Source organism: Lemur catta, chromosome 8 (genome assembly GCF_020740605.2).
Source record: "Lemur catta isolate mLemCat1 chromosome 8, mLemCat1.pri, whole genome shotgun sequence".
Taxonomy (NCBI): domain Eukaryota; kingdom Metazoa; phylum Chordata; class Mammalia; order Primates; family Lemuridae; genus Lemur; species Lemur catta.
This window is the reverse complement of record NC_059135.1, coordinates 72237578-72381756: the sequence shown is the minus strand read 5'-3', so window position 1 is coordinate 72381756 and position 144179 is coordinate 72237578.

Genomic DNA, 144179 nt, shown 5'->3' with positions numbered 1-144179 from the left:
AGGTGTTTGTCTTAAAAAAAAAAAAAAACAACAAAAAACTAGCTGTATTCTACCCACATTGAATTTCCCATCAGGAACTAACAGGAGTCAGCCTACAAAGCTGTTGGAATCAGATGGGCCCTGAGAAGGGATTATCATTTTTCTTCTTCAACAACCACTAGTTTCTTTGACATAATGAAGGCAAACTTTAGCATTCTGATTTATTTCCCTCTTCCTTCTTGCCTTGCTTCCATGTTCTCACTGGGAAATGTCTATAAATTACTGCTTTTTTGTGTGCTTAAAAAGTCATTCAACCAGCATTTTTCCTTTGTTAGTATGGGTTATTTAGACTTGAGTTTATGGTACCATTCTCAGCTTTATCATCTTATTTCGAAGATAATGATACTCCCAAAGAAATAAAGATTCAGTTATATTTCTAAGGATGTTCATTCATATCTCCAGGTACCTGAAAAAAAAACCTCACTATACAAAATGGAAAATAAGTATATTTCAGAGAAGGATCTAGAAACATATTATTTAATTGATTTTTCCTTTTAAAATGTCTCCAGATTAGTTTCAAATAGTCTTTTAAACATGTTTCTTTTTACATTAATCTGTAAGGATGACTCTACATTGATCAACAGCCATTTTTTTTAAGTGAGAATTACCTCCTTCAGTGAGATCTTTATTTTAACACATCAAATCCACAGGGATTTATAAAAAATGAAAAAAAAATCAATAAGATAAATGATCATAACGCCCAGTGAAGTTATTCTGTACAAAGCAAATCCTGTAATTCTTATCTGAGAAAGTCCTAAATTCTTAAATTTCCCTAAGTATAATTGTTATAATTGTTCTTCAAAGAAGCCCAACATTGAAAACTATTGAATAGCTCTTTGCAAATGTTCCACAAGCCCCTCAAATTATTCCATATTTGCTGATGATGAACATGAATGAGGTGAATGCTAATGACGTCCACTGTGTCTGAGAAGGACCCCACTGATGTTTGCTGCCTGCCAGTGGTACGTGTGGTCTCTAGTCTCAAAGATGGATTTGACTGAGGTCCCCCCTGGGACAGACTGGTCAGGAGTGCGGCAGGGGTGGGGTGGAAACAGACTTTGGTGTTCAGACATTAGAAGAGACAATCTAATCATGCTGATCTGGTCTACAGCTTTGACCTTCTTAGCACTGACAGATCATATAAGAGGGATTTTCTGCTCCTGCTTTCCTTGCTTTTGTAACTCTTGTCAGAGGTATAAATGAAATAAAAATAGGTGCTTAATAAATGTTTGCTGAGGAAGTCAGGAAGGGAGAGGTCAGGTATTACAAGTTTCCCACAATTTTACGTCTGCTTCAGCCTAGCTGCTGGGCTTCAGCCTGCAGCCCCAGGCTTCCCTCTGGATCTCCACTGTGGAGGAGGATGGCACCCAACAAACTCCGTGCAGCCGGCCGGGCAAATGCAGCAAATGTCATGCCAATAAGCAAAGTGTCGGGTACCAAAGGATTTCTGGAGTCTGGAGATGTCTGAATTTTTCTTAAAGAGGAAAAATCAGGCCTGAGGAGGAGTCCCAAAATGGACTTCTTCCAAGGCTCTGAAAAGTGGGACTGGGACAGCAGCGTTTATGTGCATGCTTTGAGAAGTACCATATGTTCTACAGTAGCCAGCTAGATAAAAGGTGCACCCAAATGCCCAGGGTATGCCAATGTGCCTCAGAAGAAGGACTTATAGCACTGTGAGTTTCTTGCTAGGGTATACCCAGATGAAATTGTTTGGGCTGAGGTGTGTACCACACACTCCAAGCCAAAATTCCAGCTTTCTCCTGTGCTGCCGGCATTTCCACCCAACAAAAATTTCAGCCTTTTGCTTCCCCTGCTCAGATTCCTTTTGTGTAATATTTTTACTCTTGGGATTTACCCTGCCAAGAGGCATGACTTGGTTTTAGCTCCTGTTCTTCTGGTTTGATTTAGTCTTTGGTGCCCTGAAGTACATGTCGTCAGTGCTCCTTCCTCCTACCCTCTGATCATTCAGTGGGCTCCCCCCAACCCCGACTTCCATCTCCCAGTGCTTACATCTCAGTGTCTGATTTCCTTTTCCCCAGAACCACAGAAAACAGCTGTGCCAGTGATCTGTGCTCAGCAGGCCAGAAATGCCAGGGAATTAAGAACTCCTGGGAGCAGCCCTCCACTATGATCTCAGGAGTTGGGATATAAATACGCCAGCTCCCTGCCTCTTGGATGCAATAATTCGAAGGTGTATATTTTGCACTGGCTCTCAGTTTCTTCAGTGAGATTAATTTCATGTCACCTACAGTGGGAGTGGAATTGATAAGACGCCCTTCTTTGTGTCCCTGCCCAGCATTTCTATCACTATTCCCAGCATTTCTCAACAATGCTACTTATACTCAAACCCTTGTCTCAGCATCCTCCTGGGATAATACACACTAAGGCATTCCTCTAACATCAGGGCTCTCCACCTCTACTCCCTTACCATTTCTGTACCTTTTAAAACCTCCTGCCAAATCACCTAGATTGTCTTTCTACAAAAGGATGGGCAATGGGTCAGAGATTTTTTAAAAAAGAAATTTTATAGACACACAAAGAATTTATATTCATGATAGATAGTCAATGTTTTTGAATCATAGTACTAGAAACTAAGGTTGTTGGTCCACCAAATCAAAAGAAAGAATTCAGGGAAACTGGGATGGAGATAGCAAAGGGTACCAGTCTTTTTTTTAGGAATGATAATAGCTGATCATTTATCGTACACTTATGTGCTGGAGATGATGTTGCATGTAATATTACTTAAATTTACCCCCACGATAAACCTAAGATGTAGGTATAATTATTCCATTTTTACTGATGATGAATATAAATGGGGTGAAGTAATTTGTTCCAAATCACTCACCTCATAGTGAGCAAAATCCAAATTCAAGCGCAGATTTTACTCTTGTCAAGGTCTATTCTCTTAACTAGTCTACTATCTTCCTTAAGTTCTCTTTGAAGTAATTGGGAAATATATAATTAATCCTACTTATTGATTCAGAAATGCAATTGATCAAATCATAATTCTATAATTGTACAATTATAGTTTTTCTTTAAAAAGGATTGAATTGGATATGAATTATGGATGAAATTCAGATTTATTCTGATATATTTTTAATTCCTGGAAGAGACTACTTATAATAGTTCTGTTATAGCGTTATTAGTATTATGCATTAAGAAAAGCTAGAACAATAGGTCAAAGTTTTAGAAATTTCTGGTAGGGCATTTTGCTATTAGTCTACAAAGATTAGAGCAGATAACTATTTCTAAATGACATTGCAACTTCAGGCTCAAATTTGATAACCCTGGGAAAGCTGAAATTTTGTGCTCTGTTTTGAGATTAAACTATGGCTGCAAGTAATTTGCAGAAAACTGACATTCTGATAGACTTGAAAAAAAAAGAAAGAGGAAAAAAATTGGATTGTTCTATCAGGCTTCTCCAGGGTTTAGAAATTTTAATTTAATGTGAACTTGGATGTGAAGTAAGATAGGAATAGAAAGAGAAGATAAGAAAGAAGGAATTGACCAGGAACAGTGAATAAATTGCTTACGTGGCCTTCGGTCAGAATTCAGGGGTCCCTAACTTCCACTTACTGAATTCTCTTGCTTTGGGGTTTACTCTACCTGATAGTTTTTAAATTGTGGTTATATTATAGATATAGTCTAGTTGTTGACATTTGAAGGTGAGAGTGTTTTCAATCTGACTGGCTATACCAATTTATTAAAACATTTTTTCTTCATTAAGATGTGAAGTGTTATCAGATGGAATAAGTATTTGACTTTTCAGTGTAACCACATGGTATATGTGTTAAATAGGTTTGTCTTCAGGAGAAAGCATCAGAAATCCTGATTAAAATCTGTCAGGATTTATGGGTTTATTAGGTTGGTGCAAAAGTAATTATGGTTTTAGCGTTGTTGACATTTGCTGTTTGATATTGGAATACTTTCTTAAGTAAATGTGGTTATGTTATACATAATTTTAATGCTCATTTCTTGCTTTATGTGTTTTTGCTAATGACTTATTACTTGCTATTTATTTTAGACTATGGATATGATGTTAGACAAAAAGCAAATTTGAGACATTTTCTTATTCGAGTTCAAAATGGCTTGTAAAGCTAAAGCAGTGGAGACAACTCACAACATCAACAAGGCATTTGGCCCAAGAACTGCTAACAAACCTACAGTGCAGTGGTGGTTCAAGAAGTTTTGCAAAGGAGACGAGAGCCTTGAAGATGAGGAGTGCAGTGGCCGGCCATTGGAAGTTGACAACGACCAACTGAGAGCAATCATCAAAGCTGATCCTCCTACAACTACACAAGAAGTTGCCAAAGAACTCAAGGTTGACCATTCTATGGTCATGTGGCATTTGAAGCAAATTGGAAATATGAAAAAGCTGGCAAGTGGGTGCCTTATGAGCTGACTGAAAATCAAAAAAATTGTTGTTTTGAAGGGTCATCTTCTCTTGTAGGCAAAAACAATGAACGATTTCTCAATGGGATTGTGACATGTGACAAAAATTGGATTTTATATGACAACCAGCCACGACCACCTCAGTGGTTGGACCAAGAAGAAGCTCCAAAGCACTTCCCAAAGCCAAATGTGCACCAAAAAAAAGGTCATGGCCACTGTTTGGTGATCTGCTGCTGGTCTGATCCACTACAGCTTTCTGCATCCTGGCAAAACCATTACATCTGAGAATTATGCTCAGCAAATTGATGAGATGCACTGAAAACTGCAACTCCTCCAGCCAGCATTGGACAACAGAAAGGGCCCAATTCTCCATGACAACGCCCGACCATTCGTCAAAAAGTTGAACGAATTGGGCTACGAAGTTTTGCCTTATCTGCCATATTCACCTGACTTCTCAGCAACCGACTACCACTTCTTCAAGCATCTCAACAACTTTTTGCAGGGAAAACGCTTCCACAACCAGCAGGATGCAAAAAAATGCTTTGCAAGAGTTCATTGATTTCCTGAAGCACAGATTTTTACTCTACAGGAATAAACAAACATTTCTTGTTGGCAAAAATGTGTTGATTGTAATGGTTCCTATTTTGATTAATAAAGATGTGTTTGAGCCTAGTTATGATGATTTAAAATTCACAGTCTTGAAACCGCAATTACTTTTCACCACCCTACACTTTTTTGAAATAACAAGAAGTCTGAAGGTAGGTGGCTGCTAGCATTCAGTAGTTTAGACATGTGAAGGCAAGTATCTGATTCCTGTGAACTTTCCTTCCTGGTTTGAGCAGCAATTGTAGCTCAGTCAAGTCTATGCTCAAGGCAGAAAGAAGGGGGAATGGATGACAGAAGCTTTCCCAGGACCTGCATGTGGATATGTCTTGTTAGCCAGAACGTGTTATATTGGCAAGCCTTAGCTGAGATGGAGACCAGGAAAGTGAGGATTTAGTTTTCCTGCCTGTATTGTAGAAAGTGGAAAGAGGAGGTTGGAAAGGGTGTAGAATTAGCAAACTAAGAGTTCCTGTGTAATGCCAATGTGTAAGTATGATCAATAACTATTAAGTAAAAGCAAACAAATTTCAGTAGAACATACTAAGAAGGATTTACTGATGGTCATGGCTACCCAGAGCTTAAATGGGATTCCCAGGAAAGTATGTATATATTCCTTATCATTGCATGTATTTAGACATCAGGTGAAAGAACATTTGACCAATCTACTGTGGAGAAGATTTAAACAATAGATAGATAAGTGGTTGAACTTTATGTCTTTTAAAGTTGTCTTCAAATCCTCAAGATCTGATGATACTCTGTAAGCATTTCAATTTCTTGTAATTTGAACATTGTTTTCTCTTTGTGGCTCACTTCCTGTCCTGTCCACAGGCACAAATCTGCTTTCATCTTAACATTAATATCCAACAGTGAGATATCTAGATAGCCTCCATAAAGTACATGTACTTATCCCTGACTGTGTTCAAATCTTTTAAAAAACCCTTTTTTCTTCTGCCCAGAAACATTGACAGATTGATGCCAGAAGAATTTCTTTAATGGCCATGTTTTTTAATTTGACGCATTTTAAACCTTCAAAGGCTTCACTAATGCTCTCATACATTGTCTTTAAGATGCTCAGTAGAAATGTCAATTTCTGTGGCAATCTAAAAGCCCTTCTCTTATTTTTGCATAAACTTATGAAAGAATCTCTCTTTGGATTTGAGTCTGTGTTCATGAAAGACAGAAATTTTTGAAGAGAAAATCATATAAGTAGTGTGTTGAAATTTTGAATTGGGTAATATTGAAAGTTTTGATTTTCTGATGAATACAGACCAAATTAAAATATTCCCTACTCCTAGTACTTTGTATGGAATAAGACTGATTTCTGCTTTGTTTGATGAAAAGTTAAACCAAAGATGTTAGAAATAATACTGGAGTGTACTTGTAGTGTACTCAGCACTGAATTATATTTGCCAGTACCTGCAATCAAATAAATATTTTAAATATACCTTTTAAGTCTCAAGACAGAGAACTTTGAATATTATTTTCCTTTTCACAGATAGCATCAGGAAAGACCAATTAAACAAAAGTGTGGAGAATAAAAGATAAACTTAATGAGAAAAAACCTCTCAACTTTAATTTGCCAAAAATAAAAAAATCTAAATGTAGTAAAAATTGAGACACGTTCTTCATTTCCTGTCAGGCATGATTAAAATAATCGATAACACTCAGTGTTGGTGATTGTATGAGAAAACAGGCCCTTTCATTTATTTCTGGTGAGAATGTAAATTGGCTCAAGTGATTTGGAGGGTAATTTTTACAATATCTGTCAAAAGCCCTAAAAATGTAATAATCTTTGATTAGAAATTCCACCTCTAGGAATTTATCCTATGAAATTATGAGTTGCAAAATATAAACCAAAGAATTGAACTGTAGTATTTTTTGTAATAGTGAGAAATTGCATATAACCTAAATAAATAGTCATTGATGTGGCAGTTGAGAAAACTGTGGGACATTTGTAGACTGGCAAACTATGTGGCTTAAAAAAATAATGAAATATTGAAAAGGAAAATGTCTATAATATATTGCAAAAAGAAAACTTCAGAATACTTTGTATAGCCCCATCTCATTTTGATTTTAAAAAGTATATGATTGTATCTATTTTATAAAAATTTTGTAGGATATATTATGAACTGTTTAATAGTAGTCACATTTTGGTGCAGGAGTTCAGCATGATTTTGCAGAACAATGTCTTAAAAGTTGAACTTGATTTAAGGACCGTCTACCAATAAAGGCTCTATGAAGAGTATTTCTTTCATGTTAGATCTCTTAGAAGCCATTCACATGGTCCTAAGCATAGCAAGTCTTATGATCAGGACATATAGGGAAGCAACTGCCTGAGAAATTAGTTAAAAAGGCAATTGGAAATTAATTTACTTCTAGTTCTAGTCTTTTCACAGGCTTTTTATAATTTTGGCAAAGTCTACTATATTCAATGCTGCAGTTTGTCTACCTGGAAAATGGGAAGCTTAAAGGTGAACTGAAATAGAATGATACCAAGTGCTTCTGTATATAAATGTCAAGCAGTCTTTTGTTGCCTCTTCATTTCCTTCTTTGTGATGTTTTTCAAACATGGTTATCATTAAGTTATTCTAAGGATACTACCTTTGCATTATTAAAGCTGCTGAATGATTTTTTTCTCATTAAATTTCTTATTAGAAGCTTGTTTTGTAAAAAATAATTTTCTCCCTTTTTGAATATCCTGTCATAACTAAAAATGCATTTCCTCAGCAAAGGGTAGGAAAATTATGCAGAACAATTTTCCTAAGGCAGCTATTCTCATTTTGAGTCTTTATCAGCTCCCTGTCTTGCATGTTCTTTGTCTTTTTGCAGGCTTCTATTTCTTTTGCACGAATGGGTTCATCTTAGGCTTATACTTCCTTTGGACTCAGTGATATTTAATAAAGGCCTTGCTGCATATTTCAGATCAGAATCACATTGCTATTTTCTCATGGCTAGGCTGTTTTCTTATGATTCTTGCCTTTCAGGGCAAAGGATGAAACCAGTGGCATGGAGGGGTGGTTGGTGAACTTTTATTATTTTTTTTTACACTAATCCTTCTTTTGTCTTTCATTATTTCTTTTAGTTTCCTTGAGAGAATTTTCTTTTCTTTTTGTAGGCCCCCAATATAGTGATTACCCGGTTTTTTTTTAATACCTCTGATGTATGAATAGGTGGTCATACATCATAAAAACATTACATTGCCAACATAATGAAAGCTGAGTTTGAGAATAAATCACAAATGCTAGGAACAAATCTACTTTTCTAATTTCTTGTATTCTATTGCATGATGCTGTTTTGGAAAAAAGTGCTATGACATTTTCCCAACACATACATCAATGTGTGGACTATGATGTGTCACTTACTGTTCATTATGCTCTGTGGAGCTCCAGGCTGAGGAGGTCACCTCTAGGCAAGAACAGCATTAAGGCATTTCTGGTTCAGTACCCAGTATCACTTGGCATGACATGAAGCCATTAATGCAGGTGTCTACAGGGCTTCCAAAGCACTTGGCAGGTCAGTACCACTTAAACATAATGAACGGTCATTAATTAGTTTTATTTAATTTACCTTTTATATTCTTACCAACTCCAGAAGTAAGATAATAAACAAATTTTAAACAAGCCTGTAAGAAAGGGTAAATTAGAATTCAATTAGCAAGACTAATCAGAGTCAAGAATAAAAATCTCTAGAAAGACTCTAAACATCTAAATCAAAGTTGTCCAGTAGAAATATAGTGTAAGCCATTTTCTAAATGGCTAAATTTTAAATTTTCTAGTCACCACATTAGGAATAAAATGAAACAGTTGGCATTAATTTTAAGAATATATTTTGTTTTACTCAATGTAATCAAAATAGTATTATCTCAATAGACAATCAATTTTTAAAAATTATTGAGGTATTCTATATATTTTTTTCATACTAAGTCTTTAAACTCTGGTACATGATTTATACTTCTAGCACTTCTCAATTCAAACTTGTCACATTTCAAGTGCTCAACAGCCATATGTAAAGGGTACCATATTGGACAGTACAGGTTTAGATTTTTAAAGTTGTAACTAGGGCACTAATTTGTTTTTATTTTATCTTGATGAGAGATATAGAATGGCTATCATGTTATTATTATTAGAGTAATTAATAAATGTTTAGAATGACAACCAAATCCAAGGACATACAGCCAGCCACCATTTAATCTTAATAAAGGAAATACTATGGATACATTACTGATTCAATGCCAAGGTGTAAAAAAAAAAAAAATGCAAGCTGCTAGTGACTTCTATTATACAACAAATAAAATTGTAATCCACGAATCCAAAGGGAAAAGTAAAACTAATGAGTTTTGGTTGGAATGAGACCAATGGCAGAACCAGGTTGACCACACAAGCATTTCCTGCAGTCTCTTGGGGAGATGGATTTAAGGGCCACACTCTAGGCCTGAGGGCAGAGAGCCAAAGGGCAAAACCAAGATCTCCCAAATGTGAGCTTTTATGTGTTGCCCATCTGTTAGTCTCTTAATGAAGCCTGGTGAACTGACAGGCAGACTTGCTGATGGATGTACAGTAGGGATGTTGTAGTATCATATTGCAGTTAGTAGTAGAAATAGGTTGCATTTATGCAGCATTCAGTTTTTCAAAGGGCGTGTCATTTATTCTTCCACACTTTTTAAAGCAGGTTTTACTAATTATGACCCACTAAGCAAACTAAGGCCAAAAAATTTCATTTCTACACTTGATATAGAACAATTAATAAGCAAGGAATTATGCCTGGCTTCAAGAGATAATGGTAATTACTTGAGAACTTAAATATATAAGACCTAATATATCTAAATCCTGAAAATAACATTTGAATCATTTGGTTTCAGGGTAATATATTCAGGCCTGCTTCAGGCATATGTCGAAATCTTGCTACTTAGCCAAGTCCATCTGCTTCTTTAGCCTGGTGAACTAGATTTACTATGCAAGAGCTTCAAGGTATCCTTCCTTCCCTCAGACTAAGGTAGAACCACCTAAGCTCTTTGTTCTTCTTTTTATGGGTTCGTTTTAGCTTTCGCACCAAGCTTTCCAAAGGGGAGAGAAAATAATTGGGAGTTATTTTATTCTCTTCATTCTCCAGCCAAAGCTCTGCTTGATTCTTAAGACTCTTTGACCTGTGTCAGAGCTCTACTTGTAGGAAGTGAAATATTCTATATGGGCGATGGTGACAATCATGATGGAAAGGCAGGTATACCTTGAATTCTCCGTAGAGGTCAGCATGAGGTACGGCAGAGTGTGTGACCAAAGCATTCCCAATCTTTTATCTCTCTTAAGTCAATTCATTTGACATTCAAGTTTACTCAACCAGAGATGTTGCTACCTCTCTCAAGAAAGATAAGGGAAGTTTTTTTTTTTTGTTAGTTTTTTTTTTTTTGTTAGTTTTTGTATCTTCCCCAGTCCTTGGCATTGCTCCTTGAACAAATATGAAGGGCATTTTTACCCATATGGTTGTTTATAAGTATGCTATTTTTATAGCCCCCAGAAATTAGTGAAATATGTCAGGTAATTACTTAAATTAGCAGCAAATTCATTTTAAAGTCATATTACAAAATGACCAAGAATTTGACCTTATTCTCTCAATCTGTGCCTAGCTATTGTGAACCAAATTTATGTACGTGATCTAGACAGTCATGTGTCACTTAACAATGGCAATATGTTCTGAGAAATGTGCCGTTATGCGATTTCATTGTGGGAACATCATAGAGTATACTCACACAACCCTAGATGGTATAGCCTACTCATATCTAAGCTGTGTATACGTTTGCTCTTAGGCTGCAAACCTGTACAGCATGTTACTGTACTGAATGCTGTAGGCAACTGTAGCACAATGGTATTTGTGTATCTAAACACAGAAAAGGTACAGTAAAAATACAGTATAAAAAATAAAATAGGGTACACCTGTTTGGGACACACCATGAATGGAGCTTATAGGACTCGAAGTTGTTCTGGGTGAGTCAATGAGTGAGAGGAGAGTGAATGTGAAGGCCTAGGACATTACTGTACACTGCTGTAGACTTTATAAACACTGTACACTTAGGCTTCACTAAATTTATAAAAAATATTTTCCTTTCATCCATCATAAATTAACTTTAGCCTACTATACCTTTTTTTTTACTTAATATGTTATTAATTCTTTTTAACTTTTTGACTCTTTGGTAATAACATTTAGCTTAAAGTTCAAATATATTGCACAGCTGTACAAAAATATTTTCTTTATGTCCTTATTCTATAAGATCATTTCTGTTTTAAAATTTTTAATTTTTTAATTTTTTAAACTTTTTTGTTAAAAACTAAGACACATACACATGAGCCTAGGGCTACACAGGGCCAGGATCATCAACATCATTGTCTTCCACCTCCACATCTTGGCCCACTGGAAGGTCTTCTGAGATATTAACACACATGGAGCTGTCATCTCCTATGATAACAGCGTCTCCTTTAATTCCTGGAAGACCGACCTGCCTGAGGCTGTCTTACTTTTAACTTTTTTTTTTTATAAACAGAAGAAATACACTCTAAAATAATGATGAAAAGTATAGTATATACGTAAACCAGTAACATAGTAGTTTATTATCATTATCAAATATTATGTACTGTACATAATGGTATGTGCTATACTTTTATACGACTGGCAGAGCAGTAGGTTTGTTTACATAAGCATCACCACAAACACGTAAGTAATGCATTGTGCATTATGATGGCCAAGATGCATTAGGGAATAGGTATTTTTCAGCTCCTTTATAATTTTATGGAACCGTTGTCATACACACAGTTGAACCTTGACTGAAACATTTTGCAGTGCATAGTTTGTACCAGATTTATTGCAACAGGTTTGACCAACTAATACAATTTTAGTAGCGTAAAAGTGCCTGAAATTTATTCTTTCATCTTTTGTATGTATTTGATATTATCAGAATTTATCTTCTTTTCAGATCAGTTATTTGTCCTTATATAATATATGAAAGTTCCTCCTTTTGTTAACAAACTCTGGATTTTCCTCTCTGACTCTGCTTGATACAAGACCCTTCTTCTGGTGCCTGACTAGAGTTTCTGGAACAGATTATTTCCCTTCAGCTTTTTCTACTTCCCTGAGTTATCAGAGACCATCAGTAATCACTACACCAATCATCTTCCTAAGGAGACCTTATTGTCGGAAGAAGTTTGTCTTTGAAGGGAAAGAAATGGATGGAGAGACACCTCAAGGGTTAACAAGGTTTTTGGAAGGTCATTTTGTTTGTCTTTGGTTTTTGTTTTTAAAGTGAGAGAGACTTCACATGGTTGTGATCAGAAAGAAAAGTCCATTGGAGAAGGGGAGATGGTTTTATCATCTTTATCATCAGTTACCTGGTTGAGAATGGTTGTGAGATTATGATGATAGACATGTTTCTTGATCAAAAATCAAAGTGATAGAAAAGGAGAAGAAAAAGAGAAAAGATGATAGAGCTTATATCAGACTCCCATAGTCAAAGTTAGGTAAAAGATAAGGTTATATTTAAGAGTGGGTTTGAGGGAATCCTCAGGGAAGAATATATAGAACTTCTCCCTTTTGGAGGATTGGCAGTAGTTTTAACTCTGGCTTCTTGTTACACCCACCTGCCACCTTTTAGAAACACCTGATGTCAGGGCCTCACCCAGACTAACTGAATTTCTGAGCGATGGGGCCAAGGCATAGCATGTTTTAGAAGCCCCAGAGGTTTCTAATGTGCAGCCAGGGTTGAGAATGTACTAGCATAACAGAGCAGTCACCTCTTCCCCCATAGACATGGAAGGGAAATATTGAGAGTGGGGAATATATAACAGAGTGAATGGCCTGAAAAAAATGGCAAAATATTTTCTGCCTCTTTAAAACATCCTCCACTCCTTTTTGAGAACTAAAACCTGCATCTCTGCCTCAGGCCAGTAGTTGGGAGGAGCAGGGTAAGTCTTTTGTTCTTTGTGCTACAGGAAATGGCTCAACTAGACCTGTGAGGGAGGTCCTGGGTGGAGGCCATGGGATTATCTTCAGCAGAATGATCAGGAACATCTACTGTAGGTGAACAGCAATTGCCTGAAGCTGAGAACCCACCCTTTAAAAGCTCTGCATTTCTGCTTATTATGAGGGCAATGGCATTTCAGACAGGAGTCTCCACGCTCCTCCTTTGCTGGCAAAGTAATGAACTCTTTCTTTCCTTTTCCTTGTCCTTGTTCTTCTGATGTGACCTCAAGGTCAAGTGCCGAGCTTTCAGTAACACCGGCATGGTAGTGTCCTAGGGTGGTAGCTCCCCACTACAGACCAATTAGAAGTTTTGAGTATGCAGTCAAGATCAGGATTTTTAAAAATCTCTCCAGGTGGTTCCAAAGCTCTGAGAATCATTGCACTGGAGAACCAGGATTAGAGATTGCAAAAGAAGGCATGGTGGGAGAAGGAGGGATTTGTCTCTAAAACTCAGGATGTTCTTTTCCAATCTCTGAATCTCTGTGCATTTCTCTTATTTGATCTCTAATTCCTTGGTGTTTATGCTTAACCCCTGCCCTGGTTCCCATCATACCCACCCACATCTGGACCCAGAAGCACACATATTCAATGTTGTCACACATCTGTAGATCTAGGCTGGCTTCATGTGGTCCCATATCCAAGTGTGCCTTAAAACCTGAGGCTGAACCAGCCTTTGTTCCCTCTGGTGTCCCATGAACCTGGAAGGGAGATTAAACCATTACTGTTTGTGATATTAGGCTTTTAAGAGTAAATTCTTGTGAACTCCTCCTGAAGAAAGAAGCCTCACATTACTTTGACTAGGACTTGACCCATAAGTAATTTACTCTCAGTTTATCACCTTATCCCTGTCAGAATGGCTATTATTAAGAAGTACAATAACAATAGACGCTGGTGTGGATGTAGAGAGAAAGGAACACTTATACACTGTTGGTGGAACTGCAAATTAGTACAACCTCTATGGAAACCAGTATGGAGATTTCTTAAAGAATTAAAAGTAGACCTACCTTTCAATCTAACAAGCCCACTACTGGGTATCTATCCAAAGGAAAAGAAATCATTGTATCAAAAAGACACCTGCACTGGGATGTTTATTGCAGCATAATTCACAATTTCAAAAATGTGCAATCAACCCAGGTGCCCAGTGAATTAACAAAATGTGGTATATGTATGTATACCATGGAGGAGTACTCTGCCATAAAAACAAATTAATTAATGTCTTTTGCACCAGTTTGGATGGAACTGGAGACCATTATCCTAAGTCAGGTATCTCAAGAATGGAAAAACAAACATCACATGTACTTTCTAATAATTTGGAACTAACTGATGGTCATACATGGGCACAAAGAGAAGTAAAAGTCATTGGGAATCAAGGATGGGGGAAGGGGGGAGGGGTAAAAACCTATCTAGCTGATAAAATGAACACTATTCGAGTGATGGGCACATTTATAGCGCTGACTTAAGCATTATAAAAGCTATCCATGTAACAAAACATTTGTACCCCCTTAGTATTTTGAAATAAAAAAGAGGGGAGACCAGACATTATTAGGTGAACCACAGGCACTTCAGTATCAACATGATACTTAACTAAACTGGTTTCTTCCTATACTCAGTCTGCTTGCTATCCTATATTTCTTATCTCACTGAATGACATTGATATCCAATGTTATGCCAAAGTTTAAACCTGCTAGTTTCATTCTAAAATTACAAAAGTTGTTTGTTACAAGACAGAACGCACTTACTTAAATGGAAAATGAATTCACTAGCATTGTGCAATTTTTAACTTTTTGGAGGTTCTCTTGGTGGTCGGAAAACCATTAAATCCAATCAATCCTTCAATTCTACTAATTCCAACTCTTAATTTGTTTCATCCCCTTTTCTCCATCCTGACCATCAGTGACACAATTCAAGCCACCATCTCATCTAGTGCATCAATTCCCATACTTATCAGCCAATTTCTAGTCCCCTTCCATTTGCCCCTCCCTCCCTCCCCATAATCCACACTTCTCATTGCTGCCAAATTGGTCTATCTCAAATGGAAATGTGATCATTTTACTTCCCTATGTAATTTTTTACGATGACTTCCATAGCCTCAAAAGTAAAATCTTTGTGTGGCATTCAAAGCCGTCATTATGTAGTCCCTGTCTACCTCTTTTGTTTTATTCTTGTTGTTGTCCCTCTTTATACTCCAGTATGTTCTGTCTTTGCCCATGTGGTACCTACCCCCATTAGTCCACCTGACACACTACTCACCCGTGAGGTCAGAGCTCCCTATCTTCCCTCCGAAGCCTACCCTTCCTTTCTTAGGCAGCCTGAGGCAGCTCTTTTGTTAATGCTACCATCATTCTTTAGAACATTCTCCCATTAAGACATTTTTTTTCATTCCAATTGCTGATTACATGTCTCTAACCCCTCTAGACTATATACTTCTTGAGGGTGTGGAAGAATGAGGTTTTGGCCTATATTTGGATTTGAACCATTAGATAAACTTACTGCATAATTTGAGACCGCTAAGACAAAACTTGTAACTAATAACAGAATTTCCGCAGTGTGTATAGTATTGAATTAAAGTAACACAAGGCTGGTGAGGTCATTGTAAGTCATACATCCAATTTTCTATGACAAATACATTTTGTAACTGGAGTTTCACCATTTTATTACAATTTCATTTCTTTAACCATGAAAAGATTTTGTAACTAAATGAGTGTGCACATTTTAATCAGAAAGTGCTTCCTTGTTTCAGCATTCTTTGTCTGTAGACATAATCTGTGGTCCTATGGTCATCCATTTCAAAATGTACTTGCTAACATGGTAAAATCCCTTGACTCATGTATCAATTCACTTATTTAACACATATTTATTAAGTATGCACTTTGTGTGGAATGCTATGCTAAGGGTGAAGGATATAAAGATTAAAAAAACATAGTTTTCCCTTGTGGGATTAAAAAGTGTATAGGCTTTACATATGCTTATGTCAATTAATCCTCGTAATAGCCTTGATGGGCAAGTATGATCATCTCTGTCTTGTCGATGAGGGTATTTCAAAGCAGTATTTATCATCTCAGAAGTGTCTTAGAACCCTGGTGTTTGTCTAAACATAAAATGTATAAGCCTCATTGTTTTGGCGATTTTCTTACAGTTTACAACTGTGTTCTTAAAACTTTAATGTATACATAAATAACCCAGGATCTTGTTAAAATATTGATTCTGAGTCAGTAGTTCTAGGGTGGGGTCTGAATTTCTGCATATCTAACAAACTCTGAAATGCCACATAACTGGTCTATGAACCACGCTTTGAATAGCAAAGGTTTAGAAGTTGTCATGTGTAGAATTCCATCATGTCAAACACTGTTCCCTTAGTCACTGAATCTTTTGTTTTGAAGATGGAGTCATCCCTACCTCTGAAAATGTGTTTACAAACGAGAGCTGGATATTGAGTTCTCACATCCTTGCTCTTCCTCAGCCTTCTGAGCCCCGTCAGCATGTTTCTACCATGAATTCTCTTCGGTGGTTCTGCCCCACAACAGTCTGTTCCTCTCTTCAAATACTATGGTTAATAGCTATGTTTTTATATCTGTTATCTTTGTTTCCTGATATCTTTGTAAGCTCCTAAGGCCAGGGCCCAGGTCTTATTTATTTATTAACCCCCCCACGCTGCTAACATAACACTGCCCATCTAACGCCAGAGGATAATAGGGCCTCTATTACAGAGGAAGCAAGTACACCCCTAGAACTTACTCCATCTTTTATATACATTTCCTCACTTAGTCTTTCATAACACCTGTGAAGTTCTGTCCATTTTACAGATACACAAACTGAGACCCAGATAGATTGTTAATTAAATAAGTCAATTTACCCGGTAGTGGTGCCAGGATTTGAACACAGGTTTAACTCCACAGTCCATGCTGTTTCTTTCTGACATTCCACATTGTTCTCCATAACAGCAGACACTTAATTAGATGCTAGCTGATGCGCTAATCCTGTGAGCTATCATTTGAAGTAGAATTGAACTAGAGACTTGATTTGACTCTGTTTTATTCTTTTTTATGGTGGGAACCTCTGTATGAGCAATCAACAAAGGGAATTTCAGGAAAGGATTCTGATCTGATTGCTGCTACGTTTCAGTCAGGCTGGATTCCTAGACTTTGGCAGCTTTCAGACTGGGAGTGCCCTGAGCTTTATGAAGCTTTATCAAAGGTTGACAGCTCTGACAAGGCCATTTTCAACGCTTTACCCGAATTAGTGGCTGCATGGTTGTCTAATGCTCACCATCACTTCTTCGCTTCATTTACTTCACTTGTGGCTTTCTGTCCTCTCAATCTGGAGAAGACTGATGTGGTGGTTACATATTTATTTTACTGAGGTACTGGTTCATAGGGAAGCAGTTGTTTTATAATTCAACATGCTTTTATGACTTGTGCCCTGTCTTATGTCAGTTTCACCTATAAGAGGAAGTGTACTTATGTCTAGATGAACTGCAATGTAATCTGTGGTTAGTGATGCTTAGAAGTCCATTATTTTCAAGTAAAATATAGAAATGGGTAACTTAAGTAAAGTTTTAGGAGGAAAAACACCCACTTTCTCCTTTCCATTATTCTGTTCTTCTATGGGTTCATGAATAATGTATTGAATGTGTGAGGAGTGACTCAAGCTTCCCATAGCCCTTTTTCTAGCATCTCCCACTCCTGTGGCCTCTTATTAGGAGCAATTTCAAGGAAGACAAACAATAAGAATTTTGCATACCCAGCGGGAGTTTATCTGAGCAAAAGCATTCAAACATCATTAGGGTTTTTCTGATGAATCTTATAATCCAACAACTGTTACCGAATGTTTGGTACTTGTCCCCAAGGCCGAATGAAGAACGATAACAAGTGGTTTGAGGAAAAGGAAAGAGAAATTTATTAATTTGCCAGCAAATGAGGAGGATGTCAGACTCTTGTCTTAAAGTATCATCATCCCCACTTTAAGCAGAAATACAGGGCTTTTAAAAGGGGTTTTCAGTTTCAGGCTATTGCTGTTTAACTATAACATCTCTGGTGAAGATGATCTTGTGACCTCTATCCGGATGATTCTGTTGAGCCATCCCCTGTGGTTTAAGATACTGGAAAACAAAGAACAAAGAACACTCTCTGCCCCTCTGATTACTGGTGTTGGGTGGGAATGCCGGTTTTAATTCCTCAAAAAGGGTGAGGGGTTTCAAAGAGAAAACTTGTAAAACATTTTTCCCTTTTTCAGATTCTTACTTGTGTTACACAACCAGAATGTTTCTTAAAGTAGCTGTTGCCCTGAAAGAATGCTGTAGAATGAAGTTGCTTCCTAGGGTGGCAGTCAGAGATAGTGGTTCTGAGTGTGGGCTCTGAAGAAAAGAGACTCAGTCCATCACTTGCTATATGAATGGCTTTGGACAATTCACTCAGATTGTCCCAAGACTTTCTCCCCGTCACCTGCAAAATGGACATAATAATAGCTCTTATGAGGATGAAATTTGATAACGAGGGTAGAGCACTTGACATTTAGCAAGAACGTAGTAAATATTAGCTTTTGTTATTTTACTTTTTTTCTGGACCACTCCTGCCAGAAATAAAATTCTGGAAGAGTGTGGGGAGTGAAGTGCTAATTGATTTGCTTAATTATTAGAGTTCTGTTAAAAGAAGTTATTTGGAAAAAAAGGTTAACATTTTGGAGCTAGGATCCAATTTATGAATATATCTGGATTTTCTTTTTCAATCTTGACTTCTGTTATTCATATGAGTCATTGTGGTTTGGCTTTATTTTCCCCCCATGAACAATTATTTAATTATGGCTGCACAACTAACTTTATTGTATACTGACTTTTGGAATTTTTAGGGATTTGATGTTCATACAGGGGAGAGAATTTTGAATTATTTAATCACTTTCTCTTTGAGTTTCTCATCCACTGGTGGGTCCAGTCACAGAAGGCAAGGAGTACATCAGCATGAAAGAAGCTCACTAGAATTATGACATTATGCATGAGAAATTAGCAGTAATAATTGGCAGTTTTTTTTATACTTCCACATAGATTTCGAGTATCTTAAGCGACACTATAGTTGCTTGGAAGCTTAATAAATAACTACCACTGGAAATTTATATCTTTTCAGCATACATATTTTTTCTTGAATCCAATATTACCTACATAGCACTTAAGCTAACCTCTATTCTCTTTATGTGCATACTTAGACATTGAAGCATAGACTATTTATTCTTATGGGTCAAGACCCTGTAAAAATTAATGAGATGTGTCAGAATAGTGCCTTTGGGGATGACAAACTGGTAGTACAATTCCAGATGGAAGACAGGGCAGGTTCTGCCATTGGGGGGCATTACTGACCTAGTTCAGTAGGAAAAGCTATTCAGCTCTGGAGATCCCTCATTATGGACTATCATAAGAACAAACTCAGCGTATTTTTAAATATAAGCTGGGATGGCCAAAGATACAAGATTATGTTAAAAATATTTTTAGACCCTTCTACATTGTTCCAAACCCCTTTTGAAGATGGGCTCTGCTTTGAGGAATATCACCTACAAAATTTTGATGTAATGAATGAGTGATTTGCTTTACTAGAGGCATTTTTGTTCACTGAGATATTTTATATAGGATTCTTTTAAATCAAGACTCACAAACCCAAGTGCTTACAGAGGTCAGGCAGGATATATAAATGAGTGAAGTAGTCTGGATAGAGAACTAGAGAGTTCAATCCACTAGCTAGAACTAGTCTCTTAAATTCATTCACCCATCTCTCAATGGTGTGATAAAAATAACAATGAAATCAGAGTCTACAAATTTGAGTGTTAGTCTGGGTTCTTCCACTTATTGGTTCTATAACCTTGAACATCAGTATCTTCATCAATAAAACAGGGGGTTGAAATAAAAGATCTCTAAGGTGAGTTCCAGCTCTGAGTGATGAAAGTTTGTGTATACCTGTCACTTTGCCCCTCTGTCCTTTGGGGTTCTAAATTGCAGAGAGGAATCACAAGGAGACAAATGGAAATAAAATTTCAGCTTTATTCAGAAGCCTCTGATAATGGCTAGATGGAGAGAACTGCCTGGCTTTCTACTTCTCTCTCCTAAGGGAGACTTTAAGAACCTTAGACTAACTACCTACTCCTGTCACCTCCCGCCCCACAAAAAAAACCATAAACAGGCTAAAAGTGATAAGATGAGGAGACCCTGTGTGGAAACTGTAAGTACTGTGGGGATGGGAGGGAACTTCTGCTTTCCCCTGAAAGTTCGCTGAAAGATTGGCAGATTGATAACAGAAAGAGGTTGATTTACTGTGCACATAGAAGAGTCACAGAGTGATTACCCAATATCCCAATGGGGTTCAGAAATTTATATGTATTCCTTTTAGAGGGGAGGGGGAGATGAGGAATATAGGTAATTCTGTTTAGGAGCAATAAAATGATTACTAGGGAGGATGAATAGATACTTGGGAGAATGAATGGATGGGGGAGAGGAAACAGATTGACTTGTAAATTAACCCAAGAGACAGGTATTATATTTAAAATGATTTGGGCCAGGTCTGGTTGTATTCTTGATCTTCTTCCCTGCAATATAGTGAGAAAGCAGGGAAGGGAAGTCAATTGTTCTTTAGATGGGTCTGTTTGGTTTATGCAGATAGAGGGAAAGCCCCTTCCAAGGCCTGTTGGTCTCTAAGGGTCTTTAATTCAAAATACTATTTATACCAAGGAGTCATATTTCAGGGTGCAATTTCCTGAGCTCCTTCAGTACAAAGTCTGTAAAACTTGAATACAGGCAGGTAGAAGAAAAAGCCAGAACAAATAAATTGCAATGTGCTTGAAAAATGATCTTTTAATCTCACCCAGAAGAGGAATGTCAATCACCCAGTCCATGTTGGGCTTACACTAGTCTCACAAATTAGACATGGTGGAGCAGTAATTTTCCAAATTAAAGTATTTGATACCTGCCCCCCATTTTATATTTAAAGGCTCATAATAGTTGGGATTCTTAGCTTCAGAAAATAGAATTCAGTCTACCTTAGGATCGGGCCTGGTTAGTACTTGGATGGAAGAATTCAGTCTACCTAGTTTAAGCACAAAGGATTTATTAAGTGTGAAGATAACTTACAGAATTTTTGGGAAGGGTGAAGCAGCACTTAGGAACGATTTCAAAAGTTCCTGGGCTGCCCAGGAAGCTGATTCCCTTGCTAGATTAGGAAGTTTCCATGAGCCCAGCTGCCAGCTCCCGAAACTTACTGTTCCCGAAAGCTTGACACTTATCCTCGAGGCCACATCAGAAGAACGAGAACAAATGGTTTGAAGAGGAGGGAAAAGAAGTTAATGACTTTGCTGGCAAAGGAGGAAGATGGTAGACTATTGTCTCAAAATCCAAATTCCTCTATATAAGCAGAAATATGGAGCTTTTAAAGGGAGGGCCCTCAGTTCTAGGTTACTGTCATTAATGATTCTAATTGTCCTGTCTCTACTGAAGACAAAGCCATGACCTCCATCCACCTGTGAGGCCCACCCAGACCTCCACCTGCCAGGCACTGGGCCTGGGATGGAGCCCACGATTCAACTGAGCTATCTCCTGTAACACAAAGAACAAAGGATATTCCCCTTCCCCTCCCGGCCACCTGGCCCTGAGGCAGGGATACAGGCCTCCATTCCCAAAAGGAGTGGGAGAAATTTTAAAGAGACAGAAAACATCTTTTGCCATTTTTTTCCCAGGCCATCCCTCTGTTACATATTCCCCAGTCTTAATTTTACACTTCCAGATCTACGGGAGGAGGGGCGACTACTCTGTTACATTACCACCTCTAGTAATTTATTGTTAAGAAGTTACCAAATCAGAGAGCTACATCTACAACTGCCAGCTCCAGAACAGGGTTTCTTTGCCATGGTCCTCCCAGCAAAATGGGTGCCTCACACTCTATCTCTCCCCATGCAGTTCAGTGTGGACCCAAGTCATACGCCCGTGCAATGGATGGGCAGAGGTGAGATCTCATCCAGAACCCTAGATGCAAGGGAGTCTGAGAGATGGAGATTTTAGTTTCCCAAAAACTAACGTTGCTAGAAGGCAGTTGGAATGAGGGTTGCATGACTCGCTCCATCATCTAGTAAACTATGTTTCCCATCATTCTTCTACCTCAGAAGGATACAGGTAGCTTAATACCACAGGGAGGGCAGGAGGGAGCTGGTAGTACTTGATGTGTTTAGCAAAGCAATAGGCTTAAAGCCTGGCTTAGAAATTATTTAAAATTTTAGCATCAGCTTGACTTGGTGTCATGCACCAGTATTCCCAGCTACTTGGGTGGCTGAGGCAGGAGAGTGGCTTGAGGCCAGGGGTTCAGGACTGTAGTGTGCTATGATCACACCTATGAATAGCCACTGCACTCCAGCCTGGGCCTGGACAACATAGCAAGACCCCATCTCAAAAAAAAATTTAATAGATTAAAAACCAAGACAAGAAGACGGATGGTACAGTTTCATTCAAAGCCTGGAGAAGATGAAAGCCTTTTAAACTTTGGCCAAAATGGTTGCTGAGCAATATAGAAGGCAGTTATAGTAGGAAGAGAAGGAGAAAAGAGTGAGTTACAGAAAGGAAGAGGAAAGTAGATGTCAGAATCATTTTTTTCCTCCACCATTTATAAACATCTAGATAAATAGGAGGAATCCTGGGATTCTATTCCCTGGCAGGTTCCTCTATCACCCAGTCAACTCCATGGAGGATTGTGGGTAAGCAGGGGGACTGCAGTAGGGGAGTTTTCCTGAGACACTGGATTTCTGTGTAGTGTGTGTGTGAGAACCAGAGATGACCCTGTGTGACCGTGGGTGGAGCGGATATGGCAGGCAGGTGAGTTGAGTGTCAGCAGACATGCCGTGTTGACCAGAGTTGTGAGGAATGAGTGACCCTTCAGCAAAGCTGAGGACCAACAATCCTGGCCATGAGACTGGATGGAAAATGTGGAGACCTTCAGAGGATTCCATGGGAAGCTGAGATGAAGCGACTGGGCAGAGAAAGACCAGCTCTTCACCCAGCTGCTCCTTTTAGCTGTGAATTCCAGCAGATGAGTAGCAACTGAGTAGACAAGCAACACTGCTGAAGAGACCAGGGGACACAGAGGAAACTGCATGCTTGAGGACCCCTTTATCCCAAGGCCCTGAAGGTCCTTAACATGATACAATCTTGATGAGAAACTTCATCAAGGAGGGTTAGGGATGGAGGGTTAGGAATCTAATAGACAATGTTTTTTTCTAAAGAGACTATACTTTATTTAAAGAAAGTGCTTAAAATATTGCATTCTGAGTTTACTGGATTGAACTAAATGTTAACATTTTCCTGTGACTAAAGAGCTTTGGTAAGAATATTTGGGCAGTTGTGACCCAAATAATGATGTATATTTACTTTGCACATCTGGGTTTTAGTTTGCATAAATTTGTGACCCTGCTTCACAGATATCTTTTCTCCTCTGGCAGAAACATCTTCCATATCACTTCCCTAGGAAGTGGAAGTATTGCTTCTCTGCTCTATGGCAAGGATGTTGCAAGAGTAGGAGATGGGTCTACACCCCCACACATAGATTCTGTGTATTTACTGAGATAATACTCTGTGCACTGGAATGAGAAGAGAGGAAACAAAACAAAACATGAAGAAGATCTTTTATACTCATAGAGCAGGTGTCAGCAAATTACAGCCCTTGGGTCAAATCTGTCTTGTCACCTAAAGTTTTACTGGAATACAGCCAGGCTCATTCATTGACATATTGTCTATGTGTGCTTTGTCAGACTTGAATTGTTGCAACAGAGACTGTATGTCCCGCAAAGCCTAAAATGTTTGTTGTCTGGCCCTTTACAAGAAGAAGAAAAAGCTTGCCAATCCCTGCCATACAGAGTAAAAAATAAGTACATGCTGGTGAAATGTATTTGATACAGAAAGAACTAAAGAAACCCAGCATAGGAGGGGAATCATCATGGGATAGTGTTCTCCAAATATGATTTTCCAGAAGAGCAGGATATACCTGGCTGGGCTTGTTAGAGGAAGCAGGATGGCGTTCCAAGGAACAGGAGCTGAATGAATAGTGTCCCAAAGGCAGGGCCCTAAGAGGTCATTAGGGCTTAGCTACTTTATAGTTGAGTGGTGTGTGTATAAAGTGACTAGAAAGTCCTTAATAGTAGTTAATAGTAGGATTGAATAATGTGGTTAACAGTTATTATGCAGTGTAGCAGGCACAGCTAGCTGTCTACCAATGTTGTTCTCACTCACAGAACATTCTTACCCATGCCCCCTTTGGCCGTCTGAAGATGAGCATGATGACTTTGGAGCAAATGTGACTATGGAGCCACAGGAGGGAGGGAGCCTGCCATCCTGAATCACTGCTAAGGAGAGAGGCACCTGCTGATAAGGAACACTTATTTTGGATTTTTTTTTTGAGAAAAAATTAAACTTTTACCATGTTTAAGCCATTACATACTTTTAGATTTGTTTGTCACATCAGTTGATATTACTCTAATTACCTGAAATTAGTATTAGAAGTGGAGCACTGCTGAAAGAACCAAACCAAATCGAAACCAAAATGTGTCTTAGCAGTGACAATGGTGAGGAAACTGATGGCAAGCCTGGAGAGTGAGGATCCATGTGATATAGCTTCAGAGCGTTTGGAAAATCTCTTCCTTGCCTTAACTTGGAAGTCAGACCTTGTCAAACCTGCTGAGCCTATAGCTTGGACTGATGAGAAATAGCCAGAATGATAGCGTGTATTGAATTTTAATTTCTACCTTTAGTACTGTATTGCAATATATAGATGAATTCAGGGGAAAATGGACTGATCTCCAGTATAAATAAAGGCAAGAAAGAATATCTAGAAATTTGATCTCTTGCAAAATTGGAAAAACCAACTATTAATGCTAGAAGTTAGCACTGGGTTCCTCTATCTAATTCAGGTGTTTACCAGGTGTCAGGCAATGGCTGGTGGCTGGCTGTCAGGATTCTAATCCTAGCTCTCTCTCTTTCATTGTTTGTATGAAATTAGGTGTGATATTTAACTTTTTCAATGAAGAGAGGCCATGAGAGTAGTTGGTGCCATGAAGGTTCAGGCAGGTCTTCAGGAAGCCGAGCCCACGAGGAAGTGAAACCATCAGTAAGCCAGAACTATGAGGCAGAGAGAAAACCCACAGCACACGGCACGTGTTGAGGAAGCCAGAGTGCAGGGACAGGAGAATGAAGCAGAGAGACACATGGGCAACAGGGCAATCCCTTCAATGGTGGAGAGGCACTTTGTGGACTTCTACTAAGGACTTGAGAAATGCTTCCAGAAATTGTTCTAGAAGCCCAATCCCTATGAGGCCTCACCCTAGTATAGTTTCTCTTCTTGTATTCTATGAGATTTACCATCTCTCATATTCCTTTTTCTTCTAAAATAACTCCACATCTTACTTGAGATAATTTGAGTGAAACTAACTAAAACACTTACAATTAAACAAGTACTTAACTCCTAGGTGTATATATACGTATATGTGTGTGTGTATATATACAGTGTGTGTGTATATATATATAAATATATATATAACCAGAAAATTCTTCTCTAGCAATGGAATAAGTTGTCAGGCAAACATATCAGCTTACTCTCCAGAGATTTTTTTTTTTTGTAAAAATGAGATGCTTGTATGCAGGTATAAATTATAAGATGCTTCTTTCATGCCTCTCAAATTTCTAAATTCTAAATTATTTCTTTGCTTGTTAAATTTCTGATTAAGTTTTAGCAAAAAAGTGAATAGTAAAAATTAAAACACATACTAAAAATGAAAAGGGAATTTTTATAGTCATATGGGGAATTTTCATTTTTTTGAGTGAAGGCATATCAAAGTTTCACCTTGTTCCACAAAGAATTAATCTAATAATTCTATTAAATCCACCATTTCTTCTCATCATTTTTCTTCTGAAACTTGATCCCTTTAATCCATGTGGGGGTAGTGTATAGTGTGGGAAGGTAGAAAAGGACAATGGGGTTTGTAGAAAAAAAAAATTCTGTTGGGAGGAAATTGTTGGTGTCCTGCCAACTCCCCTTATTCTTGGCTAGCACCAGCTCTGAGTTGCAACTGCAGAGTGGTCTCTCTGGAATGTTGTGTTCATGGACTTTTTCCACCTTCCCCCTCTTCTGCCCCAGCAAAATTGACTTTTTGTGAGTACAGGTGTGTTAGCTTCAGTTTGATAGGTTAGCTGAATCACCCATGGCCTGAAAGGAAGAACATTTATTACATACTCACTCAGTTCCAGATGCTTTCAAATACACTCCCTCAGCTACTGCACACTGCGGCCGTTGTTACCATCTTTACCTTCCACATGAGGTAAAGGAAGTTTAGGAAGATGCAGTGACTTGTCCAAGATCACCAGCTGTTTAAGTAACTAGATTTTCTGATTCCAAGGCTCATTTTCTTCTCTATCACGTTACTTCTTGAGCAAGTTCTTTAGGAGGCAGGGACACGATTCAGAAAGTTCCAAGAGGCAGTTCTTTCTGTGGCTTCATGTTAGGCAGAATACAGCAACTGTTATTCCACTCTGACCAGATGGCATCGTATCTAAAACATGTAGGCATTAAGCTAGCGATCTTTAGGACTGATGGAAAGTTCAGTTCAGAAGAGGAAATAGGAGGAGGGTGTACAATGTCTTTGTTCTGCTCTTCTGTACATTTTGGCTTTGATTCATCCCTTTTCTTGCTCCTTTGCATGCTTTGCCCAAAAGAAGCCCCCAACCACAATTGCCTGTAGTATGAATCATGCAGTTAGGGCCCCAGCAAACCTATAGTACTCAGAGTTGAGACCAAGGTGCTGATGACAATGTTCATTTTGTAAACCAGCCACCAGAGCCTTCATCAGCCACGCTTCATCAGGTCTGGTTTGCCCTGGCTTCATACCAACTTAGCTGTACCAGTTCCTCCTTGCCCTCCCTCCACTCGAATAGCTTACGAAAATAAAAATATTGATCTGCTTTAAAACTTCCTTTTTAATCATGGCAAGAAGACAAGAAAGGTAAGAGGGATTTTTTCCAACCAGAGTAACTGGGCAGCAGACTGGACCACAAGTGAGGATTCTAACTTGAACTCTTCCAGTAGAACTCTTCTTCCTTGCTCTATAAAATGAAGTTGCTGAATAGATTATTTCTCGGTTCCTTAGATGATTTGATAATTCTATGACTATGGGCTGGTGGGAGTTCCCAGCTATCTCAGTCATGGGCTGACTTGTCACCATGCAGAGTAGCACCACACATGCACCGTGGGCTACGTTCTTTGAATCATTCATTAATTCATTCATCAAATACTTCCTGAGTGCCAGTTGCATGCTAGGTACTGTTCTAGGCACTTGAATTGCAGCAGAAAGCAAGACAGCCAACATTGCTTCCCTTATTGAGCTTTTCTCTATTGCAGGAGAGAGAAAATAGACAAGTAGACAAATATAGCAAATGATTTATGATACTAATGCCTGCTTCAAAAACTCTAACACTAGTAATGTGATAGAGATGGGAAATAGACAAGGTGACAAGGGAGTAGAGGATGACAAGGAGGACTGGGGAGCCCAAATCTAAGGAGTGATATTTGGCTTGAGACCTGATTGACGTGAAGGGGTCTTCTCTTGGTCAGCATCATCTCACACCTCAATTGTTGTGACACAGAGGTACTGCCAGCCCGCCTCCACTCTCCCCCACTCTGATCCAATTCACTCACTGCTGTCAGATCTAAAATTCCATGTGACTGTGCCACAGCCCAACCTAAACCTACCCAGCATCCTCCTGTTCCTAGGGAATATGTGAAAACATTATGGCAGAATTTATATGAACCTTTATGATCTGTCCTCTAGGTATTTTTTCAGCCTGTTCTTTAATTATTGGAGATACCAGCAGACATTTGGCCAGTCTTTGGCCGTGCCCCATATCCAGCTGTCCTGGCTTGGTTGTGCTGATTACCCCTGTCTTGGCTGCCTGACTGCACTGGGTGCCTGATGCGCTCATACCTGCTCCCGATCTTGTGAAGTTCGAGGTCAGATAGCCTCTCCTCCACAAATCCATCTCTAATCACCTCTTCCCCCCAGCATCACCTCGCACTCCAGGTAGAAATAATTTCTCTGTCCGTCAAGTTCCTGTAGGCTATTGTGCATACCTCTGTTATGCAACATTATGTGATATTGTAGTGATTTGTTTGCATATGTATTTTTTTCACTAGATTGTGAACTGTCCAAGAGGTAGAGCTTTTAGTATCAATATCCTAGTGCTCTACCCGCTTCTTTGCATATGATAAGGGCATGAATAACATTTGTTTAATGTATTAACATGTATTCTTCATCCTATATGCAGCTAAACCTGGCCAACTGTGCCACGATTCAGACAGGGTAATATTTTCAGGGGAGGATATGAGATATGATCACGGAGCCTTGTAATATTGGTATGGAATCTTATAGGTACAGATTCAGAAAATAATGGGAAGAAGTGGAAAGAACAGGAATTTGAAGGGGCAGGAGAAAAAAATGAACTAAATTTCTGGAGAAAGTGTAACTTTTTGTTCCTGTTCTAACTGGCTCAAATATTTTTATAAGTAAGAAATAAAATTATCTTTCTTGTTTTTATTTTAAATTATGTAAATTATACAATTAATATATAAATGCATTCTAACGGTGCAATTCAAGTGCTATACAAAAAAGCTGAAGTCTTTCTTAGCCTCTGTGGTGGCTGAGTAGTGGCCTCCTTACAGATGTCCACATCCTAATCCCTGAGTGCTGTGGATGTTTCCTTCCATGGTAAACTGAAGTTGGTTAAAGATCTTGAGATGGGGAAATAATCTTGGACTATCTGAGTGGGCCCAAGATAATGACAAGGGTCCTTAAGAGAGGAGGCAGAGTCAGCAGGAGATGTGACAATGGAAGTAGGAGGTTGGAGTGAGCCAAGGAAGGGGCCAGGAGCCAAGGAGAGCAGGTGGCCCCTAAAAGCTGGGAAAGGCAAGGAAAGAGATTCTCCCTTAGAGTCTCCAGGAGGAACCACTTCTGCCAACACCTTGACTTTAGCTCAGTGAGACTGATTTTGGACTTCTGTCCTCTAGAACTGTAAGATAATAAATTCATTTTTTTTAAAAACCACTAAGTTTATGGCAAATTGTTACAGTGGCAACAGGAAACTAACACAGTCTCTTAATTTCTCTCCTTCCACCAGAGGTAACCAATGTCATCAATGTGGTGTGTATCCTTCCAGACTTCATTTTACATATGGATCTATACATATAACTGTGCGTGTGTAAAGAGCTTAGTTTTGAGTGTTTTTAAAAATTCTACTGCATATATTATTCTACAATTTGCTTTTTTCACTAATCACTGTTTCTTGGGGTTTTTAAAAATCAGTATATATAAATGCACTTCATTCCTTTCAACTACTCTCTGATTTTTTCATTTTATGGATCTTCCATAATATATATTACATTCCAGTAGTGATTTTATATATTAAAATGTTGATACTTACCTTTCTGGTTGAAAAGCATAGTCAAATTCATGCTTCAAGATATTAAATAAAAACCCAAGTTTAACCATACATGATCATCATTGGAAATACCATATTTCTCTCCAATGAATGGATAGAGCTAAATGTGCCTTGGAGAAAGCAATATTAAAAAATCCTTCCTGATCCAAGGTTTTCACTTGTGATTTTTTTTTTTTTGAGTCTTGAAGTTTTGTGAACTGTGTGTTTTATTCTCAAACAGATTATAGCTTTAACAGATTAAAAAATAATAGCAAAAAACCCTTACCCTACAAAGCAGTCTTTTTTGATGTAGACTTGTCAGAGTAGGTTATAACACATAATGAGATGTCATAGCCTGGTGAGTTATGTAAAGCAGGTTTTAAAAAACTGTCAATACTGCATAGTGACTTTAATACTGAGGATGGTAAATCTGTGGAAGAATAAATCCATTTGCTGCCATTCTATTTAAATGACTAGAAATGTGCAGTTATCAGAGCTCCAATAAATGTTCCCTGTAGGTCAAGTTCTTTATAAAAAAAAGGACTATAGTTTTATAGAATCTCTTTGGGGAATGAATGCACTTTGCTACCCAAGCCCTGCTCAGAACACTTGCTGTCAATCAGTAGAAAAGATTTGGCTACCACCTCAGTGTTAAATATAAATGTAGTCTAAAGGTTTAAAATGGATTAAAACTGTGCTATTTAATTTGAAATGGAATTTCCCACCGTTCCAGCTTAGGTAGTTAGGATTCTGTGAGTTTGCTTTTCATTCCAGCCTGGTTTATAGGCATAATAAAGAAAAAGCAAGCTATGGGTTTAGAATGCAAGTGTGTCAAATTGAGGAGACAAGGCTCGTTTTGGTAGAAGGAGAGGGGAAAAAACACCCCATTAACTCCAACTTGTTAAAATTTACCAAGTCTCTGTGGTTCATTAGATTTCCCCCCACCCTGTTCTCACCAAAAGAGTAGATAAAAGGTAAACAGCAACAAGGGGAGACATTATATGCAGAGGTGAACACTGATATGACGTCTTCTTTTAATAACAAACAGTGTTAGCTCTCTAGGAGGTAGACAGTATGAAGTGCAACAAAAACTGTAATTATGCTCTCAGCAGGAAACCTATATTTAGAGTGACAGCAAGAGTGTCTCTAAAAACCTGTTAGGTTAAGGCTGCTAGTCTTAATTATATGTATTAGGAGTTTGTGTCTTCACTTTTTTCCTTTTAAAATTCAAAGAAGAAACCTAATTATAACTTGGACCCTAGTAAATTGGGCCATATTTAAACAATGAACATTTGGCAATCTCATCATGCACCATGATGCATCTGACTGGTACAGCTGCTGTGGAAGCCAAACTGGCTCCCCCAAATAATTTGTTTTTGCTGCCTCCATGACAGAGGAAAACAAACAAAAGCTAAACAAGGGAAATAATGAAATTATGCTTTTTATTCAGTCAGTGACACCCAAGCATTCTAGAGGGGGAGATCATTTCTTCGGTAGGGTCTTACATATAGAATTACAGGTTGTTTGTATGTCATTAACATGTATTTTAGCTGGACTATGGTTGGATAAATCTTCTTGATTTGATTTTTGCCTCTATTTTGGTCCTAGATATAATAATAGCTTAGAACTGATCCTAGTTGACTTTAATGGAAGTGTGTGAGGCTCAAAATTTTAGGTTTTGCCTGGAGTGTGGTGAAATGTGTTATAGCTGAACAACACACTCAGAGTTACAGGGATTGGTCCTACTGCATTATAAAATGGCCCCCGAACATGGAGCTGACTGTGTGTGACTTTTCCAAAAATGGCTTACATTCCTTGGTATATTCCTCCACTTGGTATATTCTTTACCAGTTTCTTACGCTTTTGCACTATATTTACTAAACTTCAAAATAGAAGAGCTTAATCATTCTATTAGGCTTAGATTATAATCATATGAATAAGTGTATGAATCTGGGGATTATGACCTCCTCTTAGTGGGATCACTTATCATTAAGATGACACTTTATAATTTTGCTAAGCACTCAATAAATACGTTCATTGCTAATTTCTTATTGCACATATGTAGATGAAAAAAGCTGAGCATTACAAAGTTACGGGATGACCTGAACAAAATTAATTTGTTGAGTTTAATGGGGAAAAAGTCAAGCTGATATGACTGAGCTAATGAATCAAGCTGTATAAAAGTGAATTTAATTTATTTTGATACTGTTGTTCTCTACGGCTCTATTCCTGGAAGTTCTCATGGGTTCCGTGGCCCAAGTGATTTTAAGATGATGACTAATACATTTTCTTCTCTTTGGAATTTATATCTAACTAAATTGAATTTCTATCATCTGCTTTCAAATAACCATCAAAGTAAAATAAGAATGGGTCTGAAAAGATTTAAATAAATGCTGAAAATTTTAGAAACCATTTGCATATTTATTGGTACCCCCATTGAAGTTTTATCTTGGGCAGCTCAACTTTCAATTTTACTAAAATACTAATTTAGTCTTCATTATTGTTGGTTTGAGGAAAGCAATCACTGGTTTTAAAGTTAATAATAGTTTTATAGTAGAGTCTCATGGATTTTTACAGTGATAGGGATCTGTAGTCTGAATAATGGCATTTTTCTAATTAAGCAGCAATTGAATAAACAATAAAAATCAAGGATGAACTATTCATTTATTTTGATGTGTTTAGTTGAATTTAGATTATACTTCATAGAGTATTTGTTATTTCTCTGTTGAATAATTTATAAAAGTAATGAGTAACATGAATCATTGGGACAGTTTTCTATATTTTATCAAAATAAATTATTTGATGAAAAATGGAGCAAGGTTTACAGAGGCAGCATGAAACATTATTGGATGTTACTAAGAATAAGCATTAGGTAGTGAGAAACAATCTTTCACATAAGCTATCCCTAAAGTGCGATCAGTTCAAGTAAGAATTTAGTGAGTAGTATTAAAACATGACCAGTTGCCATAATAGTAGAAAAAATACAAAACAACAGGTTTCCATTAAATTAAGCATAACTTTTAAAAATGTCACTAAAAGGAGTTAGAATTTTTGAGCATGTATTAGCCACACAAAGTAGTAATTATCTTAAATGTTCCAAAATTGAGCCATATAATGTTGAAAGTAAATCCACATATCTGTATGGCACCTTTTCTCCTTTTTATAGAAATAAAATGATAGAAAAGATCATCTCTGGAAAACCCAGATAATTTTCATAGTAGTATCAAGGAGATCTAAGACCTGAAATTCAATGCATTTGTTTCCCACTTCCTAAGTATATCCGTTATTGAAGTTGCTGAATGACCAGCCTTTCTATGGACTCTCAGAAAATATATTACCAGATACTTTCAAAGTTAAAAGGAAACCTAAAAGATCATCTCATCAGTTTCACATCTTGCAAGCAGTATCACACATGTTAGTTCATACCAGTGAGATATTACCCAATTTTGAATTTTCCCTAGGAAATCTCTTCCTTCTTCACCTCACTGCAAGTGGGTTTAGCAAATCTCAGTCAGGAAAACCTTCATAAATAACTACCATTTCAGTCAGACCCATTTTTTGGTTCTGTCCTTCACAGAAATGAATGACAACTTGTCTCAATATGTTCATCTGAGATTATTGGTTTTCTTTTGACCATTGTAACGTTTATATTCATATAGGAGATTTTGTTTTACTCTCCTTTTTACTTTCTTTCTATCAAAAGCATTAAATGTCATTCTGGCTTTTATTTTTCTTTGAGTTAACCTCATTAATCTTGGGTGAGATTAGAGAATATTAGGATAGTCTTTGAAATAAGTTGAGACCTTCTAAGATGTTTTACATTTGAGCCTGGAAACCATTATTTTATCTGTAGTAATATTTTGAGTTCTTGAAAATGATCAGATATATCTTATATTCTACCCTTTTTTTAGTCAGAGTGACTTGCTCTTTCCCATTATTTTCCATAACTACATAATACAGTTGACCCTTGAACAACTTGAGGGGTAGAGGCATCAACTCCCATGCAGTGGAAAATAAATGTATAACTTTTGACTCCCTGAGATCATAACTACTAGTAGCCTACTGTTGACCAGAACCTTTACTGATAACATAAGCAGTTTATTAACACATATTTTGTATGGTATATGTATTATATACTATATTCTTATAGTGAAGTAAGCCAAAGAAAATAAAATGTTATTAAGAAAATCATAAAGAAGAGAAAATATATTTACTATTCATTAAGTGGAAGTAGATCATCATAAAGATCTTCATCCTGGTCATCTTTGAGTTGAGTAGGCTGAGGAGGAAGAGGAAGAGGAAGAGGAAGAGTTGGCCTTGCTGTCTCAGGAGTGGCAGAGCAGAAGGAAATCTGTGCATAAGTATACTCATGCAGCTCTAACCTATATTGTTCAAGGGTCAACTGTACTTATACAAATTACAATGGAAGTGGAATACATATTATCAGTATGAGTAAAAATAGACTGATATTTATCTTTAAAGAACCGTCAGACTACACTTGTAAATTCATAGGCTCAAGTGATTAAATGTAAGAATATTTATTTTTAATATGTAAATAGATTTTATTGGATAGCAGTAGATAAATACTCAGCATATTTTTATTTCATTTATTTATTTTTTTACTCAGTTCTAGAATGTAAATGATGCTAAGGAATTTGATCTTAAAATATTGTAATTTATCTAGTTGAGGGTACATGTATTTTTTCATGTCATACAGGGGAATCAAACATTTAAAAAAATTGTTGTTATCCAGTGTTTCACAATTAATAGGTTTTTGTGTATTCATTTTTTGTTATAAGAGAAGTTTGAGTAACATTGTGGCATAAGATGGAATTGTTTAGACTGGTACTTTGATTTAGAGTGGTAATACAGTACATTTCTCACTTTACTATATAAGAAGGTCCATGTCCAAGGTTTTATCTGTAACCCCTGATATCATTTCTTTAAAAAAGATTCAGTCCATTTAATTCATTAATTTTTTAAAGACCAAATCACAGCAGCCTATTAATTCGAGTCTTACCCTGTAGCTTAAGCAATCAATTCAGTCTGCATACAAAGGACAAAGGGCAGAGAAATGTGAAAATTCTCATGGAACGAAGAATCATCATTCGTCCTGACTCATCTCTGTGAGTCAGAATCATTGTTTGTCCTGACTCATCTCAGCCTTTTTCAATATGGGAATATTAATACTCCTTTTCTCTGTTTACCCCCAAATTGTGTTTTCAGCATAAGGCCAAATCTAGATTTAGGATGATTTCTAGTTTTAAAGAGCAGGTCTGTGTTTTCCATCTCAGACATCATGTTTATAAGAAATCTGGGCCAGTGCCACTTGAAAATAGGAATTTCTTAACTCCAAAATTTATGAGACTTCTGTCTATTAGAAGAAAAATATGGAATTTTTTTTCCTTAAGACATGTTTTTATTCGGACAGACTGTTTGCCATTGCTGCTTAAAACTGATCCCCAAAGAGAAAAACCTCATGAATCATTGGATTGCTTGCCTTGGAGCTAGGCCAGGAGCAGTAAGTTTTCAAGATAAACAGTGCTCAGGCTGAAAGAATGGCATACAAGATTTCTCAGGTGGAGCGTTCCGACTTCCCTTCTGGCATGTACTGTATTTCACCATGTCTCACAGATAAGGCTTGAGGGAAATCCAGTGTGAAATAACTTCATTTCATGATACTTATTTCCTGGCAGTTTTATCAAAAGGTGTCTTGAATAGCTCAAAGAACATGGTTCTGAATTTATTGGCACTCATGGATTGAAACCTATTTTCATGTTCATCTCTACATTTTAAGTGGAAGCCTTGTTTTGTTCACTGCTGTATCCTGACTCTTAGTATAGAGCCTTGCCCAGATTACGTGCTCAATGAATAGTGGTTGAATACATATTGAATGAATGAATTCAGGTTCATATCAATTGAAATGTGGTTATAAACCTAAGTCTAGGATGCTGTAAACATAGCCAAGTTATATCAGATTGGAACATTTGGTCTTTTAAATTGGCCATGTTTATGTTTTCTGAATAACCATACAATCCAGTCTGCTCATTCTTGTTCATTCATTCATTTACTCATCCAAAAGATATTTATTGATTATTCTGCCCACAATTGGCATTTTGCTAGGAGTTAAGATACAGCAGAGAGATACATCAGGCCTCTGAGATATATTAGGATGTATGAGGCACTTGCCCTGTCCTCTTTGACCTGGCCATTCTGTGTTTGGTTTGAGGCAAGCACAAAAATATTTACAAAATAAGGTCAATAATGTGCAGACTGAAATGGTCAGAGTGGGGAGAAATTATGCATTTGGGAGGGATAAAAGAGGCTTTGCAGGTAGCTTGGACTCAAAGATAGGTAGGATTTTAGAAGGTTAAATTGGTGACAGCTTCCTTGTACTACATGAATAGTGTGTGTGTGTACGTTTGCACACTTGTCCAGAGAGAAGAGGAAATGGGGCAGAAAAAGAAAAACTTGGTCCAAGAGAAATAAAAGAAATATTTTTACTGTATCTACACTCTATTACTCCATTCTTCTATCTACTGAGATTGGAGACCCCTGGGGTGAGTGATTTCATCTTCGCATTCTACATTGCCTTTTGTCAGTATGTGCTCACGGTCAGGTTTCTGGAACTTAATGGCAAACTTGTTCTGACTGAGAGTGTAGCTAACTGGTATAATAGCACATTGTCTGGGAAATCCAGGTTTAAAGGCATTTGATTGTTTCTGCTTTCTCATATCACCAAAATCAACCATTAATCAGAAGCTTGTTCAATTTCTCTGAGTAAGAATGTTACTCCTGGAGATTATTTATGGACTATATTTTCTTAGAGCACAAAAGTATCATTTAAAGCAAAGAGCAGAAATTTACAGAAGGTAATGTTTGTAATTTTAAAGAGTTAATGCAGTACCAAGAAAACATCATGCATTCCCTGAATTTTCATATAAGTGTAAAATTTTTTGTCCATTTAATTTTTTTCAGATCAATTTTACTAATATGAATCTATTAGTCATTTGTTTTAGGAATGTGGCTGACATTTTCTTTATTATTAAAAACTATGGCTTATTTCAAGTGTTCTCCCTATGTTCAGGGACGTATCTGTAAAATGAGTTATCTAGATCAGGGATGACGGATGCACTTGGTGCAGTCCATATATTCTCTGGAATTATATGCAACCTTATGTACATAGAGTTAATCCTCAATATGCACAAATTATGTATATGCAAATTTGCCTACATGTCAAAATTTATGTGTAACCCCCAAATCAATGCTCTAGCACTTTCATGATCCTTTGCAGACATGTATGGAGCAACAAAAAATTTGAGTTGCTGGAGACATGTTCCCAGCGGAGGTGAAACAAGGTGATGCTCTGCCTTCTGGTTTCAGCTCACACACTGTACACAAGTGTCCTTTTCACAGTTTGTTCCATGCCACATTTTTCACATTTTTGTGCTTTTTATTGGTGATACCACTGTTTGAAATGGACCCCAGGTGTAGAGCTAAAGAGTTCTCTCATGTCCCTAAGCACAAGAAAGCTGTCCTACGTCATATAGAGAAAATATATGTGTTAGATAAGTTTTGTTCAGGAATGAGTAACAGTACTGTTGGCCATGAGTTCCATATTAATGAATCAACAATGTATATTATTAATAAATAAGATGTTTTTAAACAGAAACACACATCAAACAAGGTTTTGTATTGATCAGTTGATGAAAATGTTGTGACCAGAGAGAGGATCACAGGAACCTAACCCTGTATTTTCCTGAGGAGCAATGTTCAGTATTATCTGCCCTAGTGTTTACACTGACTTTAAAGAACATAGCGACCATGAATAACCAGAATTGAATGTACACATATTTTTCTCATCAGATTCTTAGTGGAGTTTGCAATCCCCTCAAGGGTTAAGAAACCTTGTTTCTTTCTAAGAGTCCTTCCCATTCTAATGTTCTTGGACTTCTAGGACTGCCATGTAGAAATTGGAGCTAATGTGGTGGCACTGAAGTTTTAAAGAAAGAGAGCAACACAGAGACTTGAAAAACAGAGATTTACATCTTTCTCTGCTATTTACAGAGCCATCTTTCCATTATGCTTCTGCAGCCAAACAGAGCCAGTTTGAATCCTGAATTTTTAGTTTACTAGTTATATGATCTTGGGCAAAAAACTTTAACCTAAGTTTCAATTTTCTTATATGTACAAGGGGATACAACAATACCTACCTAAGAGGGTTACTTCGAGGATTAAATTAGATGATGCATTTAAAGCTCCAAGTAAAGTACATGGGAACATTTATATAAATGTTATTATAGTAGACACTTGACAAATAACTGTTAATTCCCTTCTTTTTCCCTTTTTCACTTGGGGATAGCATGAGATCTATTATCCATGGATGCATTAGTAAATTCACTTTGGCATTGCCTCTTTCTTGCAATAACTAGTGGAGAGGACAGGACACTTTCAGGATCTCTGGTTTTCTTTCTCCTGATCTCTCTAGTCTGGGCTCTATGGCAGGGGTGAAGGATGTTCAGAGCCCTTTGGCAGTCTGCTGTGTCTTGGTTACGAGGGGAATCACTTGTCTCCAGCTCTGGACCAAGGATGAAGGTTCATGCATTAGCACACTCCCAGGTGCCCGTCTCCCAAAGGGAAGATTGGGTTGACTCCAGCAATTCAGAGGCCTGTGAATAACACCCAAATGTCCAGTTTACTCACTGCAAAGGGACTCTTAGGATTTCATTTTCCTAATTTGAAAACCTGAAACCCCATTTTTCCTCAAGAATTTTAGACTAATCATTTTCCTTAGGCTCTCAGAATTCCCCTGACTTATCTTAAATATGTAAAATAATGTAAGTATGATGACACATCATGGAAGAATGAGGTGTTCTACCTTAATGGAATTTCCAGGTGAAATTGGCCTCTTGCTCTGTTTTGTTTTAATAATTTCATAGGAATGGTCTTCAGTTGTACGAACTCTTTTGAATCCTTAGATATGTTTATATAAGATGGATAATTTAAACTTTTCTTGATAACTTATGAATCAACTGCTATACTGTGTTACAAAACATAGAAACTCCTTCAGAGCTTGCTATTAATAACATAGTGGATGAATTGTCTCCATCTATTAATAATCCTGGTTTCCTTGCTTTATGATTTTTGTTGTTCTTGTCATTGGATTTTTGACACAAGTAGGCAAGAAATGCCACTGTACCTCACATTCTATAAGTGAAAGTATAAACAGAACTAACTTCTCATTATTTGATACCAATACAAGCCCAACCATTTGTGTACATATTTGTTTAAAAAATATATTGGCATTATTATACTAGTTATGAATATAAATTGTGGCATTCTAGTAGTACATTTGATATTTCTATTTAATATAGTGATAGAAAATATATTTGAATGGGCTAATATATACTCAAAGATGTCCATAAATATTTTCCTCTCTCTCCTGTGAATTCTTGCTGTAGATGAGTCAATGTAATAGACCTATGTTTTGTTGTCCAGGATAGTTTCCAAAATAGCCCCACTATACTAAGATTAGATGTTTTAGTTACGGTTATGCTCCCTTTCAATGCAGTGTTTATACATCAATTCCTGTCTGGTTCTAGGCTCTCTGAAGTTGACCTTTAGGCATCACCATCTCCTGTCTAAGGTAACATTTTATCCAAGGACTCCTAGAATGACCTTGCTCCTTTCAGCTCTGGCAAAAGCAATCTACTGTCTGCAATATAATCTCACTCGATTAAAACAAATACCGGAATGTAAAGAAACAACATCAGGCTTTACTTGCCATTGTCTCTGTTTTGCCCTGCATGGAAACAACCCACACCAAAGACTCTGAGCCTATTTATTTACTCTGCTGCTGTTGAGGTGGTTAGTGAAATGGGTCATGCACTCAGCCATTCAGTTTCTCTAACACCACCACCAAGAGTGGCCATCTCCGCATAATTTAAAAACTACACATGCAGTAAAATAGACAAAGAAATCTAGTTGCTATGAAATAAAATGACTGTCACAATGAGAGAGCAAATGTGAGAGAAGGTACATTTAAGGTAAAAAACACAACTGGGGTGCTGCTCTTTTTCAAAGCACCCTAAGTGGAGAGTGCAAATGTAATGCATGATAATGAAGGTGCCCAATTTTAGAAAGTGGTTTTTAAAATGCTGCAGCAGAATGCTATCTAGAGTCTCTTAGGAAAAAGCAAAATCTCATCAGGGACCTTTTCAAGAGTCATTTTCTCCTCTTTTAAATGATCTCATGTGAATTTACTGTTAGTCTCCTTGGCACAGCATTCAATTATTTATTATTTTTGACCACTTACGAAAGGAACAAAAGTCCTGTTATTAGTGATTTGCCAATTTGGTTGCAAGACTTAATCTAGGTACTTATAGAGCTCTTTGCCTCATGTTTATTTTGTTGTATAAAGTTGTATGATCCAAGGGATTTCATAGACCCTTGATGCTCAACTTAGAAAATCTCTTTTTGAGTGATTAGTGTGGAAGAAACAATAGACTTTGGGCATCAGATCTCTGCTTATAATGAAGTTTTACTGAGGTCTTTTCTCCCATTGTAGGAGAGTTTGGTTTGAGGAGAAAAAGGCTTTTCTCTTTGATGATTTGTATATAGATTTCTTTCTTCCATAAAGTGAAGGTGCAACCTTTCATATGCTTCCTTTTTAAAAACTGTATTTTTTATTATATATATTTAAGGTGTGCAAAAAGATGTTTTGATAATATGTATACTTACTGAAATCATTCCTATAGTCAAGCAAATTAACATATCCATCACCTCATATAGTGACCTTTTTCTATTTTTTTGTGGTAAGAGCACCTAAAATCTACTCTCTAAGCAAATGTTCAGTATATAATACAATGTTAGTAACTATAATCTCCATGCTGTACATTAGATCTTCAGACTTATTTATCCTATATAACTGCATGTTTGTATTCTGCATCTCTCCACTCCACCCCCACTCCCGTCCCACCACTGGTAAATAACCACCATTCTACTCTCTGTTTCAACTCTGACAGTTTAACTCTTTTTAGATTCCACATGCAATCATGAAGTAGTTTTTTCCTCTATCTGGCTTATTTCATTTAGCATACTGTCCTCCATGTTCATCCATATTGTCACAAATGGTAGCAGCTCTTTGATTTTTAAGGCTGAGTAGTATTCCATTGCATATATACCATGGTTTCTTAATCCATTCATCTGTTGGTGGACATTTAGGTTGATTCCATATCTTGGCTATTGGAAATAATAGTACCATGAACATGACAGTGCAGATATCTCTATGAGGTGCTAATTTTATTTCCATTCAGTATACACCTTGCAGAGGAATTGTTGGGTTATATGGTAGTTCTATTTTTATTTTTTTAAGGAAACTCCATACTGTTTTCCATAATGGCTGTGCCAATTTACGTTCCTTCCTATAGTGTGCAAAGGTTCCCTTTTCTCCACACTCTCACCAACATTTGTTATTTGTTGTATTTTTGATAAGAACCATCCTAACAGGCTTGAGGTAATAACTCTTTGTGGTTTTGATCTCCCTTTTCCTGATGATTAGAGATGTTGAGCACTTTTTCATATGCTTGTTGGCTATTTGTGTATCTTCTTTGGAAAAATGTCTGTTCAGGTCCTTTGCCCATTTTTAAACTGAGTTGTTTGAGTTTTTTTGCTATTGAGTTGTGAGCTGGGAAAACTAGATGTCCACCTGCAAAAGAATAAAACTAAACCTTTATCTTACACCACTCAAAAATCAGCTCAAAATGGATTAAAGACCTAAATGTAAGACCTGAATCCGTAAAGTTCCTAGAAGAAAACATAACAGAAAAGCTCCTTGATATTGGCCTTGGCAATGATTGTTTTTGGATATCACATCAAAAGTTTAGGCAACAAAAGCAAAAATAAATAGATGGTACTACATCAAACTAAAAAGCTTCTGCACAGCAAAGGAAACAATTAACAAAAATGCAAGGCAACCTGTGGATTGGGAGAAAATATTTGTAAAACATTTATCTGATAAGTGGTTGATACGCTTTTAAGTGTTATCCGATAAGTGGTTGATATGCTTCTAAGTATACAAATAAGATATTATTTAGGTCATATATCAACAACTGAGCACCTCACTGTTGGAGGTGCTGTGTAATATATGGTTCATACTATGTCATTACTTTTCTAAGGTCCAAAAATGTCCAGCTAAGGGATCATGGACTTATAGGGCAAGTAGAATATAATAAGTAACATAAGAAATAAAAGCTGCTACTTGAGTGCAGAGGAGGAAGAAGTTTGGTTCACCAGACAACAGACCAGGCTCTATGAAAGAAATGCCATTTGGGAAGAGGATGAGCATAATTTTACCTGCAGAAATTATAAGGGATTGTAGCATGGGGTTTGCTGTGATCTGAATGTTTGTGTCCTCCCAAATTAATATGTTGGGACCTAACCTCCAAGGTGATAGTATTAAGAGGTGGGGCCTTTAGGAGGTGATTAGGTCACTTAATGGGATTAGTGCCCTTATAAAAGAGGTTTGAGGGATCCTGTTTGCCCCTTCTACCATGTGAGGACACACAGAAAGTGCCATCTATGAGGAACAGGCCCTCACCAGACACCGAATCTGCTGGCACCTTGATCTCGGACTTTCCAGCCTCCAGAACCATGAGAAATAAATTTCTGTTCTTTATAAATTATGCAGTCTAAGGTATTTAGTTATGGTAACCCTAACTAAGACAGGGTTTATAAACAGTATAAAGATCATGAGTAAAGAAATAGAAGAAGAATAGCATTCATTTCTCCAGGAGCTTAAATATCAGATGCAACCTAACTACAGTGCTTTAGGAGGATTTTAACTGATATCTTTGGTAATAACACACATCGCTGTGGTTCATGTGATGGTGGTGTTTGTGGGCTGTGAACGGTTTGATAGCACCACGTTGACCTAATTGAGTCTTGCAACGCCGATACAGTAGCTCTGATCCTAATGGACTATCACAGTCATGTCACAGCTGTATGTCATGGTGACATGCTAATTGTGGTTGTTCTTGGCCATTTGTCTGATGTATAATGACTCTTTTGAAACAATGGATTATGATTATGCATGTACATATTTATATACCATTTCTAATGGAAAGAAAACTGATAAACTCATATAGAATATTTCAGGTTTAAATCAAGTCTTTTATTTTAAGTCATGTTTTTGAATCAAGATTTCTATAGCTAGAAGTATTATTATTTCAGAGCAGATTTAGAGTAAGTATTAATAATATTCTATTGTAATATAGCACAGGCTGAGTTGAAAGAGAAAACACACAAGAAAAATAAAAAAATTATACTGTTTGGCTGGATTAGAGAATATTTGTAGGAAAATATAGTAGGCATGTGGATATAAGGATCAGATTAAATTTGCAACAAAAAATAAAACACATAAAAGTTAACTTCAGAAAGGGAATTTTATACAAGAATACACAGGAAATAGTGTATGTTTTCTTTCAGCCATCTTTCCTCTGGACCTGAATGTTTTCAAGACTAGCTTGTAGAGTGGAATGAGTTTCATGGAGAATTCAAACAACTCAGCATTTTTCAGGATACAATTTGAGTTTCAGTGATCTGCCTTCTTTTCCTAAACAGAGGTCAAAGAGGGAGGCAGTGGGGAGGGGTTGGTTTGTCACTATTTAATATGGTGTATCCCTTTTGGGCACATTCATGCCAATCCTCACCTACCTATTTTCAGTCCTCTGGCTTTGAGCAAGTTGATGAAATTTTCTACAACTCAATTTCCTCGTCTGCAAAATAGAGATAAAATGCCTGTGTGATCGAGTTGTTGTGCAGTGTATGGAAAGCATGCAGCTCAGTGTCTAGCACATATTACATGCTCACTATAGGCAGGTATTGCACATCCTGTATGAGAAAGGTATTTTGACTCATGCTTCTTATGTAATCCTCACAATAATCCTATGAATATTATGATTCTCAGTTTACAGATAAAAATCTTGAAACCCAAGAGAGTAAAGTGGTTTTCACAAGGTTAAGCAGACACAAGAGTAAGTCAGGAGTTTGACTTAGACCTTGCAATTCTGAGCCTCCAATGCACGGTTGCATTAGGTTCAGTCGTTGCCTCTTTCTTTTTTCTCTCCATCTGCCTTTCCTTCTCTCTGCCTTTCTACCTTCTTCAATCTCTTTAGAGAGTTTTTTTTTTAAAGAGTTCATAACAATGACATACTAAATAATATGGAATGAGACAATATTTTCATGCCAGTAAATTAAAATAAATATGATGATATCATTATATTTCTGAATGCCAGGAATTTCCATAAAATATATCCCATTCTTTACTTTTTACAAAAATGGGCACTCTTGTAAGCTGATATCTGTCTCAAAAAAAAATAAAAAAATAAAAAATGTGCACTCAAGTAATACATATTAATTGTAGACATTAGAAAATATAAATAAGCATAAATTGCCTGAATACCTAATATTCAAAGACAATCACAGGTAACCATTTTGGTGTACATACTTCAATTCGTACCTATTCATATAAAACTTTTTCCCTCTTACAATGATATCATATTATAATTAGATGTAGAATATGCTTTCATCAATTAACAATCATTCACAAATATCTTTCCAAATTGGTAAATGTGCATCTATGTAATAATTTTTATCAGCTACATTCCATTCCATTGTATAAAATTACCTGATTAACTCATTATTAGATACTTAGGTTGTTTTAAATTTTATAAACTATAGACTTTTGCATATATATCTTTGTGCCCTTGACTAATTATCTCCTTGGGATAATTCCTTAGAAGTGGAACTTAGGGGTTTGTATTTACACACGTCTCCGGCTTTTAATATATATTGCCAAATTCCTTCCCTTAAAGAAAGGACCAATTTACACTCCCTCTATTAATGTATGAGAATTCCCATTTCCACACTCCTACTCTAGTGATTATCATTACTTTTAATCTTTGAGAACTCCATTAGACAAAAAATAAAGTGACTTTATTGCTTTTCTTTGCATTCCTGTGTCTATCTATTCTATAAAATAATCACATTTCTAAGACTACTATCTAAACAAATGTAAACTTCCTTAGGTCAAAGACAAAGTCTCCAAATACTTAAATATTTATATCCTCTATCCTTCTAAAATAAAATAACCCCCCAAAGAGGCATTTGAGACACTACTTGGTGGAAAACCATGGATTAACAGTATATAACCTTATTAAGAACATCCTTGAATTTTATTTTTAAACCTCAAACTCATTGTTCTCAGAACTCATCTGCTAAGATAACCTTGTCACCTTGTCCTGTTTGAAAGTGACAAACATTCCTGTAGACAAAATTTTAAAATAGAGGAGAGGAGAAATTTATAACACCTAAGCCTGGTATCACCTGACTTTTGTGTTTTAGCCTGGACTAATGGAATTCAGGTGGCATTAAGAAGATAATACCTTTCGTGTCTGCTAATTCCTTAAACAATTATCCTCAATTTGGAAACTGAGCAAGTGCAAACCATGTCTGGCTCCACATGATTTTCTACTTAATGTAACCCTGCCTCTGTATTATTTAAACCAACATAAAATTTCAAATTTCGTATCAAGAATTAATTTATATTTGAATCAACAGCACTCTATTTATTAAGAGGCACGTACTGTTTAAGGAGACTTCCTTAAAGTAGGAAGTTTCTTTTAACTAAATGTAAGGAAACAAAGATAGTCACTGAAATCTGTGCTTATAGCCTGGGCTCTCACATTATCCAAGAGCGTTCCTTGGCTAAACCAGACACATTTTAATGATTGGTCAAACCTAGTTCAAGAGAAAGGTGCTGCTCAGTTATTAAAAGTTAACTTTAATGATTGAGTTGCCATTGGAAACATCACAAAATCCATAACAAAGCTCACTTTATGTACTGATCACAAGGTACTGTGATTTTGGCGTTTAGTGTTGTTTTGCATAATTTAAAAGTTGAAGGCAAAGTGAACTTTATTCAACAACCTTTGTCACCATGCCTGGAAATGAGATAGGTTAACTCCTTGTGTACCATCCAAAAAGAGACAGAATATGAGTGAGATAGTAGATGTTGGTGGTTTTGTTATATATGTATATATGAAGGCACCTTTTCCAATTGCTCTCTATGTAGATATTCAAAATGAACTGGAAGAACTCTACAATATGGTATGTACACTGTAAGAGAGTAAAGGATTATAAAACGGTTAGAATTTATGAAGGAACAAAATACCATAATACAGAACTATGCCCCAGATTCATTGAAGAATGTCAGAAAAGAATTGAAGTAACAATATGAACCACCCTTCATATAGTGCTTATTATGTGCCAGACACTGTTTTAAGTGCTTTTTATGTATTCATTCTTTCATCCCTCCCCAAACAGCCTCATGAGGTATTTTATTTTACAGAAGAGAGCATTAAGGCACAGAGAAGTTAAGTAACTTGCTAAAGGTCACAAAGCTGATAAGCAGCAGAGCCATAATTTGAATTGTCTTCTGATTCAAGATAGTACATCTAGATGCCCAGGTTAAAACAGCACTTCCAAGTAAGCCCCAGGGAAATATACGACATCTCCAAGGAGTTTTATTATTGGCTTCTGAGGAACTGGCACTTTTGCAAATATCATTATAGAATTAGATGCATTCTTAAGAACCAATGTGACAGCTTAGCATTTGGGGTAGAAACTACACTGGTTTCAGAAAACTGATTTCTAAGATCTGAGTCTGCCATTAAATATCTGTGGAATCTGCATCGCAATATGTCATTTTCGGGGCAGTTTTCCCTTTTGTAAAACAAAAGAGATGGATGACATGCTCAAAAAGAAATTCTACAATTCTTTTATAAGACAAATGCATACATTATTTTCTGGTAGGAAAATACTTCTGTCAAGAAAAATCTCATAGAGGGCACAATGGTAGTGTTGTCTGCCATGAACTGTATTCAGCAAAAAAGGACTTGATCACATTCTAAGATACTGCCACATCTCTGCCTTCTCTAAATTCCTTGTCTGCGAGACAGGCTAAAACAGAAAGCAGAGTGGCATTTTTAGGTTCAGGATACAATGGAGCAAATCTTTCTTGTTTCTCTTGGGGATAAGCCTCAATGATGGGGAAATGGCATTAATGCTGGCAACAGACAACACGTTCCTAACTGGGATTCAGATCAAATGATTTCACCCTTTAGAGCATTCTCCAACAGTGGCCTTTCCAGCAGCAGGAATCTGCAAACAGACCCCAGCGGTTAATTTCAGTCTCCCAGCTTTGCCCATATTGCTGCTCCAATCTTAAATTTGCAAAGTCATTTTTGATGAAGACAATAAAAGCCTCATTTCCTTCCTGTGTTGTCTTGTGCTCTGACACTTTATCAACACACACAGACAGGGGGTTGTTCTTCCCCACATTTAAAACGGAGCAGCCTCACAAATCAAGCTTTACTATTGCACTATGGAAACACCAAGGTTAAAAGGTAAATCTGTGGCATAACCATATTGATTAATTGATGTAAGAAAGGTCAGGCTAATCTTTATCTTGCTTGAAAGAGTCTAGTTGTACATGGCAGGTGTGTTGAAATGGTTCCTGTGTAAAAAGACAAAAAAGAAAACATGGAGCTCTAATGCAAAGAAAGTGGGGGAAATCTCATTAAAAGATCACTCAGAAAAAAGGTTAGTGAAAGGAGCTTCTATGCAAAGAAAATGGAGAAATCTTGTCAGACAATCTCTCAGAAAGATAAAGCGCTAAAATGGGGCCTGGAAGGTAGAAGTTATTTAGATTTTCTTTTATCGTTTGTAGGTTTCCTTGGAAACACCTTCACTGGTGAAACAATCATGGAAATACCATGGAAAAGGCAAGGACTTTAGCTAATAGCCCCACCTGACCTCCAAGAAGACCAGAAAAAATCAGCTCCATACCCCTCTTCCCAATAAGACTGTAATCTGTTGATGTAGAAAAACTAATCTCTCTGACCCCAAGTTCTGCCTGGCTTAAAAACAGATACAACACTGCCCCTCACGAGATGGCTTCTTTGTCACCAAGGAACAGGGGGAAGAAGGAATGATTCCCAACGCACATGGAGATGCACACACGTCGAAGAACAGCTTGCTTCTGGCCCAACTGAGAGAATGAGATTTGAGAGCTAAAATTCAGAATCCTGAGAAAACAGAAAGATAAAAGGACAAATGAGGAAAGATTAAGGGCTAAATATGTGTAAGTGCACAGGGAGAAAAACAATCTGGGAACCAGAAGGACAGAATGCTAATCCTGAATAACAGTGCTGTTGAATGAATGGAAGGGACTATGGTTGTGGAAGTGGGTGGAAGTGGGAGTGAATGTTGGAAATTTTTTCTTGTTATGCTTGTATTATTCATGGCTCTCCGGAGAGAGAGAACCAATAGCATGTGTGTGTGTGCATATAGCATATATGTAGCACATATATATGTGTTTGCATATATACATGAGAGGGGATTTATGAAGAGAATTGGCTCATGTGATTAGGGAGGCTGAGAAGTCCCACTACAGGTTGTCTGCAAGCTGGAGACCCAGGGATGCCAGTCACGTGGCTCAGTTCAAGTCCAAAGTGCCAGACACATTAAGTTGATGGTGTAACTCTTAGTTCAAGGTGGAAAGCCTGACAACCTGGGGGTCCGTGGGTGCAAGTCCCAGAATCCAGAGGTCACAGAGGCTGGAGTTCTGATGTTCAAGGGCAGGAGAAGGGTGTCCCAGCCTCAGGAGAAAGTGAGGAAATATGTCTTTTCTCTGCCTTTTTTTTTGTCTCTGGGGCCCTAACGATTGGATGATGGCCACCAACATTGAGATTGGACCTTCCCCACCGAGTTCATCGACTCACACACCAATCTTTTCTGGAAACACCCTCACAGACACACCCAGAAATAACACTTTACCAGGCTCTTTAGGTATCCCTTAATCCATTCAAGCTGACACCTAAAATTAACCGTCACAATGCTCATACCTGAAAAAGGTCTGTAGTAAGCGTCTGAACCTGAATAGTCTAGACTACGATACAGTCACAAGCAAACCTCAGAAACTTACTGCAGTAAGTTTGTCTTTGGCTAGTGCAAAGTCCAATGCAGTTGGGTGACACTTCTCCATCTTACAGCTCTGGCACTTGGAACATGTGGCCTTACCACAGCTATGGAGATGCCTGGAAGATTGCATGAGATGTTTTGAAGGACAGAGCTGGAAGTGGATTGCATCATCTTTCCTACATCTTACTGGCCTGGGAACAGTCGCATGGCCCTCAGAAAATTGCAAGTGAGCCTGGGCAGTATCCCATAAAAGGTGATTTGCCTAGGTTTACCTGAGATCACTAAACATTTAGGTTTCCATAAAGAAGAATTTCCAAAGACTGCATTGTTAAATGTTGGAAGGAGTTGCCGGGGATGTTTGGAGAACTTCATTGCTGTTCATTTGGACACTTGAGATAGAAGATTGGACTCATTTTGCTGTAAGTACTACTGTTTATATAATTTTATGCTTTCATAACTGTATAGGCTTTTTATTTGTAGGGAAAGTACAAAAAGTAAGCTAGCTATTTGAAATTATTTTCTTATTAAACTAAATTTAATTATCCTTTTATTCAATGATGATGGCTACTACCTACAAGTAGGTAGGGAAAATTTTTATGTTAAGGAAGCAAAAAACAAAAAACAAAAAAAAAAGGAAAAGAATTGGAATAGGAAATCAAGTGTATTTTATTCACAAATATAACCATTTGTGGCCTAAGGCCAACATTATTAATAATAAACACTTGAAGATATAAATCATAATTTAATACTAATGCATATGTAAAATATAAAATCTAACCTTACATCATAGTCACTGGAATTCCGATAGGTTGTATGAGACACACTTTGCATTTTTGTGTTATTTGCTTCAATATATGTTAATAGATGATAATTATATGCTTTTCATTTGGACAGCCCTTATCCAAAAACGATTTAATATTCGCATGTCTAATGGATCGTTTGTGGCTATTGATCATTTGGATCAGAGTTCACTTTGAACTGCTGCTGGTTAGATTAGGAATTGTAATCATGGTAAAAGATAAATTACAAGGTCTCTGCAGATCAGTTCGGTTTTCAGATTAGATGTGCTTTCAGACACGAAGCACCAAATAAGAAGATTAGAAAAGATCTGTTACTGGTGGTGTCCTTACGTGGGCTTTCTATGAAATACATCCAGAGATCCTCTGTGACCCCTCTATCATTGCACCAGTAATGTAAAATTTATTACAATAAATATGGGGACAAATGTCCATAAATTATTTGTGAATTATAAGAGTAAGGACTAAAGTCAAAAAAGGGAGGCATAATTTGTAAATATAAATTCTGATATAATAAATAAAATGCCATACTACTAAAATTATGTGATTTTTAATATACAGATATTTGGTTTGGATTAGAGGACATCCAAATGGAGATTACTTTAGATGAAGCAGACTTCTGGAGGCTTCAATGTTAAAAGGATTTAATCTTTGCTTAAAAAATTTTTTTAAAATCTGATTTCAAAAGAAGTATCTTCTCATTGTAGAAAACTTGGAAAATTCAGAAAACTCTGTTCAATAAAACAAAGGACACTCACCATCTAACAGCCCAGATATATTGTTATTACCATCTTGAAATATCTCCTTTCAGTCCTTTCCTTTGAATTTTTTTTTTTTTGTGGGACATTTCAAATAAATAGAAACACAGAAAATGATACAGCGAAACCACACACATGTACCACCTAGATTTAAATATGTTAACCTTTTGCTATATTTACTTCTGATCTCTCTTATTCACAAATAAGTATATTACAGAATAGATATAGATACTCTTTTCTCCTGTTCCTTTTTCCAGAATTAACTATTATTATGAAATTTCCATTTTGCTATTTTACTGTATATTATCTATAAACAATATATAGTATTATTTTCATGTTTTAAAAAGTATATAAACGTTATCATCATCATCTTTATCATTATCATCTTAACAGTGAACACATAGTAAGCACTTATTGTCTTTCAGGCAGTGTTCTAAAACATGGTGTATGTATTAAGCTCAGAAGATGGGTGCTATTATTATGCTCATGTTACAGACAAGGAAATTGATCACAGAAAGGTTATTTAGCTTGCCCAGGGTCATACCACTTCCTCTTTTCTAACTTGTCTTATTTATCCATGATGATATTATGTATGGCTCTTGATCATTTAATTGGACTGCTGTATAGTATTCCACTATCTGAGTGTCATAGTTTACTTGTTTCTCTGTTAATAGACGGAACTTTGAATATCCTTTATGTATCTTCTTATGCCTATTGGTGCAAGTTTCCTTAGGGTGGTTACATAGAAGCTGAATTACTGGGTTATAAACAATGTACATTTTAATTCCATCTGATATGGAAAAGTTTATACATTGATCTTATAGCCATCTCATTGCTTTGCTAAACTTGCTTAATAATTCTAATTATCTGTATTTTTTTCTATGCTCATAATTATAATTTCTGTGACAGTTTAGTGACAGTTTTTTTTTTCATTCATTTCAGTCTTTCCGTGTATTTCATTTCTTTTTTGCTCTTACTCATTGGAAAGGACACCCAGTTGAATATGGAGGAGGGATAGTGACAGGCAAAATCCTTGTCTGTTTCCTGATTAAGAAGAAAATGCTTTATTAAGTGTGCTAAGTGAGTGAGTGTTGCAGGTTTCCAGTGAGTATATCTTATCGGATTGAGAAAACTTCCTTTAGTCCTAATTTGGCAAAAAAATTGTTAAATTTTACTGAATGCTTTTCTTCATCTTTTGAGAGGATTGTATGGTTTTTTCTCTTTTAACCTGCTAATGTGAAAAATTATATTAGCACAATTTCTAAAGTTTAAAAATCTATGTATTCCTGTAGCGACATCTTTTTAGTCATTATGTATTACTTTTTATGACATTGTTGGTATTGTTTTCTAATATTCCATTCAGGTTTTTTACATCTATATTCAGAGTAGCTCATGTTGTGGGATGGAGAGTTATTTAGGACTGAAGAGTGGGAGTATTGACATCCATTTTGAGGGAGCAGATGAAAGACATAATTTCTTTTATAAGTGAGTCAAAAAAACAAAGCAATGGTGATACCAGGTGATATTGAATTTGTGACCACACTTTTATCACTGCCATGAACAAAGAAGGGAATGTTTCCTTTTTCTTTCAGAGTTTTAAAAAGCTTTATAGTTGTAGTGAAATAAACTCTTGGCTCTCCATCCCTGACATTAAAACAGTAAAGGAAAATATGCTCTGGTGCTAATCTTTGGGTTGATCTTTTAAATGTCTCTGTAATTGAAGTAAGAAGGATATTAACCCTGAGGAAAATGTTATGGACAACAAAACATTCTTGGCTTTGCAGCTCAGCTCACAGGATGAGTTGGTACTAATTATAGCCTTTTTTCCCCCCCCAATAGAGTTGAATGTAATGGATGCCAAAGGAACCTACAAACTCAATGTGGTTTTTCAACACATTAATTGAGCCAATAGAATTCATTTCAAGTTCATTTCTGCATGGATCATTTACAGTGTTAATTTGTGAATTTGGATGATGACTGCTTTTTTTTCCTTTCTTTTTCTGCATCACAGTTATTGGTCACAAAATGAGTTAATTAATTTTGTCACTTAATTGTTGCTATACTTTTTTTTCCTTTTCATTTCTCAAGCAATGACTGTTTTTTGTCATTGCTTGCTGGACTACATCAGGTCCCCCTCTTTGATTTTTTAAAGACCTCTGTGCACACAGCTGCTTCGGCAAGTCTGGAATCAAACTGACAGCCCATTGGAAAGGCATACGCCATCACAAGTCTAAAGAGACATCGAGTGACAGTTCACAGGCTCAAGTGCAAGGCCTGCCTCTCAATCTTCTTTGGCTGGCTAGGATCTTGGCTGATGCAGGGCGCCGATGCCAGACAGCTGAGAGCCTGAAGTAACAAAAACAGGCTGAATGAGGTAATTAGGACTGACAGAATGTTTGCCTATCCCACAGACTTCTTTGCAACAGGCAGCCAAACTTAATATATCCTGTGAGCGTCTGAGCACACACACTTTTTGCTCTGTCCCTGTTGAGATTCTTAAACTTTCATTATTATTATTATTATTTTTATTTTTGGCATAGATTTCTCAATCTACTCTGTTTTCTGGATTGTGACCTGAAGGGTGGCACAACAATCATCTTGTTTTCTCTTCTCGTGTGTTAAAGCTCATTGTGAACCATCAAGGCAGGAAACACAGGCAGAAATCCAGGTCCAATTAGAGCTGAAGAGGTGAAAGTGCTATTGGGTGTCTTTGAGGAGTCCTCACAATCAGTGTTTTTAGCTGAGATTATTGCTGTCCCTGCTGCTAAACGAGAAGGGCAGACTTCAAACTTTGGTTCAGGTTTTTCACACAGGAGTTACCTGAGGACATTTAATCTATTCAAAGATGAGGCCATCAGATCTCAAAAATAAAGGGTAAGCGTGACTCTTCAGGAGGAGGAGTCTGGGTAAAAAGCAATGCTCTTTCTACCAGTAGCAGGAGGCAGGCCATACGAGAGTGACCCTTTATCCTTCCCCCAAACCCCACTCTGAGGAGGTAGTTTAGAATTCAATAGATTTCCAGAAATACAGGTTTCCTAGGCTGCCCAGTATTTTCTTTTCGGAACTTAAGGCTTACTTTTACCCATCAAAATATATGAAGGGTTAGAATTTAGGACTTGATCTTAAATGGCCAGGAATAGGAAGCCCCAGGCAGAATTGGAATCTGATTGTTTTTTAAAGGGAGGGCCTGTAGTAGTGGAAATCATGGTTTCCTAGTTCTTTTGATGACAAGATTTATGCCAGAAAAAGAAGGTATCTTCCACACACATGGCTGCTGAACTTCAGAATGGTGAGAGAAGATTTGGGGATCCAGTGGGCAATTAGTGGATATCTATGAAGAAACATGGCCATATAGACTTGTCCTTGCTTTAATCTGAAACTCTTTATAGTGAGTTATTCAACAGACATTTTGTTTTTTACTTCCTCCTTTCACAATAAGTTAATTCAGTTCAGCAGTCAGATAACCATGTCACCAGGAGTCTGAGATCCTTCCACCTCCCTAGGGAGAGTCTTGATAAACCTAATCCTGTCACGATAAGCCCATCCACCTTGCCAATGATTAGTTTAGGAACGGAGCATGTGATATTATTCTGGGCTGAGTGTATATCTGTTGAGGGTGCTTGGGAGAAAGAATTTTTTGATCTTTAAAATAGACTCAGGAGAAAGTTCAGTTGCTTATCTATCTCTAGTTAAAGCTGGGTGAGGAGATGATGCTGGATCTTCTCAATCTATCCTATGATTATGAGAGGAGCTAGGACTGAGGCAGCATGTTGAATATGGCAGAGTTAACAAGCAAAATGAAGCTGATAACTTGAGGATGTCACTGAAGAGGCAACCAGCCCCATAACCTCTCTACCTCCCAGCTTCTTGTTACATCAGCTAATGAATTTTCTGATTTTTTAAACTGACTTTTACTTAGGTATTCTTCATCTTTTAGCCAAAACTGATACAGTATCCTTGGAGATAAATTATAGGTTCCATTGTTAGAATCTGATCAGAAATCTACAAATATAATCACTGCTCTGGTTTTTTTTTTTTTTTTTTTTTTGAGACAGTCTTACTCTGTCACCCTGGCTACAGTGCAGTGGCATCACCATAGCTCACTGCAACCTCTAACTCCTGGGCTCAAGCAATCCTCCTGCCCCAGCCTCCCAAGTAGCTGGGACTACAGGCATGTGCCGTCACTCCCAGCTATTTTATTTTTTTTCTATTTTTAGTAGAGAAAGGGGTCTTGCTTTTGCTCAGGCTGGTCTCAAACTCCTGACCTCAAGCGATCTTCCTGCCTTGGCCTCCCGGATTGCTAGGATTATAGGCGTGAGCCACCATGCCCAGCCATTTTCTTAGGGCGAATTAATTTTCTTAGAGCTATTGACATGGGTCTAGAGGTATCCACTCATTCATGGATTCATTCAGTGAACAGTTATTGAGCCTTAAGTATGAGCCAAGGACTGAGGATGGAGCCATGAAATAAACCGATATGGTTCTTAAATTCATGGAATTTATAATCTAGCAAGAAGTAGAGATGTTGAGCAAGTGCAGTTAGAGCAAAATACCTTGTGGTTTCAATGATGACTTTACCTGCAGCATCAGCATCTACCTTTTCAGCAAGCACACTCGGCCAAGGAACTTACCGCCACAGCTGGAGGCCAGGGAGAATCTGGCCTCCCTGTAATCAGACTGCAGCAGTTGCTGGGCTTCACATATGGAGCTGCGGGGTGATAAGAGGAGTCTGGTCTGCAGGTGCCCAGATGTGCACTTTCTCCTGGTCGGTTTACTAATTTACAGCACTCCATTTCATGTCCCGTTTTTGCTCTTTGGATTGGTTCATCTGTAGTAATACAATAAAAATTAGAATGTATTAATATAAATATATAAATGCAGTTCCCAGGAAACAGTATGTCAAGTACAGAAAATTTTACCTCTAATTATTCCTAATTAGTACTGGAGAGAGAACATGAGCCAGATTTTAAGCAGGTGGTGTTCTTCGTTAGTCAGACTTTTCTTTTTTCTGAAAGTTTCCCATTCTTTTCTTTCACTCCTCCACTCTGCAAATATTTATTGAATCTTTTCTATGCCTCAGGGATGCAATGAATAAACCAGAGAGCAAACATAGGAGTCTCCATTTTATCCTTGAAGAGCTTTATTTTACATGACGAGTACAGGCTTGGGAGACAGCAGGATTTGAATATTTGCTCTGCCATTTATTAATTGTGTGGTTTGGGGTAAGTTGAGAGATCTGTTTGACCACAGAGTCTTTGTATGCAAAATTGTCAGTAATTAAATACCAATCACATAGGTGTTTATGGGGATTGCATGAGATAATGCAGGTAAAGCCTTTATAGCTGAGTGTCTGGCACATGAAACATTTTCAGTAAATGGCCACACTCAGAGATTAGGTATATGTATAAGCAACTATAACACAAGCTAGCAGGCAGCAACTGCCATAAGAACTAGAGGAAAAGTGCTGTGTGTATTTAGAGGAAGGAGGAGGAGGTACCATATGACCTGGGTTATCTCAGCCCTGTCTTAAAATGTGGCTTCCCTCTCTTCCATGGCTAGGCCCCTGTGGGAGTCTGCCCTCTAGCTTTTCAGGAGGCAGACTCCATCTTGATGAGGACCAGGCAGCTTTTCTTTGTTCCCTGATAGTTAGTACCACATACTCTAAGCAGTCGCTCTCTGAAAGTCAACCCTTGGCCCTCAGCATAGATGGAATATGACAGGGCAATCCATCCCCACTACTAGAAAAATATCACTTGTTTGTCTCATAGAATGCACCACTGATAGCACTAGATCAAAACTCCATGATTTCAAAGAGCTGTGTGATATTAAACAGATAATTTTGTTTCTCTTACCTAAAATCACTCATATTTAAGTGGCGATGGTTGGACAACACCATCTAGAGAGGAGACACTATGGCAAAGCTAAATGGGATACAGTATATAACATGCTTAGCACAGTGCTTTGAACAGGGTAGGCACTCAGAAGGCATGATCTAAGTATTTATAATCACAGATTCTATAATACTGTCATATTAGTTTGCTGTTGCTGCTGTAACAAATTGCCATAAATTTTGTGGACTTGAACAACACAAACTTATGTTCTTATATTTCTGTAGATAAGAGTGTGGGTCTTACTGGGCTAAAATTCATGACATTAACAGAGCTGCTGCATTCCTTTATGGAGATTCTGTTTTCTGCTCATTTGGGTTGTTGGTAGAACTCACTGTGGTTGTAGGAATGAAATCCCCCTTGCCTTGCCTGCTACCAGCTGAGGGCCCTTCCCAGCTTCTAGGAGCCACCCACATCCCATGGCTCCTGGATCCCTTTCTCCACCTTCAAAGCCAGCAATGTGGGTTGAATCTTTCTCTTTCTTCAATCCTCTCTGCCTTCTCTTGTCTCTCTAACTCAGCATAGAAAAGTTCTCTGCTTTTGAGGATTGATGAGGTTGGATTGGACACGCTCAGATAACATGAAATACTCTCCCCGTCTCAAGGTTTGTACTCTTAATCACCCCTATAAATTCCCTTTGCCATGGGGGTAATTAGGGGGGTAATTAGGGCATGGACATCTTTGGGGAGGGGCCATACTCTGCCTTTCACACTTATCTTTTCACATTAAGGGAAATATGTTATGATGAGGCATTTTAATTTTTATCTTAGAATTCCATTCTGTTTTTACATTTTATCCCCAGCACATCCAACATTTTGACAGATCCTTGTTTCTATGCAACAGTCTTTATGGCTTCTCCTCTTTTCATGCATGAGTAACTTTTCTTCTATATTTCAATTTTTTCTTTCCTTTACCTTCAAACCAATGATTTTCATACTTACTCAATCTGTTATTACAGATATAATTTCCATATCTGTTATGTTTAGTTTTACTCCTACCTTTTTATCAATTGGTTTTGTTACCATCCAAATTTCCCCCTTTTTATCAGCTTCTGCATCTTAGATTGCTTTAAATATGTGGGAAATGGATTCAGAGAAAGAGGAAAAATTCAATAATTTGAAAATTTTTCTGTTTTCCAGAATATATTTTATTTTTTAAATATTATTTAAATATTTTATTATTTATTTTAAATTTTTATTATAATTTAAAGTTTTTAGTTACAAATTTAATAGATATTCATTGTAAGAATTGATGCAATATCAAATATATAATCAAATATGTAATATCTACCCCTCACCACCAGCTAATCCTATACTGGATTAATGAAAGTTAACAGTTTGTATACTCTACCCGTTTCTCTGTGCATGTGTAACTGTATACAAATACATAGAATCTTTTCTTTTTCATTTGCTATAACAAGTCAAATTGTATCCCTCTAAAATTCAAATATTGAAGTTATAATCCTCAATACTTCAGAATGTGACATTTTTGGGCAGTAGAATTGTTGTAGATGTAATTAGTTAAGACGAAGTCATTAGGATGGGCCCCAAAAAGGGAAAATTTGGACACGCACACAGGGAGAATGCTGTGTGAATGTGAAGGCAGAGATTAGGGTGATGCTTCCATAAACCAAGGAATGCCAAATATTGCCACCAAACCACCAGCAGCTAGATGAGAGGCATGGAACGGATTCCCTCTCATAGTCCTTAGAAGGAACCAACCTTGCCAATGCCTTGATCTTGGACTTACAGCCTCCAGAGCTATGAGACAATAAATTTCTGTTGTTTAAGCCACTCCGTTTGTGGTACTTTGTTAAGGTAGTCATAGCAAACTAATACATCAGCTTTACAAATATAGGATCATATTGTGCAAATTATCTTGTGTTGTGCTTTGTTCATTTAACATGTCATTGACATTTCTTTAGGTAGCATATTTTAAACAAGGGTATTGTCACGCTATGGGCAGCAACATGGAATGTGGAATGTGGGGCTGGAGCTACTCAAAGCCCCTTTCCTCAGGTCAGGCTGGGTCTGAGAAGCTGTAGAAGTCATGAAGTAGCTCTAGCTATGGGAAGTGACCCAGCATGGGTGCTGGCATAGCAAACGCAGACTCAGAGTGGCCCTTTACAGTTTTATGCCTGCAGGCCCCTCCTGCAGTAGCACACACAGAGTTTGACTCAAGGAGAAAAACATATTCTCCCTTACACTCCATGTGCATACAGGTACAACATAAGCACTGACTGAAGAGATGGGTCTCTGTTAAGTTTTTGGAAACTCTAGGAATTCCTCTGACTTTCTGCTATTAATACTTCACATAAAACTATCTCACCATGTTGAGAATGCAGCCCTCTCTTTAGCTGAGGGATTCTTGATCTGGGGGAACTAAAATCTGATCTGAGTGGCTAAGGAATGTATCCCCATGAATTTTTTCAAGATGAGTGTAGGTGTGCAGGGATTGGGTTGGGGATAGTTCATACTTTCAGGGGAAAAGGCAATATCTATGTATAATTTCTACTAACCATAATCTCCATAGTGGCTAAATAATGGTCCAATTTTGAATGAATTCTAGGCAATAGCAAATAGAATGCTCTCAGGGCATTTCATATGCCTTCTAGGTCCAGCCTTCCAAAAAGTTTAAAAAGTTCATGTGGTAAGTTGCATGCCAGGAATTTTCTACATATTCATGCCATTCTCGGAGTGATTTATTCATGAAATGAAGCAGCAGTGGAAAGCTAGGCAGATATTGCTTCCTTTTAAGGTCACTGGTCCAAAGCAGAGTAACACTGTGTATGGAGATTGAAATAGGAAGGTTTATTTAGGGAGAAAACATATTTTGCTAGTCTATCAGGTAATATTTTATATTCTCCAAAAATGGTAGGAGTTTGGTCCTATTGAATTATCAGCAAAATATAAGAATATCTAAGATATTCTGACATTGAGTTATATTTCTCAAATTAACTATTGTGACATTTATGCCAACTCTATTTACTTTTCAGCTTAAAATATATTTTATCTTTCAGTTTTTTAAATATCCCAGGTATAACTTTAGGCCATCATAATCCCTTCATTAATAGAATGGGCCCATTACTGGTTCATCTTTTAAGATTTAAGGATGTCTTCCAAATAGTGCCGTAACACTCCTGTGATAACAAATATTTGGCTACATGACTGGAATAGAATATTAGATGATTATACTTAAATCCAGCTAAACTAAAAGTACCATGTTTCTCCTTTTTTATTTTCTCAAAATATTGTGTGTGGGAGACAATTTATTACATGGGGCCTTTGAACTGATGCTCGTAGTTTCTGAGCTATGGATCTGGTTTTCCATAGGGAAAGAGAAAAGTACGATTATCTTATAAAGAGAATAGTGCCGAGGGGCTAGGGGAACATTAGGTGTGTCAATGCCTGAGCCAAATTAAATCTTTTGCATTTTGCAAAGTTTGCAAGCCCAGTTTGCAAAATCTGGGCTTATGTTAATTTTCTTTCTTGTATCATCCACCTATGACGATGGGAAAACAGAAGACAGCTAATAATTTATACAATGTTAAAGTAATTCTTATTTTGTCTCTAAAATTATGTAAATATAATTTTTATTTCTTTGCTCACTTTGTCTGTAGAGATGTTATTTCATGGACAGTTCTAAAGAAATTTAAGGAAGGTATTGGAATAAGCACGATTTCAAGGAACCAATTTAACCATTTTGCTTGGTGCCTAACATTTGAGAGTGGCACATGAGCCTCAAATTCAACTTTGGGCTGATTAAATATTTGCTATTATGGGACAAACTCTTAAGGGAATAAAAATATTCTTTCTATAGCTAAATATAGATGTGAAGGCAGGTGTATGAGTGGAGTGGTATGAAAGAAACCTTCAGGCAAAGGAATCCTATTTTGCCTTAGAAGACCGTTAGAGAACCCAATGGCATAAAATCCATCATGAGAAAATTGAGGCTGCCACATAATCCAGCCTTCCATTTTCCTAGAATGTTTCATTCCCTTTACTTGATCTGTAAAAGTGAATTGAGGTTGGAGTAGAGGAAAATGCCAAGGAGGAGAGATACTTGGGTTTCATCATTTCTAAGATTACTAATATTCTCTGTTTTTCTGTTTAACATTTAAATATATTAAGTTTTTTTTCTATAATATTTGAGGGAATGTAACATCTTAGTTTAGATTCTTCTTCCCAAACCATATGTATTAGTTAATATAGGCTAATGGCTATAGCAAACAGGTCCAATGTTAAATGGCTTAACATAACAGAAGTTTATTTTTCTTTTGTTTCACACTCCTATGCAGATCAGTGTACAGCTCTGCTCCATGTTGTCACTCAGGGACCCAGGCTCATTCCCTTGTGTGGCCCCACCATCTTCTAGGGGCTTGTCCTCCTCTGCATTCAGCTGCACATATGGGGAGAGAGAGGGAATGTGGAGAAGGCACATCCACTCTTAACTACCTTGCCCCAGAGGTGATGCGCTTTACTTTTACTTACATTGCATGGTTTGAAACTCAGTCCAGTGATTTCATCTAACTTCAAAGGAGGCTGGGAAGTGTAGTCTGGCAGTGGGACCAAAAGAAGAGAACCCTCTGCCACAACATGCAACAATTTTCAAATAAATATAAAGAAATAAAATGGATTTGATGTTAGAAACAATGTAAAACATATTTAATATTTATATTCTTACAGTGCTAATAGTTATGAATACCAGGTCTCTGCATCACAGATTCATTCATTTATTTATTCATCAAATATTCATGGAGTGCTCCCTCTGTGCCACTGTGCTAGGCACTGCTGCCAGTGTGAGTCAGGTAGCCATAGTCCCTGAAATCTCAAGTGAACAGTTTAGTGGTAGAGACATATACTAATTAACGTGTAATTTCAAATTATCCAGATGTATTTTTGTAGTAGTTCTGGGTAGTATAATGACACAGAAAGAATGTTTGCTCAATTTCCCTTCAAGTCTGTCTTTGTCATGTCTCATTATATTTCTTAGTTATTTTATTAATTTTATATTTCTCTATTTCTATTTTTTTATATTTCTCCTTCTCTGGGCTCAATCATTTTCAGAGCATGTAGTGGATGATTGGCATTCCCTAGGGATGGTTGGTAGAAATAGAGGGTTGTCTTTATTCAGAGTTGGGTTTGAGCCAACTCTGTCATTTTTTACTCTTTGATAAGTGTTTTTAAATGAAAATCCTTTTATTCCATTACCTTCTTAACTCCTACCATGAACATATAAAAAATGTTCCTATTCTGTAATTTGGGCCCCTCCTCCCACCAAACTATCTCAGGGGGTGAATAACTCAAGCTGCTGGACAGCCTAACAGAGGCTCTGGCAGGATGAAGCCTGTCTGGGAGTGGGCCAATGGGCCTCTCGCCCCAGGACAGGCTCTAGGAAATCTCATACGGCTGAATCTGCCCTGGCCACAACTGGCCACAGTGGCTTTAGGTGAGGTCTTCTCAAGGAGCGCTCCAGCAAGAGAAGGGATTCAGGCCATTTTTCCACAGCCTGTGCCTCTACTATGTGATTTCACTGGTAGAACAGGGAAGGCTATATTAGGCCAGTTAGATACACAAGTTTGGGAATGTGCTAGTGGTTCAAATATCTGGTGCCTTTTATTTTTAGAGGCACAGAGAGTTGAGAAGGCATCTTTATGTAACCATGTAATAAGAGAAAGATGGCCTTTTCTCACAGACTCTTCCTGAGTGTGTCCAGGCTCCCCAGGACTGAGGGGCTTGGGATGGGGGTGACGGCAGCTGTCATGCTGAGTTCAAACTAACAGAGGCCCCAGCAGCTCGGAGGCAAAACAGGAATCTATGGAGATTGCTAGAGGATCCTCTTTCCAGGACCAAATGAGAAACTAAATTTACAGTAATCCTTTAAGAAGAAAACTAATCCTCAGGGCCTTTGATCCCTGACTGTGTACAATTAGAATCACCATGAAATGAAAAAATCTTAAATATTAAGAATTCAGTGACCTCAAACTTTGCTGATGTTCGCTGTTGACACTGAGTTCATGCAAAATGAGCAAACCTTAGAAAAAAGAAGGCCTCTGCACAAATGACCTCAGGATGGTGCTGACTCCCCTTTTTCCAGAAAAGAAGCCAGAAATGATTGAAACTATAGCTTAACTATTAACATTTCATCATGAGCTTTGCCTCTTTGACATATGGGGAATATCATTCATGAAAAGATGCCCATCTGTAAGGAATAAGATAGTCTATCTGTGGAATATTAAAGATGATTCAGCAATGTCTGGTATTAATTGAAATATTTTTGAGCTACATCTCATCTCCAGAGAAATAATTTCTTTCTGTAGCTTCTAGAGTTGAAGCTCACTTTTATGACATTTATGGATGTGTGTACACACACACACACATACACAGGCGCACTATATTTAAGTGATGGAAAGGGAAAATCCATGTTTGAAAGATGTTTCCAACGAAACATTTAAATTCCTCAGATATTTCTTAGGTATTTTGGGGAAGATCAATCACATGATAAATTGGTTCATACTGGAATAATATAATGGTTGGCAGCTTCCAACTACTTCTGTCAGAAATTCAATGATAAAACTTTTCCATTGGAATTTTTTTGTTGCCACAAGGGATTTTTCCATTTTCTATTTGTGAAGAATAGCTCTTTCTAAAATCTAAAGTAAAATTTAGAATGAAATCCTGAGAGTGAAGAGACTAAATTTTATTTGGAAATATAGTTGCTGTTTTTGTCCAAACGTATACTAGAATATTATAACATACGTTTGTCCAGTATTTCTGGGCCCCTAAAGTTGTGACTTCTGCTCAGACTATAGGTTATCATCATCATCATCATCTTCATCATCAATTAAGACATAAAGGAGTAAAACTAGAGCAGGCAAATTGGAGGCTTATTTTTTGTTTTCTTAAGTCTTTTTTTTTTTTTTTAGCATAATTGACTCCTCTTTGGCTTCTTGAATAATTTCTCTCTCTCTCTCTTTCTCTCTCTCTTTTCCTTTTCCTTTTTATTTTTGGAGGCACCCATTACATGATTTTTAAGCTTGCTTACAACTTTTTGTTACTTAGATGACTTTGAAAATTTGTTTGCTATCACTATTCTTACTAGATGTTTTGTTTGTGGCTTTGTAGAAGATACTTAGTAAGAAAAAAAAATTCTGTGTTCTGTGGTGTGTGTGTGTGTATGATTTCTGTAGGCTAAAACCCAGTAGTGGAAAATTTAATTTTTATTTACTATTATCTAATGGCTGCCAGGTGGATGGCCAAGTCTTTTGAATTATAAATTTTTATATATAAATTAAAAGCATTTATCAAAAACTAAAGAACTTTTCCTCAAATTTCTCAATATTTAAGTTTTCTGCTTGCTGGTTAGTCAGCTGAAAAATCTAGTCAGGCCACAGAGGCTTCTGGGGCCACCCGCCAAAGGACATCTGCCCTAGACCCTGCTGGGGAGCCTGAATGTGGGCCCTCCCTTCCAGCTGGCACGTTTTTTGCCTCCAGATTCAGGTAGGATTGTCCATTTTCAACCAGCGCCTTGAAGGTGCAGTGCAGTGGAGCTGGGCTTTATAGCTGAAGACTTGGTTTTGAGAATGGCATCAACATTTTTCTTATTTGTATATTTTATAAAACATACTTATTATCTTTATTTTTGGTCAATCTCTTTAAATCTTTTCCTAAACCATGGATAATGATACCCTACTGCACAGAACTTTATCAGGAATGAATGAAAAAAAAAAGATGGTAAAAGTACTTTATTATAAAGTTCTCTAGGGATGCTAGGTGTTTTTTCTTTCTTTCTTTCTTTTTGAAATTGAAAATTACCTCTTCCATTTTCCCTGTTCTTCAGTTCCTATTTATTTATACCACTCAGGTATACTGAATCTACACTGAGAGTTAGATCTTGGGCAGGTACTGGGTTGTGGTGGCCACTCCCTCCTGGAGCTAATGGCCCAGTGGGAATTCTGACCTTAAACAAACAGGTTAGCAAATATGTAATCACACCTGCTAATAAAAGCTGAGGTGGAAACGTGATCATTTCTAGGAGAGAGTGTGATGGGAATTTAATTTGATTGTGGGCCAGGGAGGGCCTGTTTGAGAACCGACATCCCATTTGATGTTGGATTATAAGGAAGAGCTGAACAGGTGAAGGGGGGACACAACGTCTTCCCAGCAGAGGAAACACCATGTTCTCTTACTCTGGGGTGGAGAGCAAGTGCCGAAGGAATTGAGTGGCAGCCAGGCCAGTGTAGCTGAAGATACCGGACTAGAGGGGGCCTGGGAGGTGAATGGCAGAGGAGAAGGCTGCAAAGGCAGTCATAGGCTAGACCGTATGAAAGATGTGGGTTTTATTGCAAACTCACTTGGAGGCCATTAGCATGTCTGGAGCAGGTGAGTGGCATGAGCCGATTTATGTTTTAAAGAGCATAAACCCCAGATATAGGTCATATCATCAGCCATGCTGTAATATAGAGTTCTTAGTAGTTTCAAGACTCTTATAGAAATAGATACTCACCATAAACATTCAAACAATTTACAAAAGTCCACAAAGGAAGGCAACATTCATAGTGAATCCCATCATTCGGAGAAAATCGCTCTTAACATTTGGGTGAACTTTCTTTCACACAGTATGCACACATGCTTAAAATTCTATATTCAGATGATCAAACTATATTATTTTTTCCTCCACTGGCCTGAATAAAAACTCAGCATGTGTGGTCATTTTTCCATGACAACAGTGACACACATCAATATGCTTGATGGATGCTTAGTTGGGAATTATGCTAATTGGGAATTACGCTTAGTTGGGAATTATGCTTAGTCAATTTCCTATTGATGACTTCTAGCTGTTTCCCCTTTTTTTTTTCCTAATATACTGATGTGGTGGGGCATCCTTGTGCATCTGTTGTGAATAGATATATTTCTTGTGTGTGATTATCACATTAAAGCAAATATCTAAAAGGGAAAACACTAGATTAAGACATTTATACATTTTAGGTTTTCATGCATATTGCCAGTCTTCTGAAATTTACTTTAGGGAATCATGTGAAGAAGTTTCAGAAAGTTTTTTTCCCCCTAAGTGAAGACCCAGTTGTCTTATTCACTGAAAAGATAGGCTAGAATTTTAAAGAAACACTCTTTGCAGATTTAAGGCTTGTTTCTCTCATTCCATTTTGTCTATGTTCATGTCCATTTTTGCACTGGACTGTAAACCCCTTTTAGTAATGTCTGCTTTGGGTCAATCCCAAACTCCGGTCTCAGTGTGGCTACTTAGTAGTCGTAGGACCAAAGGCAATTGACTGTCACAGAGGCTGTAGTTAATCTTTAAAATATGTCAGTATATACAATACCATGGATATTATATGTAAATGAGCATAAATTAGTTTTAATCCATGCCTAGTTAACATTTGAAATACCCTAATCTAGAGTACACACCAAAGGGGTGCTTAGTTAGTGTCTGAAAAACTTTAATCAGGATTTCACTTTCTGAAGGCCTTGGTGTGAGGGAAAATTCATTTGTATAGACAACAGGTTTCTTAGGCCAAACCAAGATGACTGTCTGGGTGCTGCCGGGCTTGGCCTTCCGCCAAGCCGGCCTTCCGGTAAGGCGTGAGTCAGCACACTTATGTAACCGTGGTGTTATTTCCTATGTAAAACCCATGTGATCACGCTTTCGCGTGTCATGTTGCCGCTATTGTTCCAAGCCGTATACAAGCACTCCCATGCTCTCACTGCAAGCAGCGCCCTCCTGACAATGAAGAGTGTCTCATCTACCTGCCGCCGCTCACCTCTTCTTTCAATTCCCGACCCACTCCGGCACCCTCGCTGGCCGCAGAGCTCCTTGTCCACACTTCGCTACAAGCCTTCAACTACTGCTGTCTTAATTTGCATTAGAGGGCTTCCAATTAATGTTATAACTGGTAGACATTATATTTCACTGGTGAATGGATACTATGCCAGATATGTGGATAGGTTAGAAATCTATTGTACAAGCCCCTGGCACCTTCACCCCTGATGCAGAGTTAGAGGCACCCTGGCTTCTCCAATTCTTCTTTGTGCCTTCCACTGTTTGGAATCCCTGATCCAAACCTGATGCACCCAATCCAAACAGAAGCTCAGCTGAATCCCACTTTTGTGGTATTGCCTTACCTGTCTAGAGTGGCTCTTCCATGCAAAGTCCTCTTTGGAGAGTCTCAGGGACACAGAGCTGGGACAGGACCACGCATCCCCAAATAGATTTTACAATGATGTCTGTAGCCAGTTGGTAAAATTGATAACTGTTTGGAAGTATAGCTGAATTTGGTCTGAGACTTGCTTTCTTTGTACCATATAGTAACCTGGAATAAAATTCCACCAGAAAGAATCTGCTAGCTGTGCACGCCAGTTCACAATGCTGGGAATACCTCGGAAGTCACTTTTTCCCCCTCTTTTTATGAAAACTCTCAGCCAGGCAACTCATAACTGCTTAGCCTCCTTGCAGCCTTGGGCAGCCTCTGGGCTGAATTGAGGTTGTTCACAGAACTCTAGCCATGCCCCTACTTTTCTCCAAATAAAAAGCCCAGGCCAAAAATCATGGCAGGTACGCAAATATTCCTCCAGTTTTCATGGAGAGATGAGATTGTCAAATCACAGGCAAAGCTTAAGCAAGCTTCCCTTTCCACTTTGTTCTCTCTTACCAGTCTTTCCTTCCTTGCCCTCCCTCTCTTCTCTTTCTCTCTCTGTCTCCATTTACTGTTTCTTTTCTTTCCATTTTCCTACTTTTATAAGGCCTCAAAAATCCCATTTATTTATGGTCCACACCCTTGCAGCAAAACGAAATTGTTGCTCACATATGCCCCTAGGCACAAGAGAACTATTCTTGTTATACAGGAGGAGAGCTGGAGCCATGCCATTTCTCTCACCTCGGACAAGAGGTTTCAGAAGGACAGAGCATTCCTCCCTCTTGGCATGTTTTCCCCAGAATTGTGCTTCCTCGCTGCTCGGCCCACTGCAATGGACTGTGTGGATAGTATGTGGATAGCATGTGCTGTGGAGAGGCACCCTCATGTTGTCTCCGACATCTTAGGGCAACTGAGGCCTCTTAGCAGTGTTGAAAACAGGGCAAGGCAAGCATGTATCACAAGAGTGTGTTGCAGGGGGAAGAGGTGTTTTCCAGAGCTTATTTGAGGCAGCATTCCATTTCCTTCAGAGTGGTGTCAGCCAGCAACACCGAGCGTGAAAAAGACATTTTGAATGGTGTTTACAGGGCCCTTGGATGTACTTAGTTTTTTATGTATGAGGTATGAGCTTAACTATTGTTAAGATCTTTTGATTAGCATGTGGAGGCCAAGACACTTTAGGTCTGCCCTAGCACAGGTCTATAAAGAACCGACTGAGGTATGAATGTTCCCTCCTCGACCCCTGTGGGATGCTTTAACATCTTAATTCCCATTCTTCATGTGCTCACTGTTCACGAGACGTTTTTAGGCTCCTCATGAAGTGTTTTATGGTTTGCACTTTTAGTAACTGCCTTTCTTGACCACTTGGGTTATTTTTGATTCTCCTCACCTTGCAAAGTGGATAGTATGTGCTGTGGAGAGGCAGCATGTCTAGTGGTTGAGAACACAGTGAAGGATTTTGGTTTTGCCACCCACCAACTCTGTGTCTTGTGATAATAATTACAGACTCCTCTAGATCTTAGCTGCCTCATCTGTAAAATGGGTGTAATAACAATACATTATAGGATGGTTGTGAAATACAAATGAGATAATATACATAAAGTGTCTGGTAAGTAATTCAATAAATGTTTGTTATCATCCTCTTTTATCATTTAAGAGTACAGAGTTAGAAGTGTGAGTGCTGGGATTCAAACCCAGCCCTAACTTCCAAGCTCATGTGTGATTGTGCTTTATGACAAAGAGCTGATCAGAGCTAACGTTTTATATTGAGCTCTGAAAATACTTGCTGGGGACTATTGGGAGCACTTGTACATATTAATCTCTGTTACAGTCATTCATGGCAACTCTGTGAGATTGGTATGATTATTATCATTATCCACATTTGGGGATGGAGAAACTGAGGCCCAGAGAGGTTAAATAACTTGCTCAAGATTCCTGCTGGTAAGTGGCAGTAGTGAGCCATCCTCTGCCCGGAGAGTGCAGGCTCTGAGCCACTCACAGTGCCATGACGCCTGTGTGTGTCCCACGCTTGGACTTGACACTTTATTGTCCAGAAGTCTTTTCTAAAGTCGTACGGCTTCCATCCAGCATGGTGGGGGTTCCAGCGTGAGAGCTGAAGCCAGGTAAGCATGCCTGCAAAGCTGGCCGGGAGCGCGTGCCAGGGTTCTCTTAGCAAACGGAAGGAGTTTATCCTCCCGTGGAAAGAAGGAAAGATGGGGAATTCATGGAACACAAGTTGGGTCCAAAGCCGATGATGGTCAGGGAAGGAAAATTTTCAGTAGAGTTATTGTGTCAGGTAACTGAATTTCTCCCTCACTGAGCTCTGTGACTAATGCCTGAATGGGAAGTAAGGACCATATAAAGTAATGAGATTAATAATTTACATTTATTATGGCTCCCTATGAATTATCTTATTTAATCATTATGATAATCATTTCAAGTAGGTATTATGTTTATGGCTATTTATCAGATAGGGGGAGTCTGAGGCACAGAAAAATTGAAAATTGTGCCCGTGGTTACCATGCTGGTAATCCGGGATGAGGGTGTAGACGTCGGCAGGTGGACACCTGGCCCGATCCTGTGATGATGGCACACAGACCACGAAACGTCAGAGCAGCCACACCACAAGGGACACTGCTTTTCCAAGCAGGCAGCCCAGGGAATTTTCTGAAAGAGCCAGGATTTGACGTGGAGGTGGGGAAGTTTTGCACATTCTGAGGTCTTATTAGCTGAATAAAGTTTTCACTTTGTTCCTCTTCTGTACCAAGATGGTGTGGCTTAAGAAAATAGAATAGAGAAGTAATGATCTAGAGAAATAAAAGTAGAGAAGAAATGGTTTAGTTAGAGGTTATGCCTGGAGGATCATACTTTTATTTTCCTCAAGAAGGCCATGCTCTCAGTAAATGAAGCATTTTAAAGGGGGCACATTTGTACTTTGAGGGAAAAAAAATTTTCTGAGAGTAGAAAAATTGTAACGGAGATTCTGCTATCCTTTGTAAGAGGAAAATGATACTAATTCAGTGATGTGGCTGGAAGGATCATGTATCTTTTCTCTGGGACATCATTCTGACTTAAATGAGGGCAATTCTTAATTAAGATAATGCCACACAACAAATCAACTAGCCCTAGTGTGGCATTAATAATTCTATCAGAAAACCTTGAACTCATTTGCTTCTTGTGATTTGATGTCAAATAAAACTTTACCCGTCATGTGTTTTAAATAACATAGTTTAACCCTAAGGCCTACACACAATGTTTTCTTTATGCTAAATTAGTTTGCTTAAGAAAGGTCTCCAAGATAGGTAAAGTGAAAAGCATTGCTCCCAAGAATCAAACCAACACAACCACTTAAAAACTAATAAAACTGTATTTGGCTAAGAGAGAGAATAGGACCTCATTATTTTAGTGAAAGTTTAGTTTGTGTTTTATTTCACTTAGCTTTGTCTTTCTATGAATCAGAAATAAGAAATGCCAAGTAATAAATACACTGTACAAAATGCATTTTAATAATCCTAAAGGGCTTCATTACTGTGGCTATAACCTGGAAATGTAAATTATGGCTGATACTCTAGCCTTCATTTATCAACCTCAGAGGTTCTGGTTTTGCTGCTGTAAATGCTACAGGATTATGCTAACTATTTACGGAATAAATTAACTTGATGTAGCTAAATGGAATTTCCTTGCTTTTGAATACCTAAAAGGTAATATCAAAATCTTCAAGGAATATATCATGATATATAATGTTGTATGGTTTTGGATTTTTAAAAACTGAAAACAATCTGTACTCCAAGGTAATAAATTGGAAAATTACCCAAGAGAAACCAAACAGCTGTTTTCAATAATGCAGGTAAATTCTAGTCATGGGAAAATCTCTATTACTGCCTGAGCTGTTGGAAAAGTATTGTGCGTTAAATAGGTCTTGGGACTAGCAGAGAAATCCGTTATGCAATCTGTACCCAGGCCATTGCTCTCTTTTGTTTTGTTTTGTTTCCTGTTCTCCATTTTTACCTTCCATTCTGGGGAATCTGGAATTTGGGATAGTTGGAGCTCCAGAAAAAAACTATATGCAAATGTGTATTACTTTTTCAAATAAAAATTTAAAAATTTTTACAAATGGTTTATTTATTTAATTTTGTTTATAATTGACACATTTATGTTTATGGGGTACATGTGCATATTTATGGGGTACAATGTGAGGTTTCAATACATGTACATGTTGTATAATGATCAAATCAAGGTGGCTGGAATGTCAATTACTTCAAACCTTTATCATTTCATTGTAGTGATAACATGCAATATCTTCTTTTCACGCTATCTTGAAATATACAGTAGATTCTTATTGGCTGTATGTACTAAGGACACCAGAATCTATTTTCCTGTCTAACTGTTTTGTAACCACTGACCAACCTCTCCCCATCTTTACCTCCTTCCCCACCTCGCTGGCCTCTGGCAACCACTATTCTATTCTCTACTTCTATGAGATCAACTTTTTAAAGATTTCACATATAAGGAAGCTCATATAGCGCTCGTCTTTCTGTGCCTGGCTTGTTTCACTTATATTATGTCCTCCAGATTTATCTGTGTTGCTGAAAATGACAGGATTTCATTCTTTTTTGTAGCTGAATAGTATTCCATTGTATACATTTTCTTTATTCCTTTATCTGTTGATGGACACCACTTAGGTTTATTCTGTCTCTTGGCTATTGTGACTAGTGCTGCAATAAACACAGGAGTGCAAATATCTTTTTGACATACTGGTTTCAATTCTTTTGGATATATATCCAGTAGTGAAATTTGCTGGATCATGTGGTAGTTCTATTTTAAATTTTTGAGGAAACTCCATATTGTTTTCCATGGCCATACTAATTTACATTCCCACCAACAGTGTATGAGTGTTAGCCTTTCTCTGTACCATGGCCAGCATTTGTATTTTTTTGTCTTTTTGATGATAGCCATTCTAACTGGGGTAAGGTGAATATCTCATTGTGGTGTTGATTTGCATTTCGCTGATAGTTAGTGATGTTGAACATTTTGTCATCTACCTGCTGGCTATTTGTATATTTTCTTTTGGGAAATGACTTTTTAGGTTGGTCCTTTGTCCATTTTTAAATCAAATTATTTGGTTTTTTTTTTTTTTTTTTTTTTTTGCTATTCAGTTGAACTCCTTATATATTCTGGATATTAGCTCCTTATCAGATGCCTAGTTTGCAAATATTTTCTCTCATTCTATAGGTTATTTCTTTGTTCTGTTGATCATTTCCTTATCCTTATCAAAATACCAATGACATTCTTCACAGAAATAGAAAAAATCCTAAAACTCATATGAAACCACAAAAGACCATAAATAGCCAAAGCAATCTTGAGCAAAAAGAACCAAGCTGAAGGCATCATACTACCTGGCTTCAAAATATACTACAAAGCTATAGTAACCAAAACAGCCTGGTACTGGCAAAAAAAAAAAAAACAGGCACACACCAGTGGACCAGAATAGAGAACCCAGAAATAAATCCATGCATTTATAGCCAACTGATTTTGACAAAGGCACTAAGAAAGACACGTTGGAGGAAAGACAGGCTCTTCAATAAGTAGTGCTGGGAAAACTAGATATCCACACACAGAAGAATGAAACTAGGCCCTTATCTCTCACCTTATATAAAAATCAACTCAAAATAGATTCAAGACTTAAATGTAAGACCTGAAACTGTGAAACTATCTAGAAGAAAACACAGGAGAAACACTTCATGTGATTGGTCTTGGCAACAATTTTTTGGGTAGGACTTCAACAAAAGCAAAAATAGACAAATGGGATTATATCAAACTCACAAGCTTCTGCACTACTGTGTATTTTTCTAATGCCTTGCTATTGATCTGGAATGCCCCTTTACGGTCTCTGTGCAGCCATGCCCTCTTTCAAATGCTGGACCAAATGCTGCCCCTTCCGTGAAGCACTCCAGCTGAGTGATTGTTGGACCCTTTTCTGAAGTCCTTTCAAAGTGGTTTATTTAGATTCACATATAACAGACATATAAGTTTTTATTTTTTTATTTGCACACCATTCTAAAATTCCAAACAAGGTGTCATTTCTGTGAGGACAGGGATCTTGTCTTACATTTGCATGCATTTCCCAAATGGTTTAGCACAGTGCCTTATGTGTATTGGGGATTCAACAGATGTTTGTTAAATGTATAAATAAGTGTGTTTCTAATGAAACATGCCTGAACAGATCAATTGTTCACACCTGAGTAGGTTCTGGTTTTGCTGCTGTCAATGCCCCAGCTACTAACAGATTAGGCTAGTTACTCATGGAGTAAATAAACATGTGAAATGAGTTGCAGTGGCTTTGAAAGGATATCCCACAGTATTCTTGGAATTGCCTAGTAATGTCTGTGACCCAATTTTCATTATATGTTTCACTTCTGTCCTAAAAATACTACATATGTATGTGTGTGTCTGTATTTTTTTCCAAGTGCAGAGTAGTGGTATTTAGTATTCCCTATGCTCATCATACAGTATCCTGCTTCAACACAAGAGTACTAGAGCTCAGTTTTCTTTTTGTTCAAAGGGGAAGAGTGGAGATGTTTTATAAATAGAGAGCTACATCCTTAGATCATGGAGTTCAATGCTTATTCCAGTGATACTATTCTCTCCTTGAACACTGGCCATGCTCCACACTGATCCAAGGCCACCATTTTATTTATAAACCACCTCAAAAGATACATTTGCCTTAAATGCCTTACCTGACCAATTCTATTCTAGCCTATTCACATGTACACCCAAAGTTCAGGATTTATGTAGGTCATGTACAGTATATTATTTCAACATTCATAAATTTACTTACACATTCAGCAAATATTTAATATTTACTATATACATTCAAGCCCTATATTAGCCTGGATGAAGTTACAAAGATGCCTCAGACACATCATATCCTCAAGAAATGTTCAGCTTAGAAGGAAAGATTACTCCCACCTGTATGCCCAGGGACTAGAGATGAGTACCGCCAAAGAAGTGCAAATAATACAATACAGGAGCTCAGAGGAAAGAGAACTTACTTTAAGCTGCATCTTGATGGATTGGGCTGTAATTTGAAAGGGGCCTTAATGGACAGATGGAATTTGAATACTTGTTAATTTATTGCTTTGTGATATTTTCATTGTAGACTACATATCAAATCTATGAGTAGCAGAAAATCTTTGCAATTCCCCTAAAAAATGTCCACTCCACCAAGCATTTCTGAGAAGTAAAGATTATACCAGCAGTCACACAGGGGAGAAGGAGGTAGGTTTTACATCACAGATTCATAGATCTCCTTTCAATTTCAGCAGCCCATCCCTTCTATTTGTCTATTTCCCTGTCTCTCTTCTCTTCTCAGCCTGAAGGTGAGAGGTCCCTTCTGAAGTCTTCCTCTCTGATGCTGCGAGCCTTGCTGGTTCTCATCCCCCACCCTCCTTCTACCCGGCTGCTTTTCCCATCTGCCCTTCTCACAAAGCACCATTGATCCTTGTTAAATGCTCCCACCCACTACTTAATGCTACATTTGTCAAAAGCCATCGTTATGAGGGCAAAGATTTTACTGCACTCAACTGTTCTCAGTGTCTGTCCTCCTTAGAATTCAATGAGAGATTATAAGTATTTTTGGTCATCCTATAATTATTTCATGTGTTTGTGTTCCATTTCCCAGTTGCATTCTAACTCGCTCATGGACCACATCTTCCAATTCTTTGGATGACCCGTCTTTCTTTTTCATGTCATAATACCTGATGCGGTGCCCCCTACATAAGAGGCTTTGGGGAGGGAGAGGTGAAGTCTCTGACACCATGCAAGGCCACAGTGCTTGGGCACCACTCTGCAATGTGAAGCGGCAGTTGCACCTAAGTGCCACTGACATAATTGGGCCCTACTCCCCAGGAATAAAATTTTGTTTCTATTGACTTGGAAAACCCCTAGAAACAGAAACTTCTGGCATCTCAGACCATGGAACAAATCTTGAGTGAGATGTGACACTCTGCATCCCCCTGGGCATTATCGTGAAGGAATGGGAGACTAAGGAAGGAGATAAGGACAAGTTCATCTCTGTTCCTAAGATGTCACCCACTGTTAGCCACAACTAGTATTTATTATGACAATTTGACTTTCCCAGATCCAGGAATAAAGAAAGCATTGTGACAAATCTTATTCATTAACTCCAGTGGTGCATGCTGACACGTGACAGCCAAATATTTCCACCATCACTGTCAGAATTTATTTCCATATGTTATATTTTATGGATATAATAAATGTACATATGGTTTGCTTCCGTTTTTATGATCTAATTGTTATAAATAGCCTAGAGCTCTTTCAACTGTATCGAACCATAATGTATTACAAGGTTGTTTATTCCTGTCTTCCGAAGAAGCACATGGCATTAAAAAAAGAATCCGGAAATGAGATTTTAGCAATCAGTGAAAACAATACTGTAAATATAGCCTATGCATAACATTAGCAACATATAAAAAACATATATCTTGATCTCTAGCCACACAGGGAAAAGAAAATGTGTACCAGTTGATGTTCATTCTTGAATTAAAAGGTATCTAAATGTTAAAGGCAAAATTAAAACCATTTAAACTACGTTTACTGCCCATAATCAGAGGAAAGTATAGGAAATGCTTGTTAAAAGCTGTTTACTTTCACATTGGTTTAGAATGTAGATATAGGCAGGCCGAAGGCAGCTCTAGGTCTTTAGATCCCAGAAACAAATAAGCAAAACAAAAATAAAAAGACAAAAAAAAGAAGACAAAAAAAAAAAATTTTTAAAAAAAGGAAAAGTGAGCAAGGGGACAGTGTTTGAGGATAGAATTACTTAGGAGGCTAATTTTTTAACAAACAAAAACATTCCCCTCTTAGTCAAAAGTCTCTGATGGAGTTGTGTGCCAGGCATGTCATAGATATACAATGCAATTCAGAGCTGAAGGGTTCTGTAGTCATCAAGTACCACCAAGAACTAGAGATAAGATGTGATGCCTGAAGCTAATTATTGGCAAAGCCCAGTCTGATACTTATGCCTCTTGTTAACCCTGTGCTTTGTTGGTCCTTGCCTTCCCACGTCCATTGTACCATTTCTGATGGCAGAAAGCTATTTTTGGAAGGGTCATTTTTAACAATAAAATTTGTAATTTGTAGAAAATTTTGTCTCACTGTTAGTAAATTTTGCCTGCCTATAACCATCCAAGTATTATGTCTGCTAAATCATCATAGTCTATTTCCTTTTTCTTTTACACAATCGCCATTCAGATATTCATGTTGGAAGTAATGCCAGGATTGAAGTGCCACTAGCTGGACTTTGGCCTTGGAATTTTAGGAATACCCAAATCCAGCCATGGGCCAATCAGCTCTCCTCCCTATGGAGTCTCGAGGAGATAAACACATAGGAAAAGAGAACAGAGAACTGCTTTATTATTAGCTTTGCTTCTTGCCAAAACACTATTGAAAAGCCCTCACAATTTGGCCCAAAGGCGTAAGGGAACCTCACTCTCTCCCAGCCCCAAATCCAAATCTTACAACTAGTGAACAGGAGAGATGAGATGAGAGTGGCAGAGCATGAGCAAGGAGGGAGGATTGGGGTGGGCAGTGATGGAGGGCAGGATGGTACGGGTTGTTTTTACCACTCAGAACAGGGTGGTACTGAAAGACCATCAAAGAATGCAGACAAAGAAGCCAGAGCTGGTTTTCTTTCATCTGCTCCTGGAACTAACAGCTTTGGTAGCAGGGAGGCATGAGGAATGAGGAACCCTATATTCGCAGTAAAACTACGGTGTTGCTGCCTTCTAACAAATATAGCTCCATCAGCCATATTTGTATCATATTACTAATCAGTCTAGTCTTTCCTCCTATGAGTGACAAGAACAGAGCCACATGTGCCAGAGAAGTTGAGAATAGTCTCTGCCTCCATGGCAAAGGTGGCCATTATTGTCGTCCCTATGTTTTGCATACTCTGGCTTAAATACCCACAGTTACCTGATACGATCTCCACATCTTCCAGCATCCTGGTCATCCTCTTCCAAATGTGCTTCCTGAGTGAACGTTCCCCAGGACAGCATAGGAATCTCCACTCCAGATATGGTCTGACTTTGAGAGTTTGTAAAAGTACAAATAGATCATAACTGTGGATTTTCTTGATTTACTCCTTAGAGCCTTCAGCAAAATAGAAATAAAATTCATTCCAGTTGCTTGCTTATTCACTTGCTGTGGGGAGGGGGCTCAGTGCCTAGCAAGTGCACCAGAGCAAGCTTCAGGAATTGAAAACAGAGGCAAGCGGCAAAGGGCAGATGAGACATGTTCTTTTATTGTGGGGGTGAGGGGAAGGCAGCCTCGATGAGAACATGGTGGCACTTATATATGACTCAGAACAATAGTGGCAACATGCCAAGCAAAGGCATGATCACATGGGTTTTACATAGGAGGTGACATTATAGTTACATAACCGTGTTGACTCATGCCTCACTGCAAGGCTGGCGGAACACACACCGGCAATCATTTTAGTTTGGTCTAAGAAACCTATTGCCTATACAAATGGATTTTCTCTTACACCCGTCTGCATATGGAGCCCAAGCTGGCTCTCCTGGCCTCCTTATGGGGTCTTCACTGTAGCTGGTTGCTCACCATCAACCACCCAGTCCCCAGGCTGAAAGGTTCATCCTCACTTCTTCCCTTTCCATGTTCTCTTCCATCCAATCAGTTACCAAACTTGGCCATGCTGCCGCCCATCTGCCCACCGTTATGACTGTTACAGTAGAGCCTCTATCGTTTCTTAATTGAGTGCCACAGTCATTCCCTAAGTGGTCCTCTACTCCACCATACAGTGATCCATCTAAACTGCAAGTCTGGCCATTTCATCCTCCTACAGAAAACCCCTCAGTTATTCTCCACTGTGGACAGGACACAGTCCAAGTTCCTTTTGCATAGCCCTCTGGGATGCCATCTAGTCTCATGGCTGATTTTACCTGTCTTGGACTTTCCACATTTAGAACACCGAATAGCACCAAACAACACTCTCAGTACTTGCTACCTTCTCCCCCCCCCCCACCTCCATGTCTTTCATTAATGTTGTCCTGTGGCTAGGATGTCATCCCCCACTTCCACTGCTGTGAAAATTACAGGAGGTAACACACATGGAGCATGCTGAACAGAAGCTGGCACATCACACATGCTCAATGGCTGGTGGCTCTGAGGGAGTTTAACTCAGTGGTTAAAGAGGGCAGACCCTGAAGCCAGACTACCTATGTTTGCAATGCAAAACTCACTTAACATTTCTTTGCCTTCGATGCCTCATCTGTAAAAAGAAGATAATAATTGTGCCTTTCTCGTATGTTATGAAAATTAAATGAACTAATACATACAAAATGCTTAGAGCAATGCTTGAGAATAGTAAGTTCTCAATTAGTATTAGTGACTATTAATATTAATCTTTGAGATTTAATTCAGGCATCATCACCTTTGCCTACTGCCCTTATTAGCTGAGTTATTGCTAGGTGCCCTTCTTCAGTGCTTACATAGCACTCATTCACTCAATAAATAAATATTTATAGAACACTTAACAGTAGCCAGGCCTTCTGGTAAAAATGGGGACACAAATAAAATTACCTTCAAGGAAATCCCAGTCTAGTGGAGAAGACCAGCCTGTTGATGTAATACCAGAAATGTGACAAGTACAGTGATAGAAAGCAAGCCCAGAAATGTAAATGACAAGACCTGACAGTTAAAAATGAGCACTCAAGTCCCCATCATTACTTTGATTTGCCTGTCTTCCAGATTGATAATGGGAATTAGGAAAAGGTCCTTCATGGCCTGTTTGTTCTTTTCCAAGCAGTCCTTTTAAGTTTGACTTTCCTTTCAGTTTCACCAATGGTCTTCATTTTTCCTTTCCCTTCAAGCTCAAGGCTGTGTACTGAGGGGTCACACACTCAAATATAAACTCAAGTGTAAGGTCCAATAAGGTACAGAAATGAGGGGAGCATGGCTGAGCTCATCCCTTGTTGTTACAAAAGGGTAGGCAGACAAATCACCCAATATTTCAAAATAACCCCCAAATTGAAACTTTTATATGAAGGCTCTTGGTTTTGAAATATGAAATCAATTCATTTTAAAAAGATGAACATACTATATAGATCAAACAAAACAAGTTTGTGAGACAAAAAAAGGTGATAGACTTATATAATGAACATGCATATATTCTGTATCTAGGTTCACCAACTGTTTCCACGTTAAAATTTTTTCCCTCTTCCTGAAAGAACTTTCCTGCATATATATTTTTAAAGAATCATTTGCAGTGAGTTGCACACATTCTGACACTTCATGCCTAAGTAGTTCAGAATGCCTCTCTCAAGAATAAGACCTTCTCTTATATAATGATGATATCATTAACATCAAAATTCATTTAGTTATGCATTTAATATACAATTCCTATAGTCAATACTTTCTTGACACACACAATGATTTTTCATCTCCTTAACTAGTGTGTTTCTTTGAACAAGATATACCCTTTTATTTCCACCAAGGTGGAAAGCTTATTCCTCTGACTCTATGGGGAAATAATATCTATTTGATTCTTGATGTCATGATCTATCTTTATTGAAAAAAAGCTTAATTAATATCAATGCGATGATATATTTTCTCCTTGCATCACCTCACATTCTGTGCACAGATTTAAGGACATGGAATGTCATGTGCACGATTGTGCATCCTTGTTCGTATTGTTTGCTTCATAAAATCACCAGAAATCATTTCTTCTGCATAATCAGTTTTTCTTTTAGTGACAGCCCTTTTTTTCCTTTCACAAAAAGGCTTGTTTTTATCATTTTACCTGAACTTTTTCTTCCATTTTCTTCAAATTTCATTGTAAAGCTTTCTTGAACAGGTCCATTAAAATGTTTTGCTTGTTTACATGCTCACTTTTTCTTTGTTCAATTGTCAACATCTTCAGAAGGAAAAAAATAAAACTTACGTGAATGCTTCAAAGGAAGCTTGTGAAAAGGCAACTCCAGGTGAATTTTACTGTTCAATACTGATTAGATTGAGAAAGTTTAAGGTCTAAATATCTGTAAAAATATTCAATGTGCAAGTGGAAAGGTGCCCATTAATAGAGGCAATTTCAGAAGAGCAGACTTGACCCCTGGCTTGCCACAGCCTGACTTGTGTTGGATAAAGTGCCTGAATAATGTCTTCCCAAGAACTGTTATCTGTTGGTGCTTGAGAAGCAGGCTTTTTTGTTTTACTAAGACTGCCAGAGAAGGCATTTCCCACTGGGGTTCCTCCCTCTTATTGACCACATATTGAGAACATTAAAAGAAAAACAATTAGAAGTTGATTTGTGTGAGATAATGCTTAGGGATGCACTGGTGCTAAACGGGACACACTGTAAGCAATCCATACATAATGAGTTTCAAGTCTGGATAAAAATCTCTTTACGTTGCTTTACCAGGGCAATAATAACTAATATTCATAAAGAAGACTGAGAAACTGCTTGATTCTTCTGAATCATTAAAAAAGATTTAATTATATTTTATTATTATATGTACTATATTGTAATTTTCAAAACCTAGAAATAATTGTTTAGGGATTTTTCTAATAATATATTGCCTTCAATATTTGATTCATATAAACATGCTTGTTCCCATCCTATATAATCAAAACCACCACCATCATCATCATCACTTTTATGATGTGGTGGTTTATAGTTTTTGAAGATCTGTCTTATATAAATATGTGATATGATTCTCATATTACCCTTTTGAGGTAAACACGAGGGGTAAATTCTTGAAGACAGTTTTCTTTCTTGTAAAATGGGGATATTCATATGTATGTAGATGTTAGGGTAAACTGCATATAGTACCTGCCAACCCTTTGATGGTCAGTTCTACAATATCTATTGTATTAATTTCCAGCAGCTGCTGTAACAAATTACCAGGGAAAAGATGGCTTAAAATAACTATGAGAGAAATTTATTCTCTCATAGTTCAAGAGGCCAGGAGTCTGAAATCAAGGGGTTGGCAGCACTATGCTCCCTCCAGAGGCTCCAGGGGAGATTCTATTCCTTGTTTCTTTCACCTGGTGGCCATCAACATTCCTTGGCTTGTGGGCACATCCCTCCAATCTCTGCTTCTATGGTCATATTGCTTGCTCCTCTTCTCTGTGTGTCTCTTATAAGGATCTTTGGATTTATAGACCACCCAGATAATCTGTAATGATCTCCTCATCTTGAGATCCTTATTTATTTTTGCAAAGATCTTTATTCAACATAAGGTCACATTCACAGGTTCCAGAGATTAGGGCGTGGACATATATTTTAGAGGGCATTTTTCACCCTGCTACATAAACCTTAGATGATTTGCACAGAGATTATGTGCATCATCAGATCTCTGATGGTTTACATTCAGCAAATTTGGGGTTCTCCTTAAGAATTTCTCTCTACTCCACAACCATGACCCTGATTTGTCTGACTTTATACTTTGTTTAATTTCCTTGGTATATCTAAATGATTTTCCAAGGTCACAAGACAGCGAAACCAGATCTTTGATGTTTTAATATTTGAGTCCAAGGCTCTTTCCAATAACCACATTATTAACACAATTTACTCTAAGAACGAAATAGGACATTTGAAAAGTCTGCATACATTGAGAGTAATATTCCTCCTTGGGACTGTGCATGGCTATCCATGTTTGCCTTTGGAAACAGTGAACTACTGAATGGGTACAGGGTAATTAGCTAAGAGCCTGGACTGGATACTATGGCCAGGCTGCTTGGGTCAAGTCCCACTTCTCCCACTTATTAGGGTGTGGCTTTGGACAACATACTTTACCTCTGTGTGTCTCAATATACTCATCTATAAAAAGGACTTAATAATAATAACAACAGACTTCTAATCATTAAGTGAATTATATGAAGAGCTTGGCCTGAGGAAGCAGAAATGCCAGTTGCTGTTATCATCATTATCATCATCACCATCATCGCTGTTAGTATTGCTATTGTTGTACAGGTATATACAACATAGTGAGACCTCATCTCTAAAAGAATGAAAAAAATTGGTGGTGCGCATCTGTCATCCCATCTACTCAGGGGAGGCTGAGGCAGGAGGATTGCTTGAGCCTAGAAGTTTGAGGCTACAGTGAGCTATGATTGTGCCAGTGCAAAAAAAAAAAAAAAAAAATTGGTCTTTGAAAGTAAAGTTTTCTATGACTTGCACTCTAGAATTTTAGGGGTTGATCCTTCAGTTTAGGAAAACCCAAGAAACTCAAGTAACAAAGCCAGTAGGTCCTACAGTAAAAAAGTCTAGGCATAAAAATGTTACTTACTGTCAAAGAGCTTAGCAACTGAGCTACTTTTTCACTACTTAATAATAAACTATCAAATTTTGCAACCCCCTGCCTGCCGTGATGAAGGATTTGGAAAAGTTGGGGAAGGACAGCTGGTTGTTAACTAAAACTATTTACAAACGATTTCTTTTTCTCTTACGTGCACACATATGTGGCTTATTACCTGACAGAAGCTCGGAGCTAATTCCTCTTCTTTTGATGCACCGTAGAAATCAAACCAAAATGTTAGCTGAGCAGAGAGCGGGAGATTGTCTTTACCCAAGCGGTGCCAAAATGGAAGGAGTAATAAGGCTACAGAATTCAAAGAATCTGAAGCATTCAGCCAATGTAGAAGACCTGGCGGGAGGCTAATTCAGGATTTCCTCACAGAGGGACCTTGTATAACAGGAGTTATCTCATTAGCTGGTTTTGTATTCACCTGAAGCCTGTTAACAGGGCAACCTAGAAACACGTGCAGCCAGGCTATAAAGGAGCTGCCATGGATGGAAGGACTCACAGATTGCTCTATGTGCTTTTGGAAAAGGTGGGTGACTCCAGGCTCTTGGCAGGATTAAGTCACTAATCCGTGGGCCCATAGCACAGGCCCATTCTCTGTTCTCTTCTGAATGCCACAAAAGCTCTAAAAACACGAAGTTTTTTCATAACTCATTTGGAGGTAGAACCTGATCTCAACTGACGTGTGGTTATATATTGTCTTAGTGTGTGCATTAGTTTGCTAGGATTGCCATAACAAAGTATCACAGACTGTGAGGCTGAAGCAGAAGAGCTTTGTTTTCTTACATCTCTGGAGGCTACAAGTCTAAGGTAAAGGTGTGGGAAGGGTTGGTTTCTTCTGGGGCCTCTCCCTTTATGTGTAGGTGGGCATCTTCTTCCTGTTTCTTTACTTGGTTTTCCCTTGCCTAGCTGGATCTTAATTTCCTCTTCTTATAAGGATACCAGTCATATTGGATTAGGGCCCATTCTGATAGCTTCATTTTTTCTGAATTACCTCCTTAAAGACCCTATCTACAAATACAGTCACATTCTGAGGTATTAGGGGGTTAAGGTTTCAACATATGAATTTTGAGAGGATACAACTCAGCCTAAAACAATGTGAATATTAATGTGTTTTTTGTAGAGATACTACCGTGTTTAATTATGGGGTGCTGCCCCAGACCCCACTGAGGTATGATGTTTTATATATTACATATACTCTATTATTTTTCTAATGTGACCCCAATTCTGACTGCAAAACCTATCCTGCCACAAGGGTTTCACAAAAGGGGCTGTGGAGCTCTAACAGGTAGAGCCGAGATTCTACCCTAGGCCAGGGCCTTGCTTTTATCCACAGTGCTAGACCATAAAGCCAGGGGATGAAATGAATGGTCCCCAAGGTCCTCCCAACCTTTAAAATTTCATGGACTCTATGACAATGAACAGAGATGATTTTTAAATAAATTCTTATCTCCTCAAAATTGCTAGCATACTTCAAGATTGATGCTTCTAATTGAGCATGTCTAGCTGGGTGATTCTCAGGACCAGGCTGTGTTATATAGCCACAGAAACAGGCTCAAGCTATCTGGGTAGGGAATTCTGGAATCCAGAGTACTTGCAGAAGTGTGGAGTTGGTACCTACACAAAGAGGCCTTTATGCTCCCTCACTATGCAAGGAGGGACAAAGCAGGAGGAGGGCTAGAATGGAGTCTTCTGGAGCACAGGCCAGAGGTAGCATTGACTGACAGCCAGGCAGGGCTTCATTTTAGGGGTTGCATGAGGAAGACAGAACCAAAGAAATCCTATCAGACAAGAAATAGGTTGAATGGTAAATCTTGTGGGGCATGGAGTGTTGTTTTTCCTTTTTTTTTTCTTGCTTATGGAGAACTCCTTGCCCTTGAGAACCAGTCCTCAGGAGAGATGATACAGACAAAAATCCTCTGCTGTTTCCAAGTCAACGTAGAATTCAAAATAAAACATAAAAGCTCTTAAGAGTTATTTTAGTAAACTTTGAAGAACTGGTTAATGCCATGTGAGGTCTGAAGTTTTTAGGTTTTTGAGGGAAAATTGCCTTTTAAAATAGTAATTGCTGTGATGGGGCATTAGACTTTGAAAATACGTTTTGATACCAAATGTTTCATTAAAATAAAATCTAAAAAAGAATACCTAAGAGAATGGTGCTTACTTGTGTTTGAAGTCTTTTTGCAAACTGAGATAAAAAAATATTTCCTCCAGTTTTGAAAAGATTTCTGTTATACAAGAGTTCTGGTGGTTCCATTCTGTTGGGAATTTTTAGAGACTCTCCAAACACATGACCAGATAGCTTATAAGAGGGTCACATGTGAAGGACTTTGGGTCTCAGAATAAAATTTGGTTCTATTTATACCAATGTCCTATCTTCTCTGGGCTTGAGTTACCCTGGGTCAGTGGGCAGCACTTCGTGATTAGAAACACAACCACCAATTTTCCAGGATCAAGGCTGAAGACCACAGAGGGTCAGAACAAATAACCTTATGTGGTCTCTAGGGTAGCATGTCATCTTGAGCTGGGTGAGAACCACAAATTCAATTTCAGAGATTATTGCAGAGAATGACCCGGACTTGGGTAAGGTTATTTTTGCTTCTATTTATTATGGAACCAGCACACAAACATTGCCAAAGGCGTACGTATGAATAGGGGCATAAGTGAGTGGACTGTCTCCTTAGTCATGAAGATATGCTCGGGATTCAATGGCCAATGCAGAGAAATCTGACATGGGAGAAAATTCCAGAACCAAGCAAGCGTTAGCTACAGTGTATGTCACATCAGGAATTTTCACCCTATTTCTAGTAGAGAAACTCTTGTTGTGCCACAGTTTTGGATTCTGTTTCTCACAGAGGCCTCAGGCCAGCAACAGGCCTGGCCTCCATACCTCTGGGAACCAAGGGCAGGAACCTGGGATGTGGCCAGGCTGGTTCTCCACGTGTCTATTTGGTCTGGCAGCACTATGATGGTGAGGCCGAGATGGAGCAAACCTTGGGCAAGTGTGAATCTTGTTCAAAGACGACTCCACATATCCTTAGGCCTCTATTTCTGACCTCACAGAGGCCTCCAGCAGACACCTGGCCTTCCAAGTCCTGGTATACTCAGAGCTGATTTGGATTTGTTCCCCTAGGACAGCCACATTCAAACATTTGCAGGACAGCAGTGGCTACTGTAGCTTCTCTGCTGCTCTTCTGCCATCCTTTTTCCAGCACATGAGGGCAGAGGTTGGATCGATCCATCTGTGTACCCAGGAGGGCACTGATTACACTGTAGGCACTTATGGAAGCATGGTTCTTAACCCGTAGGACCTTCCCTTCTCTGCTCAGTGACTTCAAAGGGAGTATTCAGCATCTGGATGGGTGGGGCCCACTTCTGTGATACTGAACAACCACCATGCAATTAAACAGTCAAGGTCTACATATAAAAACTAACATTATAGTGCCTTGCATGATGAATGTGGGATGCATGAGTGGCAAAGAACAGGTGATATGTATGTAGGTTTCAAAGGGAAGATGGGGCTGAGAGCTGGAGTTGGCCAGGGAGGCACATTGGAAATGGTGGCTCTGAGTCAAGCATTGAAAGTGGGTGGGAGGACAGTCTGGGTGGGTGAAGGAGTCCCTTCATGATGGACAGAGCAGCATGAACCAAGGTGTGAGGCTGGACTGAACAGTGCTTACTGGGGACCAGTGATGGACCAGCCAGACTGGGGAAGTCTTTATCTCTGGAACTCCGTCATGTGGTCAGTCTCCCTTCAGGCACAGTGCGATACTATTGGTTTATCTTTTTAATAATTTTAAGAAATTTACCTTCTCTGAAATTCTTATAATCAGAAGACTGCCATCAGCAGGTTCTGGGCTATAACTACCTCCTCTGGCCACAGGATCAGTCAACATTCACACCTGCAGAGCAGAATAGATCCCACTGACTCCTGTGTTGCTCGCCCAGTTTCTCCTGTAGCCTCTCATCCACGCATGTGCTGAGGGCTGCCTTTGGAGAGCAGCCATCCTCTTGGCCCCAAGAGAGAGTCCTGCCAACAGCCTCTTCCATATAGTAGGGAGAGAGAGAGAGGGATGGAGGGAGGGAGAAAAAAACTTGGGCTAATTTCATTCTTTCATACAGCATTCTTTAAATGCAATGACTTTTTCTAGAAAATAGGTAATTTGCCCTAAAAAAAGCACATTTCTTTGGTTATCTGAGTGGTAATTGGATTTATTTGAAGGCTTTGCCATTCATAGTGGTAAGTGTAGTAACATGTTACCTGATCCCCAATGTCTACTTGTGTGGGCACAGTGAAGTCTGCTTGTGAGGAATAACTTTGCAGTTTCCCTTGGGAAGAAATGCATCCCTAAATGGGTTAATTCAACTCAGCTACATGATCTTTTTAATGTTAGAATAAACAACTTTGGCTTCTAGATCCTAAAAAGCTTCTTTCAAGTATACCATACATCTAAATACCCTCCTGGATTTATTGTTTGTTCAGCTGAAAAACAAAATGTTATTGGCAACTGAACAAACTCAAAACTAATGAAACTAAATATTTCTTTATTGGTGGAAGGTCTACCTATTTGGAGTATGTATCACAACCCTCGTGCCTAAAGGGATATTGTAGAAAATATCTGCTCTTGTCTTCTAAACCCAGAGAAAGGTGCACCTCTCTATTTCTTCACTGGTCCCTTTAAGCTCATTCCCTCCTGCTGAGATCTTGTGCTGCTGGTTATTCTCTTTAAATTTTACTTTAATATGTTCTCCAGAGCTACTGAACTCTTCCCAACATGCTCAAGTTCCCTATTAATCAAAAACAAAAAAGTGAACAGACAACCAAAGAAACAAGTTTCCCTGGACTCCTTGCCCCAGACAGCATTTCTCTCCTTCTCTTTTGCTGACAAACATCTTAGTCTGCACCTGCTGTGTTCCCCTCCATAGCACTGATACACTCCTTGGAATCTGGCTTCCATCCTCAAAGCTCTGCTCAAACTCTTCTCTCTGGATCGCCAATGTCTCATGATCTGTAACTCAAAGACCTCATCCTAGTTCTCACCCCCCTTACCCTCTTTGCAATGTGAAGCACATTGGCCATCCACACCTTAAAATTTCAGGTGAATTTTGTAATGCTCCATGCTCCTTTTCCTCTTCTAACCCTTCTGGTGACTATTACCCTTTGGTCCTCTTCCTTCTTCCTAAATGAAGAAGCTCCTTCTCTTCTTGGTTTTCCTTGTTTCTCTCCCTAGCTATAGCCTTTCTGTAAGTGATCACATTTACTCACATGAATTAACACACCACTTCTCTGAAAATCTCCAAATTCTATATCACAGAAGTGACCTGCCTTAGACCTGCATTTCCAATATTTTGTTGCATACCTTTACCAAAAGATGACCTATTGACTCAAATTCAAACTCAATGGGATCCGAACTAAACTAACTTTTTCCTCCCTGGTACTACTTTAGGCCCTCATCACTGCTAATCAAGAATGCAGCAATACCCTCCTAACTGGTTGCTCTAACTCTCAGATCACCTGCTCCGTAATTCACATGTGTGGATAAATTTACTAATCACAGACTGTCCTTCAAACTTTGGCTCTGTTTAAAAACTGTCAGCAGCATCTATTGCCTACTGAATTGAACCCAGTCAGAGCCTTGCTTTTATGACTTCCCTACTTGTGGACACACTCTACACATTCCCTATGCTACAGATAAAACTGACAATTCATGTTCCATGAATTGTAATTTCTTGTCTCCATGTCAATAAACTGATGTGCAAAGATGGTAAACAATAGCTTAGTTTAAAAAATGGATAAGTGAATTCACCCTTATTAGTTGAGTTTATGAACCCACAGATGATATCTAACTGTCAACATAGGTAAGAAAAAAATGTTGAGTGGAGAGGTACATCTCTGTTATTATAAGTTGCTTGTTTTTGATCATACTCAAATTTTTTTCATTAATATATATGCCTTCTATCCTCAAAAGGACTGTAATCTTCTTGGGGACAGCATATGAACTTACTATTTTTTATATCTTCCAAAATATGGAGAGCACACAATAACTATTCTACATATATTTGTTGAAAGGATACATGAATGGTTAAAAAGTGGACTATGCATACAGTCTTTTGAGATAAAATGTCTACTATTTATCCATAAGCCTGGTTTCCCATTCCTAAATGAAAGATCGATGGCAAACATCTGAAAGCCTAGACAAATGGAAATTAAGCTGTTCCCAAATATATCTAGAGATTACAAGGCATTTTGTGATGCTTTTCCCTTTTTATCTTCCAGTTTAATTTTCTTCTGGAAAGCAATATCCCACGAATGGCTCTAGCAAGTTGCAGATGTCAGCGGGGAGAATTGTGCTATTTATAGCATGAGCCATTAAGCTTTTTCACAAATTTTCCAGGTTTTTCTTTTTTTGAGGCTGGTCATCACTGCAAGGGTAATGCCCGCTCTCTATGCCAGAAGATGTGAATTAATGAGGTAAAGGGAACGTTGATCTCTTGCAAATGACGAGAGGAGTCTTGCCAAATCTGTTCAAGTTGTCTCTTCTCTCCTGGCATTTTCCTGGAAAGAGTACATCTGGTTATGAAGATTGCATGCGATTAAAGAGACCCTTGTGAACTGATACAGCTTTACGTGGCCACAATTAGTGGTTTGGGGGACATTGGAAGTTGACATAGTCTTTGAGACACATCTATAATGTATGTTAAAATGTGATAAACGAAAAATGTCTAACATCTAAACTAGGCCTGCACATCCCATACAAAGTCGTGTGTGTGTGTGTGTGTGTGTGTGTTTGTGTGTGCATGTGGGTGTGTGAGTGGGCGTTTTCCTATACGTGAAATGGCAATTAAAATGCTGAAAATAAGGAAGCATTCTAGAGAAAAGCCTATTCTGGTGAAAACTGACAGAGGCTGATACCTTTAAAGTAAAATTTTTGGGTGACTGAGGATATAGATAGTCTGGGTATTTATTCTTAGAATAAGAAAGTATAGAATTTCAGGGGTTTGTGTTCTCTACTGGGAATGGTTTCCATCCACATAACTAGATAATAGACTGTTTCTGGGGGCCACATGCTCACTCTGCCTTCGACTATTTTTTTAATATTTATTTATTTATTTTTAGGGATGGAGTCTTGCTATGTCACTCTGGCTGGCCTCGAACTCCTGGGCTCAAGCAATCCTGCCTCCTTGGCCTCTGGAGTAAGTGGGACTACAGGCGTGAGCTACCATTCTCAACTTTTTCGACTTTTAACACATTCATGACAAAGCAGAAATGCTTTTCATTCTTATGTCCTAGACCAAATAGTCCCTTATCCAGTTAAACCAATTAACCTCTGACCTAAAGGACATGGAGGCAAGTGGAGCTCTTTGTCAGTTTGTTGTGCAGTCTGTTGGGTACCATCCCTCCCGGGTAGATAGAACACATTATTTTATTTTCTTTGGGACTTGATGTTGATTTTACTTGCTTTTTTTTGCTCTGTGTCAGAATGTCCCTTATCCTACCCTTTACCTTTCCTGTTCTTTCTTCTGCTTCCTTTGTTTTCGATTATATAATTCTGGATGCCTAGAAATTGATGTCACTTCTTAAATATTCTCTGCACAGGGCCTGGAGCTCTTTAATGGAAAAGTGCTATGTATGTCATGCAAATAATGATAAGAAATCAAATTCTCTTCTGTGCTTTTGCCACTCTCTGGTAATAAGTTATGTAATAATGCACTAAATGCTCAACTGGCAGCCTGGTAGGGTGAATGCACTTCTCCAAGTGCCTCTTGCACATGCTGGGAGTGGCTTAGGTAGTGGGAAGAATAAAACCCAATAATACATGTCAGCACTGATCCACTTGAGAATTAATGTCCTGAGAAATTTCAATGGAAAAATCTAATTTCACATCCACAATGGCATTTGATTTGCATTCAAAGAGGGATACTATTCTGGTCTGGTTGCTCAGGGAGGGAGTAGAGAGCTTAGGAAACCTTTTAAGTCCTTAATTTTTGTTCATTTCCCATTACCAGTAAATGCTTACTAAGTTGATGACACTGCTTGCAAGGACAGCCCAATTAAGAGCAAGATTGGTCTGGTTGGTGCCTCTGAGATTTTTATGGCCCATAATCATCACCTGCAGCCCAGCTATGGAGTTCCTTAAACAGCTAGCCAGTATCTTGATCTTCCAAACTATGTGTACCAAAAAAAGCCGCTTTCCTGTCATCAGTAATCCTAAATACCAACCCCCGACATAAGCACAATTTCTGCCCACATATTGTTTATAAAGTAGTTAAAGAAATACATATGCTTATTTTATTTTATATTTTTTAAAGAAGTGATAATTTTTTTATTTCAGGAATATTATGAGGGTACAGACGTATTAGTTGCATGAATTGCTTTTTGTACAGTTTGAGTCAAAGTTGTAAGTGTGTCCATCACTCAGATAGTGTGCATTGTACCCATTAGGAGTGAATTTAACCATCTCCTCCTCCCCTTTCCACCTGCTTGAATTCCATTGAATTTTCCTATGCGCACCATATGTGCACATGAGTGTGGATCAATTAGTTCCAATGTAATAGTGAGTATATATGGTGTTTCTTTTTCCATCCTTGTGATACTTAACTTAGAAAGATGGTTTCCAGTTCCATCCAGGTTTTGTACAAAAGGTTCGCCATGTTTTTTTATGGCTGAGTGATATTCCATGGCATACAGGTACCACATTTTATTAATTCATTCATGTATTGGTGGGCACTTGGGTTGTTTCCACATCTTTGTGATTGTGAATTGTGCTGCTATAAACATTTAAGTACAAGTGTCTTTTTTATGTGACCAAAGTGTTTGTACTCCTGTAATATTCTGAAATAAAAGAAAAAAAAAAAAAAAGAAAGGCTCTGACTACAAGAAGCCAGTGTGGTATCGTGAAAAAAGAAGGGATTTCGGGAACAAACTGGCCTAGTTTGAATTTTGCTTGGCTACTTACTGTCTGTGTCAACTCAGCCTACTTGTTAGACCTGTGTGCATCTCAGTTTTCTCCTAAGAAAACTGCTAAGATGCATGATCAGTGTGGTGTAAGTGAGATTTAGCAAGGTTGGAGAGTGCAGAAAGAAGGCAACTGGAGGAGCTGAGCAAAGGTTCTGGGCATGAGGGAATGAGTCTGGGGGTGCAAGTGTGGCCACTGGTTGGCAAATGTGAAAAGTAATCTAGAGAGAATTGCAAATTAAGGTCAGATATGGGAGGAAATAGAAAACGTGTAGGTGAGATGTTCTTGAGTTTATTCAGTTAACCAGAAAATTCAGTTCACCAAAGCACTCAGTTCTCTGGTGTGAGGGAATTTATTGTAAAAATAGTCAGGCACTCTCCTCATTCTGCTTCATGTCCCAGTGTTGGTGTCACCTCTTGGAGAACTGTCCCTGCTGTTTCAAGCATAGCCTGTGTGTGTGGTCCTATATTATTGCATTGCAATTGCTTTTCCCAGGACTGTCTCCTACTCTAGATGGGTGTGTTTCTCGAGGGTGGCTCGTACTGTGCCTATTTTATTCACTGCTGTATTCTCAGTACTTAATAGAGGACTTTGCACAGAGTAGGTGCTTAATAAATATTGATAGATGGGACAAAGAAAGGAAAGAAGAAAAGAAAAAGGGAGAGTGGGAGAAAGGAAGGGAGGGAAGAGACAAGAGATCAGCAAGCTGGAAGGGAAGAAATTCTGGTCTGATGAAGACAAATGCTTTGAGAGCTGGCTGGTGAGCAGGGAGTGAGAGCTGACCTTTTACAAATTTCTGACTTTGGCTTTTGTTTGGAATAGGCAAAGAATTTAACTTTCAGATACCTAATTGATTCAGAGACATCTGCAGCTACTAGAAGTGCATTTTCCTTAAAAGCCCTGCTCCTCTCTTTCTGCAGCTATTTGCAATTGCTTAAGTACAACTGCAAAAAGAAGAGAATTAATTTAAATAGTCATTTTTTGAAAAGAGCAAGCATCCAGAGAGGACCACTTTCAGAAATATCTGTTTTACTAAACACCCACTCCTCAATTATACCAATTATTACTGATTCTAAGATGTACCTCTTTTTCTATATTTTAACATCTCTGCAATCACAATGCATTTTATAATCAATGGCATATTGCAATGGCTGTGGATTTTTTTTTTCCTGGTGGTAAATAAAACAGTTGTGCAACTTTTAATCAATTCTGTCTGGTATATGATGAAGAAACTGAGACCTCAGTTAGTTTAATGATTTGCCAAAGGTTACCCTATAATTTGGCAATGGTGCTCATCTGGTAATGAGAACCCTGATCTTCTGACAGCCAGGGCATGGCTCTCTGCTCCTGACTAGCCCTTCGCTCTCTTAAAAATCCCACACGTCAAAATGGCAGATACCTCGTGGTAAAATTGCTTTTCTCTATTAGCTAAAGTAAGCTATCTCCATTATAGGATTAAGAGAAAAAAATCACTTGGGAAACCTGAAGACTAAGAGTTTACATGACCAGCGTGAGACACAGAAACATGCACTCTCAATCTGAGCTCTGTGAAAGGTAAGCAGAAGATGTTTGTCACCAAATTGGTTCAGAGACTGAGTTCCACCCCTGTGAAACCAAGGGATGCAGCAGGGACACCATGGCAACACACATTTCCATCATTGTTCTGCCTCTTCTCAGCCCTGAGGGCCTGTATAATGAGACCTTGACTTGCCTGGACTGGATGAACTGTTACGCATTATATTGTTCAGTGACTATTTGGATGTTAATGCTATCCTGCCCTCAATGGCCTTGCCTGGCAATCTGGAAGCCTGAGGGCAGTAAGTCTCTCTGTATTATGCATGATTTGAGGGTCCAGCAGTCAGTCAGCCCCTGCTCCAAATAACGAATGGGCAGATACAAGTCTGCAGGGAAGGAAGATTTGGTGTCCCGAGGTTTAGGTTGGGCTATTCCCAGTGAGTATCTTGCTGCAGAACATTCAGTTTCATTTGTCTGTTTTCCACATGTGTGTGTTTTCCTGGTCTCACAAAGAATTGTTTATTTCTCATTCTAGAAGTTTCCACACTTAAAGAATATTTGGCTTTTGTGCACTTCTTGTCATTTTCTTTTTGTGTCTTATAGTGGAATTTATTATGTTAATATATGTGAGACAAGGTCAAAGACAAATCCCTAGAATTCACCTGGAGGTTGTTGGGATATTTTCATGGGGCTCTTATAAAACTCTTTGCTCTTGTGTCCTTGAAAATATCACAATGGCTGTGTCTATATGTTACCCCCAACAGCAAACTGTGAATCTCGCTCTCTGGCTGTATCTACACTGCTGAAATTCTCTAATTCTCTGGAGAATTTAGTAGTTCTCCCAGGATTGTACTTTATCTTTAGGGTTATACAAGAGAATTAAGTTATCCATTAAGCAACTGACCAGTTCCAAAAGAAAAAAGAAAAGAAAATTGAATTACAGACAGGATTCACAGATGTTTTACCCCCAAATAAAATGTTGGTGGGGGGTGAACATCTCTAAAGATAAGAAATCTTCTGATCATTCATTAAGGCTGTAATCATCTGCATGTATTTACTAAGTAGCTACTTCTCATAAATAATAATAATAACAGTAGCTAAAATTTGAGTACTTCTTTGTGCAAGAAATAAATTGTTGGAACTTTAGTCTTTGAGTTGGAATTTAAAGAACAGAGTAAATGAGTGTATAGGCATAGATATTCTACTAGATTCCTATTGATTTTTTTTTCTGGGAAATTTCTCTTATCAACGTCTCTCTTTGTTAGAATAAAAATAACCCAAGGTTTTACATCATCCAGTTTCTCTGGTCACAGTCCAGGGGTTGTCAGAAGACTCAGGCTGGGTCTATCAGGGACCCTTCCTTAGGAAATTTGGAATTGGGATCAAGAAATTCCATCTATTTCTGGGTGACTGCACTTGCAACTGTGATGTAAACTTGTCGGCCACCTTATTTTTCCCTTAGATAGTTTTCTGAAGGAGAGAGAGAACTATAGAGCTAGAGATGAATAAAGCCTATGTGTAAAGAGGCAGAGATGAGATGGCATCAGAGCCCTGTCCTGTGGCCTTTTAGGAATTCCCATTTTATTTTTCCATATTTAATCATGAGTGAGTTTCTGTCATTGGTAACCAAAAAGTTCAAAGTAACATAAGGATAGATGTTTAATGTGCATGGGTATCACAGATACTGTATGATAAGATAACAAGTCCAAACCTGGTTTTAAATTCTGCTTGAATTAGTTTAGAAAAACTTTGTGGACCAGGTGGGCTTACTCAACTAAATGAAGAAAAAAGGACGTATAAACATACTTTGTATTTATTCTACTTTTGGTTTTTTGAATTGTCCATTCAATATCTTTTACTGAGCACCCACTATCTGCAGACCAATGCAAGGAGCAATAAAAGCTAATGTGTACTCACACACTCTCTATTGAAGGAATTCAGGAAATTTCAACCTAAAATATGACTGCTTGGGATAAAGAATATTTTAAATTAAAGGCCCTTTCAGATAAAAAGGCATTGGAAGGTGCTTTCCATCTATCTGCATAAACTGGACTGACTGATCAAAGATAAGAAAGAACAATGGACTTCCCTTCCTCTCCCTGTTATCTCAGTATATTGCAGAATGCAACCAGTCCTGGCCCAAATAATTGAAAACATAATAGCTGTCTCTCAGGTCAAGTTACAAGTCAATCTGTTTCCTCTATCCATTTATCCTTACTAGCAACCATTTATTGATCCTAAGCAAAATGACCTATACTCCTCATTCCCGCCCCCCCATATATAAAAATATCTGGATCCCATTGTGTAACAGAGGGAATGGCTTGAAAGGGGTAAAATGTTTTACGAGTTGTCTCTTTACCCGCCCCTATACTCTTTTTGGGAATTAAAACCTGCATCCCTGCTCAAGGCCAGTAATCAGAGGGGTAGGAGTGTGCCGTTTGTCCTTTGTACCACAGGAGATGGCTCAACGGAATTGTCCAGGCAGAGGTCACCAGATTGTCTTTCCAGGAGATGGGATCAATCAGAACCATCAACTGTAGTTAAACAGCAATAGCCCTAAGGTGAAAACTTCTTTTAAAAGGTCTGTATTTCTGCTTATAGACAGGACAATGGTACTTTAAGACATGAGTCTGCCATTCTCCTCTTTTGCTGGCAAATTAATAAACTCTTTCCTTCTTCTCAAACCACTTGTCCTCATTCTTCTGATGCAGCCTCGGGGACAAGTGCCAAACTTTTGGTAACAATTGGGGTATTGAGTAATCACTCTGTGATTCTCCCCATCCTCCTGGTAAATAGACCTTTCTTTTATTAATATGCCTTCATTGTGAGTTGATCTTTCAGCAAACTTTCGGGGGAAATGGCAAGTTTCTCCTTACCCCTAAACTGTCCTTGAGGATCATGTAGTCCAGTTGAGAGAAAATACATAGTGGAAAAATTCTTAAGTGCACTGCCAAAGCAACAACTGTATGAATACAAATTAAACAGAGCAAAGTATAAATAATTGCATAAATGCTGAGGGGTGACAGGGTAATGAGCAGGTTCAAGGAAATGATCTCTAAGATTTGTTTCAGTTACAAAATGCCAGGAGGTTGCATAGGACTGATAATTGGATGAGGCAGCACTTAGCAGTAACCCTCAGCCTTAGGGAGCTTGAAGAAATCAGGCCAGAGACAAGCAAAGATTTGAATGAAGCTGAAATGTTGGGAATGCATGCTGTTCTGGGCTATGACAGATGCTTTGGCATATGACTGCAGTAAGGGTGACTCCTGATAGGTGTTTGGAATCTGCCTCAAAGAGAGGAAAGACAGCAAGTCCTTTTCCAGGAAGCTTTTAGCCAGGAGAGAAAGGGGGAGGCCACCCTTGCCAGACTGTCTCCTTGACTGTTTCCTACGTTTGCCAAGACAGGGCAGATTGGCTGGCCTTCTAGATTATTTCAATTTGGGTTCCAAGACAGCATATGTATATATTTTAATTATCATATTTCCTATCATTCATGTAAATGATTTTCTCTGAAGATCCTTGTTTTAAAGAAATTATATATAGAGAGAGTCCTTGGCATCATATATTAAGAGATTTTGCTATGAGGTATGACAGTGAAATACATTTCTAGAATTATCAGACTCATTTATAATGAGATGGTTATTTATTATTTTCCCTTTCGAAACTGTAAGTTCCTTGACCACACAGAATGTAGCCATTTAAAAAAAATATTGTGTTCTCCCTTATTCTTAACATGGTATCTGACACCTAATGAACACTCAATAGAGGCAGTGTACTGAGTCGTTAGTTTGGGTGCTGAAGTCATAGATTTGGTTTCAAGTATTGACTCTGTAAAATTGGATGTGGAACCTTGGGCAGGTAAACATCACTCTTAGTCTTCTTATATGTAAAATGGGGTAATAACAGTATGCACTTTATATGGTTATCATGAGGAGTATTATAAACCTTATATGATTATTAAGTGATAAAATAAAGCACCTAGCATAGTGCCTGGTACATAGTAAGCTCTCAATAAATGGTAGCTGTTTTTTTAATGCATTAATATCTGCTTGTTGAAAAAACAGATGACTAGATGAATGATCTGATAGCATTCTATAAGAAAGTGGTCTCAATAAATATTCCGGAGTAGAAAAAAATTGAAATAATCAGAAATGCCTAAAAAGTCTCACTATAATTAAAGGTTGTAAGATTGGTTTCATTTTCTAACCCAGAGGGTTACATTTTCACCAGTATTATTAGAAAGGATGGGAACAGGGCTCCACATTTTTAACTCACTTAGATTTGTGTGGAGCTGGGAACACTGACATGCCTGCAGGCATCTAGCTTACGATGTGGAGCTGAATCTTACTGCTGCTGGAAGTTTCCCCGAAGCCCAGAGATATCCCTCCCTCTCCTCTGGATGTAGTCAGTGACAAGCAGATCTGCAGATGCAAGATGGTACTGGCAGAGGCTGAGCTGTCAACCAAATAATAAATCTTTTGTCATTTAAACTCTCATTCATTTGGAGGGTGGAGGAAGAAGAATTGCCTTTTGTGCTAAAGCTGTAATGCCAAGGCATTGTATGAGCCAGTGCTTCTGTGGATCTTATCACTAAACTTCCTTAGGTCTTGCATCACAAAGTGAGGACTTCCTTTAATAGTGGAACTCTTTTCTTACAGCTTAATTTGCAGTGGCAATGAACTAAGATTAAACTCCCTCTTTGAAGCCAAGAAAAGATAATTTGCCAAAAGAGAAAAATCAGAGCAGCCATTCAGCTGCAGCTTGTCAAAAACACAACATAATAATGGGCGGAAAAAAAGGAACCCAAAGGCGATTTGGTTAGTTTATTAGTTTGCTAGGCCTGCCATAACCAAGTAGCACAAATTGGGTGTGTAAAACAACAGAAAGTTGTCTCCCAGTTCTGGAAGCTAGAAGCCTGACATCAAGATATTGGCAGGGCCATACTTCCTCTAAATCCTGCAGGGGAATTCTTCCGTGTTCTTCCTAGCTTCTGGGTGTTTGCCAGCAATCTCTGGCTTTCCTTGGCTTATAGATGCATCACTGCAATCCTCTATTTTCACATGGTGTTCTCCCTGTGTGTTTGTCTTTCTGTTTAAATTTTCCCTTTTTATAAAGATACCAGTTATATGGGATTAGTTACCACTATAATGATCCTATTTCCAAGTAAGGTCACATTCTGAGGTACTGGGGGTTAGGACTACAACATGTTGGGAAGGGCACAAATCAACCCACAGCAGTTAATAAGACAAAGCTTAAGTTTTAAATATTGAGGAGGGGTCATGCTCACTGTATTAAGCACAATAAGCTCAGGAATGTTTCCCTCCAATGACGTGTTGAGGAATGGCCAACTGAAAAGAAGTTAGCTTGAACTCTGGGATACTAGGATGTGAAGGAAAGAAAATACTCTTGAATGGTCCTCAGCAAAGAAACACAAGTGTTTGCTTTAGCAGCAGGGGGGATAAGAGGCATATTTCCAGCATGTGAGTTAGCTTCTCTTCTGAGGCTCGACGCCTAAGCATGAGGACCATCTGGATGCAGTCATAGCTGCTGTGACCACACAGCCTGCCTTCCAGAATGATGCTATGGGAGCTGCTGAGCGTCTCTGGTGGGGCAGCTGTGCCCTCCTGGGCTCTGCCCCCAGATGTCCCACCACTTTCCATTTCAGTCTTTTTCGTGGGAACCTATGGAATAATGAATGTGGACAGTCTTCTGGGGCTTCTCTGAGGATTACCCAATATGCAAATATACAAATATTTGTAGAGTGATCATGAGAATTTCATGTAGAGCCATTAGTGCACCATCTGCCAAATAGAAATGCGCAAAAAATTTTGGGGGTAAATTTTAAAATATAATCCACTATGAAAAAAATAAAACTAGAATAAATTTATAAAATAAAAAATTTCAGTCAACATTTAGAAATAATAATCAAAATAATAACATTTAAGAATGGCTATTTAGGGTAAGGTAAGGGACCATATGTCTGTCCCAAATATATTCTAATTTTTTAAAAACTCTAAATTATTGCATAACTATTACTTGTTACATGTACTATAAATATAAAATCTTACAGAATCGATGTAGGGAGGTACTTTAAGAAAGCAGTTGATCAATGTACACTGAATTTTAAAACTGGAAGTAACCAGAAAGGTAATTTTATTAAACACAGCAAATTTAATAAGGAGGAAAATAGAGCTTCCCATTTAATAGAAAAGTATGGAACTCAAGCAAATCAGCAAGGAAAACACAAACACCCCATTAAAAAGTGGGCAAAAGACATGAACAGAAGCTTTTCAAAAGAAGATAGACGAATGGCCAATAAACATATGAAAAAATGCTCAACATCACTAATTATCAGGGAAATGCAAATTGAAACCACAATGAGCTATCACCTCACCCCAGTTAGAATGGGTTTTGTTAAAAAGTCCAAAACCAATAGATGCTGGCATGGATGCAGAGAGAAAGGAACTCTTTATACACTGTCGGTGGGACTGCTAATTAGTACAACCTCTATGGAAAACAGTATGGAAATTTCTCAAAGAACTAAACGTAGACCTACCATTTGATCTAGAAATCCCACTATTAGGTATTTACCGAAAGGAAAAGGAGTCATTTTATCAAAAAGACACCTGCACTTGAATGCTTATTACAGCACAACTCACAATTGCAAAGATGTGGAATCAACTCAAGAGCCCAAAATTCATGAGTGGATTAACAAAATGTGGTATATGGATACTATGGAATACTACTCAGACATGAAGAAGGATGAATTAAAGCCTCTTGCAACAATTTGGATGGAACTGGAGACTATTATCCTAAGCGAAGTATACAAAGAATGGAAAAACACCATCACATGTACTTGCTATTAAACTGAAACTAACCGATGAGCACACATGTGCACAGAGAAAGTAAAACTCAGTAGAAATCAAGCAGCGGGCAGGAGAAGAGGGGAGGGGCGAAAACCTACCTAACAGGTACAATGAACACTATCTGGATGATGGGCACACTTATAACCCTGACTCAAGCATTACAAAATTGATACATGTAACCGAAACCATTTATACCCCCATAACATTTTGAAATAAATAAATAAATAAGTAAAAAGTGTGGAAAAGTGGAAGTTTTCCAGAAGCAATTTTTAAAATAATAATGCTTTCTTCTTAGCCACAACATTAAATTCAGTGTCATAACATGCTCTCTTAATCAGTACTTTAGACTTTATAGATTAACATTTCTTGTTTTTTTTCCTAGATGTGTTGAAGTGTTGAATCTGTATCACTATTTAGGGAAAATACAACTTTTTGATATTTAAACTAGTTTTTGTGTATATGTATGTATGAAATTTGGACTTAACTCCATATAGATTAATTATTTAAAAATGCCAGTAAAATACAGGAAATGAGAAGTGAAGACAGAAAAAGGAGACAGACCAAGATAAATACAGGGAGCAGGCTCTCGGGGAAATTTTCTCATTTTAAATGCTGTACATTTCCTGGCCCCAGGGAATGTGCTTTTATCTCTGCAGTTCTATGTTTTCTGTAATTTGACTTATTATTTCTTCAGTAGATTATAAAGCATTGTTTCCTTTGGTCTACAGCATTGAGGTTGATGCCCTCCCCCAGCCCCCGAGGAATTCTGCCCATAAATCACTGCTTGTAGTCACTTTCTGAGACTGAGTCTAACTTCATGTCTATCTATATTTACCTGACCTTTCTATCAGAGGATGGAAGCTTTTCAGTAACAGTTTCTCATGCTCTACAAAGAACCAAGTTGAGATAAAATTTTAGCTTCTCGGGGCATACCTAAAGAAAAGCTCCTTTTATCTCTCTAAGTAATTTAAATGCTGCTTTTCGACAAATGCATGTCTGGCGGTGGCAGGACAGTGGTTGGGTTATGAGCTGAGGGGTGTTGGAAGACGATGTTAATGTGGGGATTCTTGGTAGTTGAAGTCCATGAAGCTAATAGTAACATCCTTTGTCCTTGCGCCTTCTCCTACAATCCCTTTCCTAATCCCTCTTCCCATAATTCTCCCTCCTATTGCACTCTAAATTCCAGTCAACACGGCAGACTCTAATTCCTCTTTTATGCTGTGGCTTATGGTGTTGACTGTTAAAACTAAAACCTCTCAGCCTGCTTCTGGAGACCCCACACGATGCACCTTTCCAATTTCCTAGTCTCTCACAGTGGGCTTAAGCTTAAACCTATATCCCATAAGCTTTGAATTTAAAGAGTACACCTGCAATTTTGAGGGACATTCTAGGACCAGTGTCTCAGTGAGAGGAAAAACACCTGAAGGGACCAGGGGCAGTGGAGCAGAGGGAGATGTTGGGAAGTAACTGAGGTTACCAAACCACTTACATAATTTTATCTCTACCTTCCTCTGACTCTAATTTTTTCTTCCTGAGGCAGCCCTGGCCCTGAGCAAAAACCTAGGAAGTACCTTGATAATAAATGGTCACTCTTGGTAATAAAATGTCTTATGGTGAAGATATAAAACATAGCCTTGGATAAGTAAGTACAATGCCCAGTCCCATATAATTATTAAAAATCCCAACGTGTATTACATTAAATGTGAGTGGTGAAAGTGGACATCCTTGTCTTGTTCCAGTTCTTAGAGGAAAGGCTTTCAGCTTTTTCCCATTCAGTACAATGTTAGGTGTGGGTTTGTCATATATGGCCTTTATTATGTTGAGGTATGTTCCTTTTATGCTTCCTTTATTGAGAGTTTTTTTATGAAGGGATATTGAATTTTATCAAATGTTTCTTGCTGTGTCTAATGAGGTGATCATATGGTTTTTGTCCTTCTTTCTGTTGATGTGATGTATCATGTTTATTGATTTGCATATATTGAGCCATCTTTGCATCCCTGGGATGAATCCTAATTGATCATGGTGTACTGGAAGTCCTAACCAGAGCACTCGGGCAAGAGATAGATATAAAAGGCATCTACGATGGAAAAGAGGAAATCAAATTGTCCCTGTTTGAAGATGGCATGAGCTTTAGAAAAACCTAAAGACTCCATGAAACAACTCTTAGATCTGATAAACAAATTCAGCAAAGTTGCAGGCAGGATACAAAATCAACATGTAAAAATCATTACTGTTTCTATGCACCAATAACAAACTAGCTGAAAAAGAAATCAAGGAGAAAATCCTATTTACAATAGCTTTAACAAAAGTAAGATACCTAGGAATAAATTTAACCAAGGAGATAAAAGACCTCTACAAGGAAAACTACAAAACACTGAAGCAACAAATTAAGACACAAACAAATCGAAAATCATCCCATGCTCAGCGATTAGAAGAATTCATTTTGTTAAAATGACCAAACTACCCAAAGTAATCTACAGATTCAATGCAATCTCTAAGAAAATATCAACATCATTTTTCATAGAAATAGAGAAAATAACCCTAATGTTCATAAAAAATATCTTGAATAGCCAAAGCAATCCTAGGCAAAAAGAACAAAGTGGGAGAGATTACGCTATCTGACTTCAGAATATATTACAAGGCTATAGTAACCAGAACAGCATGGCATTGGCATAGCAACAGGTACACAGACTAGTATAACAGAATAGAAACTCAGAAATAAATACACATATTTATAGCCTACTTAATTTCAACAAAGGCACCAAGAAAACACATTGGGAAAAGTACACCCTCTTCAATAAACGGTGTTGTAAAAACTAGGTATCTTTATGTAGAAGAATGAAACTAAACCCCTATCTCTCACCTTATACAAAAGTCAAGTCAAAATGGGTTAAAGACTTAAAGGTAGGATGTGAAACTATAAAACAACTAGAAAGCAACAGGGGAAACACTCTAGAACATTGGTCTAGGCAAAGATTTTATGGCTAAGACCTTGAAAGCATAGGCAACAAAAACAAAAAAAGACAAATAGGACCATATTAAATGAAAAAGCTTCTGCACAGCAAAGGAAACAACAGAGTTAACAGACAATGTGTTGAATGGGAGAAAATACTTGCAAACTCATCATCTGATGAGGGACTAAGATCCAGAATATACAAGGAACTCAACTCAACAGCAAAAAAACAAATGATAACATTAAAAAGTGGGCAAAGGATCTGAATGGATAGTTCTCAAAAGAAGACATACAAATGGCTAACAGGTATATGAAAAAATGCTCAACATCACTAATCATCAGGGAAATGCAAATCAAAACCACAATGATATATCATCTTACCCCAGTTAGAATGGCTATTATAAAAGAATTGAAAATAATAAATGCTGGTGAAGATGTAGAGAAAAGGGAACTCTTATGCACTGTTGATGGTAATGCAAATTAATACAGCCACTATAGAAAACAGTGTGGAGATTTCTCAAAAAACTCAAAGTAGAACTACCGTAGGTTCCAGCAATCCCACAACTGGGTGTTTATCCAAAGGAAAGGAAATCAGTATATTAAAGGGATACCTGCATCTTTATGTTTATTGCAGCACTGTTCACAATAGCCAAGATACGGAATCAACCTAAGCGTCCATCAGGGATGAATGGATAAAGAAAATGTGGTACATATACACAATGGAGTACTATTTGGCTATAAAAAAGAATGAATTCCTGTCATTTGCAGCAACATGGACAGAACTTGAGGTCATTACATTAAATGAAATAAACTAGGCACACAAAGTCAAATATTGCATGTTTTCACTCATAAGTGGGAACTAAAAAAAGTATATCTCATGGAAGCAAGAGTAGACTGATAATAACCAAAGGCTAGGAAGGGTGTATGTGTATATGTGAGAGCGGTGGTGAAGAGAGGTTGGTTAATAGGTACAAACATACAGTTAAACAGAAGGAATATGTTCTAATGTTTGATAGCAGAGTAAGGTTACTAGGGTGACTATGGTTAACAACAATGTTTGTATATTTCAAAATAGCTAGAAGAGGGGTCTTGAAATGTACCCAGCACACAGAAATGATAAGTACTCAAGATGATAGATATCCTGAATATTCTGACTTGATCATTATACATTCTATGTATGTAACAAAATATTACATGTACCCCATAAATACATACAGATATTATGTATTGATTTAAAAAACCATCTTAACTTTGTTTTAGTTAAGGATCTTTTCTTTCTTCAGCTTGGTGCTGTGGCAGTTGAAAGGTCTGGTTGCAGAAGTGTGATGTGTTTGGCTACATTTCTAAGCTTGTGGTTCTAATCTCCCCCCTCCACATTCCTATGGAGCTTGGAATTGGGAAAAGGTGAGAAAGAAGAAGGAATAATACTTTTACTAGTGCATACTTTTGTGAAGGATTTCAGTGTGTTTTGGACTTGGCAGATGTTTAAAGTAGTCTCTAATTTATATGGGTTCTTCTTAAAGGCACTTTAGAAATCCCCCCCTCCCTCTTCCTCAGGCATTTGGTGGTAGCTCTAACATTTTTCTGTTATGCTCTTAAACCTACATTCTTCCATATCTTTCTTCCTTTTATTTACGTTTTATATATATATAGAATTAAAAAAATACTCAACATAAACTATAGGAGAATAAGTCTTGGGCATAGTCCAGAAAGTTGCTCATTTATTTATAAATATTTATACATTTATTTGTCTTGAATTGCGATAAAAACAGATAGTGTCATCGCCTAAAGACTGAACTCAAATATTTAGGTTAAACATAGCATCAAAAGTGACTATCGTAGTGCTTGTGGTTCTATCGCAAGTTAATGTGCCAATGAGTCCAATGAGTTGTACCACTTAATGCAGTTGAAAACTTACTACAATTTTTTTAAAAAGCCAATGTTCACATGAAAATAGTCTTAGTAAGATTAGTGACAAACAGCCTGTGAATTAGGTGTCATAATTCAATTTGATATATGACAAAATTGAGGCTCAGAAAGGTTAATGACTTGGGCAAGGTCAGCAAATAGTGTTAAGGGGCAGAATCAGAATTCACATCCAGATCCTTCTGACTCCAAATTACATATTATTTACACTATACCCTGCAGTGTCCTAGAGTAGACCAAAATTATAGAAACTTTTAAGCAAGTTAAGCTGGTCAATAATCTCAAATATTCAGAGAGGCAAAGAGGCTGGCAGTGGAAGGCTGAGGGGCTGGAACCATCTGAAGGCCACCGATTCAGTCCACTTGGCTGCATAGGCAGGTGAAAGCTTCCTCCCTTCACTCTTCCTGTCTCTCTTAAGTAGAGGAGGACCCTCCTGTAGCCAAAGGGCTGGAATCCCAGCTCAGTGCTTCTGTTAAGCTCTCAACCAACTTTCTGTATGAGAATCTAGAGAACAGGTCATCGGATGTGGCATTGTCATTGAGAAACTTCAAGAGAGCAATTACAACAATATGTTGGGTGTAGAAGGAAGAGATAGCAAGTCAGGACTTCCTTTTAGGGACTTTTCAAAATAAAATAAAAGAGTGGAGAAGTATTCAAAGAGAGGTGAGTCTCAAAATAAATTTTTTTGAGCTTTAATTTTAGATTCTGTAAGACCTGGATATGTTTATAGACAGGGGAAGAAGACACCTAAGGAGAGGGAGAGAAATGGATTTTGCGAGGAAGGAAGGCCATGATATGATATAAATTTGTCATGGTTTAGAAAACATTGTTTATAGATGACAGGGATGGCCGTGAGAACAAAGAGATAAGATTTGTTTTTTGGTTTTTTTTTCTTTTTGAATCAAGGGTAAGAAGGAAAGAAAGAGTGAGAGAAATAGGGTAAGATGGAGAAGTTGAAAAATTTAAAATGTTTCTGTATGATTAAGGTGATCATAAAATTTATCATCCACAGCAGATCACTCTGTAGGGAAAGGAGCGCCTCCTGGAGGGCATGCAGGATAACACGCACACACCGTGGCTAACTGTGATGCATGGTCTCCTTCCTCAGCCTTCTTGTTAAAAGTAAATTAAGGCCATCCCCCATGCTCTTTGTTCTCCAAACATTCCTTACTCTATGAAGTATACCTCATGCCTATATGGTATTTATTTGTTTAAAAATATTTATCAAGAACTTTTTATGTACTATTCAATATTCACTACACTCTGATATATGTTGCAACAGCCAGCAAGTTTTCTGATAACACAGCCTTATAGACTTTTTGAACATGAATCCTTAATAAAAATAAATTTTTATAAATTTAATACATATATCACTGAATTAATGTATTACTCCATTTTACTCAAAAAGAGAAAAGTTTAAAGGTGAGACAAAGATGAGATATATATTTTAAGGCTTTATATTTTTTAATAACCAATCATTTTGTTCTACATAAAGTATTAAACTTAGTAGTAGTAAACTTTATTAGTACTAAACGTATTACAAATATTTCATTGTTTTAAAATTATTTGTTTAAAATTTGAAACACAGTGATTCATGGATTGGCTTCTTAGTATTAATAGATATACTTGGTTTTAATAGTATTCATAACTGAAGAAAACACCACCCAAAGCACAGTATATGTGTAAATATGTAACATATGCCAAGACAATGTTTACAATGATGAGGATCAACCCATACCTCAAATAGGCTTGATAATTTTAAAATTCTTTTTGCCTGACTTTGAGTCAGAGCCTGTTGTGTCATCATCGTTCCTCTGTTTGTGGCTGACAAAGAGCTCATGCCTCCACATATGCATACATTGTGAGCATTCTTATCAACCTCCCATTCTCTGGAGGGACATTTTGGAGCCATTAGTCCATTCTCTGAGTTATGTTAGTTAAAAATAGATAATAGAAGCGACTTAACTAGGCCCCATGAGTTATGCACGTCACAATACACTTCTAACCCCTGCCACTGTCATTCTGCCATCCACCTCTTTTTCAGGATACTCTGTGAACTGGATGTGATTTGTCACTACCTGGGTTGGATTAGGTGATCCTGCTGATAAGGATAGGTCAAAAAGAAATGTAAATAGGAACTTTAATGTCCTCATTCTACCCACCTCCTTCCCGTAGACTGTCTCACTCATGCTTGGGGTACAGGCATAGGCTTGGATATGCAGACCTTGATTCAAGTCTTAGCTCTAATGCTTAGAAGGTATGTGATTTTTGACAAATGCTTCCTCTCTCTGAACCCTCAGCTATTTGCTGTAAAACGGTGATAGTAATGCTTGATTCAGTTTTTTTTTTTTTTTTTTTTAAGAATCAACTACAATGGCCGTGGGAAAAAATCCAACAAAACCTAGTACATAGCACGTGTTTACTGACCCATGGACTGCCTCTCTCCCTCTCTACTTCTCTTCCATATTCCTTTTTTGCGTTGCTCCTACGTTTGAAAGATAAAAGGAAAAGAATAACTTGGCAGATTTTATCAGCTATTCTGAGTTCTCAAATTTATTCTAGAATGGCAGTTTGCAGGCCTCTGTTTTATATTAGAGAATGGGCACGGGGAGCTCTCCCCAGACTCATAGATGCCACTCGTTTCTCCTACGACTCATCAGCTGGAACAACACAGGAGGTCACAGTCACAGTAACAGCTCAAATTCCACTAGTTTTGCTGGCTTTCCCTATCTGTTGGCAGAGGACTTTCAAGTCCCCTGCCAGCCCACCCACCAGCACTGCTGAAACTCCCTACAGCCTGGCTTTCATGCTCAAGCAGTTTCGCCCTGGGGGTACGCAGAAACACTGCTTAGTTTGGTCCTCGCGTTGCTGGCCAGTGCAGCTGTGTTTCCTGGATTCTGCTCTGTGTCCACCCTCCTGTCCTTGGGTCCACCTTCTCCATGCCCCTCACTGGCCCTTTCTGTTGCTCCTGTCTCTCTGTTCAGCTCAGTTGGCAGCTGGACTGACTCACCATCAAGGAAGACCTGAGGCTGCATCACAGCAAACCCACCTGGGGTCTGTGTCAGGGGACTGGGGAGAGACAGGAGGTGAAGGAGAGGATAGATTCTCTTCCCTTGGCCTAATGTTCTTGAAGATGGAATTGCAGCAGATGGATTACACAATTTAGTAAAAATGATTATTATTATTATTATTTTTTTAACTCCCCTTTTTATCGAGATGTCTTTTGTCTGGCCAAAAATGATTATTTTAATTAGCAACTACAATTCCATCTCCCTCTCTAGGGCTTATACATGTGTCCAGGAGGCTGGGGCAGGGGCAGTTCTGAGAAGTGTTTACCACGATGTACTCAGGACCCCTACCCCATTCTGGCAACAGCCTTTGTAATTAGAACGGCAGATGAATACAGCCTAAGTCCCAGGTAAGTTTCTACTATGCCAGGTTTTCTTCATTGCCCAGGCTTTACCAACATCTGTCATACTGGACCTACAGGGCTTACAGTGAGGAACTAGAGGCATAGACTGCAGAGGTATGGACTGGAGGGACCGTAACATGGTACAGATTTGAGCCACCAAACGCATTTATGAAAAGAGACTAAAAAATGTACTTTTGACTTTAAATGATGAAACCTTCAGTTCTACTATAATTTTCACAAGTTTGTTCTACATAATTCATTTAAAGGGCAAAAGCAACATACTTTTGCTGCACTGTGCATTTTAATGAAATGCCCTGGAAACATCAACATCTTATTTTTCCCTCCCTTGGAAAGAGCAATGTATAATGAACATGCTGACATTGAAATGAGTAATTAATGTGCAGCTTGTTTAGTCAGTATGAATCAGCGTTTTGATGCTGTCTTGTGAGGATAGGATTATAATTGCTGGGATTTCTGCCTTACGGGTGATAATTTTGGATTCTAGAAGGAACAAATGCATTAAATGGTACTGTTAATTTGTTTTATAAAGCATATAGCCTTACAAGGGACAAGTAAAACTCACAAAGACAAATGAGTAAAAATGAATTAGAAATATGCTAGCTTTGAAATATTCAGGTCATTAATAACTTGTGGCAAATCTTGAATGATTCAGGACAATAATTAAAAAAAGCAATTTAGGAATTCTCATCTATTATATGTTATCTATAAGATTAGTGGTTTCTTCAAGACTTATCTGCTATCTTCTCATTGACCTCTTAATCATTATAATTCGAAGAGCTTGTTTACATTTCCAGTAGCCTGATTTGCTAGGACTGCTGCAGTATTCTAAGAGAAAGCTCACTGAACCAAGCCTACTTTGGATTCTGTGCTGCTTCCATGAACGTAGATTGTTCTCACCCTGGGCAAACAAGTCCAACTTCCTGGCCAGTGTATGATCCTTCAGTCTAACATGCCTTCCTCTCACTTCTCCAAGTTGTTTACCTCTCTGTTGCGAAACTCTGCTCTAGCTTCCACAAAGCTCTTTCCTGATTAATGCTGCATGGCTCTCATCTCTACCGGAAAGGATTTAGCAAGTGTGTTTTTTTTGGAATGAAAACTCTTTTGAGATATTCTGGGTAAAAGGGTTTCATGAACAGAGAGCTTAGGGAAATGTTGTTTTTTGATACCCCTCTGGGAGAATCATAGAATGTATTAAAAGTTCTATAAGAAACTTACCATGATTAACTTATTTGATAAGACATTTACCCGCGAAGGAACTGTTGTTCTGTGCAATGTGTTTAGGAACCTGTATTACAGCTGTGATAATTTGATATTAGGATTGAGTTTGCTTATATCATTTTCAGAGAGTCATTTCTCCCCCATTTTATGTGAAGTGCTTCAGTTTGGTTGTCCCATCTCCCCAGGCACACACATGTACTTTGCTCAAAGTCGGCTTTGAACTCAAATTAACTAAATGAAAAAATAGAAGGTTATTGTGATAGACCTGAAAGTTGTCATCTTATCTGGATTTGAAAAGATTCTTCATATTTTTATAAATAGGATCTAGCAACTTGTGTCTTATACTGGCCTTGTCTGTCCTTTCTTTTAATTCTGTAGTCACCACCTTATTTAAAAATGCTGCTAAACACATTCAACTTCAAAGCTTTATCATGGGCCTTTGATTTTCGTTCCTGTTGCTGAAGTTTGGCCTTTCCCGGATGTGCAAGTCACAGCTGGTAATGATGGGGACCAGATGATGCCCTAGCAGCACATTAAAGGTTTATACCAGGATGTGGTTTGATGGTTTTGCTTGGGTATTTTGTTGTTGTTATTCTTTCCTTTGGAATGTGAGTTGTGGCCAAGAATTATTTCCCCAATTGCATTTTTGCATCCCTCTGCATTTGGAGAGTTGGAAAATATACAGAAACATAAGGAACATGCTTGGAAACTACTTCTCCAGCTAACTAATAGGCTCTTGTAGGGTGAGTTTTAGCTGTGACCTTTTGCTTATTTACCTTATTCGGTAAATATGCTTGTATTATGACCAAAGTGCTATGCTGACATCTTGGTCTTGTCATTTTTTACCAAAGTAGCATTATTCTTGATTTTTAGAAAAACATATTTCTAGAAACAGTTCTTTGATTATTAGAGGAGAAATGCTCACGTTTGTGGTGTGTGTTCACGTCATAATGTGATGGGATGTATGTGGGCTTATGATGGCCATGTGAGATGCACTGTGTGCAAGATAGAGGCCATTACCATTTAAAATATTTATTGTGTTTTTCTCCTTATAAAATTGTCACAGTTTCATTACAGAGAATTTGAACAATATAAAAAAAGGACAAAGAAGAAATTAAAAATCATCTATAATCTCACCACCTTAAGGCAACCATATATATCTCATTCTTTATTTTGTGCTTAGGGAAAAACAATGGGATTAGTAAAATTGACACTCCAGCCACTAGTTTCAGCATCATAAGTAGACAATCTTCCTATTAGTAACATTTGCCAGACTCAGAGCCTGTTAATGGTTTCATATTGAGCAGTTCTAAATGTTGGAGTTACCCAGTCCTGAGATGCCTTTTTCCTATGTTCATTCTCTTTAGGTTATTGTCTTAGTCCATTTCTGCTGCTATAACAAAATACCAAAAACTGAGTAATTTGGGTAATTTACAAAAAACAGAAATTTATTTCTCACTGTTCTGGAGGCTGAGAAATCCAAGGTCAAGGTGCTGCTAGGTTTGGTGGCTGGTGAGGACCTGTTTCCTGCTTCCGAGATGGTCCTTTATTGCCGCATCCCCTGGAAGGGATGAATGCCGGGTCCTCACATGGTGGAAAGCAGAGGGCAAAAGGGCCTAAGCTAGTTCTCTCCAGCCCATTTATAAGGCACTAGTTCATTCATGAGGGCAGAGCCCTCATGACTTAATCACTTCCCCAAAGGTCCCACCTCTTAATATCACCCCATGGGGATTAAGTTTTAACATGAATTTTAGAAGGAACACATTCAAATCGTATAAGTTACCTTTACTAATCCTAGGACTTAGGACTATTTATCTGTCCCAAATGTACATCTTTGACCCTTACCTCTCCCTGGAATCTTAGCTCACATATCCAACTGTCATCTTGACATCTCCATTTAGATGTCTAAGGGGCATCTCAAACTTAACAAAGCCAAAGCCAAACTCTTGATTTTCAGATCTTTCCAGACCTTTTTTTCCAGGCAGTTTTTCACATCTTAATAAGGAGTATTGCATACACCTAGGTGCTCAAGTCAAAATCTTTGCCTCTTCCAGCTTATGTGAGTCTGAAGAGAGAAAGATCTGGGGTAATGCCAGATTTCTCTGGGCAAAGCCATTATTAAAGATTGTAATTTATAGAGGTCAGTTCTCCCCCTGCTAGAAGCAAATGGACTCGTGTCAACTCCCATGCCGGGAGTAGGCATGACTTTGGCAGAACAAATGTTTTCCATATTGGAAAAAAGGAAGAACCCTTATGGATAACCCAGCAATAGGTAGCAGACTTCAACTGCTGTTTTTGGCAGTAAAACTCAACCCTAAGGGGTGAAATTTTGAAGCAGTGGCCTTCTGAGTAGCTGCCAATAAAGAGAGTTTAGCAGGTTGAATGAAAAACAGAGTTCCCAGCAAGCCAAGAACTAGGAGAACCTGAGTCAGAAGAGGTCAGAACCCAGAGCAGTAGGTTGTCTTTTAGGGGTGATGTGTTAATTCATTTCCACCCTTTTTACACAGGACACCTGATGGAATGAGCTGTTGAAGGGAGGAGATATTGAGAAATGGGTGGACAGAGAGGAGGGAGGGGAGGCTCTTGTGCTGTGCTCCCCATGGGGCCCGATGACATCGGGGAGGGAGGGACAATTTGCATTTGTGCAGATGGCCTCACTCATTGTAGGACATTTAGCATCTCTGGTCCTGAATGCCAGAAGTAAATGCCAGAATTACCAAAAATGTCTCCAAATATGTCTCTACATATTTCTGTGTCTATGAAGCAGTTTCAACCTGGAGTCTCTTGAGAGAATCTGTTAGGAAGGAAAGAACTCTTAAGAGAGATTTGAAGGAAAGATGTGTGTGTGTGTGTGTGTGTGTATGAGAGGGAGAGAAAGAGAGAGAGTGAGAGAGAGAGAGAGGAGGGAGGAAGCTCTTTGACCTCCTGGGGTGGTTGGGTGACATGGAGACTCTTGGGGTCAAGAGCAGCCCCTGGTTCAGGATCCTCCAGGCTTCCTCAGTCAGGGCAGAGTGTTCACCACCAGGGTCCTGTGGGAAAACTGACAAGGAGTTCTGGGACCAAGTCAAGATTAGATTTGTTTTGCCACATGCATCCAAAATCCCGTTGGAGTAGGATTCTGTTACAAACCCTTAAATAGCCAGAGTGTGTGACACATAGCAGCATCTGTGATGTCATTTTCTCTGTGATACATTCTACAGGCCTGAGTAATGCTACCTAAAAAACATATGTTCCAGCTCCCTGCAGCCTGTGCTCGGGCCAGGAATAGCTGTGCTCACCACACGCGTTTAGAAAGAAGGGTACAAGGGATAATCTTAGACAGTATAGACTCAAACCTGTCATGGGTATTTAATTTTATAAATACACTAACGCACAGCATGCCCTTGGGCTATTTATTTCACTTCTCTTAACCTCAACTTTCTTATCTGTAAAAGAGGGATAATAATACTTTACAATGTTGTAGGAATGAATGGATAAAATAATTATGTGAAATATCTGATACACATTTCATGGTTCAATGAATATTAATTCCCCAACTGGCCAGACAGCCCAGATAATTAATTACCTGGAGCAAGAAAACTACTTTTGACTGAATGACCTTATATAGCTTTATGAAAGTCTGTCTTTTTCAGGTACTTCCCATCCCTCCTCTTGGCCTCCTCGTGACTTTGCACAGAGGCACCAGACAACTTGGAAGAGTGGGTCTGCTCTCATCCCGATCGATTGCACATAGCCTTGAAGTTTAAACTGCAACTTCAGACCTAAGGAGAAATGAGCAGGAGACGGGGTTCTGTAATTTCTAGAGCCAAAGAAAGGATATGGTATGCATTTTAATCTGGATATCAACTGATGGTTTTGTTCTAATAAATTAGTGGAAACAAAGAGGAAGGGAAAAAATTCACTGGGAACTGATTTGTGCCACAGCCAGTGCTGGCATTTATGCTCCTCATTGTATGACTAAGCATTTGTTTGCTGTCATGTAACATAACCTTGCTGCCAAATACTTTTAAATATCAGCAAAAAAAAAAAAAAAAAACCCCTCAAATAAGTGGAGAGATTCCTTAAGAGGCATGTAGAAGTTACAGAAGTCAGGGATGTCAGTAACAGTATAAACATTAAGATCATGACAATGAAATTGGGATACGTGTATTCAGACATCACAATGGAACAGGCTGTTAATGGTGCTTCCCTTTGCTGTTGCTCCTTCTTTAAGACATCCTTTCTCATTCAGACAGATTCATCTCTCTTCCCTGAAGCCCCCTCTTTCCGTTTCTTTCTAATTTCTCAGCAGCACAGGCCTGACGCTTCCCCTTCTCCCCGAAATGTCGCTGGAGCATCACAAATATTCCAGTTCTCTTTTGTCACAGAATGGATATAAAAAGGTATCTTTTTATGTTTATACAGAATGTGGACCTAAACAAAACAATTACAAGAATTGCTAAAGCCAAAACAATGTGGTAGAGTCCCCATGTTCTCATTTACTAATTAACCCAGACAAAGGCACGCTTTCCAAAGCTGCTTGCGTGTCATGTAAGAGTGCCAAAATTAATGAACTATTCAAGCTCGGCTGGAGTCTCAAAAATGTGGTACCTCGTTCTTATGAGAAGTACTTTTGTTTTTCTAATAGAAGCAGAAAAACTGGGAAATGAGCCAGTGGCTTCTGCTTCTCTTCCAATATCTTGTCTTGGCCCTGAGGTTAAATATACTCATCTCAGACACAGGCACAGACGTAGGTGACCTCATAGGGGCCGAAAAAGAAATTAGAAACAGCAAGAGAGGCAAAAAATAAACAATGGGTCATCGCTGAGATTTGTGTCATATTTGAGCAAAGCAAAAATAGCTGAGCATTAATTGGGCACTTAAAATATATGTGTGAGTCCCATGTTAAGTGCTTTACAAGTGTTATTTACCTAGTGCAATTCCAAAAGGTAGGTAATATGACCACAGCGCACATCCAAGTAGCATTTTTTAGGTGTTAGGTACAGTTCTAAGCATGTCAGCAATGTTAACTCATTTAATTTTTGTAACAATCGTGTAAGAGAAGTACTATCAGTATTCCTATTTTATATGTGGGGAAATTGAAGCACAGAGCATTTCAGCAATCTGCTCAAGGTCACAGTTAATAAGTTACAGGACCTAGGATTTGCACCCAGGAGGGGCTGGTACTAAATAATACAGTAACCAGTAAACTATAATGTTATGAGCCTAATTTCTCCTGGGTTAAAGGATGATTGACAATTTATACCCATAGTATTTGCAGACTTTATATCCAAAGCTTTTTTCTTCCGAGTAGTCAAGATCAATATTGCTAAAGAGAGAAGAGAGACCAAGGTGACCCCAACTAGGGAGTGAGTGGGGGTTGGTATGTGAAGATGGGTGAGGATGTGCCCTGTGAAGGCAAAATGCATGGAAAGTGAGAGAATACCAGTAAACGTGCACCCTGATCGAAGGCCACTCTGGTTGACTTTAGCTAGAGATGCACTTCATGCCCTTCCAATATGCTCAACCTTGGACCCCCAGGGATCCACTCTGAGTGGCAGCAACTGTATCCCAATAGCCATCATCTTTTATCTAGACTACATTCCTATCTGCCATCTTTTCCTTCTTATCCTGCCTCCTCCTAACAGCCAAAGGGGAGCTTTTAAAAGTGTAAATCAGATTATAAGCCTCCCCCGCCTTGCTGGAAATCATCCAAAGCCTTCCATCCCACGTGGAATAAAATGCAGCCTCTTCGCCCTGGTGTTCAGGGCCCTGTATGACTTGCCATTTGCCTGACAAGGTGGAAAATTTTAGTCTCGAAAAGGACGTTCCCCAAGGCATTTACATTACTCGGCTGAAAATGTTTTCCTTAATAAAATATTTTGCACTATCAAATATGGTGAGCAAATTTACATTGATATGCTTAATAGTTTTTTAAGATAACATTTGTCTTCAGAAAATACATTGCAGGTGAAAGATCCTCAGAAATTGGAGTCTACAAAGAGCCCATAAATGAATTTCATAAGAGAAAGAGTGAGGTTTCAACACTTACCATGTTTAAAGAGCACTGATACTAGATCAACACAACAGTATCAATCAAATGTGCACTTTTGTGTGCCCCTCTGCTTTCCTTCTGCTTCCCTGCTTCTTCCCTTGATATCATAGACCAGTTAACAAAATGTATAAGAGAGGAGAAACTTGACTACTAAAACTTTTAAAAGTAAAGTCAATATTGACCCCAAAGAATGAAAGAGGGAAGGCCACGCCTGGAATAAGGGAGGCATGTATACCAAACTTCAGGGATATTCAACCTACCAAATAGAATGACCTAACTGTGTAAATGTTGTTTATCTGAAGATACCATAAAAATAAATGATACATTTTTAATATGTGTGCAGCATTTTTATTTATCAAAAGTCATTGTCAAAAATATTAAATATCTTTTAATTACTGCTAAGGTCTTACCGCATGTTTATTTCTCTACACCACCATGGAAACAATGATTTTTCTTTTGTTTGGAGAATATTCTTGTTAACATTTGGTGAGTAAACAGTTTAAACTATTTAGAAAACTGTAGAGAAATATGGAAGCCAAAGAAATCAAACAGCTGAGTCATCCATTAGAATCTTCAAATCTTTTTGAATGCTTTTGGCTAGAGTCCCAGTTAACAGAGTATGATGACTAACTGCATCAATTCTCTTTCCGTTACACCAAGTACTCCTAGGATTGCATCTCACAGAAGCTTCCTGTAGTTCTTTCGTACATCACTTTGAAGTCTAAGCATCGATTTCTTTCTGAGGCGCTCCCTTGAGATATCGTGTTAACCTCATCCTGCATCCTGCACAAACACCCAGTTAGTTCACTTGAGGACAATCGATGATCTATTCTCGATTGGTGCTTCTGTGATTATTCAGGCTCCTGAACTGGGAGCAATCAGGCAGAGAATTATCAGGACATTGACAGATTAGCCTCATCAGTTACCTGCTGTGACCACCACCTTTTTGTATATTAATTAGAAAAAAATAGCCCGCTGATTGTCATTTAAATTACATGAGGATATATTTGTCTTTTGGAACTCCAAGGCATTTAGATGGAATGTAAGATCAAAATTCATTAAAGAAGGCAAAAAGATGTTCCAACAAGCATTTCCCAAGAGGCAGAAGTATAAAACTTGCACAGTGGAGAAGATAAGTACATTTTTGTGCTTAATCATTTTCAATGTGGAACACAATTTAATCCAACAAATATTTGTTGAGCACTTACTATGGGCAAAGTACTGTGTTAGGCTTTTCAGATAAAAAGGAAAAATGGAGACCCTTGATCTCAAGAGTCAATTGTTGAAACCAACATGTAAATAAACATAATCCAAGACAAACTAGAATGTATGATGGAAAAAAGAACCATGGAACTTCCAAACCTAAAAAGGACCACATTGTAGGTCAATTAGGAAAGTCTTTGCAGAAAGGGAAAACTTCTGAGTTGGCCTTCTAAAAGATGAAAATGGAAAGAAGAAATTGCAAATAGAAATAAGCACAACAGCAAAGGCATAGATATGGCTATAGAAGATGCTGAAGGTGCTCCTACCATATCCTATGGATACGTACATTTTGACTCTTACTGCAAGCTCTGAAACTCTACCGGAGAGCATTTTGTAGGCATAGGGGCATGTTCAGAGGGCATGCAGGGCAAGGTTGTGGGATCCAGGGAGTTGATGCTCCTGAATATAGTCCCAATCAGTGACAAACAGGGACTTCCTCACCCCTCAGGTGGGTCAACTCCAAGGTGTGTTTCATCCTGTCTCCTGGAGGGACCCAGCAGGACTTGGCCTCAGTTACGAAGACTGGTTGATGCTCATTAACTTACCCTACATTGGCTCTTTCCCCTCTTCTGCCTCACTTCTCCATTCTGCTGATGGATACCTCTGGGATCACTTCCCAAATAAACTACTTGCATTCGAATCCAACCTAAGACAATGGACAAGCACAAGGCATGTTAAATAACTAATAAACTGTCCAGCTTGTTGAAAAAGGAGATAGCATATAAAAATAACAGCAGAGGCATGAAAGTTTTTGGCTTTTTACTCTATGCCAGGAATTGTGCAAAGCACTTGTACACATTCTATCTCATTTAATAATCAGGAAACTCTTATGAGTTAGGTACTACTATAAATCAGAGCCACAGAGAGGTTAACTAAATTGCTCAAGATCACACTTCTGCCAGGTGAGGAAATGAGAATTTTACTCTGATCTCTGAGAGGCACAAACAAAACGCCTCCCTAACATTATTGGGAGTATTGAATGCCAACTCGGGGAGTTTCTACTTTCCTGGGGGAGCACTGAGTAGCCATTGAAGTTCCTGAGACAACTGAGGTACAACAGAGGGGAAGCCTCAGGTTGGTTGGTGACTCTAACAGGAAAGAGGAGAGTGTACACGCTGCAAGAAAAGACTGGTCTGGAAACATCAGAGGAACCCTGGCATCCAAGACCCGGACCAGGCACCCCCAGTGTATGTATACCGCATGTATGGTCACTGGTTGAAGGGCTCTAAAATTGAGATGAAGGTTCCAATTCAGTAATTAGATAAACCACAATCAGAATCCCGGTTGCATTATCACTTTATTTTGGATTTGAGTGAGTCATTTCCACTCTCAGGCTTGTTATTTGTAGCAATGCAGGTTATTTCAGAGGGTTGTTGTAAAGATTAGCAGACCTAACAAGTTTAAAGGATTTTGCCTTTTGCCTGACATGTTCAGTGTGTGTTAGCTGGTGTTATTAAAGCCTGGAATCATATCTTGTGCACATAGGTTCCACACAATTGCCTCTTCACCAGCTTCCACAGAGCAATTCCAGTAGACCAAGTGCGTTGTTGCTTTATTCAAGATCTGTGGGGCTAATATACAAGACGAATATGGAGATACATTCTTGGCAATGTGTATCTTCATAAGACCTGCTTCTCAGACCCTTTTGTACTGTGCTGAAAGAGTTTTGTAAGGACACCAGGTGGGGAACACAGTGGCGGTCAGACCATACTGGGAATATGCTCTGGCATGAGTGAAGCAAAGTCTGCTTTCCTCCTGCCCTGCAAGAAGTTCTAATGGAATCCTCACTGAGGGCCAAGTTCATGGGTGCTGCTGCTGCATTTTGGCAAGTGCAGAAGTATAGAAAAGTCAGAAAGGACACGTTAGACTACTAAATGGGAAGCTTGTGGAGTAATTCATAAATTAAGAGAGCCAACTGCAGATGGCTTGGATTTTTACCTGTTATGAAATATTCTTCTATAATACCCTTTATATTCATATAGTGCCTTTTTTTTTTTTTGGTCTTAAGTGGAACTTGGAACACGTTATTTCTCCAGATTATCATCCAAATACTTGTATGGGCATTTTTCATTGCAGTGTTATTCGATTAGATGTAAAGGGGTCTTCCCCTCTTATAGGGGAATCCAGAGACATGCAAGCCATGTTTCCTTCCATAAGTAGTTTATAATTTCACCAAAGAGAGGAAGAGAAAGTACTAGCATGCAGTTAGTGTAGAGAAAGAAGGATATGGCTGTGGATGGAAATATTCTAAAGAAGAGGGGAGATGGAACTGAAGTCAGGTGTATAAAATGGTTGTGGTTTAGGTGAGAGGAGAAGATGACATTTGTGAAGGAAGCAGCAACATGAACAGAGGTAGAAGAAAGACGAGGCATATTGGGCAGGTGACAGTGAGTGGGAATCATTGAAGATAGATTTAGAAAAGAGAAATGGACTCGGACTGGGGAAGGCTTTAGCTTCCAGGGGGAGGCGTAGCCCCTGAACATTGTTCTAAGCTGCCATATTCTCACTTAGGCTGATGCAACTGGATCCTGATTCGACTCCTGGATCCAATCTGCATGGCTCACAACAGGCAAAGTGATATTGTTAAAAATACTGAGTTAGTCATGTCATCTCCTGGCTATAATCCATTGCTAACTTCCTTTTGCTATGGGGGGAAATTCAAAACCTTTAACAGGGCTCATGAGGGTTTTGGGACCTGGTTTCTGCCCATCTCTGAGCTTCTTTCACTCTTTTCACAGTCTCCCCCCAAGCTCTTTGTTTAGCCACATTGGCCTTGATTGGGTTCCCCTACTGGGAGCCCTTGCACCTCTACTGGAAGCCTTTACTTGTGCTACAAGGCTTTTGCCCTCCACTTCTCTCCTTCACGCGATTGACCAGTCTTTATCTTACAAAATGCAGCTTCTAGCTCACATAAGACTTTCTAGGGGAAAATTTCGCTGACTCCTTGGACTAAATCCCCTATTTTATGGTCAAAACAACACTTTGTGCCTCTCTCTCTTAAAACTGAATTTCAGTTTGTGCTTACCTATTTATTTATGAGACTATTGAATGCACTGTCCTGTTGGACTAGAAGCACCTAGAAGGAAGAAAACACGCTTGGTGTGCTCACTGTTGCATCTCCAACATTAGCATGGTGCCTGGCAAAAAATCCACTGAACCTGTTGGATTAATGAATGGTTGAACGAATGAATGGTTGGTAAATGAATAATCAGCAATTTTCTCACCAGGGCTTGGCTCAAGTTTGATATCTACTTTCTCATTATTACCAAGTTTGAGGAATACTAGTTGTTTGTTTTATTTAAGGGATTTCTATGTTTCTTTTCAGCCAGTTAGCTTATTTTTAGAGCTACCATTTATGAATTGGGAAACCAATTCTATACCCACCCTTGTGTTTTATTCCTCTGAGTCCAGGTTATTTTAAAAATGAAGGGAGAAAAGTAAACACTCCAGTTTTGTTGTTCAGTTCACATTTCAGTTTTTATTTTCTCTCTTTTATTCTGAATATTGTAAATGGTTAGAAAAATGAAACTTTTACATTTATTTATATTGTTCTTTTCATCAGTAGATTTCAAAGAGTTTTAAAAACACGTATTAATATTTATGATAGCACTTCAACCTACAAAAATATATTCACAATAAAGCTTCTTTAAGACATAGATGCTGCCACAGTTTTACACTATGCAACAACAATTTCAAATACAAATTGGGGGTTTTGATTAAATCCTCTAAATTGACTAAGGGTGAATTACTACAGGAAGCACCCATCATTCTAAACCCAACAAAGTCTCTTCAAAGTGTGCATGAATTTAGAAAGCTGTTGTTTGAAAACACAAGGATTTGAAACACTTACAAAGAGAAGAAGGCAGGATAACATTTGGTTTGTTATTTCTAACTTCTTGAGAAATGTAATTGGATCTTTAGTCCTACATTTTTTCCTAATATATGCATAGACAGCTATAAATTTTTCTTTAGGCACAAGATTTTGCTGTACACTGCAAATTTTGATATGCTATACTTTCACTTCAAAAATATTTTCTAATTTCCATTGAAGTTTTCCTTTGACCCATGGGTTCTTTAGAAATGTGTTACTTAGTTTCCAAACATTTGGCCATTTTCTAGTTACCATTTTTGTTGACCTAAAGAGCTATGAGATAATACAATTGCATTGTTTAAGACCAATGAATTTATGAAATTTGTTGCCAAAGCAATAAAAACTAAAACAATATGTACAGTACAATATCAAACCTAGGCAAGTGATGTTGGTACCGTGTGTGTATAGTTCTATGCCGTTGCATCACACGTGTAGGTTCACAGAACCACCAATGCAATCAAGGCACAGAACTATTCTATCACCACAAAGATGCCCTACATGTTACCCTCTTTATGGTTATATTCACCCCTCACCCACAGTTCCTAATTCCTAGCACCTACTAATCTCTTCTCTACTTCTATAATTTTTAAATTTTAAAAATATTATGTAAATGGAATCATACAGTACGTGACTATTTGAAGGTGGCTTCTTCACTTCGCATAATGCCCTCAGCATAGAATGCAATCAATTCAATTTCCTGCATGTATCAATAGCCCTTGCCTTCCCCCTCTTTCTATTTCCACTGTGGTAAAAACACATAAAATTTCCCATTTTAAACATTTTTTTGTATTTTCTATTGATATATCATAATTGTACATGTTTTGGGGGGTAAGTGTGATATTCTGGTACATGTATACAATGTGTAATGATCAAATCAGGGCAATTGGAATATCCATCACCTCAAACATTTATCTTTGCTTTGTGTTGGGAATATTACAAGTCTTTTCTTCTAAGTATTTTAAAATATACAATAAATAATTGTTAATTATAACTTTCCTACTGTTCTATTGAATATTAGAAATTATTACTTCTATCTAACTGTATCTTTGTACCCATTATCAAATTATTTTCACTTCCCTTTCCCTTCCCAGCCTCTGGTAACCAGCATTGTACTCTCTACTTACATGAGATCCACTTTTTGAGCTCCCACATATAAACAAGAATATGAAACATTACTATTTCTCTTTTTTCTGTGCCTGGCTTATTCCAATTAGCATAATGACCTCCAGTTTCATCCATGTTGCTGCAAATGACAGGATTTCATTCTTTTTTATGGCTGAATAATATTCAGTTGTGTATATATACCATGTTTTCTTTATCCATTCATCCTTGATGGACACTTAGGTTGATTTCATATCTTGGCTATTGTGCATAGTGCTCTAATAAACATGGGAGTGCCGTTATCTCTTTGATATACTAATTTTTTTTCTTTTGTATATATTCTCAGCTATGGGATTGCTAGATCATATGGTAGTTCCATTTTTAGTTTTTTGAGGAACCTCTATACTGTTTTCCAAAATGGCTCTACTACTTTACATTCCTACCAACAATGTATAAGAGTTCCCCTTTCTTGCATTCATCACCAGCATTTTTTATTTTTTGTCTTTTTGATATAGCCATTCTAACTGGGGTGGTTAGATTTGTGGTTTTGATTTGTATTTCCCTGATGATTAGTGATGTTGGACATTTTTTCGTATACCTGTTGTCTATTTGTTTGTCTTCTTTTGAGATATGTCTATTCAGGTCTTTGCCCATTTTTAATTGGATTATTATTGTTGTTATTATTATTATTTTGCTGCTGAGTTGTTTGAGTTCCTTATATTTTCTGGTTCTTAATCCCTTGTTGGATGGATAGTTTACTAATATTTTCTACAATTCTGTGGGTTGTTTCTTCAGTTTGTTAGTTGTTTTCTTTGCTGTTCAGAAGCTTTGTCACTTGATATAATTCCATTTGTCTATTTTTGCCTTTGTTTCCTGTGCTTTTGAGGTCTTAACCAAAAAATCTTTGCATAGACCAATGTCCTGTAGTATTTCCACAATGTTTTCTCTAGTGGTTTCATAGTTTCAGGTATTACATTTAAGTCTTTAATCCATTTTGAGTTGATTTTTGTATGTGCTGAAAGATGGGGATCTAGTTTCATCCTTCTGAATGTGGATATCCAGTTTTCCCAGCACCATTTATTAAAAAGACTGCCCTCTCTGCTATGTATGTACTTGGTGCCTTTGTCAAAAACGAGTTGGCTATAAGTGTGTGGATTTATTTCTGGATTTTCTATTCTGTGTCATTGGTCTATGTGTCTGTTTTTATGACAGTACCATGTTGTTTCAGTTACTATAGGCTTGTACTATATTTTAAAATCAGGTAGTTTTATGCTTTCATCTTTGTTTTTTTTGCTCAGGATTGCTTTAACTATTCAGGTTTTTTGTTTTCTTATGGTGCCATACAAATTTTAGAATTATTTTTTCTATTTCTATGAAGAATGCCATTGGTATTTTGATAGAGATTGCATTGAATCAATAGATCATTTTGACTAGTATAGACATTTTAACAATATTAATCTTCTAATCCATGAGCATGGGTTTTTTGGGTCCTTTTTAATGTCTTTCATCAGTATTTTATAGTTTTCCCTATAAAGATCTTTTACTTCTTTCATTAAATTTTTTCCTAGGTATTTTATTTTATTTTTTTGTGGCTATTTTTAATGTGATTCTTTCTTGATTTCTCTTTCAATTTGATTGCTCTTAGCATATAGTTATGCTACTGATTTTCGCATGTTGATTTTGTATTCTGCTACTTTACTAATTTTTTAGTAACTTCTAATAGTTTTTTATGGTATCTAAAGATTTTTGTAAATATAAGATCATGTACTCTGCAAACAAGGACATTTTGACTTCTCCCTTTCCAAGATGGATGCCCTTTATTGTTTACTCTTACCTAATTGTTCTGGTTAGGACTTCCAGAACTATGTTGAATAAAAGTGGTGAGAGTGGGCATCCTTGTCTTTTTCCAGATCTTGCTGGAAAGGACTTAAATTTTTCCCCATTCAGTATGGTATTAACTATGGGATTGCAATATATAGCCTTTATCATGTTGAGGTATGTTGCTTCTATACCTAGTTTATTGAGGGTTTTTATCCTAAAAGGATGTTGAATTTTATCTACTGCTTTTTCAGCATTTGTTGAAATGATTATGTTGTTTTTGCCCTTGATTCTGTTGATTTGATTTATCCTCTTTATTGATTTACATATATTGAAACATCCTTGCAGCTTAACCATTTTTAAATGTACAGTTCAATAGTGTTAAGTATGTTAACATTGCTGTGAAATAGATCTCCCATACTTTTTCATCTTATAAATCTGAAACTCTATGCCTATTAAACAAAAATTTCCCACCTTCCCCTCAGCCCCTGGTAACCATCATTCTTCTTTCTGTTTCTATAAATTTGACTACTTTAAATACCTCATATAAGTGGAATCATACAGTATTTGTATTTTTGTGTCTGACATTTCACTTAGCATAATGCCCTCAAGGTTCATCTACATTGTAAATTATTTCCTTTCTATTGCCAAGTAGCGCTTTATGATATGCATATGCCACAGTTTGTTTAGCCATTCACCTATTGAAGAATATTTTGGTTGTTTCTAGGTTTTTCCTATATTACAAATAAAGCTGATAGGAACATTTGTGTACAGGTTTTTGCGTGGACATGAGTTTTTATTTCTTTTGGGTAAATGGCCAGCAATGCAATTACTAGGTCAGATGGTAAGTATATATTTGGTTTTGAGGAAGCTGCTAAACTATTTTCTTGAGTAGTTTATAATTTTACATTTTTGTCAGAAAATGTATGAGAGACCCAGTATCTTCACATGCTTACTAAAATTTGGCATTGCCCCTGTTTTCTTTTTTTTTTTTTTAGCTGTTCTAATAGATGCATAGTGATAATTTATTCTAGTCTTAATTTGCATGTCTCTAATGGCTAGTGATGTTGAATATCTTTTCATGTGTTTATTTGCCATCTGTAAATCTTCTTTGATGAAATATCTCATCATATCTTTTGTTCATTTTCTAATTTGTTTGCTTTTTTAACTGTCAAACTATTTTTAGAATTCTTTATATGCTCTAGATAAAGTTCTTTGTGAGATTTGTGGTTTGCAAATATTTTCTCCTAGTCTTTAGTTTTTTGTTTTATACTCTTTACAGAGTCTTTCCAGAGCAAAATGTTTAGTTTTGATGAAATCCAACTAATTGATTTTTTATTTATAAATTTTCCTTTTGATATCATTCAGGTTTTCCCGTGGTGTTTGGTTTGAGTAGAGTGGTTATTGTCTGAAAATTTTCTGCATTGCCATGTTGTTCCTGTCCTTGTCATTTGGCTAGAAAGGGCAGGCTTTTCTTGAGACTTTGTTGCCTATGTCTGTTGGTGTTCTAGGCTGCTTCTGTAGGTTGTTCATTTTATTTATCCTCTTAAACTAGTTATCAATTCAGATTTTGAAGGTTAGAACATAGTTTGCTAAAAATTGAAAATAAAAAGCTTTATACCAATGTCATTATAGAAAGCTAGGACAAATGTTTTCAAAGTTGTGAACTATCTTAGCTATGTCAAAGCCAAAATTTTACTATGATCAAATGCTTCTATTTTATGTTCATAATGGATACCATCTTTCTGTTTTAAATTCATGAGTCATTAGGGTGCTTTCAAGTTAAATATTTGTTTAAACCTTTTCTGTTATTTAAACATAAAATAATAAAGTATAATATTAATAGAAACCTTATTGATATATATCAGAAATAATGAAGGAAATAAGGCAACTTAACAATAAAAACCTTCTTGAATTCAGTATTCATAGCCAAACAAAATTATTTTTTTATTTGATATTTACAATAGAACTCCAGTATCCTATGAGTGATAATGGAGAACATATGAGGATAGAAAGATATAGCATATCACCCCACACCATCTTCCTAAGTATCCTTTTAGGAAAATATTCTCAAATATAAATTGCTTATTTTTCAGGCATTTGTTTGGATTTGATTTTCAGGTAGCAAAGGCTCTGGAATAAGTTACATAATCTAGTATTTTTTAAATAATTAAGTCATCTAGGATTTGTTCAAACAAAAGACAATTCATAATTACTTCAGATTATTCTGTGAAGTAGGAAACAAGAGGCAATCAATGCCAGATTCAGCCATCTACTACCCTTCTCCTAAGACCTTCCTAGAATTATCCCTCTGTAGAGTCATAGCTGGCTGAAAAGTGAATCACCTTATGTTCTTAAATCCTTACAGATTAGCAATTAGGGGTGAGGGCTTTAGAATCAGACAGAACTTGTTTTGATTCTGAGCTCTGCCACTCACTAGATGTTTGACCTCAATAACTTATTTAGTCTTTCAAAACTCATTTTTTTCATCTAAAATCGGGTTTACCATATTTAATTAGATGTTGTCATAATTAAATTAGAGCACGAAACTATTGCATTTAGCATACTATGTGATCTACACACTTTGTATTTTTATTTATTATTATAAAAAAGAAACAACTATCTTGCTTGGAGTGTATCTTTCTTTGGGATCTCCTGAATATCAGGCAAAAGAAGGCCCTGCAGAGTGGTTTCTATGGATTTTCCTTGACATTGAACCTGCCTTCCTGGAAGACTCACATGTTAGTATATTACCTGGCACTTTAAGTCAAGGTAGGACATGGTTTTACAAAGATAGGCAAGACACATGGCAGAAAATGTTGATATCTTTGAATGGCAGGTCAAAGCCTTATTCACTTGCCAAATGACAATGCAGTATAGTGCAGGGGCTAAAAATGTGGAAACAGGGAACAGACTACCTAAGTTTGAATTCCTCCACCAACTGCTAGCTGTACAACCTCAGGTAAGTAATTTCATCTCCCTCTCAATATCCCAGTTTCTACATATGTACAATGGTGCTAGTAATAGAACCTACTTCTTATGGGTGTTGTGCATATTACAAAAAATTAATAGATATAAATTATGTAGAACATTATGAGTTACTATTTAACTTTGACTACATGGAATAGCATGGTACAGCAAGGTCTAGGGTGGCAGATAATTTAAATTTTACCAGAGGGGTGGAAGAGGAATGAAAGAATGAGATTTTCTTCAGTCTTTGTATTTTGTACTATGTGAAGACAATTTTTTCATGCTTGCTACTTTGTTGTATCTTCACTAGAGAACAGGAGAAATTTGCCTTTCAATGTCCACATTGAAAAAGAAAAATTATATAATTAGATGTCATCATTGTTAATTATTTTGTTTTTGTTTATTTGTTTTTTGCTAACAAAAGAAGTAGATAACTTAATGGCGAGAGTGTGGATAAAGTGTCCAGAGTTGACAATGGGTGTACCTGTTTGGGTCTACTCTATTGAAGAAAGGAGGTGGGGCTGATCTTCAATGCTACCCAATATTTTCAACAGTTTGAGGAAAGAAATGTCCCTAGAAGAAGGCTGAGAAACTAGTCTGTGTAATATCTGATTATTGCTTAATAACATCTTGAGTAGAAATGGAAGGACAATCTCTGCTTGATAACTGTCAAGTATTTCTGGATTTTTCATTCCCTGCCTTATAAAAGAGCTATTTGTCCATCTGGAGCAAGGAGAAGTGGGCCGTGTTTCCCTTACTTTTGGATTAAAAAATCACATTAACCAACACAACATCTCAGTGGCTTAACACAACCAATATTGTGACAATATCCATATTTTTTACCTATTCTTATTAGTGTGTGAATAGACTCTAAAGAGAATATTCAAATTTTAAGCTTGCTTTTTTTTGTAGTTGAATCTATTACATTAAGAACACATTTTATTGAGGTATAATATTCCTACAATTAAATATATCTACTTGAAGTGTGAAGTGAGTTTTGAAAAATATATATACTTTTATAACCACCACCGTCATCAATATATTATATCTCTATAAGCCAAAATAATTCCCCCATGTTCTTTTACAATTAATAGCCACCCCCACTTCTCAACCACTAGCCCCAGGCCTAAAATTTCATCTAAGTGGTATACCATTTGTCCTCTTTTGTGTCTGGTTTATTTTAATGAGTATACTGATTTTAAAATTCATCCATGTCATTGCCAATATCAGTGGTTTGCTCACTCTCTCATATATATTTTGCTTTATAGTATTCCACTGTGTGGATATACTATAATTTGTTTATCCATTTACCTGTTGAAGGACATGTGGGTGTTTTCCAATATGGGGCTATTATGAGGAAAGCTGCTATGAACATTCATATACAAATCCTTTTGCTGTTGCTTATTTCTCTTCACTGACATTTATATAAATCTTATATTTGTATGAAATACTTCATAGAAATATGATAGTAGATAGATATGCATGATGTAGTTATTTTAAATTTTTTTCTATTTCTAAAGATGGGGTGATGTTATCCTTTAGGTATCTGGGATATGGCACTGTGCAACTTGTTTGGTAATTTCTGTGTTCTCAGTTTCCCACAGCACATGGGAGTGGCTAAGTATTTTTAATGGTTGTTTCCACTCCTTTTTTTACACTCTCTTTCTCCTCTGTGGTATGGTTGGTAATATCCTGCATGGGATGGGGTAGGAGTGTGAAGTGTATTCACTACTTCCTTAAAGGCCAGATTTTAATATTTTTTCACTGGAGGATTTTCTCCTCTTCCTCTGGTCTATATTCAGATTTAGTTCCTTTTATGAGCTCTTGCTGATCCCCTGGTGTTTCCTTTGCTATTAGTCTCAGCGCTAAAGCTAAAGCTACTGGGAGAAGAGCCAAGAAGAACCAGCTGTAACAGAGTAAAGCCATGCATTTCAAATCTTCCCTGCTTTTGTTAATACTTTAACCCATGAAATATGTGTGATCGGCCTATAGTCCACATAAGAAATGGCTTAATTCTAAGAATCAGGTTCAATGTATTTTTTTTTTTTTTGCTACCCGGATTATGGTATAATTTCAACCTTTTCTTAGTTCTTTTGTGCTTTACAATCAGAATTCTTTCTTTCTTCTTCTTCTTTTTCTTTTTTCTTTTTTTTTTTTAGGTTCTGACTATGATGAATATCACTCTGAAATGCCTTCATACTCGGTAACCTAAACTTCAAATACAGTGTTGTTCTTGGACACTACTCAAACCTTCAATAATATAAACCCAGAGAATGAAAGACAAGCAGATAGAGCAGCATCCAGACCTTCAGCTCTGTTTGCTGTGAAAGATTCAGAGCATTCAAAGGCAAAGTGTATCCCAGCAAAGTGAGTAATTACTGAGCTCAACAGCCTATTGTTAGGATATTAAATTAAGGCCAAATAAGATACCTAACCAAACTGCCTCTTAAAAAAGAGTGACTCATACCCTAATTGATGTGAGAATCAAATAAATGTTATGGAACCCCTTTAAGGGGAAGGAATTCCTTTAAATTTAAGTTCCATTTTAATGGAATTGGTTGAACCTCTTCAAATTTTTCTATAAATTGTCCAATAAAAAGCACGAAGTCTTGAAAGAGTTTAAATCATCTTTTAAAAACGGATGGTGAAACTCTTTCCCTTTCCCTCCCACCACAAGAGAGGAGGAATGTAGTGCTATAAATTCCTCTGTAATTTTAACTATGAGGACCTGGATCTGCAGGAAAAGGTCTAGTTAAAGAGTTCAAGCTGGCATAAAGCTGCCCAAAGCATACAAGGAGTTGAGTTTTCAGGAGTTCTCACCAGGGTGCAGTTGGATGGAGGGGCTTTACCACAACGCATTAAACAAATCAGTCCCAGAGTGAACGTTTGCTCAGTCAGCCTGGGAGTTTGTTTTCCTTATGTCAGAGTATTTGTTTGGTGGTTTCTTTTCTCTAATTCACTTTCCAGGTTTTATTTTACTTATAGATTTTACTTACAAGTTGCTTACTATTACACATAGACAATGCAGAAGGGTTTCTACTTAAATATTAGGCAATCCTGATTACTTTTGCACTACAACTGGATCCCTTCCAACTATGTTGAGAGAGGGTTAGTGGAGGCCTCATAGTGAGGTAGTGCAAGCAGAATATTTGGCATCACGGAGCAGAATTTGAATTCTGTCTCTGCTGCATATTAGAGATGTGTTTTCTATTAAATTGTCAGCATTTTTATTTTCTGCTGTCTCATCTTGAATAGGAGGAAAGAATATTTAGAGGACTATTGTGTGATTAAAAGAAAGACTGTGTGCAGAGTAAGGTATACAGTAGGTACTAAGGTCTTTAGACTGAAACAGGACCCGCACTTTTCACCGTTATTTTAAGAATCATTTGATTCATCAGCTGGGTATCAAAAATGGTTCTCTAGACTAATCTATGTTTAGGCCCCGGTAACTGGATATTTCTAAGAAGTATGTCACAGAACTTTTGAAATAACAATTATGTTGAGAATTATTTGCCATTTTTATAGCCCTTTTCACCATAATTGTAATAAGGTTGGTCTCTACATCCTTAAGCCTAAGAGAGTTTTCCCAGACAAAACTTTGCTGAGGTCCAGCTTACTTGGTATTTCCAATACTTGCTACTAGAGCCTTTGAAGAACCCATTATTTTAAGTATGATTCCACCGTTGTTTCACCATCATTTTAAGAATGGTAGCACTTTTCACCATTAGTTTAAGAATCCTTCATTGGAGTTGATTTTTGTGAGAGGTGGCAAGTGCAGCAACTCACAAAAGTTTGCTTTTCTACCACTTTTTTACAGCACTGTTTTCTACCTTTTTCCTCCTTGAATATTGTTGATTTTAGACTGAATGTGCCCATAGGTATCTTCCCGAGGCAAACTCTTCTTGCAAAAATATAATATATGCAATGCATAACCCTCAATTAAAACTACAAATTATATAAAGTGGTAAAACAATAAGAAAGAAAAATAGGGGGAAAAAAGACAATGGAAAAAAGACCCATGTGGCCTCCAAATAATTGAGCAATCAGATATAACTCTTAAAATAACTGTCTTTAATGTATTCAAATAGATGTAAGACCAGACTGGGAATTTTAGGAGAGTCCTAGTAACTCTAAAAATTCCCAAAAACGTTATAAAATTGGAAAATTTAATATCTGAAATTAAGAACTCAATGTATGAGGTTAAATGCAGATTAGATACAGCTGAAGAAAAACATAGTAACTGGAAGATAGACTAGAATAAAATATCTAGAATGAAACCCAGAGAAGCAAAAGAATGTAGAAAATGGAAGAGAGGGATCTAGACATATAGTATACAGCAAGTTGGTCTCACATGCATAAAACTGGAATCCTAGAGAAAGAAAGAGAATAGGGCCAAAGTAATATTTGAGGAATTAATACCTGAGGACTTTCTAAAACTAGTTAAAAATACCAATCCTTCGTTTCAGGCTCTATACATTATATTTTTAGGCATTATCTGGTTTTCTGAGTGGCCACGAAGGACCACATAATACAATTCATTAGCTCTGTTCTTTCTTTCATGGAATATTCCTAGGTGTAGTCCCTTCTTGCAAACCTTGTAGAGATGTGTATGCCTGAAAGTAAACTCAGCTACTGAGCAGACTACTATGTTTCTCAGCAGTTTGAGGTAATAGTCAGTATGGCAATGCATTCCATTCCATTCCTTGCATGTTGTCTTGCCTCATTTTCCCTTTTCCATACTCATATTACCCTGAGTTTGCACTTCTTGAATAAAGTTAGGCCACTTTAATCTGAGCCACAGTGTCTGCTTTCCTTAGGATTCAAACTGAGGATCACTATGAACCACGAGCAGTATAAAGCTTTCAAAAGAAAGCTACATCCAGTACATCATAGAAAAACTTCTGAAAACCCGGGAAAAGATCTTAAAGAAAAGAGACATATTACCTTCAAAAGACTTTCACTCAGAACAGCCTTCTCAACAGAACCAGCAGAAGTCAAAATACAATGAATATCTTCACATTGCTGGAAGAAAATATGTAAAAACCTAGCCTTTTATGTACATAAAAAATCTTTTCTGGATAAAGGTGAAATAAATATATTTCACAGAATTCATAAATGGCAGACCAACACTGAAGGAAATACTAAAGTTTATTTTTCAGGTAGGAGAAATAGGATCACAGATGGAAGTTTGGAGATGGTAGAAGGAATATAGAGCAAAAATCTGGTAAATATATGGAAAAATCTAAATGACTATTATGTGAATATTGACTGTATAAAATAATGATGTAGTGTCTTGGTGATTTAAAATACATATAAGTCCCAAAACAATAAATGTTAACGTGGATATGGAGAGATAGGAACACTCCTACACTGCTGGTGGGACTGCAAACTAGTGCAACCTCTGTGGAAAGCGATATGGAGATACCTTAAACAGATACAAGTAGACCTACCATTTGATCCAGCAATCCCATTATTGGGCATCTACCCAAAAGAACAAAAGACATTCTATAAAAAAGACATCTGCGCTCGAATGTTTATAGCAACACAATTCACAATTGCAAAGATGTGGAAACAACCCAAGTGTCCATCAATACATGAGTAGATTAATAAAATGTGGTATATGTATACCATGGAGTTCTATTCAGCCACAAAAAACAAAGGTGATCTAGCACCTCTGGTATTATCCTGGATGGAGCTGGAGCCCATTCTACTAAGTGAAGTATCACTAGAATGGAAAAACAAGCACCACATGTACTCACCACCAAATTGATATTAATTGATCAACACTTCTGTGCACATAGGATAGTAACATTCATCAGGTGTCAGGCAGGTGGGAGTGGGGAGGAGGGGATGGATATATTCACACCTAATGGGTGCAGTGCACACTGTCTGGGGAATGAACACACTTGAGGCTCTGACTTGGGCGGGGCAAAGGCAATATACATAACCTAAACATTTGTACCCCCGTAATATGCTGAAATTAAAAAAAGGAAAAAAAATACATATATAATTAAAATAGATTTTAGGGAGGTGATTAAATGGCAATAATGTGTTCTGTTGAGTTTGCATTGTCTAGGATAGGGCAAAAGTACCAGCTAGCATTACACTCTAGTAAATAATGGATGAATATTCTAATCTCTTGGGTCACTACTAAAATGATAGTAAAGAAAGCCATATTTTAAAGAGGAGGAAGGTATAGTAAAAAAAGATCAATCTAGATGAGGAAAAGAAAGGAGAGGAAAATGTTACAAAAACTGGTGGGATGAATAGAAAGCATGATAAATTACATTAGATTTAACCTCTATTATATGATTGGTTATATTATATGTAAATGGGCTCAAATGCTACCATTAAAATACAAAGATCATTAATTGGATAAATCAAAAGCAGCCCTATCTGTATACTGTTTGTAAAAAATGCCTCAAAAATATAAGGAAATTTAAATTACAAGTAAAACTATTAAAAAATTAATACCAAAAAATTAACCAAAAAAACACTGGTATTATTATCTGATGATGATCAGACATATCCTGTGGTCCCCAATCCCTGAGCCATGGCCAGATGCCAGTCCATGGCCTGTTAGAAAACAGGTCGCACATCATCACCTGAGCTCTGCCTCCCCTACCCAACTATACCTCACCCCCCGTGGAAAAATTACCTTCCATGAAACTGATCCCTGGTGCCAAAAATGTTGGGGACCACTGAATTTCCAGAGAGAAAGAATGTCATGATAAATGATGACAAAAGACCTCTCCAAGAAGATATAACTATTATGGCATACATTTTAAAATACAGCCTTAAATATGTTTAAAAAGTTGACAATAAATGGATAAATAACCAAATATTAATATATAATCACAGTGGTTTATTTTAAGACACTGCTCTCAATAACTAACAAATCAAGTAGATAAAAATTAGATTGTTTAAATAACCCATGGATCAAGAAAGTATTCCAAATGGAAACTATGAATATTTTGAATTAAGGTAATAAAAGAACTTATGTAAATATTGTAAGACACAGATAAGGAATATTTAAATAGAAATTTAAGCCTTCAATTTCTGAATATATCAGAATAAAGACTGAAAATCAACAAGGTAAGCACATATTGCTAAAAGTTAGAAAATAAATAACAAATTAGACATAGAGAAATGTGAAGGAAGAAAATAATAAAGAGCAGAAATTAATTTAGAAGCAAACATTCATTAGAGAAAATTTACAAGGATAAATTTTATATTATAATAGTTGTGTATATAAAAATAAAAGTCCTTGAAAAGATTAATAAAATTGATAACACTGATCAAAATCATGTTTAGAAAAAGTTTAGAGAGAAAAAAATGGGGAAGGCACAAAAATTTTAGAAGAAACAGCTAGGCACAAATACCAAAATCAGTAATGAAAATGGACATTACTACATATTCTGTATACATTAAAAATATAATAATGAACTATTAAGAACAATTAGATTCTATCTAGTACATGTTAAAATATACATGAAATGCATACATTCCTACAAAAGTCATAATTTGCCAAAAGTGACATAAAATAAAGAGAAAATAATGTGTAAATACTGTAACTATTAAATGCATTGAATTTTTAATCAAAAATTAAAAACCTTTCCAGATATAAAATGCCAGGCCAAGAGGGTTTCACCACATAATTATGTCAAATATTTAAAATAAGACATCAAAAAGCTTACACAAGCATCTCGAAGAGTAATGAAAAAGAAACATTTTACAGCCTGTTTTATGAAGGCAGCTTAACTTTGACACTAAAATCTGGCAATGATTCAAGGAAGAAAAATTACAGACAAATCACACTTCTGAACATTGATTTAAAAAAGTCCTAAGTGAAGCATTAGCACACAATATCTAGCATCTATGAAAACAAATATCCACCAAGTTGTTCTTTACCTTTTGAAAAATAATTGATATAAACCACCACATTAACAGAGTAAGTAAATAAACTCATGGTTTATTGATCCAGTCTACAGTTGATTGATGTTTGAGTTATTATATTTCCAGTTGTGTAGTTTTAAAAGTAACATTACTATAAATACTCTGCACACAATTCTTGGTGTCTCTTTTTGTTGTGTATTAATCTAACAATGGAATCAATGGGCATAGGGTATATGAATTATCTACTTTTAGTAGATAATTTCAAGTAGTTTTCCAAGTAGCTGTACCAATTTATACTCCCACTCACAACCAGTTCCAGTAGCTCTATATCCTTGCCAACATTTGGTGGTGTTGATATCTTGATTATTATCCACTCTGGTGAATATGCCATGGTATGTCATTTGGGGTTAATTCACATTTTCCTTAAGACTAATGAGGTTTTTGTTTTAGGCATATTGAGTATTTCTTAGGCTTACTGGCCATTTACTCATCTTTTGTAAAATGCCTGTTCAAGTCTTTCCAATTTTTTCATCGTTATCCATATTTTGCTTACCAATTTGTACTCGTTCTTTACATATTTGGAATACAAAAACACCTTATCAGGTAAATTTATGGAATATTGATACAAAGGATTGTTATGCAGCAATGAAAATAAACCATAGCTACATATTGTAGCATGCATAAATTTCATAAACACAGTGTTAAGAGAAAATGTCAATTATAAAGGAACATACACTGTCTGATTCTATTTATGTAACACTCAAAAACAGGCAAACGAAATTATAATGTTAGAATTCAGGGTAGTGATTACTTTTGAGAAAGAAGAAAGAATAACAATTAGAGGTAGGGGGTTTGTGGGGAAGTTTCTGTGGTGCCTACAATTTCCTGTTTCTTTTTAAGCAGGATGGTGGTTTCACTGGTATTTAATTTATAAAAATTCATTGAATGATACATCTGTTTTTGTGGATTTTTTTTGTATATATATTGTCATTCACAATAGAAAATTTAAAATACCACATTGAAAATAGTTTTATGTGTCTTTCAAAATGCACTAAGGAACCATTTTTATTTCTTTCCGTGTCTTATTTCTTTTTGCTTATAATTTTAATACATGGTTTAGTAATACATTAACCCAGGATTGTGGGATAACTGAATTCAGAAACCAATAGTCATTCTAGGAAGAGCTGAGGGGAAAGGCCTTGGACCACTGGAATTAAGAATCTTAGACGCTGAGAATGGAAAATTTCTGTCCTTGGCTCATCGACGGTCCTTGTGTTCAGGTAGGCTATAAATTGGTGGGAGAGAAACCTTCCTCAACACCAGCAGTTCTGGATAGTAAATGTGGCACCAAACAAGCATCTCTGCTAGGACTCCTGATCCATGACTTAAATAGATTATTTCTAATTCTCACAACATTCCTTCAGGTTAGTGTTATCACCATTTCATGAGTGAAGAGAGTGAAGTTCAGAAAAGTGATTTCCTTAGAGCATTCTACAATACAAGGTGGGATCTGAGAAAGTTATGGAAAAGTCAAAATGCAAATATACACTTAAATGAGGCAGAGAGCGATAGTACTATAATCTTCAGGTCACTATTTATGCCCTGTTGCCTAAATGTACAATATTTTAAAAATAAAAAATGTGTATTTTTTTATCTCTAGTTCAATTCAAGTCAATTTTTAAAAAGATTCCTTCCATGTCTCTATAATCTCAAGCTTTTCCCCTTCTTCTCTTATTTTTTCAATTTAAACAAAGATTTAATACACTGACCAAGTCAATAAGGAAAATAATCATAATAGAAAAGTAGACAAAGAACATAGTCAAAGAATTCACATAAATAATGCTTGTACAAATGCTTGATAAATATATACATGAAAACATGCAAATAATACCCAAATACAAATAAAAAGAAAATATTTTGCCTATCCGCTTCCTAAAGATGGAAGGAATTAACAAAACTACTTTTGGTAAGGACTGGGGCAATGGTTTTGTCACGTACTCTGTTGGGAATATAAATTGGTCAAATTTGTCAAATATATTTTTAATATTCAGGCCCTTGAAGTCATTAATCCCACTTCTAGAAATCTATGTTAAAAAGACAATTGCATTAGAAGATAAATATTCACCCATTCATTCAAGAGATGTTTTAGGGCAATAGAAGATAGAATGTATTGCTTCTATGGGGTGATCAGGAGAGGCTTCTCTGATAAAGAGACATTTGAGCAGAGACTTTAAGGAAGCAGGGAAGCCAGGCATAGATGGACCTGCAGAAAGATGATTCTAAGCAGAGGGAATAGTAGATGCAATTGTGGGAATGTGTTGGTGGATGTAAGGACCAGCGAGGAGGCTGGTGAGACTGGCAGACTGAGGGAGGAATGAAGTGCTGGATGCTGAGACAGGCCGGGTGGGGATGAAGGCCACGCTGTGAGATCACACGGGGCTTGTTCAGCCATTGTAAAGCCAGTGGGGTTTCACTGTCAATGAGACAGGCAGGATTGGAGGGCTTTGAGCAGAATAGTGATGGGCTATGACTTGAATTGTTAAAGACTTTCTGACTGCTGAATGGATAATAGGCTGGAAATTAGCGAAAGTGTAAGCAAGAAGACTACTTGTGAAACAAGGGTAATAATCCGGAGGAGATATGGTGGACGAGGGGGATGGTGTAGGTGGTTGAATTCTAGATATGTTTTGAAGGTAGAACAATCAGGATTTACTGATGGAGCAGATGTGAATCATAAGAGAAAGAAGAGTCAAGGATGACTGAGATTTGTGGCTGAGAAGAAGGATAATATGTATTGAGATGGGAAAGCCTGTGGGAAAACGTGTAGCTTGACAAACAGCTTGTCAAGTTTGGGATGTCTATTAGACACCTAAGCAGAGTTGGGTTATGAATCTGGAGTTTAGAGAGAGGTCTAGGCTGGAGACCTCTCTTGAGAGTGTATGGATGGTATTTAGTCCCTTAGTCCCGAGACCAGATGAGATCACGTAAGGAATGAATATAATAGGGAAGAGAAAAGGCCTGAGATCTAAACACTGGAATACTCCAAACTTTGGAAGTCAGGAAGATAAAGAAAAACAAGCAAAAGGTTCTGAAAAGCAGTAGCCAAGAAAATAGGAGAAAACCTGAGAGATTGGTGTCTGGAAAGACAAGTGAAAAATTTCAAGACATAAAGACATGATCAATGTGTCAAACGCTGCTCACAGGTCAAAGGAGATGAAGATGGAGGACAGGCCATTCGGTTTGACAACATGGAGGTCACGGTGACCTTGGCAAGAACTGTGTATGCGGGGATGTGGATGAAAACTGGAGTGAGTCTGACAGAAGCAGGAGGAGAGAAAGAAAGAATGGCAAGTATAAACGACTGTTTCAACCATTTTAGGTGTCCAGGGGAAAAATTCCTTTGCCTTTTTGAATATACAGAATATAGTTATAATAAATGAATATTTTAACATCTTTAACTCCTAATTCTATCATCTGTTATTTCTTGGTCAGTTTCAATTGATCAGTTTTTCTCTTTATTATGGATGGTGTTTTCTTGTTTCCTGGCATGCTGGGTAATTTTTGATTGGATGTCAGACGTTATAAATTTCCTTTTTAGGACCTAGATATTTCTGTATTCCTATAAATATTCTTGAACTTTGTTCTGAAACACAAGTTTATGGTTATTTGATCTTTTTGCAGCTTGCTTTTAAGCTTTGTTAGGCAGAACCAAAGTAGCCTTTAATCTAACTTTGCCTGACTACTGAGGCAAAACCTTTCTGACTACGCTACCCTATTGTTCCTTGAATTACGAGATTTTTCCACTCTGACTTGTGGGAATGCAGCTGGAATACAAATAATTCCTGTCTCTATGTAAGCTTCAAAGATTTTTTTTTTCCTTTTCTCCTTTTGGGTGGTTCTTTCCCAGGCTGTAGATAATTTTCTTATGTGCATGTACTGATCAATATGTAGTTCAAGATGCAAGGCGCCCATCTCCAGATATCTGGAGCTACTCTCTGTGTAGCTGTTTCTTCCCCATTCCACTGCCATGTGAATTATACTGTCTTAGTCTCTCTGACTCCCCACTATGTCACCTCAGTTCAGGAAGACTATGTCTCCCCTCCTTGTGCTGCAGCCTGGAAACTCTTTGTAGACAGTAAGTTACGGTACTCATAGGCTGACTCCTATGTCTCTCCTCTCTTAAGGATGATTACTTTATGCTGTCTGAGATCCAGTTTCTGAAAACCATTGTATCATATATTTTATTTTTTGTTGTTGTTGTTGTTGTCTACTTTTTGTTGTTTAGGGCTGGTACATAAATCTAGTTCCTGTTATTCCATTTTGACTGGAAGCAGATATCAAATGTTTTTCTTTTTATTGTACCCTTTTCTGTTTTCTACAAGTGAAATAAATCTAACATATGTCTCTGTGTTGCACTGACTTGGAATCATCTATCTCTCTATTAACTAGTGGAAAGTATTCTAAGTGAAGTCATAGTACTTTGAAAGACTGGAAAAGTCTTCATGCAATTGACCTGTAACACAGATTTTCTAAATTAAGAGCAGATATTCCCATTCCTTTCTCCTCCTCAGCTCCTCCAAAACATTCACCTATTACTCTTGGACAAATACACGAAACTTGAGCTTCATTTGATTCTTAGTGAACCAGATGATCCACTTAAACTATATTACACAGGTCCAGACTCCAGCCATAAAACAAGCAAAACTTACAAAATGTTTTAGAAAGAAAGCTTTTACTCAACACCTAGTGTCTGTAGAGGCTGCACCAGGAGCTCTCACATGCATCGTCTATTGACATTGCATGACATCCCCATGAGATAGGTAGCATTATCCCTATTTCATTTTCACGATATTCACGTCAAATCCCCAAGTAGGTAGTAAGTGCTCCATGTGTGGCAGTTATTAATGCAATCCTTGGGATTGAGTTAACGTTAAATAAACAAAGTTAGGCTTTGATTTTCTACACACTAGAAACATGAGCATGATGATGCCAAAATTATCTCAAGGAGAATCTGAGGTGACAAGTCATACGGTGAAAGTTTAGTGTGTATTCATGCCACAACAATCTGGATCCTGTTTACACTATCCGTGCTGCTGTTTTGCAGGGAAGCTAGTTCCAAAAAGAGTTAATCCTTCCTCTAAGAGAGTTTATTCTCTCTTCACGTCTTTTTTCTTTCCACTGAAGAAACAGGTCCATTAATCATCATTTTAGATCAAGGTTATGAAAGATCAAGCAGTTCCAACTGGAGACCTGATGAGGTTTGGCAAACCCAGTCCAATTTCCAGGACAGCTCCGAGCACAGTGCACCTGCTTGTACCTTCACCTGAACTCGGAGTTTGCCAAATCCACTCACTCAAACTTTGCAGGGATGAGCACCAGGACTGGGGTGCCTCAAACCCAAGACAGGCCTTTTTGTTCGTGGGACTCCCTGCATGCACATTTACAGGCATTGCAACAGAGGCACAGGTGGTCCTTTAGCGAGATAGATAAATGAGCCCGTATTTCCTTCTTTGTTTCTCTTCCCCTGGCTTCAGCATGCGCTCCACCTCTTCCTGCAACGTCCAGTGCTTTTCTCTGCTACTTGTCTGCCACGGTTTCTAGTTCAGCTTGGTTACAGCAAGTAGGGATGGGTTCATTATGGAGGAAAACCTAATCCCTGTTTGTATGTTGCCTAGTTAATGACACATTGACTGAATCAAATTAAAGGGGACCTTCTTAAGGAGGCCAAGAGGCAGGCTAAAATCTTTTTCACATTCCACTTCACCCAAGTAGCTGCTGTATCTACTGTTTCTACGTGGAAGGCCAGTCTTAGTTTTATTTGCCATCTTTAAAGTGTGATCTGACATCTCATATGCATTTCCTTGCTGGCTCATATTTAAAAATTAATGAGCACTTATTGTGGGTTTATGATGTGCTCCGCCCGCTGAGTAAGTAGTTTCACAAATTCTTTATATCTCATTAAGCCGCAAAGACAACTTTGCAAAATAAATATTTTAATCCTCACTTTAGAGATAAGAAAACTGACACTCAAAGAGGTTAAGTGACTGTTAAAGTCCCCCTAGTAAGTCACAGAGCCAAGATTCTAACCTCCATCTGGTTCTTCCCACTCCACACAGTTTGGGAGCAAAAGTAATTAATATGAAGATTCACAAGCTGTGTGCATTAAGCTGACCACTTGTGCGCAGCAGGTCTATTATAAGATCATTACATTTTTTAAGTACAGGATTATACACACAGTTTGCAATCAGATACATACAGAGATCAAACTACTTAGTTTGTAGTGCTTTGATCTTGGCCAAGGAAAGATCTCTGAATTCACAGAGCAGATTGTGCAGCATACATCCTCCTTGCAGGTAAATATGGAGAGACAGGCGATGTTAGCAAACTTCTGAAAACTAGGTATGTGGAGAAAATATTTGGTGATACAACACAAGCTTTATTACATTAAAGGAATAGTTTGACATCAGTAAAAATACTATGATAGGATGACTTCATGGTTGTTCATAAATGCAGTCAGCCTCCTTATTGAGCATGTGCTATTTTCACTGCATGAAGAAATCTTGATGCTATTTTAACCTTTTTCCATTCCACTTGCTTTTTTATATCCTTATTTTGGGGGGTTAATGTTTGTTAGAGATAAAGTCAGAGGAAAAAGCTGTAGATGCTTGCATGGGCTTTGGTTACTTAATCTGCGTGGCAGTGTACAGCTCAGAGAAACTCCATCTAGGCATGTCTGCAAGCAAAGTGCTTCAGGAAAATGTTAGATTTACCGAGAAGGCCATGTTCTGTTTTTCTTAAGTCGAACTAAAAAGGTGGAACAACTTGCAAGTATTTTCTACTTCTTTATAGTACTCCAAAATTGACAAAAGTAATGTCATAAAATCGTTCAAATAAATCAGAAGTATATCTCAGAAGGTTTATCGCACCACCAGCCCCTCCCTCCGTCTTCCTCTGTCAACTTTGCTCCCTTCCCCAGAGGTCACCTTTGTTAACAGCATGGGGTAAAACATTCCAGCCATTACTTTTCCTAGCAACTCACAAACCACACCCCCCCAACACACACACAAACACCGACACAACACATATCATTCAATCAGACATTGTTATTCATCTTAAGGCATCAACACAGTGTTGATTCATTTATATATTCTACTGTAAAATCTATTAACCATCTCCCTCTCAGAAAAAGCTTTGAAGAGGTTCTGATGATCAAATCTCCTGAGAGATCCCAGAAAGTTCAGATAGATGACCTGGATCATTTTGTCCCTTTGCTTTTATGACTCAGCAGGTGAGTTAAGAAGTCCCAGTATCTTATCCAACTGTGGCATTGTTTTGTCCTTATATTCTTGGTTTTGGTGATTTTCAAGCTTTCTTGTTGCTACTGCCATTGTTGTTCATTAGGAAGAACTGAGATGATAGTTGTACCTACCATGGTTTATTGCGTGTGTTTTTACAGAGAACTAGATCTAAAAGGTTGATGTCTTCTGGGTATTTTGGACTAAAATGGACCATTCTAGAAAGTGGCTGTGATGAAATGGTTACCAGAGATGGCTGTGTCATCAGAGTCAGCCCCTCTACTCATTAGCTATGTGATTTAATTGTTTCATTTGCTTATGCCCCAAATCTCAGTCATCCTTGATGTCTCTCTTCGTCTCAGACCTCACACCCAATAAATCCTCTGGCTCTACTTTTCATATACTGACTGCTTCCTCCCACCGCCCTGTTGCCACTATAATCTGAGGCACCATCAGCTCTTGCCTGCATTTCTACCCTCACTTTCTAACTAGCCTTGCTGCTCCTCCCTGAACAACCCTACCGTTTATCCTTAGCCCAGTTCTACAGTGATTCTCAAACTTGCTGCTCTATGGACTAGAAGCATCGGCTTTACCTGGGAGCTTATTAGAAAGGTGGAATCTCAGACTCTGCTCCAGATCTTCAGAATAGGAATCTTCATCTTAACAAAATCTCCAGCTACCACAAGACTATCTGTGGTGAAAGATCATTAAACCAAAACATACAAAACAAAACAAAACAATACTTTGAATTATCACAAACTAAAACTTTGGTAAAATGCAATAAAATGAATTCCCCCAAAATAAAATTTAAAAACACACAAAAAGATATAAAAACTATCTATGTCCCAATTTCATATTATTTGATTCAAGTAAAATTTCTCTTTTAAATACTGTAGAAGTTTCTAAATGCTTATTCCCAATGTCAGGACTAAGCTTTTCCCAGAGCAGTTCAGGGACTGGTACCTGTCCAAGGACCACTCCCCCTCTCTCTTCTCTAGTTGCTCTGTCCTTGATGTCCCGAGACCTCACAGTTGTGCTCTTCCACTGCAAGACTCTCCCCTGGCTGTTCCCTCTGCCTGGAGCTCTTGTCCCTAATTAGCCACATGGCTAAATCCATCGCCTCTTCAAGTCTTTGCTCAATTGTCACCATTTCATGGTCTTTGTACGTGGTCTTCCTACTGTTTGAAATGTTCTGACTTTTTTTTTTACCTGACTTCTTTGTTCCTGAAATGTTAATAACTGAGTTTCTTCATCTAGCAAGTGAAGATAATAATAATGTCAGCAACATAGGGTTGTTGTTAGAATTAAATGAAATTATATTTTTAAAGAACTTAGAGGGATGCCTAATACATATTAGTATTACAAAGTGTTAAATACTGTTAATAAGTAGAATAATTCAAAAACATAGGAAGAAGTCTGCTCTCTGAGGCTGTGTTTACCCCCAGGGAGGAGTGTGGAATTGGTGGTGGAACTCAAAAATTTCATGTGTTTCACTCAATACATTTCTACCTAATTTTAATTTTTTACAATGGATATTGTTACTTTTACAATTAATGAAATAAAATAAATAAGATGAAGGAAAAACAGTTTTATTGTTGTTGTTCTACTACTTTTATCCTATTTCTCCAAAGGGCCATATATTTGAAAGTAAATTTTTATAATTATGCTGTTATCAAACAGCATTAATAACATCAAACAGGATTAATAACAGTAACAACTTATGCAATATTTACAATATGCTTGGCTTTGTGCCAAGTGCCTTACATTCATTATTTCATCTACTTTTTTATTCCAGATTTCATTCATTTTTATTATTTTTATGTAAGTATTGTGCCAGTTATCAATTTATTGCCTCTTTGCTCTAAATTCACTCTTTGATACTTGCTCTGTGAAAATAGATAAAGCTCCTTCAAGAATTTCTCCTTTAAAATGGGCATGAGGTTAAGCTTTCTAAGCACAGGGTACTAGAGGAACATTGCAAGAGGAAGGGACTCTCATGTGGCCCCCAGCTGTGGCACAGAGGGTTTCAATGTGGCACCAGAGAGTGGCTTCCTGCTTGCCTGTGACTGCAGCCCAGCTCTGGCCCTGCAGACCACTCAACTTCTTTGCCGTCCACTGGGTTCAACTCTACCTTCTCCAATGACATCTGAACCCCAACCTTGGGAAGAGGCTCCCCTTCCAAGACTGTTCTTCCGTGGGTAATGTCCCTCAGTCACAGGGTACCATATGAAGTGTTCTTATTTCTTATAGCTACTCTCATGATGGTGCAACAATGCTTCATATTAAACTTCCCAATTTAAATCACTGTGTGGTTTCTCTCTCCTGATTGGAGATAAATCATTACAATATTTTGTTTTTCTCTTTTTACTCTTATTATAATTTATATGAAGTAAAGTATACAGGTGAACTCAGTGAATTTCCCTACCTGCATATATGCACACACACACCCCTGTGACCTATACCCAGATTAATATATAAAACATTCTCTTTACCCCAGAAAGGGTTCCTCTTAACCCTTCCCAGTTTATACAATACGCTTCCTATAAAGGGAACCAGTATTTAAATTTCTATCATCATAGATTAGTTTTTCTTATTCTTGATTCATATAAATTGAATCTGAATATACATGCTTTTATGTCTGGCTTTTTTTTCTCTCAGCATGTCTTTAAGACTCATTCATGTTTGTGTCTATCAGTAGTTTGTTTTTTCCATTGCTGTGTGGTATTTCAGGGTATAAATACATAACAATTTATTTATCCATTCTTCTTTTTTCATTATATATATTTTTATTTCAGAATATTATGAATATACAAATGTTTAGATTACATATATTGCCTTTGCCCCACCCAAGTCAGAGCTACAAGCATGTCCATCACCCAGATAGTGTGCACTGCACCCATTAGGTGTGAATATACCCATCTCCTCCTCTCCCCTGCCTGACAACTGATGAATGTTACTATTATATGTGCACATAAGTGTCTATCAATTAATACCACTTTGATCTGAGTACATTAGGTGCTTATTTTTCCATTCTTGGGATACTTCACTTAGTAGAATGGACTCCAGCCCCATCCGGGGTAATACAAGAGGTGCTAGATCACCATTGTTTTTTGTGGCTGAGTAGTACTCCATGGTATACATATACCACATATTATTAAGCCACTCATGTATTGATGGGCACTTGGGTTATTTACACATCTTTGCCATTGTGAATTGTGCTGCTACAAACATTCAGGTACAGATGTCTTTTTTCCCTTTGGGTAGATGCCAGTAGTGGGATTGCTGGATCAAATGACAGTTCTACTTGTATCTGTTTAAGGTATCTCCATATCGCTTTCCACAGAGGTTGTACTAGTTTGCAGTCCCACCAGCAGTGTATGAGTGTTCCTGTCTCTCCGCATCCAGGCCAACATTTATTGTTTTGGGACTTTTTGATAAAGGCCATTCTCACTGGAGATAAATGATATCTCATTGTGGTTTTGATTTGCATTTCCCTGATGATTAGAGATGTTGAGCATTTTTTTCATGTTTTTTGGCCATTAGTCTGTGTTCTTTTAAAGTCTCTGTTCAGGTCCTTTG